Raw genomic sequence first — 105,156 nt, forward strand, 5'->3', positions numbered from 1 at the left:
GTCAGCCTAGTAAATCTAACTGACATATGGAATGTGTGCATAAAATCACTTCCCATTATTATTATTTATTCCCTTTTGTCTAAATGTCTTACTTTAAGACTCTCCTCATCCTTTTTCTGTACTGTTAACTTAAACATTTAGTGACTCAATGCTTCACTCCAACCAGCTGCCATTTTAATAGATATCTATCTATAAAAAAAGACACTCAGTAGTAGTCACAGTAACACTGGTTCCTACTGAAGACGTCTCTTTTTTAAACTCCTGGTCACTATAGCAGTTAGTAAATTCCAGAGGTGTGGACTCGAGTCATGTGACTTGGACTCGAGTCAGACTCGAGTCATTAATTTGATGACTTGAGACTCGACTCGACAAAACGTACAAAGACTTGCAACTCGACTTGGACTTGAATACCGATGACTCGTGACTTGACTTGGACTCGAGCCTTTTGACTCGAGAAGACTTGCTACTTCCCATGAAAACTGGGGGAAAACATTTTCACACCACCGCGCCGCTCTGTTTATCTGCATCTGTCAAAAAAATGTGCGCCACCTGTATGCAGAGAGCGCGCGCTGCCTGAACAACATCCAATCACTGCAGTCCATTTGACCTTATCAACGAGACAGCTCGTTCATGGTTACAAAAATCGGGATTTTTGAACCCGGATTCAGACTCCGATGGAAATCCTCGCCAACATTATGTCAACGTCCGTTTTAAAGTAGTGTAATGAGCTGAGTTAAAGTTATTAGTTAATCAGTTATGCAGATGTTGCATGTGTTCACGTTATGCTGTTACCAGCTGTAGTTACGCGAGACAACCCGAGTTTTGGGGGGCCGTGTATGCGGAAGTGTTCGTTCGGCGTGGTGACGGCCAACAGTGACCGAAGTTGAGTTGTTTTATATAAATAAATGCAGCGGAGTTGCAAGCCAGTCATCGCCTCCTTATTTACGCTGCAGCATTGGGGTGAGCGTTACAGTACTATAACACAGTCACAGTCGATCCACCATTACCCTTCCCTTCGTAGTCTAGGTCTGTGAGGCAGCGCACCATCACCCAGGGTTCCCCGTCCCCACTATAATGAAATGACTCGAAAAGACTCGAACCTAAAATGGTACGACTTGTGACTTGACTTGAGACTTGTTGGCTGTGACTTGTGACTCGACTTGGGACTTGCTTCGTCTTTGACTCGACTTGACTCGGGACTCGAGGGCAATGACTTGAGACTTGCTTGTGACTTGCCTAACAGTGACTTGATCCCACCTCTGGTAAATTCTACTAAAACATGATGCTAATTTCCAAAAATAGAGAATAACATGCTTTAAAGTTATGGTAGCTATGGTAACTATGTATTACTGTCTTTCTACAGAGGGGAGATTTTTTCTTGTTTCGGTCCCACAACAGGCAGCAATGTTGTTGGAACTGTAAAACTCTGTTTGGATCCTTTCTTGTCAACTCTTTCTCAGAATGGTAGATTTTCATACTCCCTCCTGCCCAGAGTGACCAGAATAAAAGTCCTCTGTCCCGGTGAATACAATATCTAAGATTAGTATTTTTTATAAATAACTAACCCTTATATAGTAAATCATAATTCTCCTTAACTTTAGGAATGCAGTCGCAGTTATTTTCTAATTTAGCTTCTATTTATCTCCATTTCCTTGGGGATCCTCTATTTCATGATGCCGATGATTAATTTCCAGCCTCGTTGTCGTATCTTCCATTACTTCAGAAGGATATAATTTAGGAGAAGAAATCCACCTTTAATTATTAGGCTTACTGCCTTCCAAATTCTAGGCAATACGCCCTCCTGCCCAACTTTAGCACAAAAGGGTCATAATTGAAATATCGTCTTCTAATAATAACAACAAAAGATTTCTTCTCAAAACCTTGCTTGCTTTCTGATTCTAATCACTTTCTTTCTGCTTTCCACTTATTCACAAACTTGAATTGCAGAGCTAAAAAAAGACACCTCTTTTACTTTCGTACGTGGTACGTGGTTCATATATGCCCCAAATCCTGCCTCCAAAGTATTTGCATTGACTGAATGGTTTACAGAAATGAAGACAAACCACCAACGAACAAAAGGCGTTGGTATGTGTACAAACTGGATAATGGGGAAGTGAACAGAAGGTCTGGTGACCGCCCCGTCCAATGAGACACTGTGGTACTTTCATGAGGGGACAGTAATTAGGGCAGGGGATATCCTACAAGACGACACCCAAAAGGAGTTCAACGGGAGAGTGAATTCACAATAAAAAAAACACCTCAACCTTGATGAATAGCATTAATCAACAACAAAACAAAAAAAACAGGGGACTAGGAGTTTTAAATCCTCTAGAAAGACTAGAGACTTCACACGTCAGCGGGCACAAAGCCAAACTGTCACGCCGGAATGACAGTGAGATGAGTCTCACAAGACCTCACACAATGTCTATCTGACGTTTGTTTGTGTTCATCTGCTTCTTTGTCGGTTCAATTGAATTCTTTCTGCTCGGGGTGATGAGGGTTCGGTTGAACTTTTCACTTGGCAGTCAAAAATCTGATGTTTGTGTGCATGTGTCACATGCGTTGTCACGTGTCACATGTGTTGTCACATGTCTGGATGTGGTCCAGATTGAGCAGTAATCAAACATCTCTAATGCAACAAATGTTCCAGCGGTGCGTGTTTATTTTTGCTGTCCCTTGATAGGGCAACATAGGTTTTACATGTTAAAATCCTCCGATTTCCCACAACTCCCTATGGAACCTACGGTCAAAGTTTTTCAAAATAACACAATCCAGTCAGTTTAAATTCTAATTTTCAGTAATAAAATGATCAAATTAATTTACAACATTAATCCCAAAATTTTTGTTATTGTACTATTGTTATCCATTATTACATTTTCATTTTAGGTAATTAAGAAGGCACTACAATAGCCACAGGGTCACTGCGAGGTAATTAGGTCTCTTGTACAACACAGGTATTATTCACAGCAATCATTCTGACATGTCACAGCAGGAAATGCACATGTACAACTAATAACATTGGCTCCTTTTCATCTTGTTAAGTACAGACATTTTGCACGCTCACTAAACGTCAAGGTTTAGTGGGAAACCACCTTCAAGCAGCCGTTGACATTATTGAATCCCCCCCCCTCCGTGCTTTTACAGCTATTAAAAACTCAACACATAAATAAATGTATATGTAAATATACTTAAATGATCGGTTCCCTCATACGAGTGAGCTCTCTGATACACCCAAGTGGTTGCAATAGGACTCATGCAGCCAGAAGGCAGCTGGAGCCATTTCCAGGTGACATTGGGTGAAGGCAGGTTGCCTCCCGGTGAGGGCACATAGAGACAGACAGCCATTCATGCTCACATTCACAATAACAGGCTTTTATAAAAAAAATACTTAATTTTGTAATTTATTGCTACAAAATTCTGATTCTAAACAGCTTGTCTTAAAATGTGGGTTTATGACTCAATAAATCTTCCTAGGAGGCAGATATTGGTGTGGGAGGAGATTGAATTTGCTTTGTTTGGTTGTTTAAAAGCTTCTCAGAACATAACGTACGGTTCACAGTAAAATGGTTGACAGACTGAATGAGAGTTCTCTCTCCTGACAGGTTGCACAATGATAGGGCAAAGAGCAGCTAGTTTCTATTTAATCCCATCAGGTCCTGGAAGAAGGTAATTTTGAGAGACGGAAAGCTTTTCATCAACTGTTAGCATTAGCATTCTCCAAGCTAAGGTGCTATCCTGTGTCGCCATGTTTCCTGGCTGTTTCCTCACCGTTGATGTAAATTTTCCACTTGTTTCTACTCTAAAAATTGGATTTTCCAACACGCTAAGACGCATAAGCGCCTCATTGTGCTTGTGCTGTGAATGCATACAACAGGAAAAAATCATTTTCATGGCAAAAGAGGCAGGAAATGGACTGCCCACACCCATGGATTTACACTAATTCATGAAATGAGTAAAGAGGATATTAACTGGGCATTACTCAGTGGTTACGGCGTACTTATCTGAAGTAGTTACTTAAAGAATTTTTCTGATATAAAATCTGAAAATACATAAACATAAAGTTTCTGCCTCTGTGATCTACTTTGTGCTGCAACAGCCTTTTTGGTTTATTCTCCCCACCATTAGAGTCATGCACCATTTCAGCAGTCTTGCACTACTTTGCCACCTTGTGGCCAACATATATGTTAAGGAGTACACACTTTAACTTATTTCACATGTTTTGCACTGATAACTCGCATTAACCCCTGCACAATGGGAAGGAATCGCTTCATTGTGGTTTTGTGCCTCAGGGGTCCATGTGCAGGGTCCATGTGCATGTTCGAGCTGATCACCGTGCAGGGTCCATGTGCATGTTCGAGCTGATCACCGGACCCTGTGTGACATTGACACGATTACCCTTGATTTCCTGGATGTGCAACAGTATTCCTCTTGAAATAATACATTTAAGATGTTAAAACTCTACATATGTTTTCACTTGAATTGATAAATATTGTCTACTTGGAAAGTGAGGCCTAGTTTCCTAATGCACACACCTTTTGAATCAACAACACATTACTGTATTTTCAATACATTTTCTTTACTTAATATCCTTTACTTAATATCACGCCAAAAATCATAATAATAATAATTTGCAAAAAGATACTGTATCTGCCTGAAAGTAAACAAAGCGAATACTTCAGTACACCATTGAAAATCGGTATCATTTCACCATCACCTGAATTAGATCCGTTTAGTGGTCCTCTAGAGACACCCAGTGGATGCTTAAATCTTATTTCAACGTTCTTATATTGATTTATTGTTTTGTATTCTAGACGGTGTTTTACATTTGTTTTGTCTCTTCTGTAACGTCCTTAAAACATTAGCCTTTAATACAATACAAGTACACTATATTATTTTTGAGGATAAAGGAGTGTTCACTGGAGTGAAGCCGATGAGTGCATTTGTAATGAGTTACTGTAAAAGAGACAGTGATTTTCTTTGCAGCACCAGTCTCATCTTTTTCCGTTCTAATTGCCACGCTTGACTTCAAGGTGTAACCTTTATTATTGTTCGGTCTGAAACGGCGCGCCCAGTGATGGATGGTGCAGCAATATTGTTGTCCGGGTGGAAATCGGGGGAAATTAGGGAGAAAGGTCGGTCCGGGAGATTTTCGGGAGGGTCTTTGAAATCCGGGAGTCTCCCGGAAAAATCGGGAGGGTTGGCATGTCTGACCTTGTCGTCTTACTACTGGAGTTCCTCAGGGTTCCTTCCTGTGTCCCCTCCTCTTCTCTCTCTACACCAACTCTCTTGGCTCTATCATTCGATTGCATGGTTTCTCCTACCACAGCTACGCTAATGACACCCAACAAATTCTCTGAAATGTCTGACTGACATCTCTCAGTGTATGTCCACTCACCATCTGAAAATCAACCCTGACAAGACTGAACTTCAGCCTTCACATCCTCTAAACTAAAGACACACCTCTTCAGACTATACCTTGACTAAAAAGACTAACAAATTATAGCACTTAAATTGTACTTGTAATGGCTCTTATCTATAGCAAGTTGTAAAATTGAATGAGATTACACTTTCTTGTTTCTTGTTCTTTTAAGTTTGTACCCTTATAGTTGAAATGCACTCATTGTAAATTGCTTTGGATAATTTAGCGTTGGCTAAATGACATGTAATGAAATAATGATGAAGTCAGTAAATACACCTATTCCTTTGCTTGTGGTGATTCCTTGTGGTTAATCATTAACAGCATTTTTCTATCTGCTGAAAGGTTATACATTATGACACATGAATTTACACAAACACTGTAAGCCACCTGCAAACGTTTGTTTTCAGATCCTAATTCACCTTCAATAAAACCCAATATCTGGCCATTATTCGTTAGATGAACGTGCCGCCTCCCTCCCATCGTTCTCATAACTCAAACACACCTCCCCCAGAAGGTACATAAGTGTCTGTGCAGGTGCTTCAGTCAAAGAGGAGACACTCCAGCAACGCTCCTGTTCTCTTGTCACCCTCTCAGCGAAATGGCTCGGGATTATTTTGGATTCTCCTTGACAAGGAACAGTGCAAGAAACGGCACTAGCACGGTGGTGCTTGACAACGCAGCAGATATCTCCGTCATTGTCATTTACTTTTTGGTTGTCTTGGCTGTTGGTGTATGGGTGAGTTGCTCATACTTTAAGTTGAACGTTCTGTAAAATCTTTTTTCTCTGTGGCCAGGCATTACCATGGTTTGGAGATTTTGTAGTCAATATAACATGAAGTCTCTGTTGAGCCTTGAGAAGGATAGTGATAATGATAATTGATGTTTTGATATGAAAGGCATCTCACTTTTAGAAACCCACGGCTGCATTTTGAAATAAATGATCTGCAATGGGGTTGACTCATATTGTTTTATCGCAGCATCTTACTAAACAACTTGGTTCACAATATCTCACTGCCGATCAGATTACGTAACATTTAGTTGTACTTTGTGATTTCTTTTTTCAATAACGACTGCAAATACAATGCAATGAGGCACTAAATGTTTATAGAGTTTCGTTTTTCCCAAATACGTGTTTTTTCTAAAATGTGCCCTCATGCTGTTTCAGGCAATGGTCCGAACCAACCGATCCACAGTAGGTGGCTTCTTCCTGGCAGGGAGGAGTATGGTGTGGTGGCCGGTGGGTATCTCATGAAAAGATAATTTTATTGTTGTTGCTACTCATGTTACATGTTACGTTATGTTATCAAGTTGTTAAAGAGAGAAAGGATGCATATTAGTATTAGATAATTGTTTGTTATAATGCTAACTATGCACTCCCCAGATTGGAGCATCACTTTTTGCCAGCAACATTGGCAGTGGTCACTTTGTAGGCATCGCTGGGACTGCTGCAGCCGGGGGAATCGCCATTGGTGGAATGGAGTGGAATGTGAGTCATTGTGTCTTATGAGGCAATTAAAAATTACACTTCATAGAGAAGCATATTTAGTGTATTGCTTATTTAAAGTAAACCTCTCTGTACATTTGAATGTTTCAGGCTCTTGTAGTGGTCATCATTCTGGCTTGGCTTTTTGTGCCCATCTACATCAAAGCTGGGGTAAACACACTGTTGGGTGTAAAACAACAACAACACAAGACAAAAGTCAGACAGTGAAAAATAAAAGTCTAATCCACTATATCTGACTTTAGGTGGTCACCATGCCTGAGTACTTGAAGAAGAGGTTTGGTGGACAGCGCATTCGCATCTATCTCTCTGTGCTGTCCCTCATCCTCTATGTTTTCACCAAGATCTCAGTAAGAAGTCCACGCCGTCACCCTGGGTAATGGCCTCTATGTCAACTTTGCATTTCCTGTTATTGATTGAAAGGGTGTGCTTGCCCCTCTCCTCTCAGGCAGACATGTTCTCTGGAGCCATTTTTATCAACCAGGCACTTGGATTGAATATCTACCTCGCTGTCATCATGCTTCTATTGATTACCTCCCTATACACCGTAACAGGTCTGTCTCGTCATGATGGTTTCTCTACATTTTACCACAAACTCATAAATGAAAGCTTATCTACTTTAGAGAATGGTTCTATTACTGGGGGTAAAGTCTTCTGAAGACCTTTAATAGACACATAGACATAATCTTCTCCTGTGTGTTTATGTGGTTAATTACCCGTGCACTGCGATAAGCAGGAAATACCCTTCCGTTGTGGTTTTGTAAGAACGTATACTTTACAGTGAATGATTACTTACACAAAACGAGCATAGTGCAAAATGTAAATCAATTTTCCACAATGAATCTGGTAAGTTACAAAAGTTATTTCCAGTAAGTTGGGTTGATGTATTGCTGATAAATCAATGGTGTTAAAATGTGTTGTTTTGGATTGTCTCAGGTGGATTGGCTGCAGTGATCTACACAGACACCTTACAGACAATCATCATGATTGTTGGATCGTTAATCCTTATGGGCTTTGGTAATTTCCTTTTCATTCTGACGAGACACATCCGGTTTGTGACAGTAAATCCAAAAGAAAGATTGTTAAGTGAGTCTAAATTTAACACATGTGCAGCTTTCAATGAGGTGGGAGGCTATGAAAACTTCCAGCGGCTCTACATGGAGGCCATCCCCTCGAACACATTTAACGCCAGCACGAGTTGCTACGAGCCTCGAGAAGACTCCTTCCACCTCTTCAGGAATGCAATTACAGGAGACATGCCATGGCCCGGCGTTATCTTTGGACTCACCATTCTGGCCATCTGGTACTGGTGCACGGATCAGGTCAGTTCCAGAAAGCACTGTTGGGCATTTGCATGGCCACAATCCATGGTCATAAACACTCACCCACCCACCCACACGTGCACTGACTCATTCAATTGATTACCACACAATTGTATGCACACCATGTGCACATATTCATGCCGGTTTCTGGCAGACTCATTCAAGCAGTCTTATGTGGCCATCTGATGCTTTTAGGGCATGGGGCAGGGATGAGTCTGGTGGGGGTAATGACATCGGTGAGCAAGGAGGCAGGTAGTGATTCCAGAACGCTAGGTCAAAAAACAGATCATGGTGAGTGACGCGTACCAAGACGGCCTGATTCCGTATCTACCACTCTGGCAACGAAACAACCTGCGGATGAATGGCAGGAAGACCGTGGTTAATATAGGGCAGTCCCCTGATGGCTGATTGCCGTCAGGTGTTTCAGCTGCCACCTTCCAGGATGAGCAGGAGATGGCCTCCCTGCTGGCATAGAAGGTAAAACACAGGCAAAAACAACACAAGGGAGCTGCTCGAGTGGCTAGCTGATAGCATGACAACTACTTATCTTTTTCTCGACTGTGACATTTCTTGTAGGTGATTGTCCAGCGCTGCCTCTCCGCTAAGAATTTATCTCACGTTAAAGCAGGCTGCATCTTGTGCGGCTACCTGAAGCTGCTGCCTATGTTCCTCATGGTGTTCCCGGGGATGATAAGCAGGATCCTCTATCCAGGTTGGTGAGTCCGTATGGGACTGGTGTCACCGGCTAAAAGTACTGTAGCTCACGCACGTCTCAACACAAATGGGGGATTCCATATCTTCCTCAATATCTCGATGATCGTATTCCTTATATTCAAGATGTGGTGGCCTGTGTGGATCCGGATGAATGTCTAAAATACTGTGATGCCAGTGTCGGCTGCACCAACATCGCGTATCCCAAACTGGTGGTGGATCTCATGCCCAATGGTGAGTGGCTTAAGAACGTTTGTCTCGCGAGCTCAGAATACAAACGGCAACTTTTTGGGGGGTTTCCAATCTGAATCCATTTCTCTGATTGTTTCAGGTCTGCGTGGTCTCATGCTCTCTGTGATGATGGCCTCTCTGATGAGCTCGCTCACCTCCATCTTCAACAGTGCCAGCACTCTCTTCACAATGGACATCTACACTAAGATACGCAAAATCGCCAGTGAAAGGGAACTCATGATTGCTGGCAGGTAAAACCCATCAGGGTTCTGTTTATAACGTGACAACGAGACGGTTCATAGATGCCTCACTGCCACTATCTGTGTCTGTGTGTAGATTGTTTATTTTGGCCCTGATTGGTGTGAGCATAGCGTGGATCCCTGTGGTGCAATCAGCCCAGAGTGGTAAGCTTACTGACTACATCCAGTCCATCACCAGCTACCTCACGCCACCTGTCGCAGCTGTTTTTATCCTCGCCATCTTCTGCAAGCGTGTCAATGAGTCTGTGAGTTTTCCCCTTCAATTGTCTCTTTATTTGTTAAGCGGGTACAATTTTTGCCGTTTTAACCAACCATGCTTATTAGCACCAAATACACAGTAGAGCTGAGAATAATGAATGATTTGCAATGTATTGGAAAAGTCGCCTGAATCGTTTGACTTCACTCTCTGGGCACCAGGAATGTATGAACCAAATGTCATGGAACTCCATCTAGTAGTTATTGGGATGTTTCAGTTTGGACTAACAACAGGGTAAGGGTAAACCAGATTGTGAAAAGACTTTTTTTGGTAAACGTCAGTAATTACTGCCCAAAGGTCTTTGGCAACATTTTTATTTTCACTTTTTGTGTAATCCTTGGTCTCCTGACTAGAGCCATGAAGTGTCTTGAGAAAATTGTACTGTGGCGTGAACGTTTCTACCTTTTAAGGTCTTCATATTATTTTATGGCAATGTAATGGTGTGATGCATTCAATCAGCTGACCTGTCATTCATTAGCTGATGGACCACCGCCTATCTATATAATCACATAATCACAAAGGCCAATGAGAGTTTTATCATCTGACCAACTCCCTCTCACTTATTATTCTGCCAGTGCTGTCTCAGCTTGTTTCTTCAGCTTAGTCCTGGCCTGGTTTCATGTTAATAAGCAACATGACTCAAACTGCACTTTTTATCAGCTATATATGTCAGCTAGATGCTGTTCAATGTAGTCTTCTGATGTAGGTTCTGTGGCCTAACAGAATGTATTACCTGCTATATGGATTCATTCAGTTGTATCGGTCGTTCCAGCACTTAATTCCAGACTGAAACAGTGTATGAACTGTTGGAGGAAATATTGATCTTATCGGACACTTTTAGTTCTCTTGGCAACTCTGTGACCTCCTTTAGCCAAAGATGAGTGGCAGGAGGGGGGGGGGCTTCCTTCATACCTGTGTCCTGCTGCTGTTACTTCCTCCAAAGAGCTCTGTTAGACCTGCTCCTCTAAGGGAGAGGGAACAATGTCCCTTTTCAATTGTAATCATTTACCATTTATCAAGTCTCGTTATGAAATCACATGACTTTTGTTTTTGTCAAATGCTTGGGTTGATGACCCAATACTACTTGGATATTGCCTACAGCTTAAGTTAAACTTTGTGTTTGGTTCTTTGTGGTAGGTATCACACCTAAATAAAAAGGTCAAAAAAGTTACCATAAAATATGTTTAAAATCAGGTCACATAGTGGATGTTAGAATGTAGCACCACTCAGCCACCATCTTACCCGGAAACTTTTTCCTAATGCGTGTACTGAGTTTTTTCCCTTTTTACTTCTTTCTCCAGGGTGCATTTTATGGCCTCGTGATCGGCCTGCTAATCGGCCTCTCCAGGATGATTACAGAATTTGTTTATGGGACAGGTAGCTGCATTTACCCCAGTAACTGTCCCACCATCATATGTGGAGTCCACTACCTCTACTTCTCCATCATCCTGTTTGTTGTCTCCTGTATCATCATCCTGGGAGTCTCTCTCATGACCAAACCCATTGAGGACAAGCATGTACGTGACCGCTGTGAGATAAGGAAAAATGAATAATGAATCTCCCATCATCACTGGTAGACGCAGAAATAGGCAACTTTGTAAATAATGTATTTCAATGTGTTGTGTCGACTGTCTAGTTGTATCGACTGTGCTGGAGCCTGAGGAACCATACGGAGGAGAGGGTGGACCTCGAACAGGATGATTGGATCGATGACAAAGAGTCCAATGATATGGAAATAGAAGGTAATTGGCAGATATCTAGTTTTAACATATATAAAACACAAACAAGAAGATTTTAAACATCGCCATTGTCTCTTCTATCTCAAGAGCACGCGGAGGAGCCCGGCTTGTGCAAGAAGGCGGTGATGTGCTTCTGTGGCCTGGATCAGAAAAAAGCTCCCACATTGAGTTCAGAGGAGCAGGCAGAGTTGCAGAAAAAGCTCACAGATACCTCAGAGGTGCCTCTATGGAGGAACGTTGTCAATGCAAATGCCATCATTCTCCTGTGTGTGGCCGTTTTCTTTCATGGGTATTTTGGTTAAAGAAACTCTGTTGGCTCCAAATGCTCTCGGAAAATGTATTTTTAAATGTGTGACTTTAATGTATGACTACATAAAGTTGTGGTCAAAAGTTTACATACACTTGTAAAGAGCATAATGTCATGGCTCTCTCTCAAACTTCAGTCAAGCCTTTAGGTGCCACTTTTAGAGCAAGGGCTTCCTTCTTGCACGGCAGCCTCTCAGTCCATGGAGATGCAAAACAAAGGGTTTTTAACACAATTATAAACCATGCTTTTTCAAAAGAAGGACCAAATGACATTCATGGAAGGAATTCCCCCCCCCCCCATGAAGTCCCAACCAGAACCTGGACACTTACCACATCTACCGCGCAAAAAACGTGCTTATCGTACAGCATACATGCAGCGGGTGACGTGTACTTATTTCACCTGCTGTAAATCACCTTCCAACACAGGAAGGAATAATGCCACTTCAACTACTGACATTGGGCTCTGGACAATGCATCAGCAACAATATTGTCCTTCCCTAAAAGCTGCTGGCAGCTTGCGGCCCGTCATCGGTGTCTCACATGCCGCCTACAGTCGTTTGAACTCTCTCTCTTGCCCACGACACTTCTGCTGCGTTGTCTTTAGCTTCTTCCTCAGACTCCCCAACTGCTCTTCCAGTGGCTCCTTGCGTTTTCACTGCGGAGCAGAATCCTCCGCTCTGTAGTTGTGGGTCTGGCGCTGTGTCGCACCGCATTTGGTGAAGTGCTGCGAGCAGACGTTATTGTACTTTCATGGCTTGAAGTTGTTCCTCCTCACTGCACTAACATCTGGGAGTGCCAGAGGAAACTTGGGGAATAAAATGTCTTTGTCTTTATGGTAGCGGTTCTTGCAGCCGTAAGCCGAGCACGCCTGAACATTTGTGGCCGCCCGGACAACGCCTACTGACGCCCAGACCGATCCTTGAGAAGACTGCGATTCGGCTGCTTCTTCTCCTCGTCATGCACGTACATCTCTGCCCCTTCGTGCAGCCTTTAAAATATCATCATACCTTCTCTCGTTCTTCTCCTGGACCACATCCAGTGGCACCGGGACTTGTACCGGTCGACCTGGATCATCAGCCCAGACAAGTTTCCCAGCCACATCATCAAAGTGGACTGTATGTGGCCCCGTTCTTAAAATTTGTTTAAAACCCCTGCTCTATAATGGTGCGTTTCCACCGAGCGGTACGGTACGGGACGGGTCGGTAACCTTTTATTTGTGTCTCCACTGAGAAAAGTACCAAAAATCTGCACCGTACCGTACCATTTTTTGGGTACCCTTCCGTTGGGGTACCTGGCACAGTTGTTTGGTACTAAAGGGTGGAGCTAGACTCACTGCAGAACGTTGATTGGTTGAAAGAGTGTCGTCATTTGCGCGTGCCGCAAGGGGAAAGACAACACACGAAGCGCCATTTTTAAACTACAACACCGTCGCAACAACGTCGCCGCGCAGCATTACTTTAACAGCCACATATCGAGAAGGAAGAACAGGATCGGCTGTATGTCCTCCATTGTTGTTTGTGGTTAGCTTTCAGTTTTCGCGCAATCGAATGACGTCAATCTACTTTCTGTCCAATACCACGCCTATCAAGTAAGGGTACTGTTGCCGCTCGCCAAATTATGGTTAACAGACCCGACTCGTACTGACCCGAAACGTACCGCTCGGTGGAAACGCGCCATAACAAGAGTTAATTCATTTGGACTTGCCATCTTGGCACTGCCAAACATTATCCTTGGAAAAGTTATTGCATGTATTTACATTAATTTCTCTCAATGTTTTTTTAATATGATAATGCTTAATGTACCAAAACTGCGCAGGATTTTGGAACGTGCGTGCAACATACAGGAGGCACAGCGGACACTCGCCGGCCAGATACGGCGAGGGGAGTGGACCAACCCGACCTCCTTAGTTATTGTCTTCAGGGACTTTAACAAAGGAAATCTCCATGAACTTCCCAAATACAAACAGTGTATTAAATGCCCAACCAGAGAGGAGAACATGCTGGATCACTGTTATACCACAGCAAGCATTGCTTATCACTCCGTCCCTCGTGCTGCGCTGGGACACTGTGACCACGTCATGGGCCATGATTCCTGCATACAGGCAGAAACTAGAGCTAGAGGATTTTTGGGCGTGGACTGGGATGTTTTCAGGACTGCTACCAATCGTCTGTATGAGTTCACAGAGGCTGTGACTTCTTACATCGGCTTCTGTGAGGACTTCAACAACAGTTTTCAGCAAGTGACTCTGCTTCGGTTTGGAGAGGCTTTAAACACCTCACAAACTACAAGCCAAGAAAAACTACTCCATGAATGACTACTGCCTGGCAGACCCCTCTCACCCCGGATTTTTTTTAATGTGCATTCCTTCTTATCTGTTTTTTTAAAAATGTTTATTCTATATCCCTCTAAAGTCAAATTGTAAATCAGTAAGTTTTACACGCCATTTTCTTGCACTGTTGTCTTATCTGTCTTGTTGTCCATTGTCTTACTGTCTGATATTAGGCATCGACCGCCAAGTCAAATTCCTTGTATGTCTAACATATTTTGGTAATAAATGTTTCCTGATTCTTGATTCTGATATCTATCATTTCACAATCACCTGAATCAGATCAATTTAGTGGTCCTGTAGAGACACCTAGTGGATGCTCATATCTTCTTTCAATATTTGTTGATTTATTGTTTTTTATTTTAGACCGTGTATAACATATTTTTTAGTCAAAAGAACACATTTTTAATGATAAAGGAGGGTTCACTGGGGGTGGAGTGAAGCCGTGCATTCGTAACGACTTACTGTAAATGAGACAATATTTCCTATTTAGTAGAACTTCAATTTCTAACTTTAATTTCAAGATTTTGGAAGATGAATAATAGTATCTACAGTTATTCATTGGGGCCTCTCACCAGATACATAATACAGACATATAGAGAGGGGGAAATAGCGAATTTACCATGCTCACATAAGATGGTGGAGTACAATGTTGGTTTATTCTAAAGAAACAGAGTGACTTCCTTTTAGAATAGTTTTAAAATAAACTGCCTTAGTTTAGTAAATAATTTTGTGTGCTTGAATGCAGTTGAATTTGGCTGCAGTGTTGATGAAGTCAGTAAATCCACCTTGTCATGTTTAATCATTAACAGCATTTTTCTATTTGCTGAAAGGTTATACATTATGACATGCGAATTTACACAAACACTGTAAGGTACCTCCAAAGGTTTGTTTTCAAATACACTTTGAATAAAACCCAATGTCTGGCCATTATTCGTTAGATGAACATGCCGCCTCCCTCCCATCGTTCTCATAACTCAAACACACCTCCCCCAGAAGGTACATAAGTGTCTGTGCAGGTGCTTCAGTCAAAGAGGAGACACTCCAGCAACGCTCCTGTTCTCTGGTCACCCTCTCAGCGAAATGGCTCAGGATTATTTTGGATTCTCCTTGACAAGGAACAATGCAAGAAACGGCACTAGCACGGTGGCGCTTAACAACGCAGCAGATATCTCCGTGATTGTCATTTACTTTTTGTTGGTCTTGGCTGTTGGAGTATGGGTGAGTTGCTCGTACTTTTAGTTGAATCCTTTTTCTCTGTGAATAATTAACCAGGCATTAACACAGTTTGGAGACTTGTAGTTTGTTTTATGAGAAGAAGTAGTCTTTTTTGAGCCTTGAGAAAGAAAATAAAGCAAAGTTAGGATAATGATAATTCATGTTTTGATATAAAGGGCATCTCACTTTTAGCAACCCAACGGCTGCCTTTTGGAATAAATGATCTGCAATGGGGTTGACTCATATTGTTCCATTGCAGCATTTTACTAAACTTGGTTCACAATATCTCACTGCCGATCAGATTACTTAACATTTGGTTGTACTCTATGATTTTTTTCTTTTTTTAATCAAAGCTGCAAATACAATGCAATTAGATACCTACTAAATGTTTATAGAGTTTCTTTTGGTTTTTCCCAAATACGTGTTTTTTCTAAAATGTGCCCTCATGCTGTTTCAGGCAATGGTCCGAACCAACAGATCCACAGTAGGTGGCTTCTTCCTGGCGGGGAGGAGTATGGTGTGGTGGCCGGTGGGTATCTCATGAAAAGATAATTTTATTGTTGTTGCTACTCATGTTACATGTTACGTTATGTTATCAAGTTGTTAAAGAGAGAAAGGATGCATATTAGTATTAGATAATTGTTTGTTATAATGCTAACTATGCACTCCCCAGATTGGAGCATCACTTTTTGCCAGCAACATTGGCAGTGGTCACTTTGTAGGCATCGCTGGGACTGCTGCAGCCGGGGGAATCGCCATTGGTGGATTTGAGTGGAATGTGAGTCATTGTGTCTTATGAGGCAATTCAAAATTACACTTCATGGAGAAGCATATTTAGTGTATTGCTTATTTAAAGTAAACCTCTCTGTACATTTGAATGTTTCAGGCTCTTGTAGTGGTCATAATTCTGGCTTGGCTCTTTGTGCCCATCTACATCAAAGCTGGGGTAAACACACTGTTGGGTGTAAAAATACAACAACACAAGACAAAAGTCAGACAGTGAAAAATAAAAGCCTAATCCACTATATCTGACTTTAGGTGGTCACCATGCCTGAGTACTTGAAGAAGAGGTTTGGTGGACAGCGCATTCGCATCTATCTCTCCGTGCTGTCTCTCTTCCTCTATGTTTTCACCAAGATCTCAGTAAGAAGTCCACGCCGTCACCCTGGGTAATGGCCTCTATGTCAACTTTGCATTTCCTGTTATTGATTGAAAGGGTGTGCTTGCCCCTCTCCTCTCAGGCAGACATGTTCTCTGGAGCCATTTTTATCAACCAGGCACTTGGATTGAATATCTACCTCGCTGTCATCATGCTTCTATTGATTACTGCCCTGTACACCGTCACAGGTCTGTCTCGTCATGATGGTTTCTCTTCCTTTTCCACTATACTCATAAATGAAAGCTTATCTTATTCATAGAATGGCTATACGGCTGGGGGTAAAGTCTTCTGAGGACCATTTATAGGGACGCATACACACAATCTTCTCCTGTCCAGTGTGTTTATGTGGTTAATCACCCGTGGACTGCGATAAGCAGGAAATGGCCTTCTGTTTTGTAAGAATGTATACTTTACAGTGAATGATTACTAACAAAAAACCCTAACCCTAACCCTTGCAAAATATAAATCAATTTGCCACAACAAAGTTAATGTACAAAGTTATCTCCAGTAAGTTGGGTTGACGTGTGGCTGATGTACATAAGTGGTGTTGAAATGTGTTGTTTTGGAACGGAAGAGGCATTCACTCATAACCTTACATGCTGTGTCTCAGGTGGATTGGCTGCAGTGATCTACACAGACACATTCCAGACAGTCATCATGGTCGTTGGATCGTTCATCCTTATGGGCTTTGGTAATTTCATGACACTCCTTTGTGTTGTTCATTTTGACGAGACACATCCTGTTTGTGACAGTAACCTAAGAACATTATTGTTCAGTCAGTCTAACTGAGACACATGTGCAGCTTTCAATGAGGTGGGAGGCTATGAAAACTTCCAGCGGCGCTACATGGAGGCCATCCCCGCGAACACATTTAACGCCAGCGCGAGCTGCTACGAGCCTCGAGAAGACTCCTTCCACATCTTCAGAAACGCGATAACAGGAGACTTGCCGTGGCCCGGCCTCATCTTTGGACTCACCATTCAGGCCACCTGGTATTGGTGCACGGATCAGGTCAGTTCCAGAAAGTGTTGTTGGGAATTTGCATCACCAGAGTCCATGGTCATAAACACTTACCCACCCACGCACATGCACTGACGCATTCAATTGATTACCACACAATTGTACGCACACGATCTACCCATATTCATGCCTGTTTTTGCTGGACTCATTCAAGCGGTTTAATGTGGCCTTCAGTATGAAGAGTGAAGAGCTTTTAGGACCGTAATGCACTCCCTACGACTTAGATAAGATTAACGGACAGAGTATTGCTTGACCTCGGCAACAAATTAAACGCAAATTAAAATGTCGACATCCGGCACACAGATACACACATTTTTGTCTGCCTTTATCCCTGCCCGGGGGAGAAAACTCAGCAAGCGTATCGAACATCTGCTTTGGCTTAAGTGATGTATTCACTTCACTAGTTACAAAAAAGTTATTTTTGATATCATCATGAACTACTTATCTTTTTCTCGACTGTGACATTTCTTGTAGGTGATTGTCCAGCGCTGCCTCTCCGCTAAGAATTTATCTCACGTTAAGGCAGGCTGCATCTTGTGCGGCTACCTGAAGCTGCTGCCTATGTTCCTCATGGTGTTCCCGGGGATGATAAGCAGGATCCTCTATCCAGGTGGGTGAGTCCGTATGGGACTGGTGTCACCGGCTAAAAGTACTGTAGCTCACGCACGTCTCAACACAAATGGGGGATTCCATATCTTCCTCAATATCTCGCTGATCGTATTCCTTACATTCAAGATGTGGTGGCCTGTGTGGATCCGGATGAATGTCTAAAATACTGTGATGCCAGTGTCGGCTGCAGCAACATCGCGTATCCCAAACTGGTGGTGGATCTCATGCCCAATGGTGAGTGGCTTAAGAACGTTTGTCTCGCGAGCTCAGAATACAAACGGAAACTTTTTGGGGGGTTTCCCATCTGAATCCATTTCTCTGACTGTTTCAGGTCTACGTGGTCTCATGCTCTCGGTGATGATGGCCTCTCTGATGAGCTCGCTCACCTCCATCTTCAACAGTGCCAGCACTCTCTTCACAATGGACATCTACACTAAGATACGCAAAAGGGCCAGTGAAAGGGAACTCATGATTGCTGGCAGGTAAAACCCATCAGGGTTCTGTTTATAACATGACAACGAGACGGTTCATAGATGCCTCACTGCAACTATCTGTGTCTGTGTGTAGATTGTTTATTTTGGCCCTGATTGGTGTGAGCATAGCGTGGATCCCTATGGTGCAATCAGCCCAGAGTGGTCAGCTCTTCGACTACATCCAGTCCATCACCAGCTACCTCACGCCACCTGTCGCAGCTGTTTTCATGCTCGCCATCTTCTGCAAGCGTGTCAATGAATCTGTGAGTTTTCCCCTTCAATTTTCTCTTTATTTGCTGAAGTTCGGCGGGTACAATGTTTGCCGTTTTGTTTGTTGCGTTAATATGCTTATTAGTACAAAGTACAGCTGAGAATGATTCAAAGTATTAGTAAAGTCCCCTGAACTGTTCAACTTCACTCTCTGGGCACCAGGAATTTATGTACCAAATGTCATGGAACTCCATCTAGTAGTTATTGGGATGTTTCAGTCTGGACTAACAGCCCAACAGAGTTAGAGTAAATCCGATGATGGAAAGACTTGTTTTTTGATAAAAGTCAGTCCATTATAAATAGAAATAATAATAAAAATACAAATTAATAAAGTGAAAAGGTTGAACTGTGACGTAAACGTTTCTACCTTTATGGTCTTCATATTGGTTATGGCAATGTAATGGTGTGATGCATGCAATCAGCTGACCTGTCATTCATTAGCTGATGGACCACCGCCTATCCTCATAATCACATAACCAAAGGCCAATGAGAGTTTTATGATGTGACCAACTCCCTCTCACTCATTATGCTGACAGTGCTGTCTCAGCTCATTCCTCCATCTTCCTCCTGGCCTGGTTTCATGTTCGTAAGCAACATGACTCGACATGCACATAATTTTTTATGTTTTATATCAGCTATATATGTCAGCTAGATGCTGTTCAATGTAGTCTTGTCAGGGTTCTGTGGCCTAACAGAATGTATTACCTGCTAAATGGATTCATTCAGTTGTATCCATCAGTCCATCACTTAATTCCAGACTGAAACATCAATATATGAAATAGTGCTGTCAAACCATTAAAATATTTAATCACGATTAATCCTTTATGTCATAGTTAACTCAAAATTAATCACAATCAACCCACATTTTAATCTATTTTAAATGTCCCTTCATTTTTTTTTCTCAATAATTTTTTATTAATTTTAATGCTCTTATCAATATGGAAAAATAGATTGGCTTCTTTTATGCAAATGTTTTATTTTACTGAAAAACAACATTGTCAAAATGGGATGTACAAAATAAAATGATAAAGTGCACATTTCAGGTAAACATGGACTCAGCCTATAGTGCAGTTAAATCGTGGCTTAATATTTTCTTTTTTCAAGTTTGCTGTGAACAAAGCAGTCAGGCCTCTTATTATAGAAACAATGAACCGTAACAGTTAGGTTACCAATAAAAGGTAAGCCTACTACTTCTTTGCTTTCAGCCAGCAACTCAAACAGACAAGCCTGTTTACATTTTCAGTCAGTCATCCGTCCCCCCAAAAGATAACATTAATCATGGGGGGGGGGGGGATGGGGGGCGACAAAGTGGGCATTCCTTCACACCTGTGTCCTGCTCCAGTTACTTCCTCCAAAGAGCTCTAGACCTTCCTGCTCCTCTAAGGGAGAGGGAACAATGTCCCTTTTTATTGTAATAATTTTGATGATCCTTTTCATCATGTACAATTTATCAAGTCTAGTTCTCAAATCACATGGCTTTTGTTTTTGTCAAATGCTTGGGTTGATGACCCAATACTACTTGGATATTGCCAACAGCTTAAGTTTAACTTTGTGTTTGGTTATTTATGGTAGGTATGACACCTAAATTAAGAAAAAAAAGTTACCATAACATATGTTTAAAATCAGGTTACATAGTGGATGTTAGAATGTAGCACCACTCAGCCACCATCTTAGCCGGAAACTTTTTCCTCATGCGTGTACTGAGTTTTTTCCCTTTTTACTTTTTTCTCCAGGGTGCATTTTATGGCCTCGTGATCGGCCTGCTAATCGGCCTCTCCAGGATGATTACAGAATTTGTTTATGGGACAGGTAGCTGCATTAACCCCAGTAACTGTCCCACCATCATATGTGGAGTCCACTACCTCTACTTCTCCATCATCTTGTTTGTTGTCTCCTGTATCATCATCCTGGGAGTCTCTCTCATGACCAAACCCATTGAGGACAAGCATGTACGTGACCGCTGTGAGATAAGGAAAAATGAATAATGAATCTCCCATCATCACTGGTAGACGCAGAAATAGGCAACTTTGTAAATAATGTATTTCAATGTGTTGTGTCGACTGTCTAGTTGTATCGACTGTGCTGGAGCCTGAGGAACCATACGGAGGAGAGGGTGGACCTCGAACAGGATGATTGGATCGATGACAAAGAGTCCAATGATATGGAAATAGAAGGTAATTGGCAGATATCTAGTTTTAACATATATAAAACACAAACAAGAAGATTTTAAACATCGCCATTGTCTCTTCTATCTCAAGAGCACGCGGAGGAGCCCGGCTTGTGCAAGAAGGCGGTGATGTGCTTCTGTGGCCTGGATCAGAAAAAAGCTCCCACATTGAGTTCAGAGGAGCAGGCAGAGTTGCAGAAAAAGCTCACAGATACCTCAGAGGTGCCTCTATGGAGAAACGTTGTAAATGCAAATGCCATCATTCTTCTGTGTGTGGCCGTTTTCCTTCATGGGTTTTTCGGTTAAAGAAACTTGGTTGGCTCTTGGATAATTCATATTTAAATGTAGGACTGTAATGTATGACAATATATGTCTTGTTCAACAACCTTTTTCAACCCTCTTAAAAATATTAATTTTCCAAATGGTACCATTATTACTGTATGAATGTTGTATATGGCTACTGAACTATAGATCTTTTCTTGAAAGCATATCCCTGTGAAGAAATATCTTACTAGTGGTTACTGCTCTGCTGTAAATGTGGCAACTGAAAGTGAACCAATAAACCAAACTAATAGGCAGGATGACTCACACGTGTTTACTGGAAAGTCCACTTTCACTGCTACTAGCAAGTTATATATCTTAACTGGAAAAAAACACTTACTGTCTCTTGCACTTTATAGTTTACCTTTAAGTAATGAGAAAGTGGATTAACTTAGGTTCATTATGGTGTTGTTGAGATTACTTACTTACTTATGCCAAACTTAAATGCATCTTAAAACTGTAAAATATTATGGATGCAAAGTTAGACAAGACTAAGGATGTTAAACTTCCTAGCAATTATGTTTTTTTTTGCTTCAGTCAACAAAAGCCTTTTTCCCCTCATCTGAGCTCAAAGTTCACAACCGCTGTCCCTCCTTAAATACTTATCTTCTTACTCAGAGTTGTTTTAGGTGTTAATGAATAAAAACAATTCAAAACAACTCAGGGAAGTAGGTTTGTGAATTACACAGAATATTGTTTGGCTCTTTGCTTCCCTCCGGTGGGTCACTGCTGAACATCTGAGTCACAAGTTTTCTGTTTATTTGACTGCGTATCCAAATCTGTCCTTACTGAAGTGCATTTTGTCTTTTGTTAATTGGAAATGCTAGAAGCAGACGTGAACACTTGTCAACGCACTGTTAATAATTCCCATTGTGACACATTGATTATCTGGCTCTTATCACTAACTTCGTGGTTAATGTGCACTAATGTAGGCCTTGAATACGTGCACCACTGTTGAATGATTTATGATTTCTGCCTTGGAATAGCACGCTTAGTTCTTGGCTCTTTTACACCTGCCTAATTCTTCTTATATAACTTTGATATGGGGTTGAATCTTACGTCTGGCAGTGATTCTGCAGACCTGTGTGGTGACTTCCAACAAAATGGAAACTCGACTGGTTCTTAGTCAGAGAGAGTTTTGTTTTTGTGCAGGGATCCAAACCCTGCCATTGTTAGTCATGTGATGAATAATGAAGACATGCTTCGAATTCTGTAAACGTCAAAGGTTTAATCGATTGTAATAGACAGAGGAGCCTAAATGAGATAACGCATTTACACTTTTTAATAGCTTTTTAATAGCAACTTGTTTTATACATGCACATTCCATTTTCGTATGTGTATTCAGTTACTCATCTTACGTGATGATTCTCAAAATGTAACATTGTTATAATAAATAAAACACCAAAAACATTTTTGTTGAATGTTCTCCCATGTTAATGTAGATCACTTTGATATTTGTTTTTCATTCCACCCCTGAAATCACTCCAAAATCTCCCATTGCCTAAACTTGATTTGATCAAAACTATTAAAAATAGGGTTGGTATTCCATATGTAAAAACAATGCAGATGTAATCTTTAGGGATTAGTGAGTTTGATTTAAAAAAAACAAAAAAACATGTGATCTCAGCATTTAAAACAAGACAGCTAAAACAAAGTGGCCTTGTAGTAGTGCAAGAGCGTCATTGCACAGGACATTTTTCTCCGGACTAGAGTTTAAACCTTGCACTGTAGAAGATAGTAGGGCTGCAATTCCTTATCAGTTCCAACTGTCTAGGATTAATACTAATGAACTGTGGCACATTTGTACGTTTTTCTGCAATTGTACAGTAGTCCTACACTTGAAAAGAAAAGTTAATTTCAAAGGAAGTCAAAATCAATATTGTTTCATTCAAAACATACATTTTGAACTTGTGTGAGAATGAATGGCTTCTTGTCTATATCTATTAAAACATGTCACCATATAGCGCAGAAACCTCCCACAGTTCAGAATTTAACCACATCAACTACTATACTCAATACTAATAGCAATAAAGAAAATGTACAGTACAAATTAATGCAGCTTCTGCAAAAGAAAGGACAAATCCCAGCACAGACAAAGTGAAACAAACATTTATTATCTCATAACACTACAGTGCAACCCTTGGGGCCAGGAGAGTAATACTTATTCTGGATTATCAATAGAAGGGAAAACAGGCACTGTACTATAGAGAGGGAGGGAAGGACAGGCCATGGTCAAAGTTTGCCCACTTCTGGACTGTGGCAGCGACAGACTTCAACAGTATCAAGGAAGTACAACTCTGCCTTTGGGACTGAATAACAATACACACATACAATATTAAGATATTCACTTGAACCTAAAATGCCCACCACACTGCTGCTTGCTTAGTAAAAGCACACTCTGGCACCCTGAATGGCACTAATTGGCTCGAAAACCAAAATCCACTCCCTCTTCTAAAAAAAGTAGATTCTATGTCGCTTCTTGGGATAGCAATGGGGAAATTATTCAAGGAGAAAAAAAATCTCTCAAAAGACGTGGACTTTTCTTATAGCATATGTACATTGCCAATTCAATCTCCCACACACCCATTTTTGTAATGTTTTTCTCCATTTGCAAGAGTTATTGATAGCAGCTTTCTTGGGCTATTCTTAGACAAACAAAACACCTTGTAGCTTTTTCTCATGGGATCTTATAAACATTCTGAATAATCTGTCTGCCATTAATTTATGTTTAGTTGTCTAAAAAAATTTCTTGGGTTTTTGAACTCTTTTATCGAGAGGAAGCTGGTGGAACATTTTGTTGGGCCATCCCATACATTTAGCAGACATCCCATTGTATGCAAACAAATTAAGGTCATTTAAGTAATGCATTATTACATTGCAGTTAGATATCGAACATTAACATATCGTTTTTCTATTCCCTCCTCGTTGTGTTTCCTCACCTCAGTTGTGTGTCGTCCAGCCCGAGGGGCGATGCTCACTTTGTTTAATATGGCTAGCTTGAGGGGTTATCCATGTTTGCCAGGTGTTTTTGTGTTTAATTCATTGGACATGTGCTTCATGTCCCTCCAGTCACTGTCTCTGCTGGATCTGTCCCCAGGCTGCTTAGAAAGCTAAATGTGTCGGTAGCATTAACGCATGCACCTAGCCGCACCTTGCTGGTGTACCAGTCCACTGACTCTTTCACCTGGAGTTTTTCCACCAATTAATTTACACGCTGAGAACAAGACATCCAGGGTCAACAGGCAGGGCCACGTGGTACCGCCGGGGGGATAAACTGACCGGCTGCATGTACAAGTCCTGTCCTGCCCACCGCAAAGCCACACGGTCACACACCCTCCAACTCTGAGGGGAAACTGGTGTGTCGTGTCAGTAAGAAAACCCCGGAAAGTAAATATTTGTTCTCTATTTTGGTAGCTTGCCCTCCGCACTTCTGGCCTCAAAGCGGACACATCTTTCTTTGGTTTTCCCCGAGCTGACTGACCAAGACCTGATCTGACTGCACAGCTGAATGGTTGGTCGTTTCTAGTACTTATTGGTGTGCTGTGTTTTTCAGCAGTTAAAACGTCTCATATGTTAATGTTGCTATTGTTACAACTGTGTTTGACTGCATTTCTCATTAGCTGTGATAGTTGCTTGCCAGTACATAACTTAAAGTAATTAACTAACCCTTTTATCTGCAATTTATCACCGTGTGTAATGAACCATTTTTAATCGTTTATGCACTTCAGATTGCAAATCATTTGTTTTCATGAACTTCAACAAAGAGATTTTAAACACACACATTGCCAGTTACTTATAATGGCTGGTGGATAAAGTAAATGAGAGATAGAGTTTAAGCAAACTACACATAACATTTATGAGGAACTTATATTACATCGACAATGTGTTGAGCAAGTAGTCCAAGTCTTTCTTAAGACAGAAGAAGAAGAAGTAGTTGCAAACAGGATGATGGAGTTGTAGCTCACTCGTTTGTGAGCTACGTGAGCTCAGCTGAGTATGAGTATAAAAACATCCAGTTAGCGGCCTGGAGGAAAATTAACATTAAATTATTATTATTATTTTTTGTGTCAGATGTTCTGCTCCCCTTTCAATTGGATCTATTCACACCAGCCTGCTGTATTTTCTGTTTGCGTTGCTGTCGGTTTAACCATATGTGTGTTCAGATTGCAGGTGAAGTAAGAATCGTGGGTTAGGTGCAAATCCTCTGCATTTATACACAAACATTGCACACAAACAGCCTCACATCTCAGACGGCCGTGTGCATGCTTGTGTATAAATGAGGGTTGTGTGTTTTATGTGTGTGCATGTATACTGTGTGTGTTGAAACGTCAAAGGGGGAAGAGGGAGGGTCTGGGGGCCGGGGAGGGAAAACGTCTCTCATTGGCTGAAATATTTTCTCTGGCAACTAGAAAACGTGATCCTGGCTGCAGAGGCACTGCAGTGTGTGCTGCAGCGAGGGAGAGCAAATGAGAGAGAGAGTGATAGAGAGAGAGAGAGAGAGACAGAGAGCGAGAGAAGGAGGTGGGGGTAGGCAGGCAAAAAACAAGCCACATATACAAGGAGCGAGCTGGAAGCACAGAGACACAGAGGGGTGTGTGTGTGAGTGTGTGAGTGTGTGTGTGCGTGTGCATGTATGTGTGAAAACACTGCGCATGTGTGACTGTGAGGCGCACTGACTGGAGCGAACGGAGCGGGAGAAGAAAAAGAGGTAATGAACGGCAGCTGAGACGGGAGGTCGGATAACAACGGAGGAGAGGGAAACAACACGACGACAGCTTTTACCTGAGGACCAGAAGACGAGAAGGAAGAGGAGACGGGCGTACGTGGAGAGGAATACGGCGCCGGAGCTCAGGCCGCTGCACAGAACACGCTGAACAATCTGGGGGCTTAGCGAGAGAGAGATGGAGAAAGAGAGACCTGAGGGAGACGCTCAGCCACTGCCCGGCGGAAAGGAGTCTCGGGTGAGAGAGTGAAGGACAAAGGTAGCAGAGAGGAGAGGCGGCGAGGAACGTGGGATGCTGAGCTCAACGATACCAGACATGACGCATCCGCCTCGCCACAGCTTCCTCCATCTTACATGCACTCCATGTTCGCCTCCCTCCACTGCTGCTCGTTGTTCATCCTGCTAGACTCAAATGGACAGGAGAGCGCATCGTCCCGCAGGCGAGACACCCCCCTGGACAAAGAGACCGAGCAGTTTATCTCGTCAATAAGACATCGACAAACGCCAACAGCAACCACGGCAACCGGATTGAGGAGGCGAGCGAGGACCGGAAACCAAAGACAAGTGTGCTTGGTAGACAGGTGAGGACGACCGTGTTTATCTTCCTTCTCCGTATCCGTTTTACCTCTGTGAGGTGTCGCTCCTCTCTGCGAGTCTCACACTATGACGTCCTGCTTCTTTTCCAGCCGTCTTTGTGAAAGACATAGGGGGCTCTGGGCCTTTTGTCATGCTAAACTGGGATTTGCATGGTGGTTGCATCACTTTTAGCAGACACATGCATGGCCCGCATGAACGAAGGGGCACTGGTACGCCCACAGACACACACCTGCGCAGCCACTCAGCTGCGTCGATCACAAACAGGGGGTAGAGACCTTTTACGATGGGTGAGTTTGGGTGTAGTTGGTGTCTTCAGGGTCAAGTCTCCAGCTTGTTTGGGACATTTGACAGACCTTTGGACAGACAGTTGTAGTAGACATTAGGGGCCAGTGTGTGTGGTGGTGGAGGAGGGGGGGGGTTACAGGGACGGGGGCTGGAACGGCCTGTTCTGTATCCGTCAGCGGGTCTAAGGCATCTCCATATTGGCAATACATTGGCGCTGCAATGCGAGCCCTGGGTACACCATGCTGCGGTTGCATAACTGCTGCTCCTGTACGCACCCCCCTCCCTGCACGCTAAAGCCTCTCCGTCTCGTACCGTCCAAATATTTGGGCCACCTCGCCTCCATCACACAGTCGCTCTCCCGAGTCGCACAGCAGCGCCGCCGCCGCACTGAGACAGCCTGCCTAAAAGACACTTTATCAATCAAGCCACGGTTGTTATTGAAGCGCGGTACATTTGCTGGACCTTTTCCCTCATTCGTCTTGTGTGAAGTCCGCGTCAGGCAGAGCGAGAACGGTTAATGCCTTTTAGTTTTCTGCCCGTGTGCAGCTCTGCAAAGTTGCTGTGCGGGAGAAACCTAGACAAGAACAAAGAGCACTTGGCTGTAATGAATTGCGAGGCAAAATGGCCGATGAATGACAGACAGCCAGTTGAATTATTAAAAACAACACCTCCGCGCTCTCTCAGAAAGCACTTTCTGCCACACTGCAGCTCGGTGGATTGAATGTGTGGATCTTAATCCAGTAAAAAAGACATTTCAAAGATTTAAATAATTGGTTTTTTGAGTTACATATTAACAGAATGTATGTTATATGTGAAGTAAATGGATTTATATATATATAATGACATGCATCGGCAGTACAACTCTCAATTTATATAAACTATGTACTTTTAAAATAGTAAAATATGCCACAAATGCAGATTTTCCTCTGTTCATTCAGAGCATTTCACTGAATTTCTGTAAGCACTATGCCTTCCTGAGAGAATCTGCCACTAACAAACATAGAGCAAATCCGTGGATTTGTCCTCAGATCACGTTAAGGTCAAAACACATTACGTAATCAAAATAGCAACATTACATCTACGCGGCTCATAGTGCAGATATGTTGCGATGCTTTTTTACCAGCCGAGTCATGAATGCGGATGCACATCTCAACATAGCTGGCATACCTGACGTACCGCTGGTATGTGGTGCAGAAGCACAACGACCCGGACCATCTGTTCGGTCCGGGCCAACAGGACGCTCACACAGAGAGCAACATGGGATGGATGGACCGCAGGCTTTAAGGAGATGGCTGTGGGGACCGATTGTCATTGGGAGAAGAGAGAGAGACGGGCTGATGGGCAGAGTTTCTATGACTCATTCTAAACATGGTGCAAGCATGAGCTACAGAGGAGGACATGTTTTTCATAGCGTGTGGCGCCATGTTTTTTTTTCCCTCTTCAGGTGTCTGCATCAGTTTAATCAGTAGCATGACAAGATAGTCTGCAATATTCCTTTGAGCGGCTTGTATCTGTCTGTTATCTTTTAGTCTGTGTGCCCGGTGGAATGTAAATGGGTGGTGCCAAGTAAGATGATGGGGAGTCTTAGGAGGGTGAGACGCGTGTGTGTGTGTGTTTGTGTGTGTGAGACTTTATACCGTTGATGATACAAACTCCTCTGACGTCTACGTCTCAGTGGTCAGCTCTCCTCTTCACCTGCTTGTGATGACGAGGTCAAATGCCTGCCATGATTTCATTAGTGTAATTATTCCTCTGCAGGGAGAGGACCCAGAGCTATACACACACACAAAAACACACACAAACCCTCAATGTCAAGACTGGGAGAGCTGAAGCGCTGTGTTTAACATGGTGACTGGGTAAGAGATGAGCTCCTTATATAACCGCAGAGGGCTCCGTGGATTCAGGAAGAGGCCGCGCCAAAGCTGGGCCATCATCAGGCAGGCAGCTTCACTTATCGGCCCTTTTCATAGCGCTGTCACCAAATTAGAGGGTAATTTTAGCCGCTTCACCCCCCCAAAAAAAGGCTCAAAGGCTCCTCTCGCAGCCGGAATGCTTCATCAACCCGACCTCTTACCACTACGAGGCAGACATGTTCTCTCACAGGCAGTTTATATCCCCAGTGTGTCTAGACCTATAATATCTGCCACTAGTCAATGTGATTAGTTATTAAAACAACATGCCAAGTTATTTTTAGTGATTGAAGACTTTTGGATCCCGTAGATGATGTATGTGCAAAAATATATAAATGTCTGTCATTGTTTTTTTTGGTTCTGGATGCCATATTGTATTTTTATGGCTGGTATATACTAATATATAAATATATTTAAAAAGAATATTTACATATATATATATTAACCAAAACACATTCACATTATCACGTTAAAGGCGGAAACTTTTCCTAATCTTTCATAATGAAGAAAATGAAAATATTTAAATTCAGTTTTAACATTATTTTAACATTATTTAACTTATTTTTAAAATTGTATCCATATTGTTATTCTATTTCTTGCATAAAAATCAACACCAACATTGCCACTGAAGCACACCACTGTCTTTATCAAGCGTGTGTGAATGCACGCTGTGTGTTAAACCGGACTAAAAAGAAAAGCTATTTCAGGAGGTGCCGAAGCACATTTGGTGAGATTTCCTGCGATTATGTCCAACAGCTCTCTGTGTGTGTGTGTGTGTGTGTGTGTGTGTGCGTGTGTGTGATGAGTGTGGGGTTTACAAATATGTCACAGCATCCAGGACCAGGGGGAGAAGCAAATGTCTGCCTGCTCGCAAAGGGCCTTCTGCCTGTTGGGTGCATCTCACGCTCTCTCCTTCGGTGTGAATCTTCAGCAGCGTTTGAGGGCAGGAAACCACTGAGATGTGCGTAGATAAACAAACCATAAATAGAAACACGGACCAGCACAGAGCCCTTTCTCTCTCTCCTCCTCTGTTCTTTGCCATGTAGGTCACCTCCTCCGCAAGGCTATTTCATTCTCTCTAACGAATCGTCACTGTTGCATCCAGTGAAAAGAATGAAAGAGAAAGACGTGTCATCCTTCCGCCTCTCCTGGTTGGCAGCTATTGTTTTGGTCAAGTTAAAAAAAAAAAATCATCAGTTATTTTTTTTTTCTCGCAAAACCCCACACGGTGTGACACAGACCGTCCGCACCGAGGGTGTAAAGCAGTTTCACGCTGTCTCCATGACGCAACTCAGACGTGACAGAGCTGCCGGCAAGCAGGAAGCATGACGAGAGCGGTACCGCGACGTGTGTCACAATGACCCGCTCCGATCGCAGAGCACGTCAGGCTTTGTTTAATAATTACCTGTCGGTTTGCATTTACTGTTTGCGTCTGGGCATTGTTTACCCGCCATTACTGCCCGCAACACGTTTGAATGTGACTATTTTGGTGTTAGCTGACAGTTTGGCACATAAAATAATCTGGGTTGTAGTAGGAAAGGAGAAGTAGTAGGGGGTGAAAACCAAGTTTTTCTGATAAGGGCAGATAAGGGGATAGGGTGAAAAAAGAGTAGCTCACCGATGTGCTTGGGCGGCATGATAATTATCTCATTCTTAAGAAACACAGCTGGGCCCGAGTCCATGATGCCAATGTAAAAGCATCTGTCATCATACACTGGCATACCTTTCTAAGAATAAGAATAATAATAATCTTTTCTTTTTACTACTCCATGATACATTTTTAAAGAGCAGAAATTAATACAGTTTATAAATCTCTACTGTTTTCACAGGTAGACGGACCAAAGGAGACCTGAGGACACGGTATGAGTCTGAGTCACTGACAAGGGGAGACAAGCACGGAGACGTCCCTCAGACTGTTACCAGCTCTTCTGCTCACTTGGGAGGACGGTGTGAAAGTTTAACCCTTCACTCCCACCTCTGAGGAATTCAGGAACCTTGGAGCTTGAAGAGCCATTCTATCAGCTGTCTAGGGTATTGTGGGACAACTTTTGTTTTTTATCAAGAAGCCGCTGAGAGGGTCACGCGGGGGTCACCTGACCAAACTGGACCGATAGGAGGAGCAGATAAGGAGGATTTTCGTTCTTTCTCACGCACGCGAGTGTGAAACACTCCCTCAGCCAGGAACAGGAAGTTAAGCTAAGTGAGAACCGTGTGTAAAGGGTAGTTCGGGATGACTAGTTTCCTTTGCAGGCCACAGGACGTATAGTTTAAGACGATATCTTTTGGACCTTTCCGGACGGCCTGAACTCAATACTCCCCCAAAGTGTGAACGCAGGATTTGAACAACCTGTTCTGTATTTATATATGTGAGCATCCGTGTGCTTATGAGATTATTTATTGGTGTCATCACTGAGTGAGAAGATATCTTGCTAAAGTACCACCTGTCCTTGTATGTGGATATACGTTTCTGCAAATAGCAATCAGAGACAGCACAAGAACATCAGCAACAAAAACAACACCTTTAAGTAGTCAACACTGGTCGGACACTGTAAGCTGGACTGTTAACTCATCCGTATCCACGGGGAGGGGAGTAAGAGCGGCGGATTGCGTGACTGCGGCTGAGCTCTTCCCTTCATAAAGATACCGGCTGATAGTAGCTTACACCCAGCGTGGGGCGGGAATCTCTGAGGACAACATGGAGGCAACCATCCGTCCCCACGTCCCCTCCAACGGCTGACTCCGGAGACAGAGCCTAATCTTCTCCCCCCCCCCTCGCCCAGAACCAGGCAGCGGCGACTAGCGCTGAATAGAGCCGCAGCCCCTCTCTCCCATCCACCTCGAAGACAACGCGCGAATGTCCTGTCTCAGGCGCCAGCCTGTCGCCATCCCGATGGACACCGTCAAGATCATCCAGTCGGAGAAGTTCCCCCGAGAGTGCCCGGTCCCCGTCACCCAGCCCCGCTTTGCACCGCCCCCCAGAGTGGCGTGGGACGGCGGAGGCGAAGGCGAAATCATCGTCAACCAGGCCTGCAGCGACCTGACCCTGGAGATCACGGGCTCCCCCCGGCAGATGGCGTCCCCGCCGCCCCCCCCCTTGACGCGCAGGGAGCAGAGCTTCCTGGCGCAGCGCAAAACCAGTGCCAACGAGATCTGCTACCACCAGTTCCACTACAAGATGGAGGACGTCATCGTCAACCAGTACGTGCTGCGCTCCTCCTCCACCTCGTCCTCCACGTCCTCCGCCTCCTCCACGGGGCCCGTCATGCCCTGCGAGCCCCTGGACTGCCCCACCTGCGGCCACACCTACAACTTTGCGGGCAAGCGTCCGCGCATCCTCTCCTGCCTGCACTCGGTGTGCGAGGAGTGCCTGCAGATCCTCTACGAGTCCTGTCCCAAGTACAAGTTCATCTCCTGTCCCACGTGCAGGCGCGAGACGGTGCTGTTCACGGACTATGGCCTGGCTGCCCTGGCCATCAACACCAGCATCCTGAGCCGCTTGCCCTCCGACCCCAACGGGCCCGTGCAGTGGGGCGGCGAGGCCGACCGCAGCTGCTACCAGACTGTGCGCCAATACTGCCAGTCAGCCTGCACCTGCCAGATCGCCAACCCCTTGTCCTCCTGTGGCATCATGTAGGGGACAATGGCAGGCATAACTGGACACTGCACCCCCCTCGATCCGCCACACAGACACACACCACCCTCATCGCTCTTTTCGTCTATAAGCTCTACCCTCTCTGCCAACCCCCTCTCCTCTCACACACACACACACACAGTAAATAAATCCCTCCACAGATGTTATCTATATATATTTAATAGCACAGATGGATGCTATGTGGGACTAATGGATGCCGATGGTTCAATAAATAGTAAATATATGTATTTTATGTATGGACTGGAATCCTATTCACCCTCTCTCGTTTGGTTGGACGTGTTTGTCATTAACATCTCTTTACATGGGAATGCCAGGGGAGGTCTATCCCCCCAACCTAGGTGAATAAAGATTAAGTAAATGATAAAGTGTGGCCTGCACGTGTGATCTGTCAAGCTACAGAAATGATTTAACTGCAGAATAATGGATTTCCCTTCATTTAGATTATTGATAGATCCATTGATTATTTGCCTTTACTTAAGGGGGTAGTTAATGGATTGTTTTCTAATCTTGTTGCACTGTTTAAAGGGATTTAAATTTGGCAGTTTTAGGAACTAGAACTAAACATGAAAACTATCCCTTAATTTGCATTCTATTTTTTGCCATTAAATGGCTAATTGTGATTTCCTTTTATATATATTCTTTCCTTTTCAGATAAAAATGTCCAGAGTGATTTTTCATGGTATTTTGTATTTCACCCCTACAAAGCCCATATATATTTATATTTTTAGATTGTATATTTTTAAATCCCCCAATACAAACCATGAAATTATACATTAATCTACTCCAAAGTTGATTACTTAATTAGTAAAGCAGGGCCTAAATACATCATCATCATTGAATATGTAATTAAAGCTTCAAGTAATTTATTAGAGAAAAATATGCACCTGACCACGTACACCTGATACATTTTCCCAGCCACATCGACAATCACATCACTGTTATCTTATTTGGCTTTTCAAGGCAAATGCAGACCTCTGGAAACTTATTTCAGGCATTTCTTTGTCTCGATAATGAATAAGCTGTAAAGCATATGTGTCACAGTCATATCTGTCCTGTATGAAGAGACATATTTGTTATACTGCAAAAGTAAAAAACTAAATGTATAATAACTTCAAAGAGAAATATTCACATTATTTAATATGGCAAGCGTGTTGGACTGTACATATGTAAATATTTAACAATAATATCTTATTACAGAGCTTATTACTCTCGGTTTATAGAAAAAAATAATTATTTTGGTATAAAAAATAACAAAGCATACAGCAGAAAATAATACAAAATTCAGCAGATTGCTACACCTCATGAGCTGAATGGGAACTCAGTTTCAGTGCTCTAACCTTTAAGCCTCTTCCTCTTTCAAACTGGAACTCAAATGTCCAAATATCGTGGCCTTTCTACACAGGGGGAGCCTTCTTCCTCCTGAACATCTGGCTCAGTCGTCGTCGGGCTGAGCTTCTCTCAGATGACTGCGTCTTTTGGCTGTGCGGATGAAAAATGCATGAAACGGAGTTCAAACGGAGCCAGCGTGTAGGCTAAGTCTCGGGGGGGGGGGGAAACTCTTGACTAAAAGCCTCTCGTTTGACTGTGTCGGTGCGGCCTGCTGCCGCCTCAGAGCATCGTGGAGCAATTGCAATGGCTCACCTGTCGGTATCCGTCACTGCCGACTCCGCTTTTGTGAAAGACCCAAATTTTATTTTCCACGCCCTTTTTTTAGTAGTCTCTTCTTTTTCAGAACCCTGAAATTGCACAAAACATATTTGTGGAGCAAAAAAAGAGAATATTAGGAGGAGAAAAATAACATATTTCTCATAAAACTCACTACAACCTGATGCCAAATACATAATGTACTTGTTCTTTAGTTGTGTGTTTGACTTACATACAATTATAACGTTGTATTTAAGTGTATTTTAACCTGCTTTTCATGCTCCTCCTCATCCATTTCGGGCAGGTCATCTGTAGTGAGATGCTGCCCTCTGCAGTCTGCCTTTAACTTTCCTGCATCAATAACACACACACACACACACACACACACACACACACACACACACACACACACACACACACACACACAATACCATGGATGCAGTAGAGTGAGTATAAATGAAATGTACCATATCACAAAAGTTGAAAACTGAAAGCGGTAGGTGGACTCAGACTCACTTCTATAAAGTGTTGAAATATTTGTGTCAGATGCAGACCTCTGCCGGAAGTGTCTGTGGAGATGATCTCGACCCGGCAGGGCTTCGCTGTGCTCTGCACTTTTTGGGTTTTTGGGACAAAAAGTGAGCTCCTCCTTGGCAGATTTAGAGTCCCTCTGACAAGTGGCGGGAGCCTGAAAGGGAGGCCGAGCGTCGGGGGAAACCATTGTCATCAAGGTTTGGTCAAAACAAGTTTGACAAGATCAGGTTTGGAAACTGTAACTACTAAAAGTAGCCCTATATGAAAGTTTTCACCTGGTCCACCTCTATGTTTTGATCCTCCTGCAGGGCATCCGTCTCCATCTGCAGCGCTCGGCTGCGCATCTGTTGTCTGGCAATTTCTTCTAACATTTGGCACACCTGTTCCAAGTAGCGGAGCCCAGGGCTCAGTGGTGCCCTCTCCCGCTCATCAAGGTCCTGCACGGATCATTGAGCAAGGAAAGCTTTCACTTGTAAGGTACAATAATGTAACAAGTTTAGTCAACTCCAACGTCTTTCAGAGCGATGCATCCAACACATGCACAGGGACTCCTCTGGATGCATTGATGGCACCCAGTCACTTTGCTGCTCCGCTGACTTTTACTTCAGCGGCATCATTGCGTCGACATTTGTGGTTTGGAGGGAAATTTCTAGACAGCTATTGGATGGATCGACATAAAAATATGATCCAAACGTTCATCTGTCACAGGATGAAATGAAACAATTTGGGTGAGGACTACTATTCCAAGGCCATGATCAACATGGTAAAAACTTGGATCATGATTTTTGCTGAAGCCACTAGACTGAAGACCAGAGGTCTTCAACAGGGGGTCCGCGGAGGTACTGCAGGGGGGGGGTCGCGGAATTTTTGGTTGATAAGACCAAAAAATAAATTCCAACCAATTTTTTTCCCATAAATGTAAACTTGAGAATCGGAATTGTATTTATTGTCTTTAAATACACATTAACATGAATCCAACATATTGTGGGCGAACAGATAAATTGATGAGGAAGACGTTATCTTTCAGTCTGCAATCTCTGTCAAGCACTCACAGCACCTTTCATGCAAATAGGACAGACACGAGCCAATCAGATTGCGTTCATGCTCACGTCTAAAGAGCGCAAAGCTAAAAAATAAAAGATGGTGGACCAAACTCCGTAGAATAGGGGGTCCTGACTCCATCTCACCATCAGTTTGGGGGACCTTGGCCTGAAAAACGTTAAAGACTCTTTGACTCTTTGTCTTGATCAACGATTAAGTCTAGATTTTTTTCAATGAATTGTTTGTGCTACAAATTAATACAATCACCATTTATAGTTGAACCTTTTTTCTTTTCCCTTTAACATTAACAGAGAAAACATATATTTATATTTGGAAATCTTTTTACAGTAATATAATTGATAGAACCAACAATAGACATTGTATGAAAGTTTTGTATTGAGAACAGATAATTAGGTCTTTCTCAGTCGGCCTGTTAAGTCAGAATCAATGATCGCTTCTTTGTAACTCTTGAACGTTGAACTCATGAACGTTTCTAAAGAGTAGTTACAAAAGTAATTGGTCAATTATGTCTTCATTGTTTGACATGTTTTTGTGTCGCCAAATTATTTCCCCTCAGGCCCTTATGGGTACATCTAGAAATGCAATAACATTGAGGACCAATTTAGATAATTATTTCATGTCAACATTAATTCACATTCACTGAGCTTACTAACTTATAGCAAACAGAAAAAATCCAATGCTTTACAGGTTTTCCATTATCTGGTAAACAACCCGTCTGCCAAGTTTTGAAAAGAAAAACCACAGACAGCTCATTGAGTTTGTCTCCGTCCATTCCTCGCGTGTCTGTGGGCGTAAAGACACCTGGGCAGACTGGTTTATGGTCCTCGCGCCGCAGACCGACACGTGACGGGTTGGAGCATGAAAGAGAGTCGGCGTAATGACAAGCCTGTCCTTCTTCTACATCTCAAAGCAGTTGTTTGGGGAATTTGTGTTGCAACCCTTTTGGCGGCAATAGAATGCGAAACAGTGTCTCACGCCTTCAAACTTCCTCCACGCATACCTGTGGTGTTCAAGACAAACCTGCTACTGTGAAACTCGTGTCATCCTGAAACTACTTCAAATGAGGAAAAAAAAAACACATGATTTGGTGCGTGCCATGAACAGTGTCTCACCTGTGATTTAGTCTGATCCGCCTGAATGTCACAGCACGCGATCGACCGTCTGCGCGGCTCCGACGTCTGCGTCGTGGGCACAGGTGCGTTGGCTGACCTCTTCAGGGCGAAACTCCGTGACCTTTGACCTCTCGCTACCCACGACGCGTGCCGCGTGGGTCCAGTAGACGCGCGAGGACGACGCATCAGCATCTCGTCCACTGAGACGCGCGGAGCTCCGCTGGCACCGAGGACCGGAGAGGAAGAGGAGGAAGAAGAGAGGGTGGGAGACTGGGACGGCGAGGCAGACGTGAGTCCGTGCGCTTCCCTTCCTGCGTTATCCGTGGTGACAGAGGACGGCGTGGCCGGGGAGGACATGACGGAACTGGCCGTCTCCACGCCAGAGTCCACCGAGTCCGGGCGCGGACTTGTCCCCGTGTCGGAGGAAGGTGTTGGAAGGTCTTCGCCGTTGCTTCCGAGACGCGCTGCGTCCGAATAGTGGCCTGCGTCGGCGACCCAGGACTCCATTAGGTTCCCGAAGCTCCTGTATAGATTCATCTTCCTCCCCCCAGTCTTCTGTTGCCCCCCGAACTGAAGACGCCGGTGTGGCACGGCCCACGCAGGCGTTATCCACGGGGAACTAGTGCAGTTGATGTGTGATCCGCCTCTGCAGCTTCACCACGCCTCTCCCCATCACCTGTCGGCCCTCTGCTGCGTGTCCATACCTGCTCCTTCCTGTCACCGCATTCTGGGAAGAAAAAAAAGTGACTCATTTGTTATTTTAAAAGTTGTATTTGTCCACACAGCTATAATAAAATCCAGGACATGTATTAGGGGAAGGCACAAGCTGTGGCATGAAGGTTTAACTGAGGTTAGAAACAAATATCAGATATGAACTTCAGTCATCTTTAACTTCGCAGAATGGGACCGAAAATACAAAAATACTAATGCCATCTAGCATTAATATGATTCCAACAACCTGAGAATGAAACAAAACTCACTTGTATGGCTTAACACACCTAACCCAGGCATTGCTATGGGCGGGAATATGCCATTTGTAACGCGATCTGTCAAAATTCCTACGTGGATAAGCAGCATTAATGGTGTGTAGCCAAAACCGTAGACGCTGCTTCGTAATATAAAAATCTGCGATTTTTCAACGAATGCAGGAATGTAGAGTCAACAGTCCTGTCTGCAGATATGATCTAAATTCCCCATGTGGACAGTGGCAGCATCTGATCAAGAGCCCTGGATCAGGGGCGTCATTAGTTCTGAAGCCCCCCCAAAAATGTTCTTCAGCCCTCCAAATAATTTGCCGTTATTGGCTTTTATTTGAATTTTGGTGATGTCACTATGGTTTTTCACGTGTTATCAATAACTCAAACATGATACAAACGTGCATGCGTTTTGGTTGGTATGTATATGCAAAATGCCACTCCCCTTGGGGCTAAGGCCCCCCCCCCCCTCCGCCCTGGATCCTTCACAACCCTGGAAACACAATGCGAGAGTTATTTCATGTTTGCTGTGGTCTTTATCAACATGTACGCTGAATAAACATAGATCTGATGGGGTCAGGTGCGAACTGCCCCACCGTATCAAATATAAGAAGGAGAAGAGGAAGAAGAAGAGGAAGAAGAAGAGAAGTTTAGAAGAATAGCAAAGAAAACAAGCAAAAAACCCGACCCAGGTGGCTTTCGTCATTCTTGTTTGAGGCAGAGGTGTTGTTTGCCTCGCCTATGTGCTTAATCGCCAGTTTTATGTCAGTTGAGCAAGACTTGGTTCTACCCACATGTGAGCACATGACCTACCTTTTGGAAACAAAGGACATTTAATAAGAGTGGCTACAAACATTACAGTGGTGACAAACAATGCAAAAGGAACGCGATCAACCCGGTCTGAGATGATGACAAACAGTGGATTCCATTTAGTTGGGATACTTAGTGAAAAAGTGGGACCAACTCACTCAAATGCGTATTGTCTTATTATGATAATGTCTGAATTTATTGTAATTTTTTTTTTTTTTTCCGGGGGAAGTGCAATATGATCATACAGTGGCATTATTCCTCTATTTGATGCATTTGATAAGTTCAATATATGCAGCCTTTTTTGCTGGTATTAATGGAATACTTTTTATTTCTGTTAACTTGCCCACTCTACGTGTGTGTGTGTGTGTGTGTGTGTGAATTTGGGTTAATTGATAGTGCCAATGTACCTGAATTCCATCGTCCCATCGTTTCCAACTGTAAAGGTGCTACTGAGACACTACTGTACAGATGCTGCAGTTTGTGTTTACTCCAGGACCCCCCCCCCCCGTTGTGTGCAGGTACACAGGGCATTGCCCACAGCTCAAGCACAAAGCGGGGAAGTCTTATGGCCTGAAATGTAACGTGATTTCATATTTAAACGATGATGCTCCTTTCGGCCTGCGAGTGATGTCATATAACGGCCAATCGGCAGTACGTGTCAGTTGGATGTCAAATCTAGGAAAGTGCTTTTTAATGGTTTTCACAGCCCAACATCATGGGACCTTGGGAACATGAGAATAATATGTGTCCATCTGTTAGTGCATTTGGACACATATTGTTTCATTTATACTGTACATCCAGCACATAAATACTAAAATCATAATTCCGCTTTTTTTGGCCTCCACCGACACTTAAAAAAATAAAGCATATTCACTTTACCAATACATGTTTTACTCTCCAGATATTGTCGGCTCCTTGGAGCTTACTCTACACAAACATGCAGGATACTAGTTGATGTACGGACAAACCTTTCACCAACTCTCCATGAACGCACAGGAAAAGAGCGGCATCAAGGTGAATCAGGCAGAGCAAATACATAAACATCATACACGTCAATAAAGAGGAGCATTGTGACCTGAGTCAAACCTGAGACCTCATCAAGAAGTCCGCACTTTGACATGAAACCATGAATCACTGTTGTCATGGCAAATACAAGAAGAAGTCTTTATTGACATACTTTGATTGTCATTGGGCATTAGAGGAAGCATTCAGGTGTTGAAAAAATGATGCTCGGGAAATTATTTCAGAGTCTTCACATTATTGCGGCAGAAATTCAGTAAGAACACATTTTAGATTTTTTTTCCATTATCTTATCTAACCACCAGTCTATCAAAATGTGCCTGACTTTTAAATACCTGAAGCTGCCACAAGATGGCTTATAATCGTGCAACTCAACTGACTTCACTGGAAGACATTCTACTGTATACACCAAACAATTACACACATTTGAGAAAACAACTGAACTTAATATATATTCACAGTTTGGGGGACGTAGTAAGTACTTAAAGCACTTTATGTGTGTTATCTCATGCACCCAAAGTCAATCCATGCAGGGATTTGCTCAAGGAAGCCAGTTATTTAGATAAAACATCACTGAATAGTCACGAGGGTGGTGTATTTGGAACTAGCAACAAGGCATCAATTTCCTTTTTTTGCACCTTTAAATTAAAGTTACAGCTATGGAGAGAAAGACAACCAGAATGTCAAATAGTAAAAAAGAAAGAGGTCAATATTCACATTTAATGATTTCAGCCTTCAGAAAGTACAAAGGACGTTTACGCCTAATTTCAAATGGTGGAATTGGCCCTCATTCATCAAGCAGTTAAGTGGAAAACAGCTCAGGATCTGAGGAAATCATAGATATTTATCTCACAAGTAATTTGAGCTCAAATTACAAAAGAGCACCTATAGAAAAACCATGATGGGACATATGAAGATTAGTGAGCCAGTTAAACCCAGTTATAACGTAGGTGTATTGTATCACAAATGCATTGAATCAGTAACTTCCAGGTGTAACTGTACAGTTTAACCCAACCACCAAGAAATCTAACCAACTGGCTGATATATGACCCGTTAGTTTCAAGTGAGATGGTATGTAAGGTTACTGATCAAACTAAATATCTATCTAAACAGCTTCTAAACTAGTTTATTGATACTCAAATAACTCTAAACACATATTTCACTATTAAAACAAAGGAATACCAACAACGGTTTGCAAATGATGGATGGATTCTAAATGGTATTTTTGACTTTCATGCTCAGTTTGCTACAGCTTTTGCTACAGGGAATGTTGAAACACTTTTATTGAGAACATTATAGATCCTTTCAAATTGTAAACGCTTTTTACGAATGAAGACATTCTTTTAGTACGAATGGTGCTCACCTTGACCAGAACACAGCCATTTTCAAACTAGAGCCTCGGGGTCATCATTAGATGATTGTGAAAATTTTCATCGCATCTTGTACTGTGGAAACAGCATCAGTCCACAAACAGACAGAAATACAAATACGTGCTGTTCAAAGTACTGAAAACCTCCTCTGTGGGAGTTAGCTACAGTAAGTGTCTCCTGGTCCACTTGTTGCCTAGTTCTCACACACACACACACACACACACACACACACACACGCACACGCACACGCACACGCGCGCACACACACACACACACACACACACACACACACACACACACACACACACACACACACACACACTACATGGTCAAAACAACAGCAGACTGTTACAGCTGGTAACTACACTAAAAAAAAACAAGTCATAGGAACTCAATTAATTTGTGTGCAGGATTTCCATCCAATACATACTGTATGTGTAGACCTAACTCAATCCAAGAACATCCATGAAATAGGATTAGGAAAAATAAATCTTATTGCACACTTCTCCTAGGAACTCTGTGACCTCTCGTGAACTCTGTGGCCTCTCCTTGACTCATAACTGAGGCGGGAGGGTGGGGGCTCAAAGTGTGCATTCCTTCACACCTGTGTCCTGGTCCAGTTACTCTGTGCAGGCTTGACCTTTCTGATATATGATGTATTAAAGCTTCTCTTCCTCCAAGAAGCTTTGTCAGACCTTCCTGCTGCTCTCAGGGAGAAAAAAATGCTCCCTTTCCAGCTGAATTGTGTCATAAACTCCTGGTTGTAACATTGGCTCGTGTTCAGTGATTTTTGTATTATTTATGATTTTCCTATATGTTAGTCTGTATTAAGTACACAAACCCGCTTAAGATACATACAATTCCTCACAAGAACATTATCCTCTAATTTCCACCACACATGCATACTTGAATGGCTAGTGCAACACAACGCTTGATGAATGAGGGCCACTGCCAAAGCTTGTAATGCTATGTGGTGTCTGATCAGCTCAGCACTGTGTATGTGTCATCATGCAGTTACAGTAAGACTGTTCACGTATACAGCCTTTACAGTAAATAAATAGGCTCCAATCTGTCCCCTGCTTTCAGCAGTCCTTCTTAGTTTGAGCTTCTCCTAGCTTCATTGACCTGATGGATTGAGCAAACAGTCCAAGCTGTGATCTGTCAAAGTTCAGCCACTGCGATGGTCGTCTGTACCTATGAAAGCAGTGACATAGAGGTACTGTTTATGAAAAGAGTCAATATTTGAAATGGAGTAAAGAGTAGATTGCTTCTCACCTTCTGGCCTGTGCTCCACTGTGAGAAACACTCTCTGTCCTGGAGGAGGTACCGGATGCTCCAAACAGTTTGGCCCAGCGCAGGCCACCCTGACATGGACTCTCAGCCTGGACGCGAGCGGGTGCACCCTGTGCCTCATTGTCCTCCTCTGGCCCGTTCTCTTCTTGCCTGCCGTCCATACTTATTTGAGACCAAGTATCTTCATAATTCTGCCTACAGTCCTCTCCTTCAACCACACCGTCCATAGGCTCCTTCGGCCACCACCCGGGAATATGAGCCAACGATGGGCTCCTGTCGGCCCGCACCCCTCCTCGATCCGACCCGACACCACTGTAGGAACCGAGAGACGCTTGGTGATGCCGGCCTGTCTGGTGGGAAGTCTTAGTCTGCTGACTGCAGGCACTTCTGTCCACCTTTTTGTCAGCCTGCAGAAGAGGCCAGCTGGTCACCAGGAGGGCCGAGCACGGCGGAGGAGGAGGAACTCCCTGCTCCTCGGAGCACAGCTGTCGGTTAGGTAACAGTCGGGGCTCCAGGAGCAAGTTGAGGTCAAAGGGCAACACGGAGAGCGGCTGCAGCAGAAGTAGCAGCTCTTGAAAAAGGGGCTGACACCGACCCAGTGACATGGACAGGAAGCCCCAAGAATGGTAGTGTGCGGACACCACATCTGTGGAGACGGTAACAAGATGCAATGACATGCAATAATAATCTGCTGCTGAGCTTTACGCTAACGTGGGAATGCTAACACAGTCATATTGATAATATGTTCACATGCCTCAAGGTCCTTTTTTCTCAGACCTCTCAGCAGTTGATGACCACTGAGATAATACTTTTCTTTGTCAAATTAACTGGCTAGTGTTAAGCGTTTAAGCGTGTTCATCTCATTAATGTCCTTCTAATAGTTAGTAGACATTTTGCCATGCAGCTAGTACAGTAAATTGACTGTGCGCTCACCTTTTAGACTCTGAAGGTGACTGAGCCAGAATTCCAAAGCTCTCAAGCTGAATGATAGAAGAAAACAATACAAGATGAATGATTGCACGTGCAGTCATTTCAGCTTTGGTCATTTCAGTACTCACTTAAGCAGGCCCATAATGAAGGCCCTCAGTCTCATGCAATGGCTGGTGAGCTGGGGATATTGTCTAATTTTGGAGACCAGGCTGTGAAGGACCTTGGTGGAGGGACCTGTTGCAGACGGGGACAAAAAATACTCAAGTGTCACAAACAATGCTGCTCCACCTGTACATCGAGCCACGACATGAGTGACGCTCCCTTTGAAACACGATCACTGTAGTCACATTTACCGAGCCTAGTGGAGACCTCCACCACACTCCAGCAGTTGTTGCGTCGCTGCCCGATGACGAGGTCCAGTTTGTGATCCCTGAGGCCGTCCTCTAAAATGTTCTGTATCGCTGGACACAGATGTTCCAGAACAAGACCGGCTATCGTGGGGCTGCGAGAGCTGTTACCCAGACGCATCTGTGGCAGAAGGAACAAATGATATTGTATTTTTCCTGCTGACACTCCGGTCCTAAAATGTATCTGTGCTTTTCCAGTGTGATACATATTTCAAGCTGCTGTAGCTGCCCCACATGCATACCTTTTCTTCAGGGTTTCTGCTGCTGCCGAAATGAGCCATGATCAAGTCCACCGCCCTGCTCACAGACCTCAGCAACCCTGGGGGAAATTGGACGAGAGGTTTGAAAAGTTGAAGTAGTCAATGCTTCATACATTCAAACGTTACATTATGAATCCCAATCATATGGCATTTTAGTGAGCTATTTTGATCAAATAGGGGAATTTAGCTAATCTAATTTCTTTACAAAACAAAGTGATTTCTTGATTTTTTTTCTCTAGTCCATTCATTTCCCTTCTTCTCTCCATCTTGTAATCTCCAGAAGATTCTTTAAACATGTTGATTTGTATTGCAGGTGGGTTGAGATCATTTTTTCTGAGATGAACAAAACTCGCACAATAAGACTTTCACGTCGCTAACTGGGTCAGTGCCCAGAAATATGAGATTCATTTAAGGGTTCATTGTCATATTGCAGGAATTAAAATGTAAATGTAAACGCAAGATGAAGGACACCATTTTAGCAGCAGTCCTCATTGACTTGCTTTCCCCTGCCTGCCTTTCTTCATCCCATACTGGCTGGCCTCGGCAAATGCCACGGTGAATTCGTCATGCACTGATGCTGCCTCCAATGCTGCACCACACTGAGGGTTTCGCCACAATCTCTGCATCGCCAATTATCCATCCCAAAAGGCTCACGTATGTCAAAATAAATTTGCACCCGGTGACCCAAAGAAATGATGAGGTGTGTTCATAAATCTTTAACACTGTTTTTACTGCATGATTCTCCCTCTCTGATCTTCTCTCGGAGCTTGCAGTCGTGCACACATAGGCTACTGAGCAGGAGGCTCAGCCAATCCCGTGCAGGGAGAGTTAAAAATAGGTCATGTTTGAGAGGAATCCCCTCCAGGGTATTGAAGGCACTGCTACAGCACAGGAGGTTTTTATTGCTGCTCTTTACAGCTCATGACTGGATCGACAATCCAATCAAGGAGGGATTCACTCATTGCTGTTACTAGGACACACTTTTATTACTCCATTCAGATTTCAAAGTAAGCCATGTACCGTATCACATGTTATACACAAACAGGAGGTGGTCATCCATTGGCCTCACCTCTCCTCTGAAGATGGCTGATAGACATCGACTCGTAAGATGTATCCGGCGAGAGGCAGAACTCTGCGGGCGGCCTGTCACTCAGGATCAGAGACTCAGTGTGTTGACTCTGACTCGGCTTCCCACCGACTCCAGCAGAGTCCGAGATTTGCAGCCCAGACGCAGCCAAGGAGAGCAGGCCGCTCAAAGAGGACAGGGGAGCTACCGAGGAGAGGGCAGCTGTAAAACTACCGGGGAAAAAGCCAGAGTAAGCCGCCGGTGCTGGTTGCTGGGTGGTGGTGGTGGTGGTGGTGGGAGGAGAGAGGCACACCTGCAGGTTTGGGTGACGGGTGTCTGTGGTTAAGAGTAAAGTAGGTGGTGTGTTAGTGTGAGAGAAGATTGGATCACAGGAGTTGTAGGTCTGGTGCTGATTGGGACTTATGGCCTCTGTGTTGGCATGGCCGTCTTCAGGGGTAAGGTTGATAAGAGTCTGGTTAACAAGGTTTGTCCGATTTGGTGTCGAAAAGCGATTAAAACAAGTATTTTCCGTTACGCCTGGGTACGGGCTTTCATCTTGAACCAGTATTGGCTTTGGGCTGCTGTACGCCGGATCCGGGATGATTTGTGATGCACACGGACTCGGGCGTCCTCGGCCTCTGCTGAACTGGCCCCACATGCGTCCGCGGCTGGCCGACCACTCTGGACTCGGCGTGCAGGTGGAGCAGGTGTCGGAGCTGGAAGGAGCCTCCAGAAGGACGGGGAAGCGGTCGGACGTCGCGGACAGCTGGAGATTAGAGAAGCACTGGCTGCGTTTGACGTTGAACTTGTGGCCCGCGTGGGAGCTGCCGGCGTTGCTGCCCTTCTGATTCACATACTGCTCCAGAAGGCAGCCGAGGTGCTGGCTCTGGGGTCTGCCCGCGGGGGGCAACACAAAGGGCTGGATGGGCAGCGAGGTTGGTCTCTGGGCCTTACTGTAGCGCACCACTGCATTTTCCAGCCAACACGCTCCTGAGGGGGATGAATAAAGGAAATAGTTGAAACCGATGTTAAATTCAATAAATACAGTTTTCTTTGTTGCATATCTTTGCATATTGTTCTCTTTCATTTACATAAGTAAGAAGCTAAGTAACAAAACCCTCTTTGACGTACCCTTCACAGAGGCATCGGTGTCACAGGGCTCCTGGTGCTGATTCACAGACGGCTGTGTGGACGCTGCGCTGGTGCCTTGACCCTTACAGCTGTGTGGGCCACACCTGCTGGGACACAGCGAACAGGGCGTGTGGGAGAGCTCTTGGAGGCTGTCTGCATGTTCCTTCTTGCCGGGGGTTTTCTCAGTGGGGGCAGCTTGATAATCGTAGGTCTGACACTGCAACCAGTCAAACCCGGCGCTAAATTGCGTGGGGGGGAACCTCCTTTCCTTTGGATGATTCTCCTCCTGATGGTGAAGTGGAAAAGTTGGTTTAAACAAAAGAAAATGACAAATTATACAGTATAGAATCAGTATAGAATATTTTATTAAATTTTGTCATTTTTTCATTCTACTGTTGCAACATTGTTTGAAGCAATGCATCTACAAAATCTACAAAACAAAACACTGCCTACTTTCTGATTAAATGCTTTTTTCACTAACATTTAAATTGATTAAATTATATATTGCCAAAAAAGTAGGATCATTTAATCTAAACATTTTTGTAAACAAATTCAAAACTATTACATTTGGAGGTAAATGGTTCTCATTTAACAGTTGCAACTTTATTGTTATTTAAATAGCATGTCCACATCCACTAGGAGAAGAACTGTTTTATTGTGACATTACCTTTTGTAATCTTTTGTCTTGTCCTTCTTTCTTATGATCAGCAAAGAGCTGCTCAGGGGGAGGGAAGGAGCTACTTCTGATCTGACCCCCGGTGCAGCTGGTGAGGCTGGACCAGGCTGGACTGGGCGACTGGGAGGACAGGTCACAAGTCACAAGCTTGTAGTACTTCTGGTTGGTCTCCATGGCCAGTGTGGCCTGGCTTTGGAGACAAGCGGCAAGGTCTGACACCTCCAGCGAGGAGAGACCCGGGGGCGGCGGCTCCAGAGAATAAAGATTGCAGTTAGAGTCGAGTCCCTGCGGAGACCAGCTGGAGGAAGGAGGCGTCATGTCAACCTCCTCATTAGAGGGAGCGTTAAGTGCCTTGTCATCGTGTGGGACGTTCTCAGCTGGAGTCTGAGGAACGGGTTGAAGGTTGAGGAACACGGATCCCTCGGATGACTGATAGGGTTGAGCTGCCGGGCCGCTGAGGTCATTAGGCGTGGCGGGGTTGTTGCTCCTGCTATAAATAGTGCAGAAATTAACCAAGACGCCATCGGAGCTGTTGCAGGACGAGTCGCTGACATACTCGCTGAGACTGTTGGAGAACAGCTCCGGGGAACATTTGTGCCTCCTGTGGATGCAGCAGGACTTGTTGTCCTTCACGCTCTCCGAGGCCTGCTCTCCGTAAGCCATCCCCGTGATGGCCGATGTGCTCACGTGGAAGCACCGGCATTCGGTCCGCAGCGAGTCCAGCAAGTCCGGCTGACTAGAGAGCCAATCTTGGTCACTCTCCGAACCCAAGATGGTGTCTTCATTGTCCCACTCACCGTCCATGTCTCTGTTGGACATTGCAGGATTTCTGGCACCATTCTTTAGTGGCCAGTTGGAATTCCCATGCAAGACGAAAGATGAGTCCTCTCGATATCTGTGTAGATTATCTCCGTCACTGTCTTCGTCTTCCTGGTCCTCGTCTACCTCCGCACTGGCGAGGAACGAGTTGTGTGACCGCAGACTGTCTCTAGCGCCGCAGCTTTCCGTCTTCAGATGGCAACTCTCGGTCTCTTCCGGTGATGAGGTGGAGTCGTACTTCCCGCTGCTGTCACTGCCCCCCTCGTCCTCCGCTCGGTCCTCGTTGAGACTACCGTAGCTGCTGGAGAAGGGTCTTCGGCCACCGGCGATGGAATGCTCCGGGCTGTGCGGGTCTCGCTCCGGGAGGGACACGGCGCGGGTCAGGCCCGCCGAGCACAGCCGGCCGGGTCGCTTGGCCGAACGGCACAAGGCTTTAAGTTGCCAGGTGGGGAGTCGCACCACAGGGTAGCGGCATGCTATCAGGGTGTCCCCCGAGAGACTCGGTGCTGCAATCATGCTGCTGGGACGGGCGGAACCACGGACACTGTCTCCATGCTCCTAATATTAAATCCTAAAGAAAAAGAGAATAGAATCTCTTATAAATAGGATGCATCTGCTATTAAGGTATTATCAGTAGTGCAGAAACACAGTCATTACAGACATGACACTGATGTGTGAACACGTAAAAAAAAATGAAACAATCAATAACTGCCACTGTTTAAAGTTTCGGTGTCAAGGGTGATGAAGAATGCATTGAATATGAGATTATACCAATGAAAACAAAAAAATGCGAGGAATCAAAATGACTTGGCACCTTTCCTTTTACGAATTTGCGAGTGGTAAAGAATTCATTATGGAATCAACAAAGAAGTATGACACGAAGTATGACACTTTGTGTAGGGCATTTTTGACGCTTCAATTATAATCTTAATACAGTTAAGCCTTTTGTAAGGCCGGCCCCAGAGTAGATACCATTGTGGACATATCTGAATTTGAGAAAAAATATTTTCAGTTTTGCCCAGTTAGCCCACGGAGACATGTTTTAATGTTTGTTGGAATGTCTACATACAAAGCGTTTGTGTTCATCTCCCGTTTCCTGATTCATGAACTCAATGCCACGTCTAGCTGTAATGCTCTGATAGGCTTAAAGCCTCAGGGACCTTGCTAAGCAGTGTGCATATTTGAATTTCATATTAAAAGCAACTCAGAGTAGAAATAGAAAAAGGAAAAACTGCAGGCCAGTGCTGTATGGGTCTGCTCCCCCTCTTTACGCCACTCGTCCTACAGTCAAAGTCCTACTGTGTTGTCTGCTTTTTGGCCCTCAGCCCAGGCTAACCTCCATAATTCAGTCAACCATTAACAAACTCCTCCTCTCTCTCCGCCTGGTCCAACCGCAGACTCTCAGTCACTCAGCTGCTCTGTAACTAGGGCAGCTGCACTGCAGAGATGCTCGTCTGGCACTGCTAAGATTAAACACACTTTCACATCAGTTTACTTTAATTCAATGCGCTACGTTGCTTTTCATTTCAGACGCAGCGTAATGATCATTGTCCCTTCTTAAAACACTCCACCATAATGACAATTGTTAAGTAGAGAGAAATGTGATTAACAAACCACATTAAACATTTAAAACACTGTTGACATTCACTTGCAAAATAAGTCTTAAGATACCAGTAATAATTAATGTTGCTAGGATACGCCCTCACACCATTTGCTGATATCTGCTGTCAGCCATGTTGCATAGTCTTTCTGCTATATTTTGAAATGAAAACAAAGTTACAAATCATGAAATTATTTAATTTAGCGGCAACATCCGCAATCTTAAAACATTGTTGTTGACTTTATGTCACCCATCGAGCAGCCATCGGTTCACAGTCGCCACATTGCTGGTCTACCGTCTGGCACAACGTGTGTGAACAAACAACATCTGTTGCAGACGAGATAATCCTCTTTATCATCACTTCTCCGCAGTAAACAACATCCATTCCATGGCAACAAATAGCAACTGCATTAAAATATGCTCACAGGCAGAAATCTCCATCTGATCAATATAGAAAACGGATGTGTCTTAGCTGTGGTCCAGGGGGAACCTCTCTTCGGCAAAAAGTAAGAAAAAAGAAAGAATACGAACGGTTTGTACTAAGATTCTGTTACAACACCAGAGCTTAATCTGGAAAACAAATATATTTCAAATACACTATTTCTAGTCTGTAGTCTATTTATGATCTAGTTAAATTACAATATTTTTAGTTTAAAATGAACTATTCATTAGGTTATGTTTTTATAGTGGCCCTTCCACATGAAAGCAGGAGGCAGCAGTAGGCCTTTATTCAAGGAGTTAGTGTCTTGTCCTTCAGCTATATGACGAAATATCCGACTGTCCCCCGTGCAAACATAGATTGTTGGCCGGAAAGATTATGTCTGTGGAGGGAGTCCTGCTCAACACTTTTGATGGAGTCATTTGAAATCAATACGCTGTAGTTTGCTTATTAAGAGGAACTTCTGGAACTGTTAATGTAGCCTACAGGAAAATGTAGCCTACAGGAACTGTTAACGTAGCCTACAGGAACTGTTAACGTAGCCTACAGGAACTGTCAAACGTAGCCTACAGGAACTGTTAATGTAGCCTTCAGGAACTGTTAATGTAGCCTACGGGAAAATGTACTCTACAGGAACTGTTAATGTAGCCTACGGGAACTGTCAAACGTAGCCTACAGGAACTGTTAACGTAGCCTACAGGAACTGTTAACGTAGCCTACAGGAACTGTCAAACGTAGCCTACAGGAACTGTTAATGTAGCCTACAGGAAAATGTACTCTACAGGAACTGTTAATGTAGCCTACAGGAACTGTTAATGTAGCCTACAGGAACTGTCAAACGTAGCCTACAGGAACTGTTAATGTAGTCTTCAGGAACTGTTAATGTACCCTACAGGAACTGTCAAACGTAGCCTACAGGAACTGTTAACGTAGTCTTCAGGAACTGTTAATGTAGCCTACAGGAAAATGTAGTCTACAGGAACTGTTAATGTAGCCTACAGGAACTGTTAACGTAGTCTTCAGGAACTGTTAACGTAGTCTTCAGGAACTGTTAATGTAGCCTACAGGAAAATGTAGTCTACAGGAACTGTTAATGTAGCCTACAGGAAAATGTAGTCTACAGGAACTGTTAATGTAGCCTACAGGAAAATGTAGTCTACAGGAACTGTTAATGTAGCCTACAGGAAAATGTAGTCTACAGGAACTGTTAATGTAGCCTACAGGAACTGTTAACATAGCCTACAGGAACTGTTAATGTAGCCTACAGGGGTAGTATAATTCTTGAGGGCGCGCACACTGAATTGGGATTTATACCACACAAGTAGGCCGCTGTGACTTGACTAACAATAACCCTGCAAAGCGGATACAACTCTTATTCGATCACAGGGCTGGAGGTCCACTAGCAGCTCCGTCCACTGGAGCACGCTGAGATGTTCGTGACTTACTAAACCAGGTCAAGACAGCCATCTCACATGAGGGATGGGACAGTAGCAAAGAGTCCCAGGTCCACTGTTGTTGTTGTAGTGCTTGAAAATAATTGTGAGGCTGATTATTATTATTATTATTATCAGCAATGTCTCTCTAATTTTGGGACATGATAACAGCTCTTATTGGTGTGTATTCATATGAGGAAAACTGTCAATAACATGCAGTTTGGATGTTAACTTTGCCCTACATCTGCAGAACAGAAACATACATCGTGGAAGAAGGAGCATGACAATGTGCATACATGTGCTGTTTTGTAATGAAAATGAAAGATTCAAAGTGGAACAACATGTTAGATGACATGAGATGCACGCTACAACAGAAACAGCCTCTCCCCGTTTCCCTCTTAAAAGGAAAGATTAAAATCAGCAGAGGCTAATAATTGACTTTAAGGCAAAGTGTCCATGAAGACACGCGCGCGTTCATTTGCGTCATCACCATCATCGTCTCCAAACATCTTTTGATATTGTTACCTACTTGATGACAGTTATCAATCCAAAGCGATGTTCTTCCTCTTCTTCCATGTGCTGTGGTAGAAATAAAAAAACACCCAGCCAAACAAATCTTTTTTTTTTTTTTTAACGCGAGAGGACTCGATGATGTCAAAGACGCATCAGAAAGCAGATCTTTTCATCTCTATTACCCGACATCCGTGATTAAAAAACATAAAAATCCAACGGCTTACCGGGGGGGACGTAGAACTACTTGAGAGCGTAACATGAAAGCGGTCCCACATTGAAGTCCAAACGGAGACAGCGGACCAGCACCGCTCAGCAGGAGACATTCCGTCACGCGCCTTTGACCAATGGGGAGGGAGAAGGATGCGCCACGCAAAGTAGCCAACACGCCGGCAGCTCAATAATAAAGACTCTATTTATTTTTTACATAATAACAATATATGGCTCACAATTAGTATGAATATATAGCTCAATATTTTACATATCTGGCGTGTCTATATGCATTTATTTAAATATATCATATCATGAAAGCCACATGTGATGTGTGTGTTGTGCGTGGAAATGTGTTGTAGTTTAAAATGACGAGTCACATTATGAGCTACTAAATGATATTGACTCATACCCTAAGTAAAAAAAAACCATTTATGATATTTAATCATGCCAAATTAACCCTATGCCCATTGTATTACACATTTTAATACATAAGCTGTATGCCTGATGTTGGGTTTAGTCATATAAAATCCCCTTATTATATCATGATAATAATAATAATGATATGAAATGATCTAATTTAATTATATTATCTAATTTTAGATAATCATCTACATTGAAACAATAATTTACAGTGCATGTTGAACTATTCAGTGCAACAGTTGTGTGAATGCCTAAACAACAGAGTCGAGGCAGAACGACATGGTTCAACTCTTACTAAAGCAATCACAGAATCTTACGTTACTATACTTACCGTTTGGTGGTTAACTACATTGGAGAAATAACAATTGGTCGAAGGTTTTAAACTGACCTGCCTTAGCCTGCCACCTGGTGGCGAAAATGAGAAGTCAGAGTTCAGATATTGATGTTCGATGTGTAACTTGTATTTTCTACCCTCGATGCTAGCAAATGAGTAATTTACTCAATCACTTCATAGTAAGACAATATTGGATTAAAAAGTCCGAAAAACCAACGTTAAAGAAAAAGAAAAAGGCACACTATGACCACTTGGAAATAGGTGGTGGGGACAAGGAACTTATAAATGATGTTGGCTGACACTAAAATAACAATCGAAATAAAGGGTTAAATAGTGGAGTCTGGGCTGTATGGTTCAAGCATTGTAAGAAAAATACATCATAAATTCTTGAGTTGCATAGAGTTTAATGGAGTTTTTTCCCTTAAATAAATTTCCAAAAGTATAAAAGCAATAAAAACAGTTTACAAACAAATTACATTTACTCTTCACTTTCTATATTTTGCTTTGAAGTTTCTCACCAATGTGATGGGCAAAACTGTGCTACGATAGCATTACCTAAGTCAAAAAAAGTTTATTTCATTAAGATGTCTGACAACTTTTGATATTTATATTACTTTGAGGTGTTCGACAGACACTTTTCCTGCAAATGAGAATGAAATCCATGCATCAGCACATTGTGGTACATGGCCTTGGCTGATTAAATGCAAAAATATAATAAGTGTTCCTCCACCTCCATCCCATTAACAAAGTAAAGGGATGCAAAAGGAAAATAAAAAAAATGTCTGTGCTCATTAAACAAAAATAAATTGGGAAAAGCAACCTCTTCGGAAAAAGTTCTGTATATTTGAATATCTACATTTTTTACAATATCAACAAATAATAATATGGAAATAACAAATAAACTCACAAACTTTGCATGAATATTTATATGTTTGTATTAAAACATTAGATACATTGTGTTTGGTGTCCTGCAAGTGTTTCAAATCCAAATTACAAAAATCAATATTGCCCTAGAGGGAGCCATTTGTTTGTTCATTATAAAAGGAGGATTCATAGCTTTGTTTTGCTGCATTGCAATGGTAGAACTTATGGCTTTAACCTAATGCACAGAGTCCAATCAATCAACAGGGTTCATTTTGAGCCTTGTTGCTTTGGTCCATAATGTAGAATACTGTAGCATCCTCTTCAAAAAGAGTTCCAGAAGGAGCAGACATTATTCCTGTAAAGATAAGGAGCAACTTTATAGCAGCGTCGTAACTTTGCTTCATCCACGCCATTCAAAATAAACACGGACCAAACTTTCATTTGCTCCACATATATTACTGCATCGAGTCTTTGAAAAAAACAACGCAGAGCAACATTAAGCCTATTTAACATGATCACCATTTCATAAAAGAACATATCTTGTTTCACATTGATGATGAAAAATTCTAACAAAATCAGTCCCCACAGTAATAAAAGAAAGGAATGTAAAACACGTTATTCTTCCATTTGTGAATTTAGACAGGAAATGTGTTTTTCTAAATGTGTGAAATGTCAGCTTAAGTCGGTTTCATCATGTGTGGGTGGCTCGGCTGTACCTGCAGTAGTTTGTGGCGCACTCACAGGTACTCCTGCAGCTGGCCCCCACGGGCTTCAGGCTGTTCCAACGCCACAGGAGGGACCGTTTGGTCCGCTGCACCAGACCGCTCCAGTCCTCAGGAACTGGCAGTGAATCGACCTGTTGAGGTAAATACCAGATCCTGGACTCAGAGGACTGGGACCACCCTCACGATTCAAGGTGATGAAATCAAATCCCTTTGACCCCTCCGATGGCCCGAATAAGATAAAGCAAAGTCTGAGGAAATTGCCAGTAACATGAGGGTTATTAACTTACCTGAATAACACAGGTCAGGGTCAGAAAAACTGAGAGAACAACGATCTTTTCCTGAAAAGTCTTCATGTTTGCAGATCAAGTCCAAGAGAAAGTGCAGCGGTTGAGGAGTGCAGCTGCTGGGTCATCCCGTCGCCACTTGTTTTAAAGGCTTTCAGCGGGTCGGGGAGGAGTTATCATCAGACAGATATGAAATATTCATTTGACATTTACTACTTTGGTGACTGAGGCTTGGCTGAGAAACTGACCTCAAGTCAGAGCCAGTAAAGCCAACTGGTACATAACAGTTTTATAATGCCAGTGGCCGTCTATCAGCAGGGAGTTCAAAGTATACTTCAACCCCGTAATCAGAGGCAATTCCACGTCGAAGGTATCTAACTGAAAGGTAACACGTGTCATGGACTGTAGAAATGTGGCTGAACAAAACACACCTTTAGACAATGTGAAGCACACCAGGTTTATTGAAGTTAAGCAAGCGGTAAGACAATGTGCAAATTGTTATATGTGACCTATTGAGAGTACAGGAACAGTTATTACACATGGATTTTACTACGTAAGATTAGTGTTGTAAACAAGGACCCAAACAAAATGAACACAAGGCGATCTGTCAGTGGTCAAATAGCAAATTACACTTTGTAAAAGCACTAGTTATGGACCAGAAAATCCTTTTTTATTTTCATCTTATCAGCTGTGACCTAATACAAAAAAAGATGTAATCTGAAACAAGTCTTAAAAAGTGCAGCATTTAAAAATAAAATTATAGAAAATCCAGAGTGATTAAAACGCCCTGTCACTAACATGAGACTGTTCTAACAAGGATCTTAGGATAATATCAGTAGTAAGATTCAAAATTATCACATTTATGGCAAAGTTTTAACAACCAATTAGGGAAAAGAAGATATTTTACTGTGCACCAAATAAATACTGTTTAATACTTTTGGATGTGATTCCAGAGGATTTCTATATTGTGGATCACTGGATTTCCACTGAAGGTAACACGGGTGTAAGGTTTAAAAAAAGGAAACTCAGAGGTAAAGGTTTAAGACAGTAATAAAAAATTATGCAGTTTTTTTTCACAAATGACAGCTTTTGCGGGAAATTAAAAACCTTGACGTGGGAAAAGAAAAAGAAAGGATCTTTATCATTTTTATCTTAGCTAATAAAACTGCTGTACAAATTTTCTTCTTGTTGTCATCAACAACCAACAACAAAACCAGACTGTTCTACACAACATGCAGGTCAGTCGTATAGACATGCATCGTATGTTCACACTCAGAAAGACTGATATTACACAAATATTGGTTATGGTTAATCACTAACACTTAACTTAAATTCCTGAAGGTGTGATCAGTTCAGAGCGTACTCCAAAGATCATTCAAATTAGATTTGGTGATCGATTTAATCCGCCCAATTCAAGTTGTTCATTTGTTTTTAACAATTTTCTTTTTTTAAATGCTTTTATTTCATGATCATTCCACTGGACTTGTAAGGAAGACATTATTCACATCTCTGTACCTAACCTTTTCACTTTGTTTCCTAAAATCGTTGAACCGCATAGAAAATCTGAATGTAAACCATTACTTGGGATTAATGATTTAAACGGAACAACACGTGAAATCTAATGCAAATATGGCAATGCTCTTTCATTTTACGTAGTGTTTGGTGCTATGACGACAGCAGCGGCTGCCGTTCAGCCGCCGAGCTCTGAAAAATAAAACCAGACACAAAAAGTATCAACTAAAGTTATTAAAAAACGTCTCTATTGGTTGACCTACTTTGCATACAGATATAACACATTCAATAGATAATAATACATATTAAAGAACATTGTCACTAGAACATCATCTTATGATAACAAATGTTTTATGGTCTTTTTCTACATGGCCACCAAAGCTAATATTATCTAATTTAATAGATTAGTTAATCCCGAGAACAATAGCTAATGAATTAACAACAATTTGGATAATTGGCTAACTGCGTCATTTTATCAAGCAGAAAGATGAAGTTTTCCTACGTTTTACATTTAACTTCAGTATCTTTGGGTTTTGTACCGTTAGTCAAACAAAACACTCCATCTCAAAATTCCCTGGACTAAAGAATGAATCCGTCAAAGAGAAACACAATCAACAGATTGATGGATAAGGAAAGCAATCGTTATCTGCAGCCACCCTGAGCTCACAGACCCCATCAATGCCCATCTCAAACACTCACCTCGGGGACCTTCTGTCGACACATCAGGAACATAAAGACTCCTCCCAGGATGATGCCTAGACCAATAAACATGAAGGGAATGTTCACCACCACGTTCTGCTGGACAATGACCTTGTGCAGCTTGGCCGCCGACGCGTCATCAATGAGGGCGCTCTGAGGGGGGTGAAAGGGGAGTGAGAAGGTTCACCACGACATGAAACACCGACAAACAAAGGTCCTAGTGGTAGTTAAACACCGTCTCATGTCATTGGTGACTGAAGCATTGCTGTTTTTGTACCTCGTTGAGATAAACCACAGGAAGCGTCACTGCCCTCACATTTCCTGTTTCACTGAAAGAAAGGAAAAAATAAAAATGTTTTGATGAATAAATGGCCAAGAGACATGCAGGTAACCTTTACTGCGCTACATTTCCAGGCCTACTGTTATGTATAGCATACGTTAAGTTTGTCCACATAAGGTTCCACAACATGTTCATCGGTTACATCTGAACTCGAGATCATATCAAGAATATTTATTCCTTCGGACGCACAACCAAGTAAGCCGCAACTGTCCAAAAGTCCACTCACATTGATGATGGTGGCATGATTGCTTTACTGTCATCGTATCGACAACCCTTCCTAGACTAAAACGGCTTCATTTCAGTCAACATGGGGACGGGAACGAGCAAATACCTGAAGCTGGGGATTTTCTCGATAAACACGTTGACCTGGAGCCGCTTTGCTGCTTGTAGGATGATTCCTGTTAGCTGCAAAAACAGAGGAACTTAACAGCACGGATACGTGTGCAGATTCACACACCCCCTCATTAGGGAAAGGGAGTGAAGTAAAGGACCCGTGCAGTAAGCACTGCATTGCTGCCAATGTGTCTCAGTAGTAGTTTTCTCATATTGATGAAGAGGGGGAAAAAAGCTCGATAACTGGAATCAAATCCTTACTTCCTAGTTGTGCGACGGTTTGACAGTGAACTCACTTACTTCACGTATTTAATTGATCTCATCTTGGAGCGTAATTGTCAAAATTGTTGTAGCAATATAAGTGTGTGTCCGAATAGAACCAGTCACCCAAAATACTGAAAAGTCAACATATAGATTTTGCACTAAGCTGTGTGATGCATCTCATAACAAACACTGCAGTAGAAGTCAATAACTGCAGCAGTTGGTTTTCACCTCATTTTTAAACATTCAAAGGACCAAAATGCACTAATTCTACGTACGAGGGTAAAACGCGTTGTGCTGCTGGAAGTCTGCTTCTCTTTATACATTTACCGCACACTCAATCCAATTATCACAGTACTACTCATGATAAGAGCGGTCATAGCTTATCTGTGGTGACAGCTCCGTCCCACGTCGGCTTTAATCTTTAACTACTGTTTACCACTTCTTCCTGAGCTAGTCACGGCACAGAGATAGTTCACCATCTAGTGGGGCACGTGAATGGAACATGATGGTAGTGTAAAGTAAAGAGTTTAATTAGAGGACTGCTTTTCATTTGAAGCTTTCTCATTTAACTCTTTTGAGAGACATCTTTCTAAACAATAGTTTTATACGTCTAGAAGTATGTTGTGGAAGCAATTTTTAAGTCCTACCGGATGGATGTCGATAATGGTCTGATGCTGCTCCTTCTGAGGCCTCATTCCAAAGACGTCCTGAACGTACTTCTCATCCGCCTGGTAGAAGTGTGGCGAAGACATTACGATGGGAGCTCCTACGCACACAAAACATTCAGTTAGACCACCAACGCTGAGCAGAGCAGATTCAGAGGAACAGCCGTCTAAAAGAGACGGAATGAACTGTAAATCAGCCTCTCACACAGAGCAGCTGCTTAATGCACTTCCTACCTTGTTTGCATGGGCTGACGTTCAGCACGCCGGAGCCCAGGCAGTTCCCAATGGGGACACAGAAGCCTGCGTTGGCCGGGTTCACGGTGTGATTGGCAAAAACCTCGCTGGGCGGACTGAAGCGATACGCAGGGACCCCCTTTACCGTCACGTCCTCCTCGTACAGAGCGTACAGAGACCTTGCAAACGGAGTCAGATGCTGGTTAGTCTTTCCAGGCACAAATAGGTTGTGCACAGATTTAAGTGCCACAAAGCAAAGGTAGGTAAATAAACAGGTTGTTAGCCAAACAAAATGAATGATAAAATACCCAATCAATGGTATCAAGCCAAGTTTCACGTTTCTAAATATTTGGGACAAAATGAAACCTAAGCCCATTTGATTTCCCGAAGAAATCCAAGAAAGAAATAAACATTGAATGAGTTTGGGGTCATGTGTGACTGGGACCCCTCACACAATGCCGGCCTACATTTGCACAGGTCTCTGATCTTTTAGTTGCATGGTCCTCGGTCGGCCTACTCACCTGCACAGGTCAGAGGAGAACATGTAGAGAGTCTCATTCTTGGCGATGACGGGATGGAAAGAGGCTCCATTGGTTCCATTGATCATATTGCACTCATCAGATGTCCACCAACTCAGTGTTCTGCATCCATGAACGCAAGAAACAATATTGTTGCTTTGTAGTCTTTTTTGAAAAAACATTTTGGAAACCCAGAACAAAGCATTTAACCATTTGTGTGTTCAAGCAAGCTGGGAAGTCCAGTATATTGCAACTGACTGACAGAAACAACAAAAGAGTCTCAAACAATTAGGCTTTAAAAGATAAAACGGTGATGAAAGAAAATCTCCAAGTGTAACAGAGGAGATTAAGATTGGTCTGGTTCTTCAACAAGAAAAGCGCTGATGAAAGACACACATGGAAAACCTTTGATGTCCTCAAACTGGGGGAGACAAGCATTGATCATAAGCCTTTGTGGTGATGATTTAATCACTTGTGTAAACCAACTCACGTCCATTTAAACTGCATGTTGTCAACGTTTCTCACTGATTGGATTTAATGACACACGGACAGTTCTCATTCTTTTACTGTCATTCTTTTTCGGCTGCAGGGGAGTGTAGGCGGTTACCTGTCACCGTTCCACGTGTCCACTCTGGCAAAGTCCTTGTAGTTTTGCTGGCCAGTGAAGAAAACATATTGACCGTCGTTGGAAGCATTGTTCTGTAAAGAGAGGGGGGGCACAGCTGTTCAACAACCAGCTCTCAAGCAAGAAACTCGTTTAAGGATCTAAATATGCGTGCAATGATCTTGTACATCAGTAATGACCTTATAGAAGAGTCCGAATACATCATCCAAATCAGGCTTTAGGGTTTTGAGAGCTTTGAGCAGGGCGTCTTCGTATCCCCACAGCAGCTCTCCCACTGTGTGGGTGGAGAACAAGCCTTCGTCGGTGGACCTCATGTAGGAGGAGATCAGATTGGCCATAAGTGGCTGGTCCTTGAATTGCTCCATCACCGTCTAGCGGGAAAAAACAGGAAGACAATCTGTTGTGTAAAAATCTGAGAAGCAAAAGTTCCACAAAGGAGACTGTGCAATGGGATGAAGCCGTGTGGTAGTTCACATTGCAGTAGCACTACATTGCATATAATCAATCGCAGTAGGACAATAAATGATTAGATAGATAGATAGATGTTGAATGCTGAAGAGAACAGAATATGATTATTGGACAGAAGAGACAAGATATTTGTCGGACTATTGAAGTACACATTTGAGCAGTCTGGAATAAAAATCTCATGACGTAAACATTTAAAAATAATAACAGTTTAAACAATCTTATTATTCTTTTGTCGCCTCCAAAATAATCCCATAACATCCCCACAACTGCCCTGTTTGTATGTTATTACCAATCAAATAAATAAATAAAACTTTAGAGAATTATAATTCTCAATAATGTATTATCCATTGCTCACCATTGCAGGAATATTGACCGTCCTGATGAGTTCACTCTCCGGACCTCGGGACATGTTACGCTGAAATACGTACGTCTTCGTGTTGACAGCCGCGACTTTCGTGCCATTATCCTGGAAGTCCACTTGCTCCATGGGCCGATACTCTCTGTGCAGGAGAAGATAAATACTGGGTTAATGTTGAAAAAGGGAACTGGTGAAAGTCCCTTATTACAGTGCTCCAGCCCAATATTTTAAGACACGGAAATAAAAATGTGGAATAGTTAGCAAAGAATCTATACTTATTATACACAAAGTATCTGCAACTCAGACTAATCTTGAATAATTAGAAAGTTCTGCATTGAAAATCCTGTATCTGGCTGAAATGTTGCATTATGCAGGAAAGAGAGTTTTCATTCAAAGTAATTTACGTTCTTTTCAAGTATGATAGTTTGGAAGAGGGTATCTCTATTGCAACCATGTTTCCACCCACCGTGTGTTTATTTGAACAGATGAGTACAGAAGGGTGAAGAGATCTTTATCCTTTCCCTTACTCACCTGTAAGTATATGGACCGATCTCGAGCACAGCAGGCCTCTCCCCATCCAGCACCTCCAGTGGGTTGGTCAGATTAAAGAAGTAAAACTGCATGTAAATGGGTGCCGGTGGATCTTTCCAGGCCTCAAAAGCCTCAGTGCCATTCTTCAAAACGACTTCCTATGGGGGACAGAGGAGAGAATTACATTTACTGCAGGAGAAATGTGCAACATCAGACAAACAGTTTCCTGTGGAGGAAGCTCTTCTCACATCATATGACAATCCACAACTGGGTGAGCAGTCATGGTAACATTACACCATTTCATTCTGATTAGGTAGGCGAAAAATAAATTCCCATGACCGTGTATACAAGAGTTACCGTCCCATATTGATCACTGAAATAACATACAATCACCGGTTTAGAAACACTCATTAATACAGGTTCCCCGCACACACCACGCCCTAAACAGCTACGGAGGTTACGTTAGCCTTACGCTAGTTCACCACAACTAACGTTACATAGCAGTCAATGACAGAACCGGCAGAGGCTTAATGTCACAACATGTTTATGGAAACCGCTTTACTAAATGTAACGTTATTAGTGAAACATTCAACCTCGTCTCAACCTTTCTGACAACTGTTTCGATCTTGAAACTCTGTTGTTGACGTTTGCGGCGAAAGCGGAACCCACGAGGCTGTATTATTGTAACATGTAATTAGCGGCCCTCAAAATGTCTAACGTTACGTTATTTAGCGACAACTTAACGTTGACGTTGCTGTGAAGCTCGACCCAGAAAATGATGTTTACCTTTTCAACCAACGACTGGGTGAGAAGTGGAAACACGTTGGAGAGGACCAAAACAATGCCCGAGATCAGGAGAAGAATAGAAGAAACTCCGATGGTGTAAATCCAACATGATTTTAGCTGCATGGTGACGCAGCAAAGCCAAATCTAACGGCAGCAGCCCTCAATGACATAAGCTACTGCCTGTGTGGGAGTGCTGTTTTTGTTTTGATGCCCCGGGAACCTTCTCGGAAGATCAAAGAGAAAGTGCCACTTCCGGAATGAGAACTTCACTCTTCTCACTTCCGCTTTCGTCGACGGCTGAGCGAGCGGCCATGACGAATACACGGATTACTTTTTTGGTTTTGGAAATACCCGATCAACTCAATTTGTCTTTGAAAATGTTCAAATTCCCCAGTGTATTAAAATACATAACACAGTAGACAACCTGTTATTTCCCCTCATTAGCGGGAAGTTGATGGCCAAATGTACAAACAATATCTGTTTTGAATATTATACTCTTTGTTTTTAATCGCAAGACAATGACGTCATTACATCTCAGTATTATATAGGTAATTTTGACACATGCATTTTACATATACATATATTTATATATATGTGATCAATTCTTAAAGGCTTTTTGAAATATTCTTTGAATGTGTGGCTTGTGTGACACTTGTAACGTTCACTCTATTTACTCTACTTATTATTCACAATAAAGAGCAAGAATGTAGTAGATTTCCTCTCCACCAGGTGCCGCTGTCTTGATATCTACTAAAACTCAATGCCAGTGCTAACATCCTTGTTGGTCTATGAATTAGAATCATACCTGTTGAGTCAGAATATTGTATAAAGGTTTAGCAGACTGACTTTAGAGATAATTTCTGTTCCACTAATTTTTCTGTCTCTGATTATTTAGACAAATATTTTATAAATAGACAAACTTTTTAGACGAATTTTAAAGATTTAGTTGATAACCATTCAGCTAATACATGTAGATGTGCCAGTACACGCAGAATAGACCACCACAGATGATACTGAGGCTGACATGCTTTGAATACGTTTTCTAATCTTTTGCTATTTTGTTTATCCTACCTGACAGTCAGTGAGGTAGACCAGTCAGTATTATCCCTCTGATCAACTGCACAGCCATGCAGCCCAGACACGTCCTCACCTGCTTAAATAAGTTGCATTGCAATGTTGTTGCGACAGATCATCAACACGACTTTTAGCATTGGCAGTCTCTCAATAGTATTGAGATGATGCACGCGGATGTTACACGTAAGGACACACGTTATGTACAAGCTGCTACACACATACGCCATTTCAGATGTTTAAGACATTACAAAAACACACACACACACACACACACTTCGGTAAGCGGACAAAAAGTTACACCACTAATAGAGTGAGACGTATTTTATTATATTCCAATCTGCTGCACTCGAGCTGCGTGGGAAAGACCTTCCCCTTTAACCACAACGTGAATGGGGCACAATGGACGAAAGGGGAGTGACGTCACTTTCCTAGACCGGGTAACAGCTCTCGAGTCGAGTCCCGAGGAGCGGCGGGCGGTGAATGCATGCGGGCCGAGCCGGGCCAGTGTGTTCAGGGGCGCACTGTTTATTTAAAAAAAAAATTATACTCCTTTATGCATCCTCCCGTCTTTGAGATACCCCTCGTTGTTTCTTGTTTGTTTGTTTGTTGTGTTTTGGGCGCAAAAGCGGTCGTGTTTCGTGAGTTCCTTTGACGTGTGCAGCCTCTCGCGCGACTCTTAACCGGGGTAAGTGTGTGCAGGGATTTCCCATCATGTAACCCTTCTTCAAGTCTCACAACTGACTGTCCGTAAGAAACGTTTCACCATGTATTCCGTAGTTGACTTAAGTTTGCTGTCTAACAGTGAGACGGGACGTTTATTGGACACCTAGATATTGTTTACTTATTTTTAAAACTAGCTCTCGTGTGTTTTTCAGCCCATTTTACGCGGAAGGGCTGCTGTTATTTTACAGAACAAGATGATTTGCATGTGGCAGGCAAATGTATGTTAATCTCGTTGGCTTGACTGCTGCCAAGTGGAGCCGAGACAAGGCTGTCCTTAAAACGTACTAATAAAACCAAAGAACACTTCGGCATGCGAGTGCTTTCAAATCAGAACAACCCTCCCGAACCTCTGCTTTGTGTCTGCAAAATGCGTATGAATGCGTTCATTGTCTCGATATTAATCCACCGGGACCTGAGCGCAAAGTTTTTATTGCGAACAAGATGCTTGTTTTCTTGGTTTGAAATACAAGCAGACACATGGGGACCTGGGCATGATAACAATAATAATTAAGGGAGTGAGTAGACTAGTCTTGCCTGGAATGCTGTTTAAATATTTTGGGGAGTAAATCCCTTGAGTGGGTAATTTCATGCATGGAAAATGCTGAAATTGCCAGAGGCAGGCAAGGCACAAACATACAGTCAGGCACCAGGCATCCCCAAGGGTTTTGTGGTGATTTAAATCATCCTCGTAGGAAACAATACAGAGCCAGAAACCATTACCCCAAACAACGGTTTAAATTAAAATTGCCTGTGTCCCATTCCCCAAAATGACCCGTTCATTGGAAGGGGAATCGATGAACGTAACAGTGCTGCAGATCTTTGACAGATCAAATTTAGAGGGCTTTAATCTGGATATCCATTACGGCTCCAAACGGTTGATTCATAGAGGGTGTGGAGGTTCGCCACGGCAAATCTGTGCTGCACATATGCACCTCAAACCGACTGCAACTCTCGTGCACGTACGCCGCGGAAAATCCCGTAGTTTAGACGGCCAGGATCACAACATCGCGTGTGAAGCGGAGGCAAGCATCACTCGCGGTGAGTTTAAACATCTTGTCTTTTGTCTTCACAGCCTCCACTGAGAGATTGAGAGTGTGACTGCATGGACCGGACTGAACATGAAGAGCCTCAAAGCAAAGTTTAGAAAAACGGATGTAAGTACTCCTAACAGTTGTCCGTACAACCGTGTGTGCACACGTGAGAGTTCGCAACGTTGAGTCAGTGTCTGTGTATTTATGCCTTGAGCGGTTGCGGATGATTTATGGCCTTCAGCCCAGCGTCAGCAGCATCCCACTGCTTATTGATATTAAGGTATTTAAGAAAAATAAGGCTGGAAAAATCAAACAAATAGATTTCAATCATAATGTCCGTGTATTCCATTTAGGGCTTCCTACGTCCTCTTGTCAACAGAAAAAAAAAACGTGGGAGCTTTGAATGCGGGTGTCATGGGAACAGAGACTTTAACACCAACGTGTTTAGTCACGTCGGAAGGTGACCTCCACAGATACGCTGACTTGTCACTGCTCCTCGTGGAGGAGTTGATCCTGCGGACTGTGAATCACTCTTTAGGGAGGAACTCCCGTGCCTTGGTTCAGTCATTCATTCGGTCGCAGTCTGAGATACTCTCCGATCACAGGAAGTGTGGCGTCTCCACAGCGTCTGACTGGTCTGTCGTCATGGTGACCGCAAGGACACAGAGCCAAACGGCACACAGGAAGAAGCTGGAAGGGTTGGGTTGAATGAGGTGTGCGTTTTATGGGATGAGGCAGTTTCAGAAGTTGGTGAATGGTCCGAAGGATGCGTCGGAAAGGTGATACAGTTTCTACACAGCACTTTTCAGAGAGTTAAATTGACTCTGAGATTCAATTTAAACTCTAAGCTGGTGTTTAGATTGTCCCAATCTAGTCAGTGTTAAATCAACACTCAACAAAGTGTCAACAATTTAACTCAGGATAAGTGTCAAAATAAATCTGCTCAGTGTTGGAATACTACATCATTCAGCTGATGCTTTTATCAAAAGCAACTTATGTTGCATTTTTAACACATGGTGTTTACATTTCAGCCCAGGGAGCAATTCAGGGTTTGGTGTATTGCTCAGGGACACTTTGACATGGAACATGGGTAAACCAGGGTTCAAACCAACAACCCTGTGGTTCCTGGCGCACCGTCTTCAATCCTTGCGCCATATTACACGGAGTTAAGCCTGATGCCAAGAAGTGTGACACTGTACAGTTACAATTCAATCCACCTCTTTCGAACAATTGACTCTGTAAGAGTTGAAACTTTTTGCAGTGTGATTTCAACTCTGCACTTCAACACTTTTGCCCGACACCGGAATAAATGAACTCTAAGGATTTTGCTGTGTATAAAACTGAGAGTGTGTGGCAGGATGGCGAGCTCCCGTTAAATGTCATGCTCTGTCGAGGGAGAGAGAGAGATACGGTCCCGCGGAGGAAGAATTAGGTGGAGTACATCCGCGCTTTTACTCAAATTATAGCCCCAATGCACTGCGAGGCAAAACCAGTGCATGCATGTGTGGGGAGCGATTCCTCTGCTTTTGACGATATAATCATGAAGAACATTGAAATGTAGATATAAAGCTCTTTAGAAGGAACACGGAGGGGAAAAAAAAAAAATCAATAATTAATCCCAAATGTCTGATTTGAGTCTTTAACAACCTGCCATTTTTTACACTGATCTACAGCCTAATTGGTAAGTTATTGCAAATTCAGCCAGCTATGTGTAGTGGGGGGGGGGGAAGACAATAGTGTCCATTGTTCTAGAAAATGTTGAGTCCCAAATTGGGCAGCAGGGTCACAGCGGTTCCTCCTCGGTGCGCAGGGTGGACGGATCTTGTCCCACCTTTGTTTACCTGGTGTTCACCAGCAAAAGAAGGAGCTGTTGGTCCACCGAGAGCTGCGGGCTCTCTGGGATTCATGCAAAGCGCCCGCCGTCGTCGTCGCTCAAATAGCCGGCCGTAGGCGGCCTGAGAGATAAAGGGAAGAGAGCGGCGTGTTGCTTAGAAACGCCAGCGAAGGCCTCCGCGGTCATGAGTGTCTTTGCAGGACTCACACCCACACTCATTTTTAAGCATTGATAGAATCGGCGTCTAATGACTTTTTCGGTTCATCTATTCGTTTGAATGAATCCATGTTTATTTTGTATTTTGGCATTGATATGGTGCTGTTTTGGGGGAAAGGAAACAATTGAACCGTACCGGACATATACAAACACTTTGATTCATGCCCCAGCATCATGTAACACAAGCCTGTTCATTTTAACTATTCAAAAGCAAGTTTTGGACGATTTACTAGTTACATTCAAAGATGCACTGGGTAAAACCATGTCAGCACTAGTGGGCACATCATTAAAATGAACTATCATGTTTCACCGGACCAGCATGTTTATCCCCAGAGCCAATAATCATTCCATTGCTGTTTATAAAAACCCAGAACAACCATAATAGAAAGGAAATATTTCTCTGGTTCTATTTTAGGCTTTATGTTTCAGTGACTGATTTCTGAGGAATGCCCCCCCCCCACCCCTTAAACCCCAAATGGGCGGGTAATTAATTTCTTAACAAAATAACAGAAATAGCTTTACTATGAAGTAAAGGCATTTCCAGGTAATGTGTAATGGAATCTCTGGTTGAGTGTCAAATCTGTTTTAAATGCTTCCCTTTGGGGGTTGACCTCCAGGCCGCAGGAATCGAATGCACTGAATGTTCAGCATGAGCTCACTTCAGTTTCATACGGGCGGTAGGAGGACTAGTTGATAATAAAACCCTGACGATGTCATTTTTCTAATTCCTCAATGCATCGCAATTTAAAAAAAAAGATTCTGAATTTGCAAACAAAGAAATTGCAGAAATTATTATTAAAAAAACCTTTTGCCCTGATGCAGTCGCAGAGCCATGAATGATATCTTGGGGTGTGAATTAAGTCAATATACAGTCATGATGATAGTTACTCAGAGCGAGATAAAGCACACAGTATGTGCACACAGTATGTGTAGGCTTTATCTCACACATCCCACTCCAGATTGTGCGTAATACCGCGACTAATGAACGACTCCACTTCCCATTAACATATTTTTACACCTCACTTTCCATCATAGTTGGTAACTTTATTGCTTTTTTCCCCCTTCATCTAGATGCAATTAAAAAAAAAACAGTTGTTCTGGTTTCATAGGTTGTTGTTTTATTTCTTCTTTGAGCTTGTGTGTCCATGCTTTTTATCCCGTGTGATGGCGTTTGATGCCTGGATCTCCACCAGCATTAAAAGTTTACGTATGATGTCGCGGTTCTGTAAAAATGTTAATCTAACTCCGGGTTATACATGTCTGTTGCTACTCTTCATGTAGTGCGGTGCCGTAATATTAATTACTCTTCTCCACCGTTTAAGATCTTTTGAAGAGAGATTTACTGCTGCACAAAAAAGATTAACTTAGAACAGAGTGGGCGACTTTTTCTTCCAAATTATGGAGGAATAGTGATCATTTTTTATATCTGTCTGCACTGCGATCATTGTGGCCGTGTTGTGGGGAGATTTTTTTCCACATTCAACTGGTCAGAATTCTGTCCGTGCCAGTTCCCAAAGCTCCGTGTTGCTTTATCAGCAGGTCTGTAAGTTATGCAAGGTCAAACTGTGTGTGTGTGTGTGTGTGTGTGTGTTGAAACGTTAGCGTTTCGCTCTGCTAGACTCCGTGTCTGCTCTTGAGCGTTGTTTCTTTTTGAATATGTACTTGGAATACATCACTGACGTTTTGGGATTCTTTTGTGGCTCGTTTCAGCTAAGTGTATTAAACAAACCGTGTGTATAACGTGTGTGTGTGTGTGTGTGTGTGCAGTGTTTGGGGTTTCTGGGAATGGGGTTGGCGATCAGCCACAGAAAGATTTACAGGCATTGGGCCGCGTCGGAACTATCTGCTGTCAGAGGCGGTTCTGCTGTGATCCACGACGTTTCTCTGTGTTGCGCTCAAACCGGGCCTCCATAGCGTGATGGGAGGTTGGACCACGAGGAGACAAAGATTTAGTGAGATGAGCGAGGTTTGTTTGGCTGACTTTTGATACTTCAACAAAAAACCAAAACATTGTTGGCCTCACTTTGTGAAATATTAAGTTCTTGGATGTCAACATTTTAAATTAAATCATGAGCTGTCGGATCAAAGAGTAGTTTGACACACGCTACAATTATGAGCTTTAATTTGAGCTTTTCGTTCGTTTGAATACTCAATGCTACCGACCCACTTGGGTCGAGAACTAAAGAGTAAGAGGAATGTTATTGTGCTTTGATGACAAGTCCTCTCTGCAATACCGCAAAAACATGAAACCAACCCATTGTATAAAGAAAATTACACTCCCAACATAATACATATCTTTTAAACCTTCATCGTAGTGAAATCAGTCATGTGTAATTAGTTTGAGAAATGTTAATTAAATGTGGTGATGTGTGCGGGTCCTTTGAGGCCGCGTTAACGACGGCGTCCCTGCTGTTTGAGCAGAGCTGGACCATCCCCCAAGCACATTGCTCACTGGCTGTGCTGTTGTGCGCAACACACTTGCACAATTTGTGTGCTTTGGCGTGTGTGTATTATATTTTTCACAGTGGTTCTGGTATTAAACCCTCACCCAGCGCCTCATACTGTCACATTACTTAAACCTGCTCCCCCCGCCGGTAGACTAAGCAGGATTACTCAAGGCTCTCTCTCACACACACTCACACACACACACACACACACACACACACAGCATATGGGCAGACACACACGCCCTTCCCTTCTCATCCCATCTCTGTCTAATTGAGGTGTGGATTATGCTGTCTGCTCTCACTCAACACAGCTGGTTCATGGCTTCAATTCATCTAAGCTCCTTCACACGTTTTCCTTTTTGTTTTCCTTTTTGGTACTAATTATTATTATTATTATTATTATTATTAAATGACTTAAATTTAAACATTGTTAGTTAGGAATGAAGTCCTTATCATGATAGGTCTCCGCCCTAACACATGCTGATCATCTGAAGGCATTTCCAAAAATGTTCACTCGTGTGGCTGAAAATGTGAAACTATATTTCCCCTCCTTGGCCCGTTGAGGATAAAATCTTCCACCCTACTTTTCAGAAAGTCTAAACCGTACTGTCCCAAAATAAAAACATTGTATAGCAGCACAACAATGCAGCACCCTTTCAATTAGAGAATGATGAATACACTTTATTTATAAGTGCCTCACATGGTTGTAACCACCATGACAACTTTGCAGGACAGGAAGGCTGTCTTTTAACTGAAGCCCAGCTACTTGGCTCTGTTTGAGTTGGCCCAGTCCCACTCGGTTTGGCATGGAATGGTTGGGCGTAGTAAAACGGTATTAGCGCTGATGGGGAGGGTAAAACCTCAGGGACATCCCAGTATTAATGTGTGTGTGTGTGTGTGTGTGCAGCAGTGCCCGGGATAACTATTGCCCTGTTCACACGGTCTTATTTTATAATGGTTTTAATCATTGAGATAGACTAACCCCTAACCAGCCAAAACACAAGCGCGTCACGCAGAACCCAAACGTTCAACATAAAAATGATTTCTTTCGATACTCAAGTAGAAAGAAAATGTCATCCAGCCAAATTGTATTTTTGACTCCTTCAAATAACCGGTTATTAATAATATCAATAACCGTACCTTAGCAGTTACTGTATAATCACCCACTGTGGTTGTTCTCCTAAAGCTTCACAATGGATTTTGATCCAAAGGGCCTCTTAATTAATGTAAAAAAAAAAAAAAAAAAACAGCACACACTGAAGGTAGTTTAAATGGATCCTAGGAGAGGTGGAGGCATTTAAACTCGGGTCCAATTAAAGCAGAACCTGCATCTGGGATCTTTTTATCGCCTGTGCACATGATCTACAGGACAGTCGGAGAAGCTGCTCGTCAGCAAATACACAAAGCCCCCGGGAGGGGAGGGGAGAGGGGTCTGATCCGCGTGTTTGTGCATGCGTTTGTGTGCTCATTTCGTGTGTGGGTGTGAGGACGCGATGCAAGCTGCTGTTCTGCTGCTTGATGCTCAGATCAATGACATCGTGTTTGTGATGTAACCTCAGTGCGAGGTTCCCTATGCTGTACTATGGGGCACTCACGAGCCCGCCCGCCGAACTGCACGTAGATGACGCAATGGTTTGGGACAATAATGGGGACGGCACCAGGGAGATGGACGAGAGCAGACGAGACGGTTGAGGGGAGTTGAAAGGTTGTGTATAATAGAGCGAGGCGTTGTGAAGAATGATGAGCAAAGATGAAGGCATAGTGAGGAACAAGAAGGAGATGAATGGATAGAGAGTTGGGAGAAGAGTGAGCTGGGGGAGAAAACCCCGTAACGAGGTCAGTGCGGCCCCCGTCGGGTTGAGGCGGGTTGTTTGGTTTGGCCTGCGTCGAACAACTGGAACAATATTCATCCTACGAGATGGATGGATGGTTGGCCTGAGTTCACTTAAAAAAAGAAACCCATGAGAACTCTTCCCCACGAGAGACCATCGCACCACTTGATAGGTGGGGTTTGTGTGTTTTTAGTTCAGTCCGATGATCTAATTCACAGAAGAGTGAGCGTTTTATGGCTGAGACTTTAGAGTCGAGTTGCCAGACAGACGCTGTTTTCCGGTTCCACTAAAGTTTGTCCCCCAGAGCACCACAGACTGTTCAGAGGGATATATCTATTTTAGTTTGACTCTACTTTGACTCCTTGCACATATTCTAAATGCGGACTCAAGCGAGGGTTACTGTATATTTTTGCCCTTCTCCGTGGGCTTTATGAGCACACATCCAGCGTAACGAGCCTGGTTGCTTTCCAAGTCCACCAGCGTTTATTTATAGGGGAGGAAAGGCTATTTGTATCAGGGGGAAGTGTTGCATGAGGGCTATTTTCTCCTTTTTAAATTTTTTTTTTACTGGAAGCTGGTCCTCTGCGTCAACGTCCTTCAATGAAAACGAAATGTGTCAAAATGTGTTGTTCTAGCGGTGAGATGGTGCCCGCGGCGTGGAGCCGGTTCCTTCTGAGGCAGCCTATCATGAACTCACCACCCGGCTCCTCGCGGCGTTCCCGTAACTCCACCAGTTGTTTAAGAGAGGAGCAAAATCATTCAAACAAGAAGTCATTAGAAAGGGTCGAAGGGAAATGTCCCCTAAAGGGAGTTTTTCACACTTCGACACCAAAGTGAATTGAAGAGGGTCAGCGGGGCTTTGTTTTCCTTTCAGCTAAGTCATCAGTGAGAGACGGGAAGAAAGAGAGGGACGTTTAAAACAACACGTCTATTGAGTTGAGCCACTTTAGGACAAAGCAACAGTCTTCCTCTTAAATAGAATAAACACTGTGCTTATTTGGTTTCATAATGTTTGCACATGAGAGTGCTAAATTACATTAGGCATTTAATAAATGGAGGAAAGTTACAAAAAAAATGGAATAAGGACTTTTTGCATGTTATTTGCAAAGTAGCCCCATTGGCAGACGTAGTGTTAACAAAGCTGTTGAATCTGTCGATCATTAGTGTTTCCTTAAGGGGAAATCTATCAACATTTAGAAGTCTGGTTACAGATCTTACAGCGAGTACATCATCATGTGAGGCATTGGCATAAGACACCCGGGTCTCCTATCCCACAGTTTATTGCCGAGTTGTCGGCAACGTAAGGTGGCGAGCGAGAGAAAGATTCTCCTGATGTTGATCACATGTGGCAGAGAAACGCACGGGCCAATCTCTCATCAGCAGAGCGACCATCTGGTCTTTGTTTACCAGTTCTGTCTCCTTACTCTTATTCGGGGCTTAAGTTTCAATGTCTAGTAAACTATTGTGTGTGTGTGTGCGCGTGCGTGCATGTGTGTGTGTGTGTGTGTGTGTGTGTGTGTGCGTGTGCACACTACAGGGGGCAGAGAGCGATTTCAGCTGTGGCCCGAGTGAAAGAATCTATTGTTTGAGGAGATCTGAGCGTCTGCTTTGTTGTCGATAAGGGGTTGAAAGTTGATCAAAGGGCAGAGATATTGTTGTATGCGTCAATCTTCCCAGCACTGTCTCTTTTCCTTTTCTTTGTTCTGTTACATTGTTCACTCTCTTCTCCATCCTGTCCGCACCCCCCCCACCCCCCCGTCTCTCAGCCAATGCTAACCTTGGAACTTACATATGTTATTGCCCTCCGCATCGCTTGCCCCTGCATTCATTTTGCTTTATCTGTCGTCTCTGCATGGAGTCCCACAGGCGGCTTAATTCTCAAACGCATCTTGTGTAGTGAAGTGGAACAGGGGATGCTGTAGTGTGATCATGTTCAATCACCTCATGACTTTAACCGTTACCCTGTATTCCACATGCTTAAGTATTTTATATTTAGAAAAAATATATTTTTTGGAATACTCACTGGGTCCCCATCTGCTTCTCTTTTCTTATCCGTCTTAGTCTGTTTCTCGTATTCTTCGTTCCAGAGAGAGAGAGATTGCTGACCAATACCCAGATGGTTGTTTTTCATGAAGTTCCAAAGATCTCGTGACGTCGGATCAAATCACTGGTCCTGCTTTGGCCTTTCACAAATCGTTCTAGTCTTCAGATATCCTGAGAAAGTTTTTATTTCTTTTTCAGTGTCACATGAGTTACACGAATACTGTTCATTGGAAAGAGCCTCCCATGCCTTTGGCTAAATAAATCGTTTTTATAAGCTTGCCCCACTATGTGTATGTGGGGCAGCGGTATCTAGTGAAGGCAAATGGGACTTCCCCGAAAATCAAAGAGCAACAAACGCCTTTTATCTGTAGATCCATAAACATTAGGGAGGAAATACTAAAGGTTTACTGAAGTAAACGTTTTTTTTCGTTTAAAGTCCAGCTTCTCTTACTGGCGGAACTGCACAAACATACAGAATGTGATCACTGTTTCCCAATCTTAGTTTGTTTTTCCTTCAGACAAGTGAGGAAGTTCAGAGAAGCAGAAAAAACCCAGTGAGCATGTTTAGGCAAAAGCCATTAGGTTAACAAACACACACTTGATGGATATCTGTTGTCTTTGCAATTAATTCTAAAACTGGATGTTCTTTTCTTTTTCCTCTTTCAAGACTTCAAAAAGAGAGAAATGAACATGTGTGAGACACGTGATCGGACGCAATGACTCCTTCACACTAACAACGACTGATACGAGTCCACCGCTTGTTTCTTTTTGCCTCTCAGCGCGTCTCTAACAATTCGTTAGAGAAAGCTTTCCTTTTTTCTCACCCCTGCAGCCAGCCTCCTCCCTGGACCAACGGGAAGCACTTTATGATGTCAACTGACTCTTTTGTCTTTAAGTCTGACAGTGAGACACAGAGAAAGGCATCAAACTACCGTCCCCACCCTGATCCCACTGTAAACACGCTTATCACCGCTCAAGAAACGGAAAGAGAGGCCGAAGAAGACAGAGGCAGGACCGGGGGGGTGGGGGGGGGAGGGGGGGGGGATACAGAACTGAAAGCAAGAGAGGAAGTGAGGTCCTCTTCCCTTCCTGGTGGTAAACAGAACAACGGTGGTCTTACTGGTTTATAATCAGAAGATTAGTGACCCGTGACTTACTGCTGGTGCAAACCAATGTGGGCTAAACCCATGCTGTTCAGTGCGGGCCGATGTAGGCTAAGCCAACGGCAGTCAACGCAAGCAGATGACGGCCTGACATCACGACCTGTAAAAACTGCTTCGTTTTTATGATCACATTTAATGATTTGTCATAAGTTTAACTGTAGCGTTATGATTCATAACTCAATCCCAAAGCCTCAGATGTTCCATTAACAATTAAAGAGGACAAAGAAACACAGCAGGTTTCCTCACAACTTGAGAAGCTGTTTGGCTTCTTTTTCTTCGAATGATTGATAGATTCTTCGAAATTGTTCCTAATTTAAGGATACGAAGAGACTAGAACAGACAGTTCCTGCATCGTGCCCCTTTTTTTTGGTCAAGACACTTATTTCAATCACTTGTCGGAGTCGAGGCGTGGGTGATTTCGCTCCGCCTCGACCAGCACGTGATTATTTCATCAGCCTTGTCGTGGTGGCGGGGTTTTGTGTGTGAGCGTGTGTGTGCGTGCGTGTGCGGAACCGAACTGGAGCAGGTCATTCCGCTCCACTTACACCTGTCCATCACAATGTCCTGCAGTCCAACGCTATCGATGTCATGCTGCTCTGCTGTGACGGCCCTTCATCTTTTGGTTGAGCCACTGTGTCGGATGCTGTGCAACACTACATCAGTGTTTCCCACTGTAATTCTTTCTATTAGTGCTGGTTGCTACGGTGTGTGTCTGGGGGGGGGGGGGGGGGGTCAAAGACCATTCCAGTTTTCCTCCCTCCATGCAGTCCTTGTTAACGAGATGGGAACATTCACTGCAGGTATTGACTGTATACTGTATACCTGTCTGCTTTCAGGATAGAGATGTTTCTTTTACAGTAATATAGTGACTGTCAAAAAAAAGAGCACCCAAACAAGCCCCTAATATCGATATTTACACCCCACAAAAAGATTTCGCCCGTTACCTCTGAGACACAGAAGTGTGAAACTGTTGGGAGACTTGTCTCTCCTTGATTTGCACCATGTTGTGTAATAATTAATGGCAGTAACCGCGGGAACCGCACATATTTCTGTTGGACAGAGCGTTGACTCGGCTCTGTGGCTGAGCGCAGGTTCAGATGAGGTAACACTTGGTGCTGAAAGCTTTTGTGAAGCCAGCATACTTTCACAGAGATCCTCTCTCCCTCCCTCCCCCTCCCCCCTCCCCCCTCCCCCCTCCAGAGCTCCATGTTGTCGTGCGGAGCTCTTAAAACCTCACAGTGCTGCATTTTGTGTCGTACCACCTCTTTCGTGAAGAGCCTTTCTGAGATAACGCTCACAGCTTTCCAGTAGACGGTGCATTTTTGCCTGTGAGGTATTGGCTCGAAGACGCAGCGTGGTGGTGAGTTACGGTTTCTTGATTCAAAGCGACTCACAACCAACCACGGCGTGAACAAATCTTCACTGAAGTGCATATACAGAGAACTGGCTGTGCCGTCTTACCGGCGTTGTTCTTAGTAGAGACAGACAAAACAAACAGAAAAAAAGGCTGCATTAGCTCAAAGCTTTTTTTTCTGGTTTTCAGTCTCTGTGACGCACATTCCAACTTAATAATTGGGATTCTGCTTCTCTTACTGCCCTCTTAGGTTCAGCAGGTTTGTGTGGTTGACCCTTCTTTCGTGGCCAATCTGCTCCGTGCCCTCAGGGCTTTTTCTGGAAATGAAGGGTTGGTAGCCTACATCTAAGGGAGAATCGCTGCTAGTAGTGCATTTAAAAGCCTGCATCTTCTCTTTGCGAGACATTTCCCCAGAACACTCCTGCATTCAAAATGAATACACAAACACTGCATTGCACAACTGTTATGACTTTTCAATATCATTCCCTATGTGTGAGATTCCGGTTTGGTTAAACAAATCTAAAGATCATTTCTACTCGGATTTAAATATTTGCTATTTGAGTGTTGACAAATGATATGTGGGGAAATTCTAATTCCTCTGTTTACACTGCAAATGCAAATAAACCAACCAGTCAAAATACAGAGTAAAGAATCAGCTGTTATGTTTGTTATGAAGTTCAGCCTAGGCTCAAATTTAACTGACTTGGACTGTAGTCCAGTCCCGCCTCACCATCTGCAGCCTGTGGTCGCTCCCGTTACTCTGTGACGTATCGGAGAGCGTTTGTTTGGCTGCTGTTTCCGGAATGTGAAGCCACTCAATTAAAGCAGCGAGTTCCACCCTTCCTGATGTCCACGAAACATGATAAGAGGGGAACTACTTAGTAACTTCCATAGAAGAGCGCCATGCACGAACTACACGCTGCATGAAAATCACAAGACCTTTAAAAGCAAAAGTAGAGCTCATCTGCATTGTCAATGTAAAGAACCCCACTGATGGATGACCAGCCACCGACGGTCAGTCACTCTCAGTTGCACTGTGTAGAAAAAACAGCTGCCTGCCTCCTTGTGCGTGTGCTCGATTTACACAAAACCTTCCCTCGCTCGGGAGCACAAAACAAAGGCAAAATAGTTCAAACGCAAGCAAAATCAAACACTGTAAGCAGACACTCCCTGTGCGATACGGACCAACACGCCAGTAAGGGCCGCTGCCACGTGTATTTTTTACGATCCTGCATTTATTTTGTAGTAACTCTAAACTGGTATTGGATATTTTTGGAAATACTTACTAAAGTGTGCTGATCGCAGGCAGGGAGAGGCACCCGGCAGATTCATTTATCCGTGTCACGTGTTTTGCTTTTAATATCCAACCTGTTATTTCCAGTCTGTCGGTGAACTTTCTCGTCTTACACCACCTCCTAAATAGTGTCACCTCCTGCTTTAGTGCCGTGTAGCCTTTGATCCCACAGACTGTGGTTTACAACCATTTGTAAGGGCCCTTTTCAAAGAAAACCAGAGAATCTCTCTAATCTGTCATTTCTTGTTTCATTTGAAAATGGCAACAATTTACTGTTTTTAATTAGCTCATTAATCACCCAGCGGCTACGGCTGCAGAGCTCAGTGGTCATTTGAGCTGTTTCGGTGACCGAACGAATTTTTTTATAGCCCAGCAACTTTCCACCAGCTGTGCAAAATGTATTTCAGTGATTGCATTTGGGTGTTTGCCACAGAGGCTATGTACACCATGTGTCGCCATGTCGGCATATTGCCCCCTTTGTAAATAGCATACAGTTCGCCGTCACAAGTATTTCTGGTGTCAGGGAGTTCAGCGCTCGTCACGTGTAGGTCAGTAGGCTATGGGGTCAGATCTAATACTGCGCCGCATCCTAATATGCACAGATGGTTGCAGGGAGCGCAGACGAGTGAACTTGTTCCGCCCAGTTACTTTATTAGTCCAAGGAAACAAATAGATTAATTAGAAAAATATGGGTTTTTTTTTTGCCAGATGTGGACAACTCTCAGAGCTTGTGTGTTGTATTTTGGTTCCATAAGAGTGTTTTGTATCTCTGTGAGGATAAAGCTTGAAGCCTTCGATTAGCTGACATCTGTCTATGCGAGCAGCCTGTCAGTGATACACATCATAGGCCGTGTGTGTGTGTGTGTCACTACTGGATGCTTTGTGTATGTTTCATACTTATGGAGACAAAGGTCCTGTTTTGTTTGAGCTATTGTCGAGCCAAAAAATGTTTTCTCCCTCACATTAAAAGTAAAATGTTCTACGGTTAATTTCTGGCTATGATCATTATCGGTAAGGTATGTTATTTGCATTATTTATTAAATAAATGACTAATATTTTATTCTTTCTTTACAATTAAAACCATGGACCGTACACACACACAATAATTCTCTTGATGATAATGATGGTTTTGTCTTTTGTCCCTTTTCCCCCCAAATCTTCCCCTTTTTAGGTCAATGAGTGGAGCAAAAACGACGAGCGGCTGCTCGCCGCGGTGGAGCACGGCGAGGTGGACAAGGTGGCATCGCTCCTCGCCAAGAAGGGAGCCAGCGCCGTGAAGCTGGACGGCGACGGCAAATCAGCGTACGTTTTCGTACTATTGCATCCAACCGAATAAAGGAAATGTTGGGACAGATGTAGCGATCAAGGACACTAGCAGAGAGACAATAGCCTGCAGAGGCTCTAGTAGGTGCAGACTGCATGAGTGGAAGAAACCGGCTTCAATTTAAAAAAAAAAAATAGAGGCATTGATTCACATCCGCCACACTGACGATGTGTGTGTAATGGAATGCAGCCCGATGTAGAAATATCTAACACGTAAGTGTGGGACTTGGCTTACCCTTTAACAACACGTGTTTTAAAAATTGCATATTAAATTCTAGGCAAACATTACCAGTCTTGGGGACTTCTGTGTCTCCCTTGGTTTTATGGTTACACAGACCATTCTCAAAATCTTATGTAACTACTCTCTCGCTCCACAGCACTAAGTTAAAAATGAATGGCCCCTCTAAAAATACAGCTGTTTTTCTTAAGTCCTGGAAGGGTGACCTCTTCAAACATTAATTCAGCGTCTCTGGCATTCAGTGTTTGGAGAGCAAGTTCATTCCTGCGGAGGCTGTGAAACTCGTTTTCTCGCTAGTTGAGATTGTCGATAACCCTGCGGCTCAGTGTTAATATTCAACCTTTCTTCTTCTGAAACACAACGCACGCTGACCTTGATGTGTTGAGGGACCCTCGCAGAGGCAGGAACACAAAAACAAATGCAAGGAAAAACAAAATGTGCATATTTCACATCCTGAAACAAACGCACAGGTTTTGTGGTGTCCCATCAGTAGTTCACATCCTTGACCGTGTGTGTGTGTGTGTGTGTGTGAGACACATACTGACGCGTCCTGACAGCCTCTGTAAATCACAATTAATGTGGTAGTTTGGGATCCCGATGCTGCGGTCTTTTCAGGACTCAGTTAGGAGGAGTCGACTGTATCTCTGTGGGGATGAAAGCTGACGCAAAGACGTGTGAGTGTGTGTCTAGTAAACACAAACACCAAAGGAAAGATGGGCATGTGTCCTGCTTTTTTTTCAGTCTGCTCGCTGAACTGGAAAGGGGTCGCATTGATTGCCTACTGCGCACAAACAGAGTGCGAAAATTAGGAGTTTCTTTCCTGAAGGAGCCGTTTGCATGCCATCAGATGTTACTCTGAAGGGGAGCAGATGAGACACAAAAATATTAAAAGGCCGTTGTACAAACAACTCTGCTGTTTTCTGACTGGAGTTTGTGTTTCTTCGTCTGTGTCCAGTCTTCATGTGGCGGCTGCACGAGGACAGACGGACTGCCTGTCCGTCATCCTGGCCCATGGAGCAGACCTGTCCCTCACTGATGCTGCAGGTATGTACTGGAGTTTTAAACAAATGGTGGGTTTGATCAGAATCTGGATTTCTGCACAGATGCAACAACATCTTTCAATATATCCTGTAAATGGAGAAGTATAATAATCCATATAATTTTAAACGTCTGTTATAAGATGCTTCCTTGAGGTTGTCTTATTCATTTGGTCCAATTTGTCCCAAAAGGCTTTGGCCTAATTAAGTCTTTGACTATGGTGCTTCTGGATTTGTGCTCAGGTTTCAATCCGTTACACTTGGCTGCCAAGAACAATCACACGGAGTGCTGCAAAAAGCTCATTCAGGTAAGGTGAAGCAGGATCAACATTGCCTGAAAATAATATGACAATTTGCTGCAATCTTATCAAGGCATGTTATTTTACAGACTACGTGGTCCCAGAGTGTACAAACAATACGTGTTGTTCTGATTGATATAATATCTGCACAGTGTTCCACAGTATTTGTCTTACACCATTTGTTGAACAACCAAAAGTGCATGAAACATAAGCAATATCTAAAATCCGTATCTAGTAGGCATCACTTTGTGTAGCCAATAGGGAATGTGTGAAAGCAGCAGCATGAACCATATGAAACCAACCCTCTGAATAGTCGCACTCTTTGGCCATCTGCTGATCTGCATGTGCACATCAGCAGATCTCAGCAGGAGACACTTTCTCACACACACAAACATGTTCCTGTTTTAGAAAGTCTAAAATGTATTGTAATGTATGTCTTTGACTGACACAAAAAGAGTCAGGGCATATAATGATGTAACTTGTCTTTCACAATCACTCATACTTCGTGTGTAACAATGATTTTGTGCGTGTAATAATTTCTCTTTTTTCCTCTCCAGAGTAAATGTCCCATTGATGCTTTAGACAGTTCGGGGAAGGCTGCTCTGCATCACGCTGGTAAGCCCCGAGAGGTTAATCAAACAGAAGTGCTTAAATCTAAGATTAGTCTGCTTAGACGAGGACGTGGGAAAATGTCTTGTAGGGTTAAGCGAAAGCTTTGATTATATTCGCCTGATATTCTGCTACCATATTTGGAATTAATTAAATGTGATTCCACCACAATTACTTTGCAACCAAAAGTTCCCATAATACTCTGGCATAATTTAATTTAAACCAAGCACTTTTACTGTTGGGAAGATGCTCACAGACTTAATTTTTTTCGTAAAGCTTCTGTTCAGTTTGTATCACAATGAAAATGTTCACTCAGCTTTTTAACTAAATGAGTGTATTTATTTGTCTATGTTCCATCTTTTAATTTAAGAGTGTCATGTCCTTTTCATGGTTGTCCTTTGGAAATAAGACAGGGGAGCAGATGAGATGCAGGACTCCCTTATGTAAATAATATCTAGACCACACTGCTATCTCGAACCACCTTTGTCCTTTTTTTGTTATTGCCTTCTTTTATTGAATTTGTCTCATGAAAATCCTTTTAAACAAGGTTAAAATAAACTAACAACAGTATTTAATATAAAACATATTTACCAGCCTTGCAAAATAAATAAGTGAGGTTCTTCATGACTGTTTGATTTTTAATCTCCAGCTGCGAGCGGGAACATCCAGATCGTCCAACTGCTGTGTGAACTCAGAAGTCCAGTCAACCTAAAGGATGCCGTATGTTCTAAGATTTTTACTACCGCTTGTTCTTTCTTTCTCAGACTTTATTTTCCTGGCAAAGTAGTACGGGGGCTCTGAAACAGGATAAAGACCACAGAAATGCTCCAATTTGTATCATTTTCCGCAGAGGAATTTGCACCGAGAAGATTCCTCACTGTTTGGATTTTATTTAAATTACATTTAAATGTCTATTGGGCTCGTGTTTGAAAAATTATTTATTTCCAGTCTATCTTATCTACCTAATTTTAGTTTGTTACGCGTCCCTTTTATGTGTAAAGAGAGCAGAGGTAAAACAATATTGTTTTGAAATAGCTCCAGCTGCACATCTGTCATATGAAAGACCCTCATTATCTGACCTCTCGATGAATGATGGATTAATGTGCGTTGTGTGTGCATGTATCCAAGTGTGAATGTGTGTGAGGTAGGGGGTCAGTGTACTGTGGGAACTCTGCTCCCAAGCCGCAGACATGTGGTCTCCATTGCAGTGACGCTCCATGTCTGTGGTTTTAACCCGACCAGGGATGTGCAAGCCTGATATTTTGTGCGTTTAATAGAAAAAGAAAGAAAAGAAACTGAGACTTTATTTCCCAAGCTAAAGTATTGTGTTCAGAAAATCATGTTACATTTAGAGGAACGAGACTTTTCAGGTTTTCTGTGACATTTACTTGTGTTCTTTAAATATTTCAGGGGTACATGTCTGTACCCCTAGGAAACCTGAACATGCATTTCACTCATAAAGTGTATTAATGTGTTCTTATCCAGACGAGATACCAGGTTTTGTAGGTGAAAGAGAGCACCATCGTGCCGTTTACTGATTACAGGAAAACTAAATGTCATTATTTACTTCTCCACCCACAAACATCTGTGAATATGTGTGCGGCTCTGTTTGCTGTTAGAGGACAAAAACAGAACCACGAAGGCGTCTGGAACATATTGCCGTTTCTGCTCTGAGTAGAACATGCCAACCAGCTTCAGGGCATACGTCGTACCTCTACCTGATCTATTTTGACTTAAATAAACAAGGCAAGATACGGAGCAACATTTTCCAGGTTTCGCATTTGTTGGACCAAGAATGTACAGAGGAAATCAAGTAAATGCAAACTTAAATTGGGTTTGAAGACTCCGTACAATGTAATCTAAGTGCTTCCTTATGTTTTCAGTTGGAAAGAACTATGTATTTCTATATTACTTAGAAGCAAGTCGGCCTTTAAACATTTCCAAGACTCATTGGCATCAATGCGTTTGGTTGGAGGAGGTCAAAGAATCAGAATTAGAAGAGAAACACGAGTTATGTAGCTGACGATATACAGAGATTGTCCCTCTGATAGTTGATGTTTAAAGCTGATACTGATGTACCTATTGAAGAAATATAACCTGAGTCCGAATCTCATAAATGATACAGTATTTCATGTGAATTCGTAGTACATAGTAAAAGCACCAATCAACATGTTTGTGTAGCTCAGAGGGAATTCCCAAATAAAAGTGGGAGTTGATTTTATTGTTAATGTTTGTAAGACATCTACACGACAAAATGACAGTACGGATGTATGTTATTGTTTTTTTGTGGACATCCACATACCAGGAAGGAGTTTGTTGAATTATTCATTACTTTCCCGAGAACTTAAAAACACATTAATGGTGTTCGGATTGGGGCTTTTGGCAATGATTCCCAACCTACGGGGACCTTGTACCGCAAGACAGGTTAGCAAAAAAAAACAACTAAAAATCATTCTGTCACGCACATGATATGAGCTCTGCTCTGTAATTCTGGAAGTCAATGTCATTTGCTGTGTCAACAGTTCACAGCTCACTGACGTGAGTAACACGAGGAGGTTTCCCAAATAGACACCGCTTCCTTTTACAATGTTGCAAGAAAGGTCGCGTTTCCTGCATCCTTCAGCAGCACATGAAGGGATAGAGCTGCACAACGACCTTTTTCATGTCATCTATTTTAGAAAATATGTCCTTTGTGAAGTAGTCTGGCACATGTTGTACTTGTACATGAAATATTTGTATTTGACATGTGCTACAGTAGTTTATGTATAGTAATTGTTTCCAGGAAGCATTAAACACAGTGAGGTGTGTATTAAGCTTTAAACTGTCTGTCTTCTCTTTGATTGACAGGCCTCTCAAATGGTCACACTTAGCTGCTGTAGCTGCAGCTTCATGTCTGTCAGCTCCACCAAGTCTTTACCTTGTTGCCCTTATTTGGTATTCTGGCTTTAAACTGACGAAATAGCATCAAGTTGTAATAACTCAAGTGTGGCCGAACATTTGTACATCCACACAGACACTAAAGCTTTTTCCCCGGGGTGAAAAACATATTTCTGTGTTTTAGATTCCAGAAAAGAAACCGTTAAGTAGAAACAGAGACTGAGGCTGTTAAAGTCTTTAGTGGAGCTCGGAGGAACCCACAACATAGTTCTGTGCTGGGTCAAAGCAGCAGCCTTGTATTATAAAACAAAACACTATCCTGACACACTGACGGCCTTTAGCTTTTTTTCCCGTTTTAAGGGGAAGGTGTAGTTATACAGTTGAACATTGAGGTTTAGTGCCATCTTAGTGACGCTGATGTGGCAGCAGCTCCTTCGAGGCTGTACTGTGTACCCTCCACAAGCCCAATCAAATGTTTAGGTTAGATTCCGGTCATAGATGGTTAAAGGTTAGGTTATATGTCAATATGAGGGTTAGAATCTGTCAATCACGGTGAAAAAATATGGGACAATGTTGCATAAAATACAGCCTTGGTTCCCCAGCGCAGTGTAATAAACTCTAGCGAGTCTGCCCTTCATTCAGGACTGTGAATATATCATTTTGGTGAATAATCCTCCCCGCTCGAGACAGTGGAACAGCTTTCTGTTTATCTGCTGGGGAAAAGTCATTCATGAGACATCCACTCCGTTTTTCACATGGATCAGAGGTTTCTCTCACTCCCCAAACACTTTCCATACTTCAGGCCCACGTCCTGCCCTCACAAGAGACACGTTGTGAAGGTGCTACGTTGGTTTGTGCTCGCTCCACAGGACGACTTCGTCATATCCAATTGTGAATAACTTCTGTTTGATCCAAAGGACGGACTCGCCCCTTTGCTGCTGTCAGCCAAACACGCACATGCTGAGGTGTGCTGCGCTCTGCTGGACTGCGGCGCCGAGATCAACACTTGTGACAACAGCGGCAGGTACAAAGTCAAGACAGAGAGGAAATCTAGGAATGATGTGGACTAATTATAGGGGCATTGAGGGGTTTTAATATAGCAGCAAATAGCTACTTGCAATCCAAAGACAAGGTGCAGTAGTCGCCACACGATCACACAATTAAGTCTCTCTTCCTTTGTAAGTGTGTGTGTTGTAGTCGATCGTAGATATGATCCAAATGTCCAACTATTGGAGCACTTTAAAGACACGTTTTGGATGGCCGCTTCAGATGTTGCGTCAGTGATTGATGCGTTCTGCTCTTGGTTGCAGGACCGCCTTGATGCTGGCTAGCGAGTCAAACGCCATTCCTGTTGTCGAAGTCCTGGTCCAGCGAGGAGCAGACCTGTGGGCGGTAGATTCACAAGGTCATGATGTCGTACACTACGCCAAGCTGCTGGACAACGCTGGCGTCATCACTGCCCTCAACGCTGCCCTCAACAGACGACACGCCTCAGGTGAGAGTCGCACACCCACGGTGTGCGCATTACAGCAGCCCAAGAGAATGTGTTTTTAAAATCATTGGGACAATTTATTTTGCCACACAAAGAGAAGAACATGCAGACTCCACCCAGAAAGGCCACTGGGTGGTTTTGAACTCAGGACCTTTCACATTCTTTTTAGTTATTCTATCAAGTTGGGGAAAACAAAACCAGGTAACATCCTTATCATGTGGATATGAAACAATAAACAAAGCTGTCTGGTGGAAGGCTGAAATGAGGGAGGGACTCTGATCAGACAGACGTTACTCCACTACAGTCTAGTCCAGTGGTTCTCAACTGGTCTGGCTCCGGGACCCACCATCACCCCTTAAAGACAAGCCGCGACCCAAATCGAGGAACATTCTCAACTTCTCAAATTTATTCAAAATCAAGTTCATAAGCTGAATTTTATATTCAGGATGTTTAATTATCCTAAAAACCCAATGTCTCCCCCATATCAGAATGGTTTGACCCAACCTGGCACACGCTGCTGAAAACGGCAAAAAAACGAAACTCCGCTGCATTAAAAAAAGTCCCTTCAAAATAAAATCAATAATTCAAAATATTTTTTTTTCTATTTTTTTTCCCCATGCAAAGGCCTGCGATCCACTAAAAACGGGTCCACCAGTTGAGAATCACTGGTCTAGTCAATAGTTGTTTGATGCTGTGCTCTTATTATCATACAGAGGACATTGTTTTTCAATCCAGCTGGAGAGTTACTGGTTACTGGAGCTTATTATTTAATCGTTGATCTTGTGGGGACCAGCTGTACCCCCCCCTCCCCCCCCCCCCCAACACACACACAAATGGGTGGTAGGCTGTGCTGCTCTGGTTCCAGAGCCAACACTGCCATCTGGAGGAGTGATTTCAGTAATGTTTTTATTACAATTTTTGGTAGTTTGGTGTAAGCAATGTCACATTCTGTAAAAGTATCTAAAAATAATTACTTCTAATTGATTTAGCTATTTCTTTTGTTTTCTTTTTTTAACAGATACAACGTCTCGTAAAAGTCCTCAGGTAACACACAATTTATTTTAACTACTTTTCTTTTGAGCTTGTAACGATCAGGCAAAACCTATAGCAAAAATATGTAATGCATTATATAAATGAAGTCTAAATTTCAGTACTACAAGTACTACTACTGATTCATAATAAAACATCTCATGGAATGAAGTTTAGTATCTTTTGTTGATTTCATCACAGTCCTCAGCTTATACAAAAAATTTGACTTGCTAATTTGGGAAAACTGAAGCTGTAGCTCTCATTGATTTTACCCTCTTTTTACTAACCGGCACTGAATCCCTCCTTTTCCCTTTCCTTTTGCCTTTCTTCTCTCGTCTCTTTGCTGGCTCCTCAGCATGATCAAGTAGCTAAACTAAGTGATGAACGGATCACAACTCCCAAAAAAAGAAAAGCACCTCCACCTCCTATTAGCCCACCGCAGGTAAAAGCATGCCTCACTTTGTATATATCTGCTTTCATCAGTATGCCACTCTGAATATTAATACATGTCTGCGGTATATTCATGAAATGAGCAGTCGCACCTGTGTGTGTTTGGTCCGTCGCGAGTCACAATATTTACTACACCACATTTTGCCAGATGCGTTTGCATGCATGACTTTCTTTGTCACCAATATCAGCAAACATGATGTCGTAATATCCAGCAATGTGTTCCCCTTCCATTATAAGAACTACTCAGACATTTTTGTGAACATGAGTCCGAGAGTCAAAATGATCTATGGTTTGGTTGTGATGTTTGATTATTCATCTTTTATTTATTTACAATATTTTAAAAATGTTAATTGCATTATTATGCAATGCAGGACATTTGGAAACTAAAAGATCAAAAAAGCATTGAACGCAATTGTTTTTAAAGCTGCTCAAAAACATTTTTTTAAAAGTATGCTGATAGAAAATCCATAAACTAATCCTACTCACCCATCCTCAGAGCTCTGGGCCCACTTCTCCTTCAGTTCTCGTCTCCGCCGGGACGCCTGGATCCAACAGTGACACTCCAAGAAGTTTCAACTACAAGGTAAAATAAAGCGTATAGAACAGTCAACATAACTAATCTGAAGAGTCATTAAGTTTAACTAAATGATTTTGTATGAATATTTAAGTCCCTAACTTGCAGCTGCTGCTGGTGAACCATGTATCAGTGATAAAATAATAGGAATACGGCAACTCAGAGAATACCATGGAAGAAATACCCCTCTTTTAAAAAGGTGTCAACTCTCCCTCTCATCCTGTTTCCCCTCCTCCTTTGTCTCTCACCTTCACTCTCTCTTCCTGACCATCTTTTTTTCCCTTCCCTCCTCCCACTCCTCTTCCTCGCCACTCCTCCTTTTTCCTCATTTCGAAGGAGGATGCGGTTAAGGGAACGACACTGAGAGAGGAGGTGGAGAAGCTGCACGAGGAGAGAAACATGTTGCTGGAGACAATCGAAGACCTGAAGCAGTCGGTGGAGCAGACGCTGACGGGTCCACAGCTGGAAACCAGGGTGACTATATCTACGCCACAGATGAGCAGCTTTGACAACAGATCTTTAGACGCAAACAGACAAGTAAAATTGAATTTAACATTTAACGACACATAAACATTGAATTTAATTATTGGTAAATAAACATCTTCTACCTAATGCAGCTATTTCTGCAGTATTTTTACTTCTATTGAGAAGATTGATTGACTATTTTACTTGGTGGCTACGTGCTTGGCTATTTTCTTCCAAAAGTCTTTCTGGTTTCTAAATTCTTGAATCAACATTGCTTTTGTGAGTGCAATTCTATACCCTGACATCAGACAGCTGTGTACTGCTGAACCTTTTCACCTTGGGCATTCTTGAAGGAGGTCTAACTTAAGCTTCAGACGTGTCAAAACTCGTTTTTGTTTTTCAGTAGGTAGCTAGTGGTCCCTAACTTTGCTTTTCTGTCTCTGTGTGCCTCTTAATGTGTGTGTATGTGTGTGTGTGTGACAGGTCGAACACAGTTTTACAGCTTCTGCCGCTCTGGTTCGCGCTCTGCAGTCCAAGATTACTGCTCTAACTTTGGAGAATCAGCAACTTACAAGCAAACTTAAGGTATGTAACTCATTCAGCCACGCTCATGAGTTAACAATAAACCAGTGAAAGAGCTCATTCAAGGTAAGGCTAGGACACTACAGAAGAACCTCAAATTTAGCTCACAAGACTTTTTAAACTTAATTTATCGCCTATAAAATGTGAGGAAATAGTGGGAAAAGTTAAAATTTTCCACAACCCAAACAGGACTTATTTAACCGTCCATCCAAAAGCCAAAGATAGTTTTTTTTGAGTGGGGAGCGCGGTCGTCCTCCAATCAGAGGGTTGGTGATTCGATCCCAGGCCCGGTTTAACCCGCACGTCGATGTGTCCTTGGGCAAGACACTTAACCCCAGCATTGCTCCTCTAGCTGTGACTACAGTGTGAATGTTAGTTACTGATGGGCAGGTGCCAGTGTGTATGGTAGGTCCTGTCATTAGTGCATGAATGGGTGAATGATGTAGTGTTAAAGCGCTTTGATTGCTCATAAGACTAGAAAAGCGCTGTACAAGTCCATTTTAATAGTTGCAGACTATCCTTGAAAACTAAAATATTAGTTCAATCAGAAACTATATGTCATCATTAGAAAGTACTTTTAACATCCGTCTGTCATGAATCCCTGTGTTCTTCTTTTAATGTGCGTTTACATTCCTTCTGTCTTACCTGCAGGAAATCACTTTGTATAAGTGTGTCAATGAAGAAGAAAGTAGAAAATTACTCAGCAACTCTTTAACAACTTTTTTTCTATAAATCATTTAAATCACTCATTTGAGTGTTGAGATCTGCAGATTTTCCTTGGCTCCTTGGTCCCTCTGCGCAATTACAGGCAGCCCACTTTAACTTATGCTGTGCTTCATCACCTCACAGAAACATCCATCCCTCCAAGGAAGCGAAGACCAGAAGGACAACAGTCGTCCGAACAGCATGGCTTCCAACTCCTCCTTCCACTCCACCCAGGATGAGTTTGAATCTCGGGAAGACGTCTCAGGCGGTGTTTCTGTCGGACGAGAGGAAGAAGAGAGCGAAGGAGGGAGAGCCGGGGGCAAAGAGGAGATCAGACTGTTGAGACAGGCGCTGGAGAGCGTTCAAGTGAAGCTGCTAGAAACCAGGAAGGAAAACCGCTCGCTTCACGCCCAGCTGAAACCCGAGCGAGAAAGGGAAGAGGAGGACAGCCTGACGGAGAAAGGAAGAGAGGAAGAGTTGATGGAGAGTCTCGCGGAGCTTCAGGCAAAGCTGACTGACACTCAGGAGAGATACCATCAAGCTGTGGAGGAGGTGGAGGATTTGAGGGAACAGATGGAAAGGGGAGGAGGTGAGCCAGTGGAGGAACGGGAGTTGCAGAGATGTACATCATCCACACTTGAGCATGAAGTAAGACAGCTGAGGGCCCTGCTCGTCCAATCGGAATCTGAGCAGGAGAAGGCAGCGCAACGCGTCGGCCTGCTGGAGGAGGCCCTGAGAAGGGTGGAGGAGGAGAGAGGGTGTCTAAAGGAGAAAGAGCAGAGGACAGCACAGATTGAGGAGCAGTACAAGGAGGCACAAGAGGAGATTAGAATCCTCCAGGTGAATGTGGCCCTCTTTCGCTCTGAGTTTCTGTATAACTAAAAGGGGAACTCCTCAAAGTCTGTTTACAGATATCTGGGATTTCTTCTGAAATAGATGCAAAAAATAAAGTCAAAACTCTGATTATTCCCAGATTATGTTGCTTTAACACATATTTGTCTCTTCCATTCCAATTCAAGTGTATTCTACTTTTCAATAACACTTGCCTCTGACCCGTGTTGCAGGAGGCTCTGAGGGGCACGGTACCGGTGGAAGCAGCAGCCAAAGACTTTGAGGAAATGAAGGCTGAGCTGAATGAGGTAATTGCAGGGCTGCAGCGCCGCTTGCTGGAACTCTCGCACTCCTTCAGTGAAACCAAAAGTCAGCTGGGTGCTGCGCAGAAACAGCTGGCGGAGAGCAGCGCGGCCTCATCTCCTGCCGCAGAGCACCAGCAGGTCCAGGTGCTGAACAGCAAGGCGGAGGAGCTGCAGGCGCTGCTGGCTGAGGCGGAGAGGAAGCACGCGGCTGCCCAGGAGGAGATCTGCCTGCTGAAGCAGGAAGCGGAGGCTCAGGCACAGAGCTCCGTAGCCCTCTCCGACCACACGCAGGTGATGTCGTCCCTGGGAAATGCAATCAAGGAGCTGGAGAGCCAGTCGGAGACACTGGAAGGGCAGCTACACCAGAAGATTCTGCAGGTGGAGGACCTCCAGAACAGGTGAAGAAGAAAACCTGCACGAGTGTTTGATGGATATTTTTTCCTGCTTAGACGCAAGACCACAGCTTGGTAATGAGGTGGAGGTGGAGCTTATGAAATGGTATAAGAGCAGTGGAAGAATAACAAGTACATTTATTTTAACACTGCAATTTCGAGGTAATTCTTATGGATTTTCTGCTCCATATGAACATTGTGTTACTGCTGTTGCTGAAGTTCCCCGTGTCTCTCGTATTTGTCTATTTTGCCAAAGGCTGGCAGCAGAGAAAGACGCTACCCCCGATGACTCAGTCTCCCGCGCTGACCACGAGAACGCTCAAGAGCAGCTGCGTCGCGAGGTGAACCACCTGACGCAGCTCCTCCAGGGGGCCCTCAGGAAGCAGGACGAGATGGCTCTGGAGGCTGCGGATGCATGGCAAAAGGTGAGAAGAAATAAGAAGATTTTTGGATTTGGATTTTTGTTTTTCCGTATCACATTCACGTAGTGCTTAAAACATCGTATCCATCCATCAGGCACGGGAAAACCGCGCAGAGTGGGAGGCTCTGCAGGAGCTGGCCGTGTCCCGGGAGAAGGAGAACCAGACGCTAACCAGCAGGCTGGCCGAGTCCCAGGATGCCGTGTGCCAGCTCAAGCAGCTGGTGGAGAACCACGTTGCCTCAGAGAGGGAAAAAAACAAGAGGGTGAGTGCAGATCTGTTTGCCACTGCAGAGGTCACCATCGCTATTGCGGTAGCGTGTCCAGCACTGTGGAAATCTGATTTAGAAAATGGTGTATTTTAAGATAAGCATCTTTTGGAACAGTCTTACAAAGTTCAATGTTTCTTCAACTGCATGTTTTAATGTTTTCCCCATCAGATAGATGACCTGTCACGAGAGGTGGCGAAGCTGAAAGACGCCCTGAACAGCTTATCACAGCTCTCCTACAGCTCTGGTCCTCCTTCCAAGAGACTGCAGCAAAACCAGCAGCTGGAGACGTTGCAGCAACAGATCAAGCAACTGCAGTACCAGCTGGCTGTAAGATCTGGCATGTTGTTTTGGTGTCCATTCTTAAACCAAAACCAAAATGTGGATTCACCTGATGCTTTTTCTTCCTAGGAGTCAAAGAAGCAGCACCATGAGATCGTGTCAGTCTACAGGATGCACCTCCTCTACGCTGTCCAGGTAAATCCCTCCATTGCTTTTACCAAAAGCTTGCTGGGGAATTTTTTAACTCAAATTCTAAAAAAGGCACGGTACCAAACGGCACCTGTGTGTTTTCTTTGCATTTGGGTGCTCTGAAAAATCCCTTCAGTCATTTTGGGTTTGACTAAGGGTGTGTTCTGTGCTTTCAGGGTCAGATGGACGAGGATGTCCAGAAAGCCTTGAAGCAGATCCTGATGATGTGCAAGATGCCAAGCCAGGCCAAGGAGGCCTGCTGAGACGCACCCCTGGTGTCCTGCGCTGATCGCAGGCCGGGGCAACACATGGTGCCTCTGGATGAACCTTGAGTATTTGTTGCCGGGGAATAGGTTTACAACCATGTTCGCTGCCTTCTATAGTGTAATTTTGACCGACTAATACCAAGAATCTTATGATGGAAAATGCCCAGACATGAAGATACTGTACATCAGTAAGTTGACCCTTGAGGTGAAAGAGGGGCCCGAGTGGTTCCAGCCAAATGTTTAAACCCAGTTTAGCGCATGTTAACACTACACTGTCAATGTGCAGTAAGCTTAGGTCACATGCAGTTCGATAAGCACGGCAACGTAAACTTACATGTATGTGCGATTGTGCGCACTAATCAGTCTCATGTGGTTTGTTTTTGTTACAATGAGCGCTGAGAGGAATGAAATACTCACCTGGCACTACTGTTGGAAGTATCCGTTTTATGATACAACAGTGTTGGTAATATTTTACTTGTTTAAAGTTTTCATGGTCAACATTTTCCTCATACAGTGTAAATTATTAGTACCCTCTCAATGCATGTGACTTAGTTGAATATACAAGCCTAACAATCAAAGAATTGTTTATTTTTTTTGGACGCACTTCTATGAAGAAAAAGCATGATACTGTTTGTATTGGTATTTCTGTGTAAGCACAAAATTGATAAAACTGTACTTTACTGAATTGTACTACATGCCATATTTTCTAAAATACTGTATTTAATGGCAGATTTTATAGCTGTATTGTCTATCACCTAAAATCATTTCCCTTGAGTATTACACACTATTTTGTCTAGTGACAAACGAATTACTCTATTTTCCTGTTAAGTCATATTCTACATATAAGGCGTTGAATATGATCTTCGACTGTAATCAGCAAAACACGTCGGTTGTTACAAACGTTTAACTGTATAGGCTTAATATTTTGTCATTAGTTATTTTGACTGAAAAGGAGAGTTCTCTTGTCGTATTTTACTCTTTGACTCATTTGTTCAGCTATTTCTTACTTGAAAAGCAGATGTTCGAGTCACGTGCCTGGAAACCATAAACATCAGCCATTCTCAATGTCATAGATGCCAATTTCACCAGGCTTCTTTATTAATGCGTTTACCAGGACACTTGAACGTGGCTTCTAGAGGCTTCTGTACTGCGGTCTCATCTCACTCCTTCGCCTTAGTACTGTACTTCTGGACAATGTTTCAGACACTAACGAAATTCATTTGTAGATGACCGACTGAGGAAACCGGGTCGGGAGTTTCAATCAGGAACCTTGTTACTGGAGATTAACACCTGACGAGTAGAGCTTTTGCTTCTTTTCATAGTTTGTAGAATATCAAACAACTTGACTCTTTCTTTCTAGGCCTTGACTGAAATGTTTTGTAACAAGAAAGGGAAAAAATAAAAACTCTTTGGTTGTTTTTTAAACTGAAGTGGAAAAAACTGTTTGCCGACTGCTTTGTTGCACACAATAATACATTTTCAAGAAACCTGTACCGGTGTGTGTCTGTTTGTTTCCCCATTGCTTGAATCCCAACAAGTGTGAAAGTTAAGTCATTTCTAAGAAATTGAAACTTAAAGAAAACAACTAGATCCCACACACACTCCTCCCATACTTCTAAACTGTTTTAGATCAAACATTAAATAAAAAGACAACCTGAACCACCACAAATTGTTTTAAATTACTTTTTTAAGTAAATAAAAGGAAAAATAGTAATCCAACATTTCTCTCACCCAAGGTAATAATTCCCCCCCTAAGCGTAATAACTGGTTGTACCACCTTAAACAGCAACAGATGCAACCAACCTCTTCCAGTAATTGGACAGTCTTTTAGGTGGCTGTGGAGGAATTTTGGAGAACGCTCCTTTGGAGAATTACTTTAATTCCAGCCCTCATGGAGGGTTTTCATGCATGAAGCGCCTGTTTAAAGTCCTGCCACATTATCTCCGCTGGTTTGCAGTGTTGATCTGCATTTTCCGATCTGCATTTAGCTCTTGTTGAGCCATCCAGAGGTGGAATTTCGTTTTTCTAAATGGTAGCAGGTTGACCATCGTGGAAGCTGACATTAAGTGCGGCGAGCCAGGCGTGCACTTCCCCAGATGTTCTCCTGGCGCGTTCTTTTGTGAGCCAGCTACTTCTGGGAAGATTCACTACTGTTCTACTTTATATCATTTAGTAGGTAATTACGCTCATTGTGATTTACAGATATTGATTTTGATATCGCTTTATTGCGATTGCGTCATAGTTTGCTGCACGCTTTGAGTTTTAACTTTCAATTCAACAAGGTTGGCAGTAGTTAAGTGGGACTGTGTCAAGTTTAAATGAACCCAGTTATCACTTTGATCAGAAATCATAAAGAGTAAATATACGTTTAAACAACACACTCTCATTCTTTATCAAACACTCTTTAAAAAAGTAAAATGGGATTTAATTCTACCAAATCACAAAGCTCAACCATGTTTCAAAATGCCCCCCTTCAACGACCAATTACAGTTTGCTTCTTTGCAAACAGATAGAGATCATTGTTTAGGTGCTATTAAATTTTTGTTAAAAAAAAAAAAAAGTTTGACGCAATTCATCCAATCTGACGTGTGTTGGTGTAAGTGCAAGGACACTTCAATACTGAACAGGTGATTTATGGCCACTAGATGGCAGCCTGACACAGAATTGGAGCCTTTCTCAGCAATTTTAAAGACGTGTTGCCGATGAAAAGCTTAGATAACAGGTTCCCTTCAGCAGTGCTGCCTGTAAATGAATTAAAATAAAATCTAAAATAATCAAATTGCAACCAGAATAGAGTATAATTTTAACTCAACACATTAGACCCACTCACCACCACAGTAATCAAATACCAAAAAAAGTGTATTTTTTAATAATAATTATGTCTGAATATTCTCCATTAGAGATGTGGGATCAATGAAAAGTAGTTCTGGTGGCTCACGGTCGTCCGACACCTTACTAAGGCATGTTTTTACTTTAATCCACCCCATACATACATACATACATACAAATGGCATCTAATATGAAGACACGCTTTGAGTTTCCAATCCTGGGTGAATAAAAAACCATTTGCATGGATTTTTCATCTTCCCGTTGGGTGGAGAACGCCGTTGTCCCTGTCAACACTCTGTCCTCCCTAAACGTCCCCTCAGCTTTTGCTCTCAGAAGTCCTGCCAGCCCGACTCTGGGTAATTTATCTGCCGTTCTGTTTCCTCTAACCGGTGGCACAAACCACTTTGTTTCCTGGCCGGGTCCAGTTTTCTGCCCGCCGGGCAAACACGCACACACACACACACATATGCACGCAAGAAACTACACACATTCATACAAACACACACACCTCTGCCTTTACACAACAACTTCCTGTCAGTGCTGGTTTCCCCACACGTTGTGCCCTCAGGCCTCGGGGGTCAGTGGAGAGAGATCTAGTGCTGCGATCATAAACCTGTATTTGTCAGGCATCCCGATGGCTCAGGGGCAGGATGAACTCTGCTGGGCTGATCGAAAAATATTAAAATTTTATTAAATTTGAGCTGAATAAATGAATCATTTGTTAATTAATCCATTATTGAAGGACAGAGCATTTATTGTCCAAAGCTTTGCTAATGTATTCATTGTTTAAATATCTTTTTCAAGCATAAAAGAATATTTAGCAGCTACAATACTACATTGAATGCAATTGTGTTTTGCACAGTTGGTCAGACAAAACATCCATTTCATAAAGAAATTGTGGGAAAATGAGAATAATAATATTTTTAAAATAAAGTAAAATAAATCTCTAATAAAACACTTTTCAGCAATATCATTTGATTGTAACATTCAAAAAAGGATAAAGGAAACCTTGGAAATAAATGAAGTTAGTTGATTTAGTGGCACTAAAGCTCAGGAATGAAGAGCAGAGAGTTTACATAATGTTCAGAAGTTCTAAGAGAAGGTCAAAGCCAAGGAGGACTGTCTGAAGGAGTCCATTCAGGCGGGAAATGAGAAGAAGTTGTGGCCAAGAAGAAAGAAAAAAAACATGGCGAATCAAGAGCAGCGGATTGGGAGAGAGAGACAAGTGTGTATACTGAATCACTGAAAGGATGACTAATCTGCCACTAAGGGAGTCCTCTGAAGTGGCGTATAAACCTGTACAAGATGCTGGAAGCGTGAGAGGAGCCGGCTGAGGGGGAGGAAGAGGATGTTGCTGATGAAGAAGTGAGTTTTGACAACCGTGACTCACTTGGTGATTAAGCACGGGAGCTATAAAGTAGTCCAGTTTCAGCTGCCAAGTTGCCACTTTTACGACATTTTTTAAATTTCTATCCGTGTCTTTGCTAACAATTTGTGTATACAGACTATTTCCTAATCATCGAGGTTTGTAGGCTTAGTAAATATTGTTGAATGGCTCCTCACTAATGTGCGTCATAGGCCAAATGCTTGGTTTCAGTAAGCTCGGCATGCGATGTCATGCTCAAGAGCTGGTACTTGCAACAGTACGTGATGTTTCTGCTGCCTGTAACCAAGGATTTCCACAATGTGTTTGCTGCTATTAAAAGACTTCATCGTCAACCATTCAGCTGACTGTCAAACAGGACGCACGAGTCCGTCACAATGTGTGAGGCAGACTCGATGAATTAAACAGCTGCTGCAACCAAAGCAGACAGGTTCCTCCGCCTGGTGACAACCTTCCACATATCTGACCTCTGACCTCTGATCAGAGATGTGTAGCAGAGACAGATCAAACTGCGCCTAGTTGCACCCACGCAAAGGAAGTCGTATTGAAAAAGATTGCTGAAGAGCGATCACCCTCGACTGTGGTTCACATTCCCCACCCACCGAGGGGGACGTATCTGTGGGGCGGTGGATTCGTTGTGAGGATGCACCACGGTGCACCAATGAGCACATGCGCTACATCGTGTGCAATGTAAACAGACTCACCGTGTGTGTGTGTAATGTATTCAAATTCTACGAGATGTTTAAACTGTGCATTATTCTACTTTCTTTCAGCACTCGGGTCCCCTCTAAAAGGGTGATCTGAAAGCTGGATCTTTTTTTTTTATGTTACGTGTTATAGTGGCACTCGGGTGTTGGGCAAACAGTATGCTGCTTTCTACAAGATTGTGAGGTGAGGCTCTGATGACAGGCTCCTTGGGGGCCAGAGCTTTCTTCCTGAGGCGTTTCGGGGGGGGCTGTTGAGATCTGTGGGCCTATCAAAAGAATCCCCAAGGTGCGTGATCAGGATACCTGAGATTGATCTTCAGGTATCCTGATACTTTTTGGCCATGCAATGAAGTTCACGCGCAATCACTGAGACTACAAAGAATCTGCAGATCAATAACACCTCACGTCAATTTAACAAAGGATGGCGAACACGAAATGTGCTTCAATTTAGCGAAACACTGGTGGTTTATAAAACAATATTCCACTAGAATCGCTTCATGTGTGGGTCTATCTACAGACTAAATGTCACTACAACCACGGGACCTTTTCTCACACAACTCATTGTTTAATTAAACAATATTAATGTGCGTCTAGGGCTACAAGAGAATATTTGTTTGTTGATAATCTGATGAACTACAGTTTAAAATAATGATAATGCTAAGTGCCTCTCAGCAATGCTTTTGGTATCCAGCCTCCCATAAACATGGGGGGGGGGGGGGGGGGTTGGTATGTCAGTAATCCTCGTCATGATAACTACTTGCGCGTTTTGCAGTCACGTCGTCATTGGGGGAACTTTTAAGTATCACTGATCCACGGCTTAGTCCTTGGCAGAACGCTGTGTGTTTACACGCGGATTTTTATGGGAGATTTGAAAGGAAGAAACACTGGAAGAAAAAACCTGACAAATAAAACAGCATGACACATTTCCCAATTCGGATTTTCAGTCCGGGTAGCCATTTGTCAGCGAATGTTGACGAAGCCTTCCCATTACCTCTCCACCACTCCACTTATTCCTCCTCCTTTTCATCTCGTCCCGCGGCTGCTCATCATCAATGACTTGTCGACATTGTAAACACGCTCACATTCCACCCAATACGACCGCATTTTGTGTGTCGACCAATCGGCCGACGTGTGCAACGTGCCGTCGCTGTGCGCGGCCACCAAGCCCGACCAGCGTTCTTGGTTTGTCTAATGCAGACTGGCCTTGAAACAAGACCCTGCAGTAGACCAATGGAGGGGCGTAAGAGACGCATGCAGCTTAATTGCTGCAAGATGTAACCTCGCCCGGAGCCCACTGTGGCCCACAAACACATTCACACACATGAAAGCACACGCATACAAATAGAAAAAAACTCGCACAACATTGCTCTTGTGTACACAAAGTATCTGCACTAAAGAGAACACGAACAGCTTTAATGTGAGTCAATGGCCTACACGGTTAACAAGTACGAGGCGATACAGTATACACCATTACAGTATAATATTTCTAAGATTGCTGGATCCATAAACTATGGGAACATTCAATGCAGACCAGTGCACATGCCCATAGATAATCAATTGGAAAAGGTGACCGTAACAGTGGAACATTTCCTCTGGGAAAACCTTTTATTACTCAAACCTGACGTCAGCAAAAGTCCACAAAAAACATTCACCGTATTCGGCCTCGTCTTGATTGGCGCCCGGGGCGGCACACCCCGCCGCTCACATCGCGGATGACAGCCGAGGCTCTCCGGTTTCTGAAAAATAAACCTCGACGGTGCTGCAACACGAGGGCGGCGGACGCAGGCCGATTCCTTCAAATCGAGTGGCGTCCCCCGACGTCACTGGGCTGACTTCAGATGTGCTGGCAGCAGGCGGCCCGGGTTCCCCCCCGAGATACAGTTACACTCACAACCGTGGACGACCACAACACAGCAGACCGCAGAGAAGTCCCCCCCCCCCCCCCCCCCCCCGGCACAGCGAGCGGAGTGTTGTGACTCGCGGTGAGATGATGATGATCACGCTCAAGTGTTTACGCTTGTTTTCATGTCACTCAACCTCGATCCAGCGCAAGAGCCTCAACGACCACCTGCCCGCCGCTCTTCAGAGGTCAGCAAAAGGTACATCAGAAGGCGCCACATGCCTGGGCAGAGGTGCTCTTTTCCTCTCCCTCTCTGGATGTGGTGTGGTCGTATGTGATCCCTGGACTCGGAGAGTTTTGGCTCCGGATCCAACGCCCAGAGATGTTTATTCCTGCATCTGGTTTAGCACAGAATGATTGCAGCAATACTGTGTGGAGGTGGGGTAATAGCAGCGGGCAAAACAAGGTCTTTGATCAGGCTATTTTCTTGTTTGTGTTTTACATTATGGCATCTTGAAAAAATGTTGATAGTGATGTCAACCTGCTTTTGTCCCAGGGCTCCCACACTTTACTTTGTAAAACCAACCGTAGGAGAAACTTTAATTAAATGATCACTTGTATTTTGTGCATTTAAACATTTTGGCAGGGACTTGACGTGTAACCAAAGCATCTGGGAGTGTAAGCGCTTTGTCAATGTTGGATCATGTGAACGAGTTTCAGGAAAAAACATTTTACTCGACTATTTATTGTTCAAGCTGAATAATAGCGCGTTGCATCTGCAACACACTTTTTCCAGTTTTTTTCCATATATCACCAACGTTTGTACCTGTGCAACAGAAACAGTGGAGCCGCTAATTAGCCTAGCCCCCCCGTACTGCTGTTCCCACTCTGGGCCCGGCCTCCCAATCTTTGTCCCAAGCATTCTCTCTCCGGGCCTCCGCACATCAGGTTCTGATGAGCCTAACTGGAAACACGTGGTCCCCGCTGGCTCCCCAGACAGATGGGACAATGTCATATTATTAATGACAGAAAGAGAGGGACAGAGGGAGGGACAGGGGGAAGGAAAATCCTCCCTCCCCATAGGCTTGCTGGTCTTAAGTAGCTCAACACTGAGCTGCTGAGGAAGTTCTTGTGAGAAGGCGTCTGTGTTTGCACATGAAATATCCTCTCAGTTTAAACCAATACTCACGTCACTTCTCCTGAAGCCGCTGAGCTCTGCATCCACCACACAACATTTCTTGTGTGTACTCTTGATCTGAAGCGGATTTTCAGTTTATTTCAATATTAAAGCTACAATTAATATTTATGGAAAATGTTGTATTGCTGAGTTGCCTGCAGGTTGGCGGAGGCTTTAATCTAGTAAAACACAACAATCCCCCCCCCCCCCCCCCATGCAAAGGGAACTGCGTAATGGACAACAAATATATTACTTGTGTTTCTGAATTCAGAGCTCAGTGCTCTGCTCAATTGGCCATGTTTAGCTTTTACGTCTAATTTACCCACAGTTCAATCCATCTTACTGTAGTTCTGCTTAAGATGGTCAAGAACAACATCAGCTTAGGTATAACGTACACGCTTTACACCACAATCATGTGGGGTTTTGCCATTGACTGTTTATAAAAAGTCAATGGTTGTCTAAAGCAAACTGAGCTTTCATGGTGTATTTAACTCTTGGCAGAACTTGGTAGAACCGGTGGTTAATTCCTCTTTTTTTTGCACACATCACTATCTACAACATATACCGCAAACACAAAACTAACATAATGAACAAAATAAGAAAAAGAGATCTGTTATAATATATAATAATTTTACTATTTCAACTGCTATCATGAGCCCACTGATAACACATTACAAGGAAAACATCCTTGTGCAACAGGTTGAGTCACAAAAGCCTGATCTCTCTGCAGCAAATGACTCCGGGGTCCTGAGTCTATGTATCCTGCCAGTGGAGGAAACCCTTGAGCATTTAAAGATCGGGGACGGATGGAGGGGGGGGATTTACGGGAAAATGGACAAAATGCCAAATTAAACTCTTGCGGCCGAATAACAGCTAAATCTCCCCAGCACCCCACCAATAACACCGGTTTGGGGATAAAGCTTGGGAGTCCATATCCTTTTGTGTAAGTTGGTGGAATAACCAGACAACTAATTCCACCTGAACTGAACAGATATTGTGTATAAAAGATCCCGCACTGAGCGATCATAGGTGGTCTTCAGCCCCGGTCATCAACTGATTCACTTTGTATCAAAGTCCAGGAAACTACCTCAAAACTGAGTCCAACCACACACACACACACACACGTACAGTGCCACATCCTTTACACACAAAGGGGTCTCCGAGTTCGCAGCCAAGTGACAAAGAATTTACAGGCGCGTTGTTAGTAACTGCAGATCTAAGTGTGCATGTGACAGAGTGTGTGTGAAAGAAAGAACGAAAGAAAGAAAAAAGGTTTGACACTTGTCTACGAGTGTCTTATTAAAAAGGTGAGAAGTGAGTGCAGTGTCTGGAAGAGGGGGTTAATTATGCTCTTAAAAAAAGCACTTCAAAGGGAGGCTGGTGTCAGGGCTGAGGGGCACGGAGCGAGGAATGATGAAGAGGAGGAAAAAAAGATGCTGATGTTGGGGGCTCGCGTTGATGGCTGGGAATGGGCTTAACTCAGCTTAGGAGACAGCAGTGTTTGGGTTACAATCAATGACTTTGAGATGCTCTTAAGGGAAAGAATCAAGGAGGGAGACCAAGTGAGTGAAGACTTTTTTTGTTGAGCGATGGAGGTAACAAAAGTCGGCATTGCCACTTTGGTAAGACTGAAATATCTTAAATATTCTGTAGGGTGAGTCTCATCAACTTTGCCATCACCCCTCATTCGTCTGAAACCAACGGGTTATATTTTTCCTTCATCCATTCACTGTACAGACATTCATGGGTACCAGATGTTTCATCAGGATTTTTCATGCAGGGTTTTTCTCTGAAGCCTCTTTCACACGTTTAAAAAAAAAATATGAATAACTAGTAAATTAACTGTGTATAAATCATCTCAGTGATTAAACAATAGTTTCAGGGCATGTGTAGACTTCAACTGTCTTGATAGATACTTCAGATGTGTCATGTGATCACCTCCCACAACAAAAAAACTCAATGAAGTATCGACTATAACTTTGCTCTATGCTCGTGTACGAGTAACCAAAACATAACAAACCTTTAGCAATGATTCATTTGATTGGTCGACAAAGACACTTCCTGAATGATCACCTCCCGAATGCTCAATGTAGCAGAGATGATTAGAGCTTATCATTGTTCGAACCAGTTCCTCAAACAGGCAGCTGTAAAGCAGATGGCGGTGTGCGGCTCTCAGACTAAACACTGAAGAGCCAGAGGAGACGGATTCACATCATCGGGTATCACTGCTGTCGGGTGGAAACCTCAAACCTCAATTAGGGTGACATTTTAGTTTTGTTGTTGTTTTTTGCTTGATGACTATATGATGTATTTTTCTGTTTATTTTCAAACAAAGACCATCAAAGACAATTTGAGACACAAGATTTATTCTCCGCAGAGTTGACAATAATGCTTTTTTTAAGTCACCCTCGCGGGACTCATTGCAGCCGGAGAAACCACAACAGCACAGTAAATACATGCTACTCTCTCCGAATATACCTTTGCTTAACTTCATTCTCTTTGAGGAAACTGCCAATGTAGGACATTTTGAATAAATGGCTCTCTGTGTTGCTACTTTCATGAACGTATTTCAATATTGGAATTCATATTTTTACATTTCTGTGAAATCTTAGCCGATGAACTACAGCTCATCCTGATCAGATGAGGGACTGCTCTGTAAAGTCACCTGTTGTTTTGTTCGGTTCGGTTGAGCTCTTTATTGTGTACGGACGGACGGTTAAATATGCTTTGCATTGGTGTGAAGACAATATTAGTAAGATAGACCAACTCTTTGTTCTTGTCGTCTTTCCGGAAACCAACGTGGAAGTCTTGAGGAATGCTTAAGATTTCCGATTCATTCAAAATCAGAACTTTTTCCAGGGACTCGTGGTCCATCCGTGTTATTTCACCTGACATTGATTAGCCTGCTCTTGGACAGATGGTTTTGCTGCCGTTGCATTGAGGGATTTCACTAAACCGCAGCACCAAAATATGAAAACGAAAAAATGACTCGTAGCTGAATCAACTGGGACTGCGGGCGGCGCTTTTGTCTCCTTTTCCAAAAGCCGGAGTTGGAAAAGTGTTTCAGCAGTGCCCAAACTACTTATCTTTAGGAATGGTACGTTTGCAGGGATCAAATATCAAGATACTTTCTTGGAGCACAGACAGAATATTAGGAGGATAATTACTGTTCAGATGAGTCAACAACATTCTGCATTTTCTTGTCACCTGCATCGAGAGCTTTCCTGATAAAATGTCTTTTCTCAATACTGTACAACTGCTTAAACCCACGCATATGTGCAGCTTCAAATCTAAGGCGATGCCCATGCTACTACACGCCATAATGTTGGCCTCGGAGGTATTCCCGCTAAGCACCCGTCTGACAATAATTACAATGATTCATTTGGTTTTATTACAGAATAGACATCTCTCTTTGTGTGTGTCTTGGCCTGCAGAGACCTCAGTGTCTCTAAGTGACATGCCTTTAATTACAAGCGCAAACAAACGACACCACGTACACATGTTCTGGTTTACTATAATGAGGGAGAGAGACATCAGCATGAAAATGATGTTGTCATCGCACAAAGGATTACCCGAGAAAGAAATATCAAATTCTCTTTATTTTTTCTTCCCCCGACTCTTTCGTCCTGCCTCCCTGTTAAAAGCAATCATCGACTGTAAGATCAGTAATCCAATAGGCCGATGTTGCTTTGATCCATTGCTGTGTCTGAGGCAATACATCTACATGTACTTACAGTAATGAATTAGATCTAGAGTATCAGGCCCCTTGGATTCACTTCTCAATCAGGGCCTTGCAGCAGTTTAGCCATGTGTTTCTGATCAGTTAAATGAATCACCGTGTATCTTGGTGAGGTTAATAACTCACAGGGACAAAAAAACTAAAACAAACACGGGCGTTTAGTCCATGTCATGCTCTCTGTCTCTGTCACCTGCTGAAGTTTTGCTTGTCATGGGTTCAGAGGAGAGAAGGAGTTGAATTACAAACCAAACTTGGCCCACAAGCGTCATTCAGGTAACAGGCCAAAGGAGCCTGAGAGCGGTATGCACACATGTACAAGCTCTAAGTTGGGTTCCTGTGCATGAGGGTATGCATGTTTTTCTTATCCTGTGTGCACGTCTGTGTGTGTGTGTGTGTGTCGGAGTAAGGCCAGAAACACCAGGCTGAGTGAGTAATGCCGTAGCCTTTGGATGTCTCTCATACGAACACACATCAGTGTCTGTTAGCAAATTGTTAATCAAGAGCGTTAGTTGGGCTAATGCGGTCTGAGAGCTTTTTTTCGGGGGAAGCTCTGGAATTTGTCTTCACCGTCTGACGTTCTGCTCTGCAAAGGAGTGACAAAGGAAGAAATGGAGGAGCGCTGCAGCGTTGCAATGGTTGAGAAGGAAACATTTATCAAAGACTGAAGACGTTGTTTAATTTTAGCTCCCAAACTGTGGAGCGACACTGGAGCCATCATTCATTATTCATAGTCCACATTATTGATAGAATTATTACTTTTTTCCATGATGCATCAGAAGCACACATTTTTTTTCTGTCTCAAGTGAAATGTCACTACTGTGCAAATAGTGGCCCCAGGTTACTAATTAATCTTACTGGCGATATAGTTTCTCTAATCTTTCTTCGATAACAACTTCCCGGGTCTTTATCTCCTAGATAAATGGTTCTTGTGACATCATTGCTTTCATACATACATCACAGCCCCTCTTCTCAACACTCCCAACACACATCCCTAAAAGCTTTAGCTCATTTGCTCGCTCATCACAAGGAATCAAATTCACAAAGCTTTCTTCAATCACCACCTGAGGTTTTTTTTTTTTTTTTATCCCTGGCAACGTTTTTGCAACCTTCTGACATCAAGAAGACTGCTCTTGATTTCACACCAGTAAAAGCAGTATAAGACGCACGGTCAGACTGTGAGATCAATATACAGAAATATTTACCAGCGCAGGGATCCCTCTGCTGGATTATCAGAAGATGATGAGCATGCTGGGAAATGAAGTTGTGGATCGATTTCAATTCATAATTTGAACGTGAGAAAATAAAATTGTTTAAACTTTTTAGGCACCTAAAAAAAATGTCATGTGGTCGATAATGTGTTTGTGTATCAACCGTTCTCCTGATGCCAGAGGTGATGGGCTGAGATAAACTACTGCTGGAGTTCCCTTCATGCTGACGGTTAGATCCCCAGCTCAGAAAAGACTATTCTCAAACGTTAACAAATGAGCCCTGTTGACTTCTTTTTTTTTTTTAACAATCAATACGCAATATGCAGAGAAAAGAAAGCCAGATTTATGATACACGCAGTAACAACATCAAAGTAAAAGAAATGCCTGTTGGGGAAATCTGAGGTGAATACTTGTAGATCCTGCAACTCCAGCCATGAACTACGAGATCAGATCCGGCAGGTCAGATCTGGGTGGACTTCTAAAGAAGTTGAAAAATCAGAACGGAGCCCATTTTTGCAATTCAACTGTAATGTCACACCATAAATACGTCATGTGATTGCGAGAGGATGACATAAAGGACCGGCCTCAAGCGCGTTTATTCACTGAAACCCCCAGACGCCTTTTCCATTACCGGCACTATAGTTTTAGTATCGAACGTTTCCGTTCCTGCTGTGAGAGTCGTTGCACCCGAAACCAACGTTAAAGCAGAAATTATGGTTGAGTTCAGGAAGACATCAATTAAGCGCATTCAGATTTATGTTGAGAAACATCCTGTGCACTGATTTTGGCTGTAAAAGGGGGCGAGCCGTAATAAAACGTGGTATGTCCGTTTATGTCACGACGAGGTGACGGCGGCTGAATCGCAGCACAAAGTTTCACTGCACCAGCATC

General features: G+C 43.1%; 8 protein-coding genes across 11 annotated transcripts; 4 read left to right on the forward strand and 4 right to left on the reverse strand.

Annotated features, from left to right (window-relative positions):
- The first annotated feature begins 5,982 nt into the window (after positions 1-5,982).
- On the forward strand, positions 5,983-12,600 carry LOC119226518 (sodium/glucose cotransporter 1-like). Its single transcript, XM_037484587.2, has 15 exons — positions 5,983-6,155; positions 6,585-6,656; positions 6,801-6,905; positions 7,014-7,073; positions 7,166-7,270; positions 7,369-7,474; positions 7,857-7,937; positions 8,034-8,242; positions 8,819-8,954; positions 9,080-9,187; positions 9,285-9,435; positions 9,521-9,689; positions 11,002-11,217; positions 11,337-11,442; positions 11,527-12,600. The coding sequence occupies exons 1-15, from the start codon at positions 6,018-6,020 to the stop codon at positions 11,739-11,741; spliced, it is 1,977 nt and encodes a 658-aa protein (XP_037340484.2). The 5' UTR covers positions 5,983-6,017; the 3' UTR covers positions 11,742-12,600.
- A 2,486-nt stretch (positions 12,601-15,086) lies between these two features.
- On the forward strand, positions 15,087-21,565 carry LOC119226517 (sodium/glucose cotransporter 1-like). The gene is made up of 15 exons (XM_037484586.2): positions 15,087-15,292; positions 15,747-15,818; positions 15,963-16,067; positions 16,176-16,235; positions 16,328-16,432; positions 16,531-16,636; positions 17,059-17,139; positions 17,251-17,459; positions 17,943-18,078; positions 18,204-18,311; positions 18,409-18,559; positions 18,645-18,813; positions 20,554-20,769; positions 20,889-20,994; positions 21,079-21,565. The coding sequence occupies exons 1-15, from the start codon at positions 15,155-15,157 to the stop codon at positions 21,291-21,293; spliced, it is 1,977 nt and encodes a 658-aa protein (XP_037340483.2). The 5' UTR covers positions 15,087-15,154; the 3' UTR covers positions 21,294-21,565.
- A 4,312-nt stretch (positions 21,566-25,877) lies between these two features.
- Positions 25,878-32,840, forward strand: rnf208 (ring finger protein 208). The gene is made up of 2 exons (XM_037484652.2): positions 25,878-26,612; positions 30,653-32,840. The coding sequence occupies exon 2, from the start codon at positions 31,678-31,680 to the stop codon at positions 32,455-32,457; it is 780 nt and encodes a 259-aa protein (XP_037340549.1). The 5' UTR covers positions 25,878-26,612; positions 30,653-31,677; the 3' UTR covers positions 32,458-32,840.
- Positions 32,841-32,978: 138 nt separating this feature from the next.
- On the reverse strand, positions 32,979-41,118 carry si:dkey-106l3.7 (uncharacterized). The gene is made up of 7 exons (XM_037484626.2): positions 40,995-41,118; positions 36,828-37,554; positions 34,929-35,090; positions 34,636-34,807; positions 34,388-34,470; positions 34,117-34,211; positions 32,979-33,954 (listed from the first exon to the last, which is right to left on the reverse strand). Exons 2-7 carry the CDS (start codon positions 37,362-37,364, stop codon positions 33,870-33,872), a joined length of 1,134 nt encoding a protein of 377 aa, XP_037340523.1. The 5' UTR covers positions 37,365-37,554; positions 40,995-41,118; the 3' UTR covers positions 32,979-33,869.
- Positions 41,119-41,266: 148 nt separating this feature from the next.
- LOC119226490 (AP-4 complex accessory subunit RUSC2) lies at positions 41,267-51,894 on the reverse strand. Of its 2 annotated transcripts, XM_037484522.2 has the most exons (11): positions 51,793-51,894; positions 51,585-51,634; positions 46,756-48,154; positions 46,089-46,374; positions 44,961-45,947; positions 43,874-43,950; positions 43,578-43,752; positions 43,353-43,458; positions 43,228-43,274; positions 42,277-42,940; positions 41,267-42,195 (listed from the first exon to the last, which is right to left on the reverse strand). In XM_037484522.2, the coding sequence occupies exons 3-11, from the start codon at positions 48,097-48,099 to the stop codon at positions 42,084-42,086; spliced, it is 3,798 nt and encodes a 1,265-aa protein (XP_037340419.2). In that variant the 5' UTR covers positions 48,100-48,154; positions 51,585-51,634; positions 51,793-51,894; the 3' UTR covers positions 41,267-42,083. The 2 variants fall into 2 exon arrangements, with proteins under 2 accessions (XP_037340419.2, XP_037340420.2); XM_037484523.2 differs by lacking the exon at positions 51,585-51,634.
- Positions 51,895-53,265: 1,371 nt separating this feature from the next.
- LOC119226582 (liver-expressed antimicrobial peptide 2) lies at positions 53,266-54,649 on the reverse strand. Its single transcript, XM_037484698.2, has 3 exons — positions 54,409-54,649; positions 54,113-54,252; positions 53,266-53,751 (listed from the first exon to the last, which is right to left on the reverse strand). Exons 1-3 carry the CDS (start codon positions 54,472-54,474, stop codon positions 53,718-53,720), a joined length of 240 nt encoding a protein of 79 aa, XP_037340595.1. The 5' UTR covers positions 54,475-54,649; the 3' UTR covers positions 53,266-53,717.
- A 199-nt stretch (positions 54,650-54,848) lies between these two features.
- On the reverse strand, positions 54,849-62,009 carry scarb2c (scavenger receptor class B, member 2c). The gene is made up of 12 exons (XM_037484610.2): positions 61,739-62,009; positions 60,953-61,110; positions 60,419-60,563; positions 59,775-59,966; positions 59,578-59,669; positions 58,974-59,093; positions 58,453-58,631; positions 58,201-58,319; positions 57,288-57,361; positions 56,894-56,945; positions 56,617-56,769; positions 54,849-56,109 (listed from the first exon to the last, which is right to left on the reverse strand). Exons 1-12 carry the CDS (start codon positions 61,859-61,861, stop codon positions 56,071-56,073), a joined length of 1,446 nt encoding a protein of 481 aa, XP_037340507.2. The 5' UTR covers positions 61,862-62,009; the 3' UTR covers positions 54,849-56,070.
- A 1,231-nt stretch (positions 62,010-63,240) lies between these two features.
- Positions 63,241-93,042, forward strand: rai14 (retinoic acid induced 14). 3 transcript variants are annotated; one of them, XM_037484539.2, is made up of 21 exons: positions 63,242-63,497; positions 64,608-64,689; positions 77,921-78,051; positions 79,266-79,354; positions 79,591-79,655; positions 80,204-80,261; positions 80,905-80,975; positions 84,050-84,156; positions 84,443-84,627; positions 85,643-85,668; positions 86,009-86,095; positions 86,600-86,686; positions 87,014-87,214; positions 87,626-87,727; positions 88,574-89,269; positions 89,494-89,963; positions 90,214-90,382; positions 90,474-90,641; positions 90,816-90,974; positions 91,056-91,121; positions 91,292-93,042. In XM_037484539.2, the coding sequence occupies exons 2-21, from the start codon at positions 64,654-64,656 to the stop codon at positions 91,376-91,378; spliced, it is 3,060 nt and encodes a 1,019-aa protein (XP_037340436.2). In that variant the 5' UTR covers positions 63,242-63,497; positions 64,608-64,653; the 3' UTR covers positions 91,379-93,042. The 3 variants fall into 3 exon arrangements, with proteins under 3 accessions (XP_037340438.2, XP_037340436.2, XP_037340437.2); XM_037484540.2 differs by having other exon boundaries at positions 87,014-87,151; XM_037484541.2 differs by lacking the exon at positions 86,009-86,095 and having other exon boundaries at positions 63,241-63,497.
- Positions 93,043-105,156: the final 12,114 nt, after the last annotated feature.

This window comes from Pungitius pungitius, chromosome 18 (genome assembly GCF_949316345.1).
Source record: "Pungitius pungitius chromosome 18, fPunPun2.1, whole genome shotgun sequence".
Lineage (NCBI taxonomy): Eukaryota > Metazoa > Chordata > Actinopteri > Perciformes > Gasterosteidae > Pungitius > Pungitius pungitius.

What these genes read in the sequence shown, in the direction of transcription:
- LOC119226518 (XM_037484587.2), top strand. Translation starts at nt 6,018, where the DNA reads ATGGCTCGGGATTATTTTGGATTCTCCTTGACAAGGAACAGTGCAAGA. An exon ending in GGAGTATGGTGTGGTGGCCG is followed by an intron (nt 6,657 to 6,800) that starts GTGGGTATCTCA and finishes TGCACTCCCCAG; the next exon opens with ATTGGAGCATCACTTTTTGC. An exon ending in AAGCAGGATCCTCTATCCAG is followed by an intron (nt 8,955 to 9,079) that starts GTTGGTGAGTCC and finishes CTTATATTCAAG; the next exon opens with ATGTGGTGGCCTGTGTGGAT.
- LOC119226517 (XM_037484586.2), top strand. Translation starts at nt 15,155, where the DNA reads ATGGCTCAGGATTATTTTGGATTCTCCTTGACAAGGAACAATGCAAGA. An exon ending in ATGTTTTCACCAAGATCTCA is followed by an intron (nt 16,433 to 16,530) that starts GTAAGAAGTCCA and finishes CTCTCCTCTCAG; the next exon opens with GCAGACATGTTCTCTGGAGC. An exon ending in GGTATTGGTGCACGGATCAG is followed by an intron (nt 17,460 to 17,942) that starts GTCAGTTCCAGA and finishes CATTTCTTGTAG; the next exon opens with GTGATTGTCCAGCGCTGCCT.
- rnf208 (XM_037484652.2), top strand. Translation starts at nt 31,678, where the DNA reads ATGTCCTGTCTCAGGCGCCAGCCTGTCGCCATCCCGATGGACACCGTC.
- si:dkey-106l3.7 (XM_037484626.2), bottom strand. Translation starts at nt 37,364, where the DNA reads ATGAATCTATACAGGAGCTTCGGGAACCTAATGGAGTCCTGGGTCGCC. An exon ending in AAAACATAGAGGTGGACCAG is followed by an intron (nt 34,808 to 34,928) that starts GTGAAAACTTTC and finishes CCTCCCTTTCAG; the next exon opens with GCTCCCGCCACTTGTCAGAG. An exon ending in TATTTCAACACTTTATAGAA is followed by an intron (nt 34,471 to 34,635) that starts GTGAGTCTGAGT and finishes TTATTGATGCAG; the next exon opens with GAAAGTTAAAGGCAGACTGC.
- LOC119226490 (XM_037484523.2), bottom strand. Translation starts at nt 48,099, where the DNA reads ATGATTGCAGCACCGAGTCTCTCGGGGGACACCCTGATAGCATGCCGC. An exon ending in GCAGAAACCCTGAAGAAAAG is followed by an intron (nt 43,753 to 43,873) that starts GTATGCATGTGG and finishes CTTCTGCCACAG; the next exon opens with ATGCGTCTGGGTAACAGCTC. An exon ending in TTCATTATGGGCCTGCTTAA is followed by an intron (nt 43,275 to 43,352) that starts GTGAGTACTGAA and finishes TCTATCATTCAG; the next exon opens with CTTGAGAGCTTTGGAATTCT.
- LOC119226582 (XM_037484698.2), bottom strand. Translation starts at nt 54,474, where the DNA reads ATGAAGACTTTTCAGGAAAAGATCGTTGTTCTCTCAGTTTTTCTGACC. An exon ending in CCCTGACCTGTGTTATTCAG is followed by an intron (nt 54,253 to 54,408) that starts GTAAGTTAATAA and finishes TTACCTCAACAG; the next exon opens with GTCGATTCACTGCCAGTTCC. An exon ending in TGCGCCACAAACTACTGCAG is followed by an intron (nt 53,752 to 54,112) that starts GTACAGCCGAGC and finishes TTATCTTTACAG; the next exon opens with GAATAATGTCTGCTCCTTCT.
- scarb2c (XM_037484610.2), bottom strand. Translation starts at nt 61,861, where the DNA reads ATGCAGCTAAAATCATGTTGGATTTACACCATCGGAGTTTCTTCTATT. An exon ending in CCATTATCGACATCCATCCG is followed by an intron (nt 57,362 to 58,200) that starts GTAGGACTTAAA and finishes CTGTTTTTGCAG; the next exon opens with CTAACAGGAATCATCCTACA. An exon ending in CTGTGGTTTATCTCAACGAG is followed by an intron (nt 56,770 to 56,893) that starts GTACAAAAACAG and finishes CACCCCCCTCAG; the next exon opens with AGCGCCCTCATTGATGACGC.
- rai14 (XM_037484539.2), top strand. Translation starts at nt 64,654, where the DNA reads ATGAAGAGCCTCAAAGCAAAGTTTAGAAAAACGGAT. An exon ending in GGCTGCTCTGCATCACGCTG is followed by an intron (nt 80,262 to 80,904) that starts GTAAGCCCCGAG and finishes TTTAATCTCCAG; the next exon opens with CTGCGAGCGGGAACATCCAG. An exon ending in ACTTGTGACAACAGCGGCAG is followed by an intron (nt 84,157 to 84,442) that starts GTACAAAGTCAA and finishes TCTTGGTTGCAG; the next exon opens with GACCGCCTTGATGCTGGCTA.